Source organism: Carex rostrata, chromosome 16, assembly GCF_964058835.1.
Source record: "Carex rostrata chromosome 16, lpCarRost1.2, whole genome shotgun sequence".
NCBI lineage: Eukaryota > Viridiplantae > Streptophyta > Magnoliopsida > Poales > Cyperaceae > Carex > Carex rostrata.
In genome coordinates this window covers 9,503,545-9,647,114 of record NC_135933.1, presented here as the reverse complement: position 1 = coordinate 9,647,114, position 143,570 = coordinate 9,503,545, and the positions used below count along the sequence as shown (strand labels likewise).

Sequence of the window (143,570 nt, the reverse complement as noted above, 5' to 3'; positions counted from 1 at the left end):
AATTGATTTAAAAAAAAATTATTTATATTTTATTGTTTTAAAGTAATTGATTTAAGATATTTTTTATTTATATTTTATTTAACCTATTGAAAATAAATGAACGTTTCCAAAATATATTATTAATTTAAAATGAACGTTTCCAAAATATATTAACAATTTAAAATGTAAACTAAAAATTTCGACATATAAATAAATTATGAAACTATATAATTAGAATGAGAATTTGAAAATAAAATAAAATGACTCGTGTAAAGAAATAAATAAATACATTTGTACTTAGCCGAATAAATATACAAATTTCCGCACGAATAATTTTTATATATAAGTTACAAATTTTATTTATTTAGAAATTATAAAGATGTGACTTCATAATTTTATGTATATATATTTACACTATTTGATATTGAACTATTATGTCTATTCAGATTTTAAAAGTCGAATTATAAACACGTATTAATATTCGTACGACACCGACAAAAAAAAACAGAAAAAAAAACAGAACCGGACCGCCCCTACACGGACCGTCCGGCCCCCCTACCCGGACCGCCCTGCCCCCCGCGGGTACTGCGGGCAAGGGTATAGGACGGGCAGGGCAAGGTTTTTGGGAAAAAAAACCCGAGAATGCCCGGTCCGTGGTACCCGTCTATCCGAGATACCCGTGCCCGAGACTTGCCCGTGCCCGTGCCCGGATATGCCCGGTCCGTCCGGCCCTGCCCAAGTATTAAACCCCGACATTTTTAAAAATACCATTTTCGGAAAATTAATAAATCAAAACACCCTTTTCAGAATTTTTTTTATTAAAAACAGCATGGCCGCTTCTGTAGAAAGCGGCCACATACAATCGGGCCGCTTTGGAGGGCAGCGGCCACTGGAAAACAAAAATTTTGCTTCTTCTTCTTTTTTTTTTTTTTTGGAAAACAGAAATTTTTATTTTTTTTATTTTTTGTATTAAAATATTAGAAATGTTGAATATATTTCTTTGAATATAGATGGAATGCAATATAATTTGATTTATTAGAAAGACTGCAACAAATAACCCGGATCAATATTTTTCAGGCCGGATTTTTCGCGGCTGTAAGAAAAATTAATATATTTCTTTATGTGTTATTGGAAAAAAATAAAAATGTTTAGATTCTGAGTTATTGATCCCGGTTCAAAAGTCACTTCTAGGTAATCCAGAAAATATTATGATCCTTCTAGTACATTTAATTTATAAAAAGTTGTATCTATTTTTGAAAAAAAATAAAAACTTTAATTTATTTAATGATTGTTTTTAAAAAATAATTCTCAAAATAGATATAATTTTTTATAAATTAAATGTATTAGAAAGATCACAATATTTTCTGAATTATCTAGAAGTGACTTTTGAACCGGGATCAATAACTCAAAATCTAAACATTTTTATTTTTTTCCAATAACACATAAAGAAATATATTAATTTTTCTTACAGTCACGAAAAATCCGGTCTGAAAAATATTGATCCGGGTTATTTGTTGCAGTCTTTCTAATAAATCAAATTATATTGCATTCCATCTATATTCAAAGAAATATATTCAATATTTCTAATATTTTAATAAAAAAATAAAAAAAATTCTGTTTTCAAAAAAAAAAAAAGGAAAAAAGAAAAATTTCTGTTTTCCAGTGGCCGCTGCCCCCCAAAGCGGCCCGATTGTATGTGGCCGCTTTCCACAGAAGCGGCCATGCTGTTTTTAATAAAAAATTCCGAAAAGGGTGTTTTGGTTTATTAATTTTCTGAAAATTGTATTTTTAAAAATTTCGGTATTAAACCACTAGGTACATTGGAACGCCTTGAAGGCCTACTGCAGCACTGCTCTCTGCCTCTGGTACATAATTTATTAATTCCATATATATATATGTGTGTGGTCCTCCGGATCTCCGCCGCAACCAATTATTGGTCCATATTTATGCTCTGTGGCCCGTTAACTGTCAGCACAGTTTTAGGAAGGTTGTTTTGTAAAATTACCTCCAAAATTATCTCAAGTTATAGTGAACAAATGTACTACATATTGTAAGTAATTTCGCCCCTTTTTGTAACAATTATATGTCAAAATATTGAGATTATTACATAATGCATAAGAAACTTTTTAAATTTAATGAATTATATGGAACAAATATATTTGCAGACTAAATTTAAAAATAACTTGAGGAGATGTAAGAAAAAAATAATGTCTAAATTTTTATTTTGTTAACATTAAATTTTTTCACAAAGTATACTAACAAATGTATAATTTAATTTAATAATTCATACATCTCTCGTAAGTGGTAAATGTATTTGCAGACTAAATTTTATTTATTTATTTATTTTTACTATTTTTTAAAATAGATAGAAAATCACTATTTTGAATGGTCTAAATGTATTTTAGATCAAATGATTTTTTAGCTACCTAAATATATAGTAAAAAAAATCTAAAAAGTATATAATTTGACTAGTACATTTTTATATATATGGAGATGTCAACTATTGTACTTTGAATAGATATATTGATTCATAGTACGAATCAATATGCGCTATGCATAATACCATAGAAGGATGAAACAGCTACGAGAGCTACTGCTAATTGCTATATTCGTCTTGTGGAGAGAGAGATGCACAAGGACTTTTAGAGAGCAATCAAAGACGATTGAAGAACTGCTAGAGGAGATTGACATCCAGTGGAATTGGATGAATAGAAGATATATATCTTAATAAGCAAGGCTCATATATCTTTTTTTTTTGTTGGTTTTTTCTGTTTTGCTTTACCAGAGACATTTTTTATTCTTTTATTTGTTTGCTTACTCATTTATAAATACACCAAGGGGTTTAATCTTTAAACCCCTAAACAATGTAACCAATTGTCGTTAATAAAACATGAGCATGACTCATGTTCTTACTCAAAAAAAAAATTATTATTGCACATAATTTTTTTTTACAACAATGTTATTTCTTATTATATATATATATTATATATTTTCACATTTTCTCTCATTCTTTTTCTTCCTTCAACAAACTTCAATATTCGAAAATATAGTTAAACGTATTATCAAATGTGATCAAACATGCATATATAACAAGTTAAGTCACGTGTAATCACAAGTACACATGATCATCCAAATAACAATGTAATTAATCACAACACAATACACGCCATGCATTTAAAACCACAAATTTACCTCTCTAATTAACTTGGGTACTTGTTTACTGCCTATTCAAAACCCATTTGCAAAAAGTCATGTGCAACATACACAATATATGGGGACGCCATGAAGGCCTATTGGTCTCTGGTACATTTCATTTTAATATCTTTATCCCTACAAAATACAAATCCAATCCGTATCCGAAACATAAAAGCAGAGATGGACGTGGTTTTACTGCTATCAGATCCATTTGCACCCCTACTAGAGTCATGTGCAACAGAAAACAATAGGTACAAGGCCTGCTGCAGCACTGCTCTCTGATTCTAGTACATAATTTCTTAATTCCATATATATATATGAGGAGATATATATGAGGAGGGTTCAAATGCACCCAAATTTTTGTGCACCCAAATGCATCCTATCTTTCAAATTTTTTTTCTCCGTTTTCAATGTCCTAATAGTCAATCTGAACCGTTAGATGTGATCTATATATTAAGATGTGCTTGGAGACCAAATTTTACATTTTTTGGATTTTTTTTTTACTATTTATTAAGCCACTTTGAAAATCGCTGATTTTACATTTTCTGGACCATTGGATCAGCGATTTTCAAAGTGGCCTAATAAATAGTAAAAAAATTCCAAAAAATGTAAAATTTGGTCTCCAAGTACATCTTAATATATAGATCGCATCTAACGGTTCGGATTGACTATTCAGACTTTAAAAATGGAGAAAAATGATAGGGTGCATTTGGGTGCACAAAAATTTGGGTGCATTTGAACCCTCCTATATATATATATATATATATATATATATATATATATATATATATATATATATATATATATATAGAGTACGGCTAACGTGCTTCCTCTAGCATATGGGCCGAAATGCTTCCGGTGAAAATTTGAAATTTCAAAATTCAAAAAGTCGATCTGAACCGTTCATCTTCTTCTCCATATTAATATCTGCTTGGAGACCAAATTTTACATTTTTCTGAAATTTTTTACTATTTATTAAGCCACTTTGAAAATCGCTGATCCAACGGTGGCTTAACAAAACAGTAAAACCATTGGATCAGCGATTTTCAAAGTGGCTTAATAAATAGTAAAAAATTTCAGAAAAATGTAAAATTTGGTCTCCAAGCAGATATTAATATGGAGAAGGAGATGAACGGTTCAGATCGACTTTTTGGATTTTGAAATTTCAAATTTCCACCGGAAGCATTTCGGCCCATATGCTAGAGGAAGCGCGTTAGCCGTACTCATATATATATATATATATATATATATGAGTTAGGCTGGGGTGCTATGGATAGCATAGAGGCCTCTATGCTACGGCTCTATATTCGAGCTTTCAAAATCCAAACGGTCGATCCGAACCGTTCATCTTATTCTCCGTATTAATATCTGCTTGGAGACCAAATTTTACATTTTTCTGAATTTTTTTACTATTTATTAAGTATTTTACAAAATTGTTGATCCAACGGTGGCTGCACAAAACAGTAAAACCGTTGGATTAGCGATATTCAAAGTGGCTTAATAAATAGTAAAAAAATTCAGAAAATTATAAAATTTGGTCTCCAAGCAGATATTAATATGGAGAATAAGATGAACGGTTCAGATCGACCGTTTGGATTTTGAAAACTCAAATATTGAGCCGTAGCATAGAGGCCACTATGCTATCCATAGCACCCCAGCCTAACTCTATATATATATATATAGGGTCTGTCTAAATTGCTGCTGGCAGCATTTCGGCAGAGGTGCTGCCGGGACTATATTTAGCCGTGTGATGTCCAAATAACAAATCCAAACCGTTAGATGTTTAATCTATATTATAATCTACTTGGAGACCAAATTTTATATTTTTTGGAATTTTTTTACTATATATTAAGCTGGTTTGAAAACCGCTGATTTCAGTAAATTTCTGCAGCATTGAAATCAGCGGTTTTCAAACCAGCTTAATATATAGTAAAAAAATTCCAAAAAATGTAAAATTTGGTCTCCAAGTAGATTATAATATAGATTAAACATCTAACGGTTTAGATTTGTCGTTTGAACATCAAAAAATAGAAAAAACAGTTGCAGCACCGCCGGCAGAAATGCTGCCGGCAGCAAATTAGCCACAGCCACATATATATATATATATATATATATATATATATATATATCTCCGGATCTCCTCCACAACCAAATATTTACAAGTTATAATGAACAAATGTACTATATATTGACAATATTGTAAGTAATTTGGCCGCTTTTTTTGTAACAATTAATTATATGTCAAAATATTGAGATTATTACATAATGCATAAGAAACCTTGTAAATATTATGAATTATATGGAACAAATATCGTGTTATTTGATCAATTCGTCTAATTTAAAAATAACTTGAGGATATTTAAGAAAAAAAATAATGTCTATTTTTTTTTTTAACATTACACCTTTTCACTAAATAAACTAACAAATGTATAATTTAATTTAATAATTAATACATCTCTCGTACATTTATTTAAAAACTAAATTTTAATATTTTTTTGAACTTTGTACTATTTTTTAAAATAGGTAAAAAATTACTATTTTGAATGGTCTAAATGTTTTTAGATCAAATAATTTTTTTCGCTATCTAAATATATATAGTAAAAAAATTCTAAAAAATAATATAATTTGACTAGTACATTTTTACATGAAGATATTGATTATTAATTGTGCTTTGAATAGATATATTGATTTATAGTACGAATCAATATGCGCTATGCATCGCTTATTTATAAGTAAATTAATATATCTCTACTAAAGTAGGAAATACTGTAATGATTTAAATTGGTTATTGAGTTTTGATTTATATATCGCAATCTAGAATTAATTTCACAAACTAATTAATTTAGTAGACATGAAATCAGTTAGATTTAACTCCCCTTTCTGTATTGTAATATCCCACAAAAAATGGATGAAACAATTTGATAATTATCGTAGAATTGCGATATTGAAATATTGGGTCATAATTCATGTGTTGCATGTTGTGATCACTTTTTGGAGAAAATGACACAATACAACACGTGAACCGACCTAATCACATAACTGTATGGGTACACAACACTGTATGTGGAGCCCGTGAACACTTGATCAAAATAACATAAAATTTTATGTCAATATTTATCTGATCTCAAACAACAGTTTAAATTTTGAACAATAAATTTATATATTATTGTACATAAATTTTTGTTACAACAATATTGTTTCTTATTATACATATATTATATATTTTCACATTTTTTTCTCATTCTTTTTCTTCCTTCAACAAACTTATATATTCGAAAAATATCTCTCCTCTATATTATGCACCTTAAATTACTTTGAATGACAGAAAATCTTGCGGCTGGGATGCATCCAACAGAATTCGGATTTGAATCTGAGTCATCTAAACAAATGATATGTCTTCCTTTGATTAAATACATTCTTTATATGTGTAGAAGTCTAAATTTAGTTTACATTGGACTCGCTACATATATAGCCACACATCTTGTCACAACTATCTTTGTTTTGCACCGTTGGATCTGAATCAAAAATCGTGCAGATTGAGCAATTTTTTTCGCTGGGACGCTTGTGGCCCGTCCCCCTTCCCCTCGCTCTCCCCGACCATCTCCGCCATCTCTCTCTCGCTCTCTCGCCTCAGACCCGCGCCGAGTCATCTCTCCCCCTTTCGCTCAGATCGATGGCCTCCCCCTCTCTCTCTTACCCGAGGACCGAGCACAACCCTCCTCCCCCCTCCTCCGGTTAATTTTTTTTTACATTAAGAAATCTAACTATGAATACTAACAAGTAAGGGTATTTATTGGATACGGTTTATTTGGTTTTCAACTAATCCAACAAATTTTGGATTAAAAGGTTTGGTTCTTGAGTTTAAATGGTTCATTTCGGTTGAATTGTTGAATAACTTCAGTTTTCATTTCGGTAGAAATAGCTTCAATTTTTTGGTTCGGTCTGGAAAGGTACACAAGCCATTGTACTATTTTTCCTTTCATTTAATTTATCTGTTAAGCTGTGCTATAATGTAAATATTGTAGTTAATTCTATGTTGTATGATGCATAAGTTGAATTAGACACAAATTGGGCCCCTAATTGGGATTTCATTAGAGGGTTTCTAATTTTTTTTTCCTTAGAGGGCTTCTAATTTAACACCTCCTCATTAAACATAATTTATTCCATTGTGTACTTCTGTTAAGTTTCTAATTTCACGTATTTATAGCTTAAATGACAGTAGTTACTCCATAATTTATTTACTGTTGGATATGTCATTGAAAATGCGGAGGATATTTTACTGTTAGATTTGTCACTGCTTATGCTGGAGGTGTTATGAGGGCAAGTTAACCTAATTTTGTGCTTCATTATTATTTTCGTAATATCATTTTTATTATCATACTTAGGTTCCATGAAGCAAATTACAAAAGTGCCCTGAATTAACTCGATCAACTCAGTATATGATGTAAGGGGCATATGGGTCTTAAAGGCATTGGATCGGGTGTTAGACGAGGCGAGGAGGCATGGAATAAGGTTGATTTTGAGCTTGGCAAATAATTTGGATGCTTATGGAGGGAAGTCCCAATATGTGAAATGGGCATGGGAAGAAGGGGTCGGTGTGAGCGCTTCCAACGACTCATTCTTTTTCGATCCCTCCATCAAGAGCTATTTCAAGTCATATTTGAAGGTAAACCAATTTAATTCTTTTTGCTTGTTTGTTTTTTCTTTTTTCTCACATTTTTTATGAATGGTTTTGGGTTTTTTGGCCACAATAAAAGCATTGCAAAACTAACCTCCATGGCTCCACTATCTACTCACTACAGCAGAAATTACTTTCTGCTACCGGGAATCCGATCGCAGAAAGTTCTTACGCCGGTCGCTGAAGATAATAACGGTCGCTGATCGATGATTCCGGTCGCTGATAGACCGATCGCAGAAAGCACTGTCGCTGATGCTCTTCTGCTGACGTAAACGGTCGCTGAATGACGTATGCCGGTCGCTAATGCTTTTTCTGCGACCAAATATTTTTTTTCGCTATTTGTTTTTGCTGACGTCAGGAAGTCGTTTCAGCGACCGAATTAACGGTCGCAGAAACTCAAAAACCGGTCGCTGATAGATTTCTAACAGTTTTTTAGAATTTTGTTATTATTTAAATTTGCACCATTTAATAATTGATACGACATGTACCAACATACAACACAAACATCGATATATACAATACATAAATACAAAACATCGATACATACACATAATAAAAAACATCGATACATACACACAATAGAAGACATCGATACATAAAAAATAGATATAAACATAAATATCAAAAAACTGATAATATATTGATCAAACATAAACATCAAAATGTCAAGTAATATATCGATCTAAATGTCGCATAACATAAACATATAATCTAAATGTCAAGACAACATCTGAACAAGATATAAATAACTAAACTAAACAGTACCATCGTCGCCGTCATCCTCGTCATCCTGAGGAGCGGGAATCGAGGCCGGCTGTGAGCCTGAACCTCCCTGTGAAGTTGTAAAGGGATATTTTAGATAATTATGATTTAGGATTTACATTTCACAATTAAAACATACTTAAATATTGAATTTCGTACCGAAGCTCTGAACCGAGCCTCCAACCGAGACTCCACCTGAGCCTCAATGCGAGCCTCCATCTTATCAAGTAGCCGGGAAGATATCCTCTCAACATCTTCTTCTATGAGATGCGTCGATGGCGGCATAGAAGAATATGACTGTGACGAGTGCGACCGAGCACTACTAGACCCACCAGAGCGAAACATGCCTCTCGTCTTGCCTGAAACATTAAAAGTAAGACAATTAGTATTATCTGACAAAACTAAAAATAAATTTAAAATTTCAAAGAATGTTTATTTTACCTAGAGCACCGAGACCATAGTTATCGCCGTGGGCTTTCTGATCATCAACGCCCGTAGTGAACCAGAGATCGCCGTCGTATTTGGGCCATGTCTCTTTATCCTCTCCATACTTGTCCTTCATAGTTTTCTCATATTTTAGCTGCAGATTTTGTAAAATATAACAATAATGTTACGTACAACATGAACCATGATATTTTATACAACAATTTGAAAGTACTATTACCTGTGCATTTTTAGCCTTAGTACTAACGTATTCCCCCGTTGTCTTGTTCGTATGGGTAGACTGAAACAGCTCATCGCTCCATCTGGGTTCGCGCCCTTGTGTTTGCTCCTGTTAAGAATTTGAAAGACAATTTCATTTAAAAAAAATTATCAAGATTAGTTCGATTATATTCAATAAGAATCCAAATATATTAATTTAATGAAAAACAACTTACGAAGCGCTGTTTGTGAACAAGCATGTTCACAGAGCTCGTCGAAGCCCCTGCACCTTCAACATTGGCCCTATTTTCTGCATTTCACTAGCTCCGACTAGCAAAGGCGTCGCTGCACCAATGATCGACGAGTCCGGGCTAGTACGCTGGCTGGATCCAGGCGTCGTAGGGGCGAGGAGCAGCCCCACGCTCCTTCCACTCGAGCATTGACTCTCCGTACGACTTTTTTGCTGCCGCCTTGCATTTATTCAGCATATCCTGAAGTCGTACATCAGCTATCTTTCTAAATACAGTCCATGCATCTGTCGAAGGTATATCCGGATGAAACTGGTAGTGCTTCTGCAATGTATAGTTAAGAATTAATTGCGTTTGTTAGCTTCAAAAAAAAGAAGAAGTAATTATTAGAGGTTTTGTTTCAGAAAGATTTACTTACTAAAAACTCCTCCTGGATAACATCCTTATTATCCTTGGGGAAATCTGTGTACCTGTAGTACGGGCCAGGATAATTCTGACGTACTGTCTGCGAAATAACTTTCGCGACTTGCTTCGTCTTCTCTGGATGCCCTGCATCAAAAGTCCTGCAAATAGAAATAATTATTACAAGGACTACAATTAATGCATAATTACATTACAAAAATACACAAAAAATGAATATTACTTGTAACCCCCTATCCGAAGCACTGGTCGCAAAGTCGGATATGAGATTGGCGCAATATAGGCATTTGGACCGCGACCATTTCTCTCACTAGACTCTCCTTCGTCTTCCGCCGGTGCCTTTCCCTTCCCCTTTCTACTCGGTGCCATATCTAGAGTTGAGAAATAAAGCGTGCTGCCAAACTAAAATTGAGCCTAATTAATCATGTCTCTATACCTTCAGTTATGCATTGGAATTATTTTAAATTTCAATGATAGAATTATGCAACAATGCCGACAAGGTGAGTCTCAAGTGTGCTGAAATTTTCTCATGTAATCTAGGTTTACTGTTTCATTAAAATAGGATATGCAATGCAGATCTGATAAAGGAAAAAGAAACTGGGTTTGGCTGGATTAAGCAAATTGTTTTGTGGAATTGTCAGAATAAGTTGGGTCTTAATCAATATTCAGTTCAACAGAAAGATTTTGTGAGTTCATGTCATCACAATAGTTCAACATGCATGCCCCTTATTCAACTAGTAATATAAATTAAACCATGAATTCTGTTGTTAGTAGTCATGTTGAAGAAATAAAAAAAAAAAAAAAGCAAAGCAAACAAGTTTACATTCAAAGCAGAGAGAGGTTGCAATGTTCACCGAATAAGTTGCTACCTATTTCCAAATCAAATCTGAAGGATGTAGATGATATTCTCTCACTTTTCTCATGTATTTGCAGTTTTGCACACATGAGCAAAATAAAGAGAAACAAAAATAAAATAAAAAAAAGTGACTAGTCACATTTAAACCATGTTCCATCATTTAAAACAAAAATAAAATAAACAATTCTGATGTAGAAAAATAAAGAAATGTTTAATTTAATAGTTTCCCAGAGTCAAATAATAAAGTAAACAATTATGTGTGAATATGATATTTATTACTTTAAGACAGAATTAAGAGCCTAAAAAAATTAAAATCTAGAAATCACCGACATTATCAGAGCTTTATATATAAATTCCCAAATCAATGAACACATATCAAAGCTGAAAATGTAGTAATTTTTTATGCATATGTAAAAAAATAGTTCATATTTAACAGTCTCATTTTGATATCTAATATTCTCAATCGTAAATTACTGAATACATAAAAAAGGGATGCAAAATAAAGACAACACGTGGTAGTCAGTGCTTGGTCATCATTTTGTAACAATCCTACTGTTATCAAGATTCACCATCTGAACATTATATAACAAAGGATAATACATCTGCTATTATTTTAGCATAAAAGAATAATAGAAAATAGATCCATAGTAAAAAAAAACATACTACATCTGCTATTATTGTTTTCATGAGCGTCTGATCAATTAAAATCAAATTACAATCCAAATTGATCTGATTGGTTGAATTTGATCGGATAGTCAAATGCAAACTATGAAAATTGATGTGAAGTCATGTATTAGAATTTAGTCATTTACAATATGTCATGTGGAGACAAATCTAATAAGCCCAGCGTCAATAATCTTTTTTTTAAACAAAACTATGCATTAAAAAAACACAATTATATTGCAGAAAATTGATAGTGTCACAAGGGAAGCAAAGACTTATGCTCATTCAGATCAGATCTCTCTCAAACTAATGCATATCAAACAAATAAATAGACTCGTTATTTTTATAAATAAGATAATAAATAAATAGCAACAACAAACATTAATTTAACCCGTGGTGCTAACCAGTGACAAAACATGCCATTTTACCCTCAAAATCAGAACCAACGACATTCAATTTACGTTGCAACGACATTCAATCAAATTCTCAAATTAGGAGCAAAATCAGAGTAAAAAGAGCTACTATACCCTGCCACAGTAGAGGCGGCACAGGTGAAGGCGCAATCCTTCTTCTTCGCGCAGGCAGAGGCGACAGCTGGCACCGGCGGAGGCGACTGGCACCCTATCTGGTGGTTGCTCCTTTTTCGCAGAGAGGAAGAGAAGGAGAATCAATGAAATGGGAGAGACGGAGAGTAGGCTGGCGAGGGCGGGAGACAGAGAGGAGGCTGGCGAGGGCTAGGGTTCTGGCGCGGGGAGAAGAAGGCGCGCCTTCTCTTTCTTTTTTTTTTACCAAAAACTTCAGCGACCGGGGAGAGCGCCGGTCGCCGTTTCTTGGTTATTTTTTTATTTTTTCGACAGAAAATTATTTTCTGCGACCGGCGTAATCCCCGGTCTCTGATACCGGTCGCAAAAATTATGTTCTGCTGTAGTGACTTTAGATGATGGATAAATGTCTCCGAGGGTGTTACTCAGGCAATTACTTGTGGGACCCACACAACATTGAACTCCTGAGTCCCACTTCTTAGTATCCTAAAAACACTCTTGGTAAAATCTGCTCATGAAATTACTGTCTATTTCGACATTATTATTATTATACATATAGTCTAATTTTTTTTTCAAAATAGATGCCTTCCGATCCGTGGCTATGCTACCGGAGAGTAATTGATACATTTGCTCGGAATCAAACCTTGGCGATAGATAACAATTAATCGCTTATCCATCGCTAAGGTTCAACATTGAGCAAATGTCTTAATTCTACTCCGGTAGCACGATCACTGATTGGAAGGCATCCATTTTGAAAGAAATAGAACCGTACATTAAAATTTTCCACCCAAGTATAGAGGGAATTTTATTTTGATAGAAAAAGAGAAGTAGATTTAATTTTCTTTTTCTTGTCAAACTTATAAGAAAATATAAAAGGCTTGTTTATTAGGGAGTGTATATAAATATTTTGTCCCTGCCTAATGCCTCCTTTTATAGGGTTGACCATTACTAAATTATACTTCCTGTTGCTCTTTAATGGGTGGATTTGCTAATGCATACCACCAACCGTAGGATTAAATGCTAATGACCTATGATTAGCTCATGTAATTAGTATGATTAAATTAAGCTATAATTTCTACATTGAAATTAGCCATTGATCCATTCAAAGTTTAGGAATTATTATTATTATTTTATAATTATAATTAAGACAAAAAAATATAACAAACTATTCATTCCTTGTCCAATATTTGGTTAGTTGGACACTTGGACTTAGTATACATCTATGTTACCTGACACTCCTAGGAAGTCATCGTACCCGTGTCCGACACGTATCCGACACCGACACGCGTACGATACGTGTCAGACACGCCAGCTGGCGTGTCAGGTGAGCTGGCGTGTCCTTACTCAGCAGATACGGTCTCCGATACTTGTTGACTCGCCTGGATACGGCCCTGACACGCCCTGGACACGGCCCTGGTCCACCGTGAACCCGCCCCGTGAGCCGCGCCTGTGAGCCGCGCGAAATTTTTTTTACCCCAGCGTGAATCGAACTCGCGTGCTCCGATACAAATCCCACTTTACCTCAAAACTTTTTACCACTCTACCAAATTTCACTTGTGTCATAATGAAGCAATTATAATATTTAATACATTATTAAGTTAAGTTATTAATTATCTAAATACAATATATAAAATAATTAAAATAATAAATATATAATAGCCGTGTCGTATCCTCTATTTTTGAGAATTGCCGTGTCGCCGTACCCGTATCCATGCAACATAGGTATACATGGAACTTTTGATGCTTCTTTATAAATAGAAGCTGGCAGGATTACCAAGAGCAAGTAACCGATTTTAATCAACCACTGAAACCAAAATGGAAATGACACAACGTTTGAAAAACCTAATACCCATTAATGCTCTAATGTGACAACGTGTCATGATTCTTATATTTACCTTCTTCTTCTTTTTTCAAAATTGATAGACTCTGTTGACAAGGAGGAACCACATGACTGGGGTCCAGTACAAGGATGATCCAACCATCTTTGCCTGGGAATTGATGAATGAACCAAGATGTTCATCAGATTCGTCAGGTCGTACTCTTCAGAAATATTATTAAAACATGGATGTAAATAGCTGTTGACTTGTCAGGAATTAAGAAATTAGAAGAGTTTGATAAGTATTCTTAATTTCTCAGGGAGGTTCTCATGTTTTGTAGTGGTGTGGAGTATGCCGGATCATATCGGATATCTATCAAAATAATATTAAAAATATTAAAGTTCATAATATTTATCTAATTATAATGGTGAATAACATAAATTTTTTATAATATATATTCAAATATATGATATATATCTATTATACGGATACGGATAATTGAAATGTAAAATCATATCCTTATCCACATCTAAATTTTCAAATAGGGATAGAATACGGACCGAATATTATCCATACCGTTTTCAGCCCTATAACTTGGCCGTTCTTTTTTATAACTGTAACTTGGGAACTTCACATTTTACCTGTTTACATACTGTAGCATTCACTTTTTTTTATTAATTTTCAGTCTATATTGTACAAACTGTTGGTTTTAACAATCAATACACAGCATGCTTGCATGTTAAATTGGGTCTGCCGATGGATATATATATGTGTGTTAGGTTTTAACATTGATGTGATATTGACGCTGCCATTAATTGATCAATCGTCTCTGTCATTTCAGAATTTCATAAAGGGATTTAACGAACTACGTAGATGCAATGCATGGACAAGGTAATAATGTTGGCTGCCGCTGTCAAAAAATTAATGACTATATATAGTTTTTAACAGTTTTCTGGTTAGAGATTTGCCATTCATCGTGAAAGCAGAGAGATCTTAATTTATTCATAGTTTCTAATTTGTGTTTGGATGATTAATGAGAGAAAATAAATTTAACTTTCTTTTTCGTCTTATTTCTTGTTTGGTTGATTAAAATTTAAGAGGTTAATGAAAAATTCGGTAACTGTTGTAGATTTGAGAAAAAAAATCTTGTATGAGATTTATATATGTAAGATATATGGTTAGGCATTTGTATCATTTTTTCTAAAAATATTTTTAACAAAAATTTTTTTCATCCGTTACACCCCAATTTGGGAGGGAAAGTTTTTATTCCTTTCCATTCCCTCTCTTTCTGTACTCTCCATCCAAACAAGGTGTAAAAGATCGACCATGCATATACATATAGAGAGAGAATAAGGCTACCATGCTTTACAAATTAAAATGAGTATTTTAATTTGCGTTCATATCTCTTGTTTCAAATTTTAAATAATCAATCCGAACTTCTCAACATGTTCTTCATATGATAATTAATTAAGTTAATTACCCTCTAGTACTATATAATTTTTAGCATTATTAGCGGTTGGCTCACATGTCATTAGTTGCTGATCGACATTAATTATTAGCAGTTTGTTATTACAATTTTTCTATATAATTTATACTTTTAAGGAAACATAACATACTTGTAATAAAAAGAACAAACTGCAATTTTCGACAACCATAAAAAAAAAAAAAAAAAAAAACTGCTATAGTATTGCTAGCAGTTCCTACTAATGAACTCTGAAAGTAAAAAATAACTATTACCAAGAGTAAAACCACATAAAATGTTATTGCAAAAGATATTGCTATATATTACTGTCAGGAGTATCTATGAAAATACTGACAATGTTAAGTAATTTTATTGATAAAATATATTATTGTATAGCTCTTGCTGGTTGTTAATATATATTGAGAAGTCCTAAAATTTTAATATATAATTAGACGCTATATATATATGCGTTTAATATGTTGATAATGTCATTTGTGTAGTAGATTGCAAGTTTAAAATTTGAATGCAAATTTCTTATGAATATATAAAGTCGGAAAATTAATTTGAGTCATTTTTCATAATGGAGACATTTTTCATGTGTTATTTTTTCTGTTTTTTTGTTGTGGAATTAAAAGTAATTAGTCAAAAACAATATAATATCATTTTACATAAGAGTCAACAAGAAAAAAAAAATGACATACAACACGTTCATGTAATTATTGTGAGCCGCCCCCAGAATTTAATTCTCGACGAAACTTATTTACTCATGTTGTGCATTCAATTTTATACAAATCAGACAAAATCAATTTCGTATCTTAATTGACTGGAAATTATCATGAACTTCATCAATGGACTTAATTTTGTGTATTAAATTTGTACAGCTAGAATAGGAACAAACAGTTCTAGCTAGCTAGGACCATATATTAAATGCTATCTAGGATTAACTTTTTATGCACTGTTTTTTAAATAAAAAAGTTGCCTAATTAGGGCGTTCAAGTTAAAAAATAAAAAAAATAAAAAATTCAGTGCTATAATTATTGTAATAAATACCATGCATGTTGCCGTTTTCAAAAACTATTTATATGGTTAAAAAGTCACATTGTGCTAATACCCAAAATAGAGGAGCCCACCGTACCGAAGGATTACCGCTCAATTACAGTGGGGAACATCCTATACAGACTTCTCATGAAAATACTTGCAAATCGGATTCAGCACCATATTGGATCCTTGATCTCCAACATCCAAACCGCTTTCTTGAAGGGAAAATGTATATCTGATAACACAGTGCTGGTTCGTGAAATTTTACACTCTTTTGGATTAAGAAGTTACAAGGAGAAGGCGTTCTTGCTAAAGGCGGATGTTAACAAGGCCTTTGACACGGTTCACTGGCCGTTCATTTGGGGGGCGCTCAGAGCTTTCAACTTCCCAAATCATATCATTGAACTGGTGCAAAATTGCATGGCCATCTACAGTATTAACATATTCATCCCGGATTATATATATATCTATAGATAGATTTCTCTTTAACCTACTTTGAAATCAAATCTCAGAGCCATAAGAAAAGTATTGAGGTTTGTTTACATTATTTGTGCGTTGTATAAAGTCAAAATAACATTGTTAACATCTTTTATCCATATTTGAAGAGTCAAACATGCTAATATAGAACTTATTTTGGTAAAGTACAGTAGAAGTTGTGCATAAATTTAATTATTCTTCCAAATAAATGGCTTCATAGTACTTTAGAGTCTCTTTGGATTGATACCAACTTCTTATTTAAAAATGCTATTAGATCGATCATCACATTTTTTAAAAAGGAAACGAACTTCTCCTTTCAATTATTCCTCAATATGTTCATTTTTTTTTTATTAGATTCCTACTTGAATCTCTGGGACTTGATTATATATAATTACCATTAAGAGCTGAATAAAGCATGTGGAGGTTACCTTTCCTTTGCAGATGAAAATGTAATGGTGATAGTATTTTTGGTATCACTATGGATGTCATAGTTAATTATATCACCGGTCAATATTTTGACTGGTCAACCATTTTCTTTCACTAGTCAATACTTTTGGAGGTAGAGATATTTAATATGAATAATTAATAAAGCACAAAATACTAATAATGTGTTGAAAGTGAACAATAAAGTATTTAAACTGAAGTCTGAGAGTGTTTTAATGAACTTACAATAAACTCAAACGAAGACACTTAAAGTCAGTGTTTTAAAATGCAACTGCATGGACCGCATATGTGGCCGTATATACTTATACAGTTGGCAGTCGTGCTCAGAATGCTATGCAGTCCCTCCCATGCGGTTTTGAGATTGCGGCCGCATATGTAGTCCGAATATGCGGATATGCGGATTAAAAACGTAATATGCAGCGCATGTAATTAAAAGGTCACTAGTGGAGAACTATGAAATAGGAACGGTCAAAAACCCTTAATAGGAACGGACCTACGTCCGTTCCTGACCCAGGGGATACTGAAAGTACCACTAAACAGGAGCGGTTGTATAGCCGTTCCTAATTGTACAATCAAGGACGGTCATTTATACAACCGTTCCTATTTCTTAGAATAAGGACGGTCGTGTAATAAAAAGGCGTTCCTATTTCTACAAATAGGAACGGTCGTTTAATAAAAAGGCGTTCCTGTTTGTACTAACAGGAACGGTCGTTTAATAAAAAGCGTTCCTGTTTGTACGAACAGGAACGGTCGTTTATTAAACAACCGTTCCTGTTTGTAGAAATAGGAACGCCTTTTTATTAAACGACCGTTCCTAAATTGAACTTTAATTTAAAAAAATAAATTCATTATTTGGCCAGCTACCACATATTTTTGCTGGCCTATAAAACATAAATCATAATATGTAAGAATCATATGAAACATGAGATAAAAGATCAACATATACTTCACAAATAAAAAAAAGCTCAAGTACACCAAATTTACAATAATCCTAAATTATTACAAAATAACACATCCTAAATAGTTTTACAAAGATTATGGAGGGGAGGACATGATGAATAAAACCACCCCAAAGTCCTTTTTTCCTTAAAAAAAAAACAGACAATGTAATACCAATTTCTCAGAGATTTGCTTCTTTCAGCTGCCGTCAGTTTGCTCCAAGCTTAAATATAACAAAAAAAATACAATAAAGAAGGTTATGAAAATGCATTAAAACAATAACTTTAGCATGTGTGTTTGTTTGTTTTTGTCTCTTTTTTTTGTTTTACTGTTTGTAAAACTGGCTGAGCGAACTCCATGCATGCTGGTACACGTTCTTTTAACGAGGTAATTTTTTATTGTTTAGTTAGAATTTTAGATCCATGTAATACAAGAAAAAAAATAGTTTAAGAATGGAAATAACATACAAGTATAGGTAGTATATGCTGAAGAAATGGCATCGGCGGTAATAACTCGGGGGAGAAGGAGGCAGAGAGACCAGTGGCAGTGGCAGCGGCTTGGTTTTGGCAGCGGAGAGACACCACCGGTGCAGGAAGAACGTTTTTGCTAGGATTTTCTCAAGAGACAAAGAAGAGAAAAGAGGGAGAGAAGGACAGCGGCTTCGTTTGCTGCATTTACGTTTTTGCTAGGGTTTTCTCAAGAGACGAAGAAGAGGAAAGAGGGAGCGAAGGATCAGCGGCTTGGTTTTCTCAAGAGACGAAGAAGAGGAAAGAGGCAGAGAGATAGCGGCTTGGAAGAGACGGGGAAATGAAATTTTCAAAATGAAGAGACAGTGGCTAGGGTATTGGCGGCTGATCAAAAGACATGGTGGGAAATGAAATTTTTCGGAAGGGAGTGGAATACAATCAAAATTTTCAGCTGATCAAGAACGGTCGTTTATAAACAAGCGTTCCTGATAGTTCAGGAACGGCTGTTTACAAACGACCGTTCCTGATAATTGATAATCAGGAACGGTTGTTTATAAATGACCGTTCCTGAACTATCAGGAACGCTCTTTTATAAACGACCGTTCCTGTTACTCATTTTTAAGGTCATCTTTTAACTTTGTCCGTTCCTAATAGATATTAGTAACGCGTTTTTGGTTTATCCGACCCTGATGTGCCGATACTAAAAGTGCATTCTCCACTAGTGGGTCATATGCATTATCCGGAGTTTTACTATCTCATCCCAAATTATTGTATTTTTGTATATACAATAAGGCACACTTCATGCTGGTTATTTGGAAATAAATCCAACTATATGAATATGAATATATATATAGGAATATGCTAGCATGCTACGCTTAGCATAGAGGGCCTCCGTGCAACTTTTCAAAATCCTAACGGTCGATCCGAATCGTTCATCTTATTCTCCATATTAATATGTGTTTGGAGATCAAATTTTATATTTTTTGGAATTTTTTTACTATTTTTTTAGATTTTTTTGATATATATATATATATATACAGAGAGAGAGAGAGATGGACTTGGGTGAGACGCGAAGTATACACGTTTGGTAATATGTATATATATATATATATATATATATATATATATATAGAGAGAGAGAGAGAGAGAGAGAGAGTAAGGCTTGGGTGCTATGGATAGCATAGAGGCCTACGGTGCTACGGCTCAATATTCAAGTTTTTAAAATCTTAACAGTCGATCCGAACCGTTCATCTTGTTCTCCATATTAATATGTGTTTGGAGACCAAATTTTACATTTTTTGGAAATTTTTTACTATTTTTTTAACTAGGTAGAAAATCACTTGATCTAAAAAATTCTGCACCATTCAGATATTTGATTTTCTACCTATCTAAAAAAATAGTAAAAAATTTCCAAAAAAATGTAAAATTTGGTCTCCAAACACTTATTAATATGGAGAACAAGATGAACGGTTCGGATCGACTGTTAGGATTTTAAAAACTCAAATATTAAGCCGTAGCACCGTAGGCCTCTATGCTATCCATAGCACCCAAGCCTTACTCTCTCTCTCTATATATATATATATACACACGTGAATTTTTATTTTAAAATCCGCATATATAGATCCGTATTAAAATCCGTATATGCGTGTACATACCACTTATGCGGTATGCAGTAGTCTTCCACATGCATGAACAAAACCGCATTTTAAAACATTGCTTAAAGTAAATATAACACAACAAAAAAAACACAGTACTGAATATAAGACATTTGAATTGAATAAGACATACAGACTGGTACTAAAACATGATATAATATTGAATGCTTTATTTATTTTTTTTATGTTGATTGTTTTTATTATTCATTTTAATTATTATTTTATTCTTTATGTTTTTTCTTTAAAAAAGAAGATCTTTACATAAGAAAAGAAAATAACATACTACACCTAAAAAAAATTGATTGTAGCAATTTACATATATATCACAATACGTGGAGAACGGAGAAATTATATTTATAGAAATTAATATAAAACGAAAACGAATTCCGATCACCCCATATACCTGACTCAAGCAAATTACAAACGGACGGTTTAAATTAGTTCATTTAAATTGGCACGAATCTCAAAAAGGATTTTTCATAGGCACCGGATTGACTTTGGCCCTGCTGAGATTAATCTGGGCCGTACCGTTTGTAGTTTGCTTGAGTTAGGTACCTGAGAGGATACAGATTCTGTAAAAACCACATAACACAAATCCAAAAAAAAAGAATGGAATGAGAGTAGAACTTGGGTGTTCTTAAGCTCACCAAAGTGTGTGGTGAGCTTAATTTCAAAATTTATCAAATCGGTTTCAAATGGCGAATCCGAATTATTGAAATCTTTGACAGTATTATCAAATTTCTATGGACCCATATCTTTGGCAGTATCATTTGTGCTTCGAGATTTCGAAAAGAAAAAAAAATCACCTCTAAAGAAAAAGAAATTACGGCCTTTTATGTGTCATCTAAATCTCACTGTACTCATTTTAATATCTTATATTAATTTCTATATATAAAAATATTCTATGAAGAACGTGTGCCCAAGTAGGCATGCAGCTAACGTTGTCGACATGAGCGTTTTCAATTATAAAATGATAAATGATAAGCTAGCAACCGATTAGAATTTGGAAGAGCATAGTTGGCAGATATTAGAGATCAAGTAAAAAGTCAATATAGAGAATAAATAAATGAAATTTGTATTATTTTATGTATCTTTTACATGATTGACTAGATCTTATTAATTTGTAAGCATTATTCTTGATGAGAGATTGCCAGAGCATTATTTGTAAGCATTATTCTTGATGAGAGATCTTATTTGTAAGCATTATTTGTAAGTAGCTAGGAGAGATTGCCAGAGCAGCTGAGCTGCTGAGTGGATTTCAGTCCTAGAATTGGCTTAGCCTGTTGCCCTGTTCGACCTCCTAATGAGTCAGGTATGACACAGGACCACCGACCACTTGTTTTAACCTATTGCACAGGGCAGCGTATTTTTTTTGTTTTTTTTTTAAAACCGGATAGCACGGGGCAGCGTATCAAATTCAAATTTTGATTTACTTTAGGGGTCGGATTGGGACCGTCCAATTCAGACTAATTATTGTGCCAGGAAGAATTCACATGACCTCTTTAATATTGAACGGATTCATAATTTCAATCAAGATAGATACATAATACTAATGAGAATATAAATTTCATCAAAAAATATTAAAAGTTATAATAAATAATACTCTTTTATATATAAAAAAACAACAAATATAATAATATCTAGTTAGTCAAGTCAAGTCGACGGTAAACCGAGCCTGTCTCTACAGGTCTTCATATTATGAATTATTTGTATAATTCTTTCATTATCAACATCATTCAATAAATCATTTTCAATATAAATAATCAAACAATCATTCAATTATCGATCTCTCATGTTATTTTTTGATTCATTTTTCACCACATTCATTCTTTTAATTTAGGAGTACATAATCGGAGTCTCTTATAATTTTGATGGACCGTGAATTAAATCTAGAAATAGATTTTATTCTCATTCAGAGATAGACACAAATATAAAACACTACTGTCCTGGATGTAACAAAATTTCAGAATTCACGATTACCCTTAAGCCTCTTTGTATACGCCAATACCTTTAATAATATTCATGTAAATTTTGATTGGACAGTTCGGATGCAAATTCAAAGTTTGAATTACTTTAGGGAATCTGAATTCAACCTGGTTTGGGTGAGACCCGCATCCGGTATTCAGGACAGAGAAGAAGCAAGAATGAGGTAAAAAGTGGGAACAAATGAAGAATTATTTAAAAAATTTAAGAATAACGGACAAGTTATTTTGTCTGAATAGATGATAAATTGATAATTAACCTCTTTTATCCTCAAAAGTTCATACATTCCATTATTTCCCAAATTAGTGTAGCGAAATAATGAAGAAACGAATTTAGCAACCAACTAATAAATAGGTGGGCGAAATGGGAGATGGAAATATGACACCTTCCTTTCAATTTCATCCCATTACCGCGCCTCTTTAACCGCATTTACGCTTTATCCTTTTACCAGGGGCAAATATGTAATTCAAACCTCAAAAGTAGCCTGTTTTACCTCCCCCTGTTTATAGGTCCGTGGATTCTATAAAAAACCTCTGTTCAAAGTTATAAACCATAATTCAGAGAGAGAGACAGGGAGAGGAAGATGGAAAGGAGAAGACATGGACACCCACTGCTGAGAGGAGGAGAGATGAGAGAGAAGGAAGAGTACAGCCATGGCTTAAGTGAGCGAGAGATGCAAGCTCTCTCTGCCATGTGTGGGACCGTGATACCTTCTGTACCAATAGAAAAGATCCACGAGGTGACTGGCAAGGAGGACCCACCAAGCAAGACTCTTGAGGCTTTCTACCAGGCTTCTGCCTCTGATTTTCCTGTACCAGATGAGGTTCCCTCTCTCTCTCTCTAGATTTATTTTTTTCTGGATTTTCTTTGATAGATTTTTTTTCTTTGTCAGATTTGGATTAGTCAATATTATGTTGTCGTTATCTTTTCAGTTAAGCAACAATTGTTTTTTTTTATATTTCCATGATGCATGTGGAGAAACTTTCATGGTTGGTTCAACACAATTATTTACATGTTATTTTTTTTTTCTTTATTTTTACTTATCCATCTATTAGCTGTTATTATGTATCTATAATTGCAATCTTATCATGATTATTCTTAATTTTATTATAATCATAGGTATGAGAACATATCAAAATATTGCATAATTATAAGTTTTAACTGTAAACTATTCTTGGCATGTAAAAAAATAATATTTTATTTGCTCAGATAGACTTTAAATAGAAAATTAAATATCAGACTGACATAAGCCTGTTTTTTTGAAGGTTGGCATTAGGGTTGTACAAAATTGCTCGAATTCACAACTCGCTCATAACTCGCTCGTTAATGACTCGCTTTAACTCGTTCATTTACAACTCGAGTTGGCTGGCTCGTTTAATAAATGAGCTGAGTTTGAGCTGAGCCCAACTCGCTCATTTATAACTCAACTTATGTATTAAGTTGTATGAAAAATTGTTGGATTCTAAGTTGTTGCTTGCTTTGAGTTGACCTATTATTTCTGTATTAGATTATTTGTATTTAGATAAACTATTACTAGGCCATTTCAATTGTTTGTGTATAGATAAACACATATTAGTGTATAACATACCTAAGAATTTGACTGGTTAAACAAGTTGCGAGTCAACTCAAGTTGATAACGAGCTGAGTTCGAATTGGCTCTACAGTTCGTTATTACCATTCCAACTCAAGTTAACTTGCTCTTTTATTAAATGAGCTGATTTCAAGTTAGAGATTACTTGCTCAAACTCGGCTCATTTACAGCCCTAGTTGGCAGTTAACTGCCAACAATTTTTATAAGAAAAAAGAGTGTTTTATTATTACATAGTATCTAAATAAAGTAAAGTAAACTTAGAAAGAAACTGCTCTCCTCATGTACGTTGCCATTTATAGTCTAAATTGCTAGACTCAACCATATATAGCACACTTCGGTTTCTTCTTCGTTTTTGCCCGTTCATCCATTATCTAGCCATAGTCTGATCTCCCCTATTGTGTCCGCCAACCGTTGCAGCACCATTCGTCACTTATTTGAGAAGAGCCTCCTATTCCGCTCTCTCCACAGCGCCTAGACCCCTGCCGTCCATACCCCAACGACGATGATCTAATGATGCTTTGGATTGCCCCTATCCTAATTAACCTAACTGCTGACATAAGCCTGTTAGACTAGACTGTACATAAAATGGAGAAAGCGTCAAAATATCTTTTTAAATAAACAATTTCGAAATATTCCAATCGATTTGATAAACCTCTTGCCGTTTTGCTTCTTGCATGCAATTAGTCACAATGACTGTTACAAAACATTGAATTATTTATGAAATTAATACAGTAATTCATGATGTGACTAAAAATTAACAACTGAAATCTCATTAAAACTTGAAAGTTCATTAATTAATTAGCAACCTATTGTCGTTGTCAGTAGCGTTTGGCCTGTTGTCTTTACTGTAGAAGTCTGATACTACAAAATAACAATCAGACAAAATTCTAATTTATTGTTGCGCTTCTTTTGTATCATCTACTGTTCTCCTTAAAAAAATAAAATATTATACTGGATATATATATTTTATAACCAAAGTATATACCTTAATTGTAGCCTTGTAGTACTTCTTCAAATCATTGCATCATTTCAATTCTAACAAAATATTTTTTTCAGCATATTTGTACTATAGCACTAGTTTTACCAAAATAATATTAGTTTCAATAATGAAGTGCCAGAAAAATTGGAAGTAACCAACTAACCATGAAAGAGAGACCATAACAGCAATCAACTGTCATCTTTTTTAACAGGTTGCTGAATTGCTGGTAAAGAAGCTGCCAACAGAAGCAGTAATTTTGGTCAGAGTGATACTATGGTTGCTTTCAACAAGGCTATGCACACTTCTTTTATGCGGCACCCTGTCAATTTGCAGAAAAGTCCCTTTTATTTTCAAATTCAAAGATATGCCTCTAGAGAGGAGAGAAGAGGTCATGAAAAGGTGGAATAAAGAAAAACTATTCTTCCCTGTGAGAGTAGTTTTTTTAATTGTCAAGATATTGACCAACTTCACCTTTTACTCAATTGTAAGTTCTTTTAATTATTTTTTAAGCTCCTGAAAATAATTAATGTGATATATGATTTGGTTTTCTCATTGATAAACACTGAGGGACCCATAAAAGTAAACATCTATTATGCTGTTGTACAATCGAGAATATGACAGTTTATAATTTATTACTACCAGTATGCAACTGTTACCAAACCTTACTTCTAAGTGCCTGCACTATCTATTATTTTGTCAATTCTTGTCTGTTATAAATTGGGAGAGATGAAAGCTTACTTGACACCAAACCAAACTGTGCGTTGGGTACTAGTTTGGTAACAGAAACTGCTGGTAACAAAAAGTGCAAAAAAAGTGGGGCCTACATCATTTTTTTGGGACCACATTTTGTTAGCTAATAGGGACATGTTTCTATCATTTAAGTTTTTTGACCTTTTGACGCTGAATTAGTGCAAGCTTCATAAAATGAGCAAGCACTGTATCTTTTACTTTTTTCTGTTATAATATTTTTAAGACAGAAGAAACTTTTTTTTAAAGATCAAGACAGAAGAAACTTGGCAGGGACTTATTTAAAAATGGTACCTGAATTGGTACATGTGTGAAAGTTAATGTATTATTTGAATATGTCTAACATTTATGTCTTCACTTGATTTATACACAGATTAAGGAAAAGTCAGAAAACCCACATTGGAAAGCACTTGGATATACCTTGCCAACCATTGAAGAAGAAACAGCCACACCAACAACCGCAGATAGGCCTCTTGACAAAGGCCTCATAGAATCCCGCAACATAGACGATAAAGACCTTCTCCAAACGTTTGCCTCCAAAGGACTCCAAGTCATTCAAGACTTAAAATCCGACCTCTACCGGATCCAATGTGACGCAGTCATAGTTGGTTCTGGGTGTGGTGGTGCTGTGGCTGCTGCAGTTTTAGCTCAGAATGGCTACAAAGTAATTGTCATAGAAAAAGGAAATTATTTTACCAATAAAGATTATACATTGATAGAAGGTCCCTCTATGCAAGAAATGTACGAGTCGGGCGGTATATTGTGCACGACCGATGTAACAACTTTGATATTAGCGGGCTCCACAGTAGGCGGTGGGTCAGCCATTAATTGGTCGGCTTGTATAAAGACGCCGGAACATGTTTTGTCGGAATGGGGAAGAGAGAATGGTTTAACAATGTTTGAAAGTTTGGAGTATAAGAAAGCAATGGATGTGGTCTTTGAGAGGTTAGGTGTCACACACAAGTGTGTCAAAGAAGGGTTTCAAAACAGTGCCTTGAGGAAAGGATGTGAAGAGCTCGGGTTGGAGGTCGATTTTGTGCCGAGAAATTCATCCGAGAAGCATTTTTGCGGTAGCTGTTCTTACGGTTGTCCTACTGGAGAGAAGAAAGGCACTGATAGTACATGGCTTGTTGATGCAGTTAAAAATGGCGCTATAATTTTAACTGGAGCCAAAGCTGAGAAGTTTATATTTGAAAAGAATACCAGAAAAGGTGAGGGTGTAAAGAGCAAAAAATGTGTAGGGGTGATTGTGAAAATTTTGGGGGAAAATGTTACCAAGAGAATCAAGATAGACGCCAAGGTCACCATCTCTGCAGGTGGGTCCCTATTGACTCCGACCTTGCTGAAAACTAGTGGACTAAGAAACCCTCACATTGGTAAGAATTTACATTTACACCCTGTAGTTTTCGGTTGGGGATATTTTCCCGAATCGGTGCAAGATATAAAGGGAAAAATAAACGAAGGGGGCATTATTACATCAATTCACAAGGTTAAAGATAAAAATTATGCGTACAATGGGGGTTGTCGTGCAATCGTAGAAGCACCTGCGCTTGGTCCTGCTCAGTTCGCAGCCGTTACGCCTTGGATCTCAGGCATAGATATGAAAGAAAGAATGCTAAAGATGGGCCGGACAGCGCATTTATTCGCACTAGTAAGAGATCTCGGATCGGGTTCTGTTCAAACTGAAGGTCGTATAGACTACGCATTGTCCCCTCAAGATAGAGAAAATCTAAAACACGGGCTCAAAACGGTTCTCAGAATATTAGTTGCGGCAGGTGCGACAGAAATCGGGACCCACCGCAGCGATGGTCAGAGGCTCAAGTGTAAAGGATTGGAAGAAAAAGATCTGGAGGAGTTCTTAGATGATATACAGATTTTAGGAGGGCCAATTAGCACAAATGGGCTGTACAATTGGTTTTGCTCAGCGCACCAAATGGGAAGCTGCAGGATGGGGCCCAGTGCGAAGAAAGGGGCAGTGGATGTGAAGGGAGAGAGCTGGGAAGCAGAGGGATTGTTTGTAGTTGATGGCAGTGTGTTTCCTAATGCAGTCGGTGTTAACCCCATGATCACCATCCAATCTGTGGCTTATTACCTCTCAAATGGGATTGTGGAATCCCTAAAGAAAAATGAGTGATTCATTTGGAGAGTTGTTTCTATAAGAAAATTATTGTTAAGGGTTGTTATGTAAGGTGGGGATGGTGCATTTATCATTTATCTAAGTTGTATTATGACCGTTGACCAATCTGATGTTGTGCAGTAATATGAGAAAGCAATTTGATAAATCTTTTTATCAGATTTATAAATTATAATTAAGAACTTGACAAATACTATGGTCATGTAAAAACCGCCAGAATTGGATTGCAATGTAATTTGCAACAGAAGGGGAAATGCCATCATGTTAGATCTCAGGTATTTTTACAATTTTTTAACGTATTTTTTTCTCGAAACCTGTGAAAATGGCTGGGACCGAAATGCTATTTCAGTTATTATGGATTTTGTAAAAAAAAAAAAAAAAAATCATGTTGGTTTCATAAAAATCTTGTTTCTAATTATGGTTTATAAAAAAAAATTCTTAGATGTTTGTGTACAAAATCCGTTTAGTTGTTTTAGAGCTGACAACAAAATGAGACTTGGATAGATAACTGAACTTGTTTTCACAAACACATCACTTTTTGTCCCTTCCTGGTGAGTGGTGACAAAAGAACACAAGACAATCTAACGGATAACGGATAAGATAAAGTAATGTTTTAAAATACAGTTTATACATGTGAAAGATCATTTAAAAACACGGGGATAGAAAACGGGAACCGGGAGCATACCAATAGTATCAAATCAATTCGATCCAATGTTTAATTTAAGTCATTCGATTTATACGAACGATTTGTTTAATTCGTATTAACATTTGTACGAACAATTTGTTTAATTCGTATTAAGATATATACAAACAATTCATATTAAATCTATTCATGAATCTAAATAGAATGCATTAATTTAAATAGTGGACATCTCATCAAATTTGTTTTGAAGTTTGATACTCATTCATCGGACCATCTCTTGTCCCTAAAGAATGAGCTTACAAATTCACAATCTACGACACCCCGAACCATAGCTTGGCCCACGAATTAAATTTTTTAGATTCCTGTGTGTGACATGGTGGATTTGGCGACAGCGGAATAATCTAATTTTTAGGGGCAGGATGGTAACTCCTCCTGTGCTGGCAGAGAAAGTGGTGCAGGAAGTAAGCCTATGGCTGAAATTCTGTTAGAAGTGAATGCTTTAATTTTTATATTATTAGATGAGCTTGATTGTAACTTAAGAGGTTCAATTTGACAGTCACTGTCAAATCATTTCAAAAAAAGACAATACAAAGGTGAAGTGGTCTTGGTCTCTTGGAACATAATTTCAAAGTAAAATTGGGTAATGCATTTTATTACACGTGACAAGCTGCATATGATGTTTTGTTTGTCACAAATTATCGGACCAGTTGAAGAGAAACCGGACTGTCATAAGTCATAACATGTCTTTCACATTAAAAATGAGGAAACCTGTCTACAAATCTTAGAGTTGAATTAAATTAATCCTTTCTAAAACACTCGTCAAAAGGAAAGACCTTTGTTGAGACCAGTTGGACATTAATTTATTTATGTAGTAGAGAACGTACACACCTTTCTGTTTAAAAGAATGGGGCTATCAGTTTAAAAAAATAGATGGAATCGCTATTGATTAATATGTTAACTCGAATATATAGTTATTGTTTCAAAGAAATATAATTAAACTGATAGCCATAACTTTTAATTAATCCGGCCTTAGTGCCTATTTCATTTAGTCCCAGTCCCACAAGCAAGAATAAAGTAGAAGGGGACTAATTATATATACCCAAATCTATATTTTCAAGGACACATGTGAATTAGCAATTAGATGGAGAGGAGAGAGAGTAGATATATAAAGAGAGATTAGCGATTTGGACTGATGTGGGAACTGGAAACCAAAATAGGAAATAAAATGGATCAAAAATCCAACTAATTTCCATGATCTGCCGAACAGGCTCTTACATGCACAAGCACCTCCCATAATAATAATATAACAAACTTAAACGGCTTGAATTTAAATATTAAAAACCAAAATCATATTTATTTCTATTTGGGTAATTGGACCTTTCCTGTGTGTCCATTGGAAAAGAAGAAGAAACCCTTTTTTTCAAATTGAAAAGAAAATACATAGAAAGAAATATGAATAAAAGGTAAAATTAACTAAATTTATACTTGAATTCTAGTTCTGCCTTACTTTTATGGACATTAAAATGAAATTTAAAAAGCTCGACATTAATCTTTCTATCTACAAAAACAACATAACAGGTACAGGTTATTCAGATTATCTACATTTATAAAAGAAAAATACATAATAATAAACAAGCTTTTGCATCAAACTACAAAGCTACGTACTTTCATTTTTTTTTTTACCTACTTTGACGTATATCGTGATACTTATTTTGATTCTTCCATCTTTTCTTTCTTATTTTCGTATTTAAAAAACATGAGTTTTTAATTTTGATTTTGTATACTTTCACATATACTTCCGTAATAAGTACTATTCACTACTTTTACTTAAAAATAATTATGTTCTCATTATTTCTCCTAAATATGTCTATGCATTGTCTTTGAAAAAATAAAATGACATGTCTAGCGTGAAAACACTTTTTGATAAATAACATTGGAGGGATGAATATGGGCGCACACATATACATTAATACATGGGATGAATATATAAACAACTATGATATTTCAAAATTGTGACAACTTATATTAAAAGTTCATGGAAAATAAACAATTGTGACAACTAACATTAAAGGTCATCAAAACATAGATTTCGTATCTGACTCTTGTTGGGGCTTACGAGGGGAAAAAAAAAAGCTTTATGCAAATTTAAATGTATATTTATAGATATAATATATAATTGTATATCAATATGTCACTACATTACATTTGTTACACATTAATTAATAGTTTGATTGTCAATCAAAATTCAGTAGAATTTAATTTTTAATTTTCATTTAATTAATAGACAACCGTCATAATAAATTTTATACTTGGACCAAATTTAAAACACCACCAACATATCTATAAATTTAATTTTCTTAAAATTCGATAAGCATTTTCACTATTGTCTCGTACGGCTGGCAAATAAAATTTATTGCTAATATAACTTTTATCATATACGTGTATCCCATTTTATTACACCAGTCAAAGAAAATATAGAGATATATAGTTACCCATGTATATTTTCTTCTCGAAGAAGAACAATAAAACGGCTTGAGAAAAGTTTTAGAACTCTATTTTTATTTTATTTTATTTTTTGGATAAAAGGCTAGAAGCCCGTTTCATATTAATGAAACAAAAGTTAATTACAATCACAACCAATTGGAGAAATTATCTCCAGAAACAAAGTTCATAAGCACAAAACACCAAAATACCAACACACAGTTGTGAGATTAGTAAACGTAAAGGATAAGCCACTATTGTGCACAAAAGGACTGAGGTATTTAATTTCTAACTATCCTACTAGCAAGGCAGTTTTTTGTTAGTCTGCTTTTTAATTTGCTCCTGGTACATCCTCAATCGCCAGCCTGTGGTCATCTGTTTCCTCAGGAGGGATAGAGCAGAGCGGAATCACATCTAGTGTCTCAAGGAGCCAAAGCATGGCTGCTTCCTTGATCTTCTTAGTCATTGAATCTGTCCAATATTCAACCAGAGAAATAATAAAAAAAAAATAAGATTCCTAGCTGATTTAGGTGTACTATTTCTAAAGATAATTTCATTCCTATATTTTCAAATAGTCTAACACATTGCACTATATACTAAGAGAAAGCCTGCTCTGTCAGTTTTGTTCAGAGCTAGAGAAAATTGTACAATATCGGTACAAGTATTCCATTGACTCATATATTGTTGAGTTTTCCCTAACCAGAACAGTATTTCTTGAAGTTTGGGGCATTGCAAAAACAGATGGTCAACAGTTTCTAGTGGGTCAAAACATAAAACACAATTTGGTTCGCCTGTCCACTTCTTTCTAATGAGAGTATCTTTGGTAAGTATCCTATAAGAATGAACAAGCCGCATGAAATTTTGAATTTTGGGTGGCACTGGTAAAGTCCACCACAGTAGGGGTTGTGTCACCTGGATGCCTCTAAAATTCAAAAAGTTATACAAAGATTTTACAGAGAACCTCCCTGTGTTCTCTCATCGCCAATTTAGCTTGTCATGCAAATGCGTAAAGGACACTGTGCTGAGAATGTATAAAACTTCGGCCCAATCTTAGCGGTTAATGTTGCACTTAGGGGCACCTCTAATTGCTCAAAAACTGAAATTAAATTGCAATTGAAAGTAAAGAGATGAGTTTAGAGAAATTTGACACGCGGGGTGATAACGGAGTTCGGCAAAACAAAGGCCTACGTCTCCGGGGCTTCGCAACCTTGTGAGGTGCGCCTTTCTATTACCCAATACGAAAGGATTACAACTTGTGAACCGTTAAGCCCTTACACACCAAGCGGAAAGTCAAACGGCCAACTCAAAGAGATGAGAACAAGGTCTCGATTGTCTAGAAACACAAGAGGAACACTCAATAGATCACTCTAATCTAATCTATATCAAGATTAGTGAAGTAGGTTTGAGGTTGATTGAGGGATTTTGAAGTTTTAAGCTCTCACAACAATGGAGTAGGCTAAGCTCTCAGAAAATCGCTTTTGAATTAATTAGGGTCGGCTGAGATGATTTGGGAAGAGATCCCATCACTCTATTTATAGTGTCAGCTCAAAAATGAGCTGTTTGACATAATACGTTACCAACGTTTTATTAAACGTTACAACGTTTTATTCAAATGCGATTTTAGGGTTTTAATTCTCTGACAGCTTAGTAAAACGTTACCAATGTTTTATAAAACGTTACAACGTTTTAACCTGTAAAAACTTGATCAAAATAGAAGTTATTTGAAGCTTTAAAACGTTACAACGTTTTATAAACGTTACAACGTTTTATAAACGTTACAACGTTTCTAGCTGATACTGAACAACTGTGCTTTAATAGTTCTGTAGCTGTTAAACGTTACAACGTTTGTATAACGTTATGACGTTTGTAAACCGTCACAACGTTTGTATAACGTTACAACGCTGTAACATAGTTTCTTCTTTTGATCAGTTTATTGTTTCAGATCAATGTAAAACGTTACAACGTTTTGAAAACGTTACCAACGTTTTATCCCATTTTAATCAACCTCACACTTACTTTACCAAATTTCTGATTTTATAATTTGTATTCTTGATAAAAGTCTTCGTGATTTCTTCAGTCCAAGCATATTATACTGCAGTTATTACTCTTCTTGGACCTACATATTCTCAAAATAGAAGAAATCGTAAAATTCAATAATTGTATGTTTTTGCAAATTAGTCAAATAGACGTAAAAGATTATTATACGAACAACAGTTAATCCCTGTTAGAGTATCTCTAAACCTAACTTGATGTCTCTGAGAGTAGTGTATTGATCTCGGGTAGGGGCAGGGCGGGCCGGGAATCCCTGTTAAATATATCGGGTAGGGGCCGGGAATCCCTGTTAAATATATCACGGGTAGACGGGTATCCCTGGTATTTTTTTCAAAAACCTTGCCCTACCCGTCCTATACTCGTGCCCGTTGTACCCTTGAGGGGCAAGGCGGTCCGGGTAGGCGGTCCGGTCCGATCCGATTTTTTTTTTCTATTTTTTTCTATTTTTTTTTAACAATGTCGTATAAATATTATTACGTGTTTATAATTCGACTTTTAAAATCTGAATAGTTCAATATCAAATAGTGTGTGTGTGTGTGTGTGTGTGTGTGTGTGTGTGTGTGTGTGTGTGTGTGTAGAGAGAGAGAGAGAGCTTGGCTAAGATCAAAGTGGTAGTTCCTGAGCTTTAGTGCTACCAATTCGTTTTTTAATTTTTAAAGTTCAAAACGTTGATCCGAACCGTTCAAGTTGTTCTCCATATTAAATTGTGCTTGGAGACCAAATTTTACATTTTTCTGAATTTTTTTTACTATTTATTAAGCCACTTTGAAAATCTCTGATCCAACGGTGGCTTAACAAAATAGTAAAATCAGAAGCCACCATTGGATCAGCTGTTTTCAAAGTGGCTTAATAAATAGTAAACAAATTCAGAAAAATGTAAAATTTGGTCTCCAAGCACAATTTAATATGGAGAACAACTTGAACGATTCGGATCGACGTTTTAAACTTTGAAAATTAAAAAATGAATTGGTAGCACCAAAGCTCAAGAACTACCACTTTGATCTTAGCCAACCTCTATATATATATACATAAAATTATCAAGTCACATTTTTATAATTCCTACATAAATAAAATTTGTAACTTATATATAAAAATTATTCTTGCGAAAATTTGTATGTTTATTCGGCTAAGTACAAATGTATTTATTTATTTCTTTACACGAGTCATTTTATTTTATTTTCAAATTCTCATTCTAATTATATAGTTTCATAATTTATTTATATCTCGAAATTTATTACACGAGTCATATTTTAAACCTATTCAAAAAAATAAACATAAATTACTTAACATATTTTCAAAAATAAATCTAACCTATTTAAAAATAAAATCTAAAAACAGAAATTAAAAAACAGAATTGAAAAAACAGAAATTAAAAAATAGAATTTAAAAAACAGAATTTAAAAAACAGAAATTAAAAAACAGAAATTAAAACAGAATTTAAAAAACAGAAATTAAAAAACAGAATTTAAAAAACAAAAATTAAAAAACAAAATTAAATAAATCTAACATCTTTTTTTAACCTATTAAAAATAAATCCGAATTTGAAAAACATAAAATCTAACCTATTCAAAACAAATCTAATTACTTCACATATTTTCAAAAATACATATAACATATTTTTTAAACCTGTGAAAAATAAATACGAATTTCAAAAATAAAACCTAACATCAAAACAAATCTAGAAATTAAAAAACAGAAAATTATTATTATTGGAGGGAGGGATTTTAAAAATTTTGAAATTTAAATTAAAGTGGGTCGGGTAGGGATAAGTCGGGTATACGGGTACGGGTATGGTCGGGTTTTTGTCCAAAAAAGGGTGACCAACCGGTTTTTTGCCCGTACCCGTCTACCCGTTTACCCAACCTATACCTGGACTCGGGCACGAGTACCCCGGGCATAGGGTACGGGCTACCCGCAGCGGGTATAATCAATCCACTATCTGAGAGTGAACTGCCTCAGAAACAGAAATATTTAGGCTAATACACAATCTATATATTTGAGGATATCTATGTGCAAATGTACAAGACTCATACCAGATATCATGCCATAAAGAGACTTCAGAGGATGAACCTGGGTCATAGGTGGTACTAATATGCCTTAAATTGTCTAATTTGGTGATTTCATTCCAAAAGGGAGAGTAAACTATTCTATCTACTGAATAATATTTATGAAGAACTAGAGTCTTTCGCATACTAGAGTAAGAGCGATTCTTTAATTTTCAAAGCCATTTTAAAAGTAAGGAGATATTCATGAGGTGTAGATCTAATATACCTAAGCTCCCAAATTGTTTTGCTATACATGCTTGAGACCACCTAACTAAGGCATATCGTTTTTTGGCTGTTTCAGAGCCCTGCCAAAGAAACTGTCTTCTAATTCGATCAATTCTAGCTATGATAGTTTTTGGTACTTTATAAATGGAGAGTGTGTAGAAAGGTACAACTGACAGGACTGAGTTTATCAATGTCAGGCGGCCTCTACTAGAGAGCATTTGTCCCTTCCAGTGTTGTAATTTGTGTTCTATTTTATCTACAAGGAAGTGCCACTCAGAAAACTCTATTTTTATTATTACTTGTTATTTTTTCTTCTACCAACATCTACATTGTTGTTGTGAGAATAATTGAATAAAATGTTGCATTCAATCATGCATTGAAGTTGAGAATTAATACAATTACAAGGTCCACAAAATCCGCACGGACACTGTATCAACTGGTTATGACTTACGAAAGCTTTCATTCACATGGGGTCGTGGATTAATGTGGCTATATGATTTATTGATCCGTGCAAGGTGGCTATATGATTTATTGATCCGTGCAAGCTATAACGGGAAACCGGAACATTCATCAATGCCTCAACCAACATGTCTGAATTGTTCACATGGACGACACAAAGAATTCAATGAAACCAATCACTCGGGATTAATGCTATTATTGTGATTAATTGATCACGTGCACCGAACTATTTGATTGAATATTCTATCAAATTCAGAAAAAAGATATTTGATCACCTGCACCTCTCCACCCCCAAAATTGCATATGAATCAATCCCAGTTTTTGTTTATACTAGATTCAAATAATTGTTATAATTCTGATTTTTTTTTTTCTAATCTGAAAAATTATCCATAAAAAAAGAAAGAAAAAAGGGTAGAACATTTAGGTTTTTAATGGTAAAAAATCCATTCGCTCCTATTATTTCACAAAGAAGAAAACAAGAATTATGTTGAATTTCAAGTATTCAGTGTCACACTTTCACCAATAAGAATTCCAAGTCCGGTGTTAAATTCAAAAGAAGTGTCCCTCAAACTTTAAATACATGCCAAATTTTACAAACTCTTTAAATTTTACCTTTTTAAGGAAGTGACAAATCAAACAAAAAGATGCCTCTAGAAGGAAGTAATATGAAAATTCCTCAACTTTGAGCCTCAACGAAAAGGACTCAATTCATTATGATCATATTTAATTTTTAATTGTGAAGTAAAGTTAAATATTAAATTATTTATCTTATTTTATTTTTATTAAAGGACTCCTAGACGGTAACAATTTTCAAAAATTGAACTTGCAATCTCTCTATAGAGAGACAAAGCTCATGACACTGCACTAAGCTTGCGGTTCTTGTTTATTCTATCTTACTTTCTATATTTTACATCTCGTTAAATAGTTAAAGTCATACTTTTAAATTAATTTGTTTAAAAAATAATACTTATCTATAAAGTAAAGAGTTTGGAGAAATAAAACAACTTACTACAAATTAACTATTTTATCTATAACCGTGTGCTCTACATGTGGAGTAAGTACATAATGATATTGTGAATTTAACATTTAATTAACATAAAAATTTCAGTTGGTAACTCAAAAGAGATTGACGCTCGTATCAAATTCAGATCAAGATAACTGACCCGTTAACTGTTCAATGTGAATTTGCACAAATCTTCCCGTTATATTCTTATAGGTCATGTTTGGTTGTAGAATAAGCAGTGGAATAAACTCTTTATTTCACCTTTAAGCAGTTCAACAAGAAATAAATTTGAAGTAAAATGAAGTAATATTTGAATTAATCTGAAATAAGTTACTTTACCTAGAGTAATATTTGAGTTAATTCGGAGAAAATTACTCCATCTCTCTTAGCTTTCTCCATTAGTGAGCTCCACAATTAACATTCATCTTAAAAAAATTCCCGCCTCATCAACTTATTCTACCAAACTCCAATCAAAATGATTAATTCAATTTAAATTAATTTTAGTATTCAACTTAATCCGGAGTCACTTACTCCACAATCAAACATGACCATATTCTAAACACGCAGTTTTGACTTTGGTTAACCTTATGCGCTCAGGTACCGCAGAGGATATTCACTCGCCCGCATCCTCAATCCAAGTGGGAAAATTTTAATGTTTTAAATGCACTCAACAAAATGAATATGTGGCTTAACGCCTAAACTGATCTAAACGTTTTCAAGAGCCGCCCACAACCTGACATGCTAAAATTTTGAAAAATAGATGACAGGAAGTAGGAACTTTCACAACAACTAAATACTTGAAACAATAAACATTAGATATACACTATAATTTTTAAGCTCTCACACTTATCCCTGAGAGGAACCCTTTGTAATTTTTCTAATGTTCCTTTTAGAGTAGTTTTTGATATCTTTAGACAGATATCCAGGTAATTCTTGATTATAACATTTTCAAAAGGAAAATCAAACATTGCGATGAGCAAATTTTTGTAAGAATATCTAGGTAATTCAAGCATATTAAAAATGAAATTAAAATAGCTAGGTGTCCAAATAATTGCCCCATTGAACAAAAAAAATAAGTTAAACAAGGTAAAGGAAACTAAAAGCTATTCAACAGTTCAAATATTAGCAAATGAATTGCCACAAAAACTGCTGAACTAGATCTTTGAATATGAAAACCCAAAACCTCAACCACAGGGATCTCTCTCAATAAAGGGTTTGCCCAAGTGGTTCTGGATTACTTTTTTTATTTTAACACGTCACTTTTCAAAATTTCAGAAAACCTGAACCTCAGATAAAAGACTGGAAGAAATCATGAAATATTAATTTATGTTTTAATGGCTTTCACAGCTTTCTCTGCTGCATCATCCAAATCTTCGGCAGTAATTAGAGTCATCCCACTCTCCTAAAGATACCAAAATAATTATTAAGGTTACTACAGGTCCCAAGAAAGAAAAAGACAGCTGCATCCTTTTCTTTACCATGTATGATAGATTTTATTAAAAACGTATATACTGTAGATATTGATGTAAATTGAGGTCAAAAATGAAGGCAACACCCTAAGGAAATAGGCAGTACTGTATTACTTGGAGAATTTAATTATGGTACATTGCTCGGTGCAAATGAGATGTCAAAAAAATGTCAAAGCATATGTTACCTTGAGAATTCTTTTTCCCTGATCAACATTGGTTCCCTCCAAACGGACGACCACTGGCACTTTCAATGAAACCTTAAAAAAATTCAAATCAAATGTCAGTTCTTAGTAGAAGTTCAACGTCCTTTGCATGATGCTCCTTAAAGTTGAACAGACCTGTTTGGCAGCATTGACAATCCCACTGGCGATGACATCACACTTCATGATGCCTCCAAAAATGTTTACCAGAATAGCCTTCACTCTGTCATCTGATGTCAATATTTTGAATGCCTCCACAACCTAAACAGCATGACGCAGCAAAAAAATTAGTTCTTCCCATTTCTTGTGCTCTTTGTTCAAATTTGGGCACAAAAGCATTGATAGAAGGAATATATGGAGTATACCTGTCCTTCGGATGCATTGCCTCCAACATCAAGGAAGTTAGCTGGGGTCCCACCATGCAATTTAATAATATCCATGGTAGCCATAGCCAATCCTGCACCATTAACCATGCAACCTATTTCTCCGTCCAAACCAATATAGTTCAAATCTGCTTTTGCTGCAGCAACCTGACAAGGAACAAGAAAACCAAATGGGCCTCATAAATGTCATTTCTATAAAGAAAAAAAAATACCTCAATATATATCCCTTATAAATTTTCTTCCACTAGATTCTGACAAATTGACACTAGTAAGTAGTAAATACACAAGATACATGACTATAAGACACTAGATGAGGGCATATGTTCATTCTCTCTAAAATTGTCTACAACTTGGGCAGATTAAATTTTTTATCATAATTATAAGTTAGAAATTAATTGTATAAAGAGAATTGTGTTATTAAGGATATATTCAAACTGTCAATTTAGCAGGTCTAAGAAAGGAAGACCCGGAAAAAAGTTGAAATAACTGACCTCTCTAGGGTCTTCCTGGGAAGTGTCACGCATAGCGAAAATTTCCTTTTGCCTAAATGCTGCATTATCATCAAAGTTCAGCTTTGCATCGGCTGCCACCAACACTTTATCAGCTGTCTCAGCAAGTGGGTTGATCTGATAACAACAATTTCAATGCCCATGTAAAATAATCTCAAAGCACTAAGACCGGGCACAAGTATTCACTGCAACAAAGAATATCACACCTCTAACATAGTGCAGTCACTTTTGCGAAACAGCTCATAAAGCTTCTTCACTTGCTCAATGCAGGAGCTTCTGTCAGCTCCTTTTGGTGCCAACCCATCAACAACCTTGGCCGCATCTTCATCGGTGATTCCTTTGAAAACATTAATAGGCACCTAGAATTTATAATTTGGATGATGTTCGAGTTAGGATGTTACTTATATCGATTGGTAAAGTCGTTGGAAATCTTAGAAAAAATATCTGAGAAAAGGAGTTGGTAACCTTGATGATCATGTCAGGGTACTGCTCAGCAAGGTCTTCAATGCTGGTCCCACCTTTACTGCACGCGATGATCAACTAAGATAAAGAAAAATAGAGAAAGAATGATTAATTGAGGTGATAACACAATTCAGCATTAATTATATGCAACTCCCACAAAACATTTTCTGGTTTTTGGAAATAGTACCTATTTGGTAAATTAGTCATTAAGCAGGAGAATATGCATCCTACTGAGGCTTTACTGAGAAATGTTGGATCAGCAGTTGGATAATGTACACTTGATTAGTTCACTTTGGCTTAGCAAATCACAGGCCTTAAGATATAAAGGAAACCAAAAGAGCCATCGTTACAGGTAAATGAAAAATGTTCAAGACTTGGGTGGAGTTTCAATTGCACAAACTCAGTGGAGTATTTCCATCATGTAAGTATGATAGTTCTGTTAGTTATGAATATGAGAAATGTTGGATCTTATTTGCTATAAGGTGTATTCAAAAACAATCCCGTTGTTCTTCATTAAACACATTAAAAAAGTAACGGCTGAGAGGAGGAAGCAAAAAATATACAGGTCCAGCAGTCTTCCTGTCAAGTATGATAGAGAAGTACATCTCATTGACAAGTGATAGCTTCTCACATAAGTAGACCTGAAATGAACAAACAAAAGAGAAACAGATTATGGATGGAGAAAGAACAGAAAATTAAAGAATTCCAATCTCTAATCTTAATACCGGCAAACTCATCAGAAAAAAAAAATTAACTAGGTCATAACATTCTTTTTCAAAATATAAAGTAAAGTTTTATCTTGAATTGTTAAACTGGTCAACTAAATTCTTTTGCAAACTGTTAAAAAGGATCATTAGTATTTTAAAAGTACATAGAAATCTTTTTACCTTGCTGACAACCTTTCCTTGCGGGCCAGTCTGCTTCGTGACAAGAATTTGACCTAGCATCTTACCTGTATAATCAAATGCCAAGTTAGAACTACATAAAGACAAAAAAAGTCCAGTATTGTTTTTCATAATTAAAATATTTACACATAAAATCACTTGAAGCACTTGTGATAGCTAAAAATCAATTAGTGAGGATCCTAGAAGTGAGCATCAAAAAATCACTTAATTACGAATCTTATTTGGCTCATAACTTTACATCACAAATCATCATGAGATGTACGAGAGCATCCTTCATAATTGAATGTGCAAACACAAATTGATCGATATAGGAAGTACAGTGCAGCCTTGAATAAAATAGCAACTAAGAAGCGTAATCTAAAGTTCAGTCAATTGTTGAATGTTACAGAAACATAAGACAATTTTAACTAGCAGGAGAAACCAATTTATGCAACTCTGGAGGGCAAAAGTGAACATAAATATTAAAGATCAGCACAGTACCGGCAATGTCTTCAACCTCCTCTTTTTTAACAATATGAACTCCACCCTTCAGACCACTTTTGAAAGTACCTAATCCTCTTCCACCAGCAAGGATTTGACTTTTTACAACAACCTGATCATGTGGCAAAGAACAGTTGAGTTATTTTAGATTTTTCCAATTTTGAGATATTGCACATCACTGAAAACAATGGTCATCTTGCAGCAGATTCATATACAATAATACAACATCAAAATTGAAGTAATATCATCTGACCCAGTATAATACATGATAGTACTGCTCCACCTATAAAGTTTGTCTACTTATTGTAATTGGAACTGAGTGATTGGCCAAATTTTAATTGCAAAAAACATCAAATAGCTTCCCTTTATAGATTTTTTTTAAATAACACCTCAATTAGTTTCTGAATTAGAATATTGCCACCAAACAGAAATAGCACAAGAAAACCAATGATAGCACATTCTAGGACAGTACCTTTGACTAAGATTATTGATATAATGAAGTGTATAGAAAGATTACCTCGCTTTCATTTGGGAAAACTTTTTGAATGGCATCTTTCACCTCGGGAAGAGAGCCCGCTGCAACTCCTCTGGGGACATTAATTCCATACTTGCCCATCAATTCAGCTCCCTGACAGCAAAAAAATTAGTCTTATGTATGATTACTAAAATACTTTCTATGCTTCCAAGACCCTTTCCTTCAAGTGTAGTAAATTACTAAGAGAGTTCCAGCACCACCACATTTTGGTGCTGCAAGTTGCCAGTACCTCTTTTCTAATTTATTTTAAAAATCTAAATCTGAATCGTTCCTTGCCAGGATTGTGCCCTTTGTCAATTTTAATAATTTTTTGAGCTGGTTTCATAGAAGATCAACAATTCATAAAATGAACAGATCAAGTTAACTGCAGTAAATACATTTTAGTGCATTTGTTGTCAGGGCTCTTGATCTTTGTCCAAAACAAACACAAAATGTATGGAATTTCACGTAAACACCTCCTTCATGAAGAAGAATGAGATTAACAGTTCGACTTTGTTTGGCTTTGGATATTAAAATACTAATGAAAAAGGGGTTTGTGGCATTCCATACATTTTACGTAAACACCTCCTTCAAGGAAGTTTTCCTCGACAAGTGACCATGATGTGAAGAAAGTTGAACAGACCTATGATTTTGTAGTGGTAATGTTGATTCATTTGATAGATATCTGAATTATACAATGACATGTTCTAGTCAACAGGAGGCACAGTACTAAATACATAACGCTGCTCAGAAATACAGCAAAAAAAAGAGATGAACCTTTTCCAAAGTGTGTTTTCTTGCTTAATGGCTTATTAATTAGGGCTGAAATTTTAGGTTGCGCTCCTTTTGACTCAAAAGGAGGTCACCCATTTGAAATTTGAGCTAAATATTAACTGATCTGAAAAGCTCGAATTAATATTGAGTACTGATGTCAAATTAAGCCGAGTGCACTCATATTGGCTCAAATTGAGCTTGCATTACATGCTGTTCAAGCTCATACGAGGCTGCCAGGCATCTAAGTTTGAGCCTTACTTACATACTGTAAACAAGCAACAAGCATCGCAGTTCAATGTCACAGGATCATCAAGTGTGTAATCATGTGTGAGCATTGAAAAGGAGAATGTGGCAAGCTGAAACCAACCAAGCTTGAAACTTCACACCAAGTGTGAGCACAATGCTCTGTTCATGATGCCAAAATAACAAGCCACTTGAGACTGGCTTGTTTGCTGCCTATCAATTGTGCAAATGTTACAAAATAAAAGGATGAAACTCTAATACTACACCAACATGATTGCTTTTCTAGTCAATTTTGGGTATTGGATGAACCAGATGGCCAAATGAAAATAAGATGATGCATTTCTGGAATTTGATTATTTACCATCAATCGCAAAGAAACTGGAACTAAAATATTGCATCTAAATTACTACAAGCTCTCTGCCGAGGTGTACCAAATCAGGTCCAGTTATCACATCCGTTTCATTTATCTTTCTAATTGTTCAATAATCTGATCGGATCGGAGAAAAGGTTTATAGAAAACGAGAGAAAAGAGAGAGCTTGAGCGAAGATAACCTGGTACTCGTGGATGTTGAGGCGGCGGACCTGCTGCTGCTGCCATTTCCCGGCAAGCGAGAGACATCCGCTAACGAGCTTTTTCAAAGATCCTCTCACCATTTTTCTCTCTTCGGGCGAGAACAAAAGTTAGAATGCTCAGCGGAGAAAATGAGAATATAAATTGCAACCCTAGTTTCCTTAATTTTTATTTTCTTTCTTTGCTTTCCAAGTTTCTTTGATCCGGGTCCCTGTGAAGTGTGAACACTACAGAGCCGGCCGGGGTAAAGATTGTAACAGAATAGTTTTAGCTTCATGCAGTGCACGAACTATAGAATCGAAACAGCGCTGTATATCATTCGTGCACTGCATGAAGCCAAAATTACACTGTTAAGATCTTTACGTTTTTGGCGTTAGTAAAGCATTTGTTGCTTGAGGTTTCAACATTGGATCCGCATCGACATCATCTATCGTCGCATTTGTTAAATTCGTGCTCCTACACATGAATGGATCGGACGGTGTTGTACTACGATATGATGCACCGCAGGACTGCAGGAGGTCTTTTTCAAGTTGGGTTAATCTTTTGGGAGGTCACTTGAATATTTTCTCACATGACATGTTAGTCATTTTTCTCGAAACACAATTTAGTTATTTCAGAGGTCATACAGATATATTATAGCAGATTTATATACTACTTGATAATTTTTTTATTAAGTTCAGAAAAATCACGAGAAATTATATTCTAATATTAAAGAGTTTTGGCAATTGTGTGAATTAAAATAGGGAAAAAAATTTATTTGCCACTCCAAAACTTAGAAATTAGTTATTTGCCACCTCAAAACTTGAAATTATTTATTTGTCACCCCAAAGTTGTTAAATTAAGTTAATTGCCACCATTATACTCTAAATTCATATTTTGTATTTAAATTATTCTGAAAAATCAACAAATTATAATATAGACCAAAATACCCCTGCTAGCAGATTATGTGAAATACTTAGCTCTGTCAGTTCCTAAACCTAAGCACGGAGCTTAGCAGATTTATCAGATTAGCGACTCTCTCCTCCGCACCAGGGGCGACTCTCTCCTCCGCACGGCACCAGGGGCGCCTCTCCCCTCCGCTTGCCTCTCTCCATCGCCCGTCTCTCGGGCTTCCTCTCCTTCCTTCACTCCGTCTCCTCGGGCTTCCTCTCCCTCACTCGGTAAGTCTCTCCCTCAACATGAACCGGTAATATAGTTAATTTCTGATTGAGACTTGTACCCGTGCTCTTAAACCACTCAATCGTAAAACCTTACTATGAATGTTTCTGTACCAACCAACATGAACCGGTACAGTGTACCACATTAAATAAAGATAGATGAAATTGAAATTCTAGTTTTATATGCCTCTAACTTGAATTGAAATTCTAGTTTTGGTTTCATCTGTACCAACAATCAAATTACTACTTGGCTCTATCATTACTATTTTGATCAAATAGAAAACTGGTATATAAGCCCCATTTTTTTTCTATTAAAATCGAGTACTGAATTGCATTTTTTTTTTGTACTATGTACATGAATTGCCTTGATTTAGCAAAATTAAAAGAGATAGGATTACAAGCCTCCAGCCCACAAAACTAAATTATTTTTGTACATTTGAAATGCAGGTTTCTCCACCAATATTGATGCTTTAGGAACGGGTTTGGAGGTGTGAATAAGATGGACAAGTCATGAATTCCTAGTGGGTAATAATTCAACAAAATAGGAGTTTTTTTTATTTTAATTTATCTAGAACTAGAAGTATAATAATTTGTTTTAGTTTTCTAGGTCAGAGCTAGATGTGCGGTTTTTTTAGTAACCAATCAAGATCTCTCTATTTGAATAACAAGCAAGGCTTCTGAGTATAAGAGGAGGAAACTGGTAAGAGCATTGCAGGTACTACTGATCTTCACTGAGGGCATGCAAATTAATCAAGTTTTTCTTTCACTGTATCAATACTTGTCCAATTGATTGGCATACAAACGAGCTACACCACTCACTGGTAACAAATCAAGAGCACAGAGATGACATAGGGGCGTCATTTGCACTTGCTGATAAGAGGAGGAGTTGTCAGGAACACAAGGAGAAGTTTACAAATGGATCCTCCAACTTTTTGCATTTTACAATTTATAAGGGACGGATAGTTTTAGGTGTATTTGTTTTTTTTAAATTAGGTCACTTTATGCTTTTTAAGTAGTTTGCTATCTTATTTCTTTTAGATATTTCTTATATGACAATGTAATATGTTTAGACCTTTTTGAATTAATATAATATGCCTACGGGTTTATACTGGAAAAAAAAGCAGAGATTCCAATACTTACATTATAAGCTTTTATTTGATGTTCGTGTTTCTCGTAACATTCTGTGAGGCTCAATTAGGTACATAAAAATACAGCTAGCTTTAATAGTTTGTGTTAAGAACAAGATAAAACCGATAAATGTTTGTATGCGCTATAAATTTATTTGATTAACAAATGTTTATGTGATTTGATTATAATCAAAACTTGATACCAATTAGAGCTAAGGCTTGTACAAACAACAAATCAACTATTATTCAATCTTGATTTTGTTAGGGTATATACCAGTTGGTACAGTTATGCCACTATTCAAGTAAAGCTAAATCAAATTGTAAACTAAGGCTTTACAAACAACAAAATACTCTCAATTTGCAAAGTTGGTACAGTTTAATAATACTAAATTTGCAAAGATTGATACAATGGGTTGCAATTAAGTTCAAATAAAATTACAATGTCCCCAACCCCTCATAAGCACCTAACAAAACAAATTCAAAAAAATTCCACAAAATAGCTAAAATTAAAACACAACCAAAAATTCTAACCTAACCCTAAAGATCATCATCATTACTAAAATTCTAACATCCAAATATCAACACTACTTGCATAACATTACAATTCAAACAACAGTCATCACAAACTTCCACAAGTGGTCGATGGTGATGCATGATGGAAGGCGGGTGGAAGATGGCTCGACGGAAGGGATAGCCGCACAGTCACCACCACATCAGGCTGAAAAGGAGAGCAAATTTCATATTCAATTCTTAGTAGTTAGTTGATTAATTAACAATCAAACTTAAACTTCAAGGTTAACAGGAAAAGCAATGATATAGCTAACAAGAATTTCAAATAAGTAATAGCAAGTTAGCAACCCATGTTAATATACGCAACTAGCTATTGCCAGTTTGCCACCCTGCTCCCACTGCCACACCTACAGTCCATTTTAATGAGTTGTTGGTTATTTTTTTTTTCTGAATTTTATAATTACGTATCTAGTAATTTCTCATATCCATGTATAAACTCAACTACAAAAAATTAACAAATTCAGAACAAACAGTAAACCACAGGGATATCGAGTTTACGATTTAGTGTCAAAATAAATTGATAGATAAAAGTAGGAATTTTGTTTCCATGTACTGGTACGGACTGTACCAAGCACCATAAAACTGGTATCACGTCAATACTAATCACCATTCAAGCATACACCCATATTCTAATCGATTCGATTGATTCAAGCATTAACAGAAAAAAAAATTTGCAAAGCTGGTACAACAATACCAGCACACACAGGGAGGGGTTTATCTAAACAAAATTCAAGGATTTCTCGCAACCACAGAATAGTCAGAATCAAGCAGCTTATTCAATTAAAAAATCAACAAACCAAATCACAGTTCAAAAGAAGGGTGAAGCCTTGGTGCCATCACAAAGACAAGGAAAAACAAAAGGGTTTAGGCGAATTTACTAGAAAAGCCTTCGTGCCATCACCGCATGCTCCGCTGTACGGGAGAGAACCGACGGAGGCGACACCATGCAGGAGGTAGGTAAGAGCGAGAGAGAGAGGTCTATGTCGCCTGTGCGAGAGGTTTGACGGAAGGGAAGGGGATCGCCTGTGCGAGAGGATTGACAGAGACCACTTATTGCTACTTCTGATCGAAGAAGAAGAAGAAGAAGAAGAAGAAGAAGAAGAAGAAGAAGAAGAAGCAGTAGTTGGAAGGGGATCGTTGGTTTTCCCAATCGAAGAAGCAGCAGTTGGAAGGGTCTGATCGAAGAAGAAGAGAGGCGAAGGTTATTAGATCTGTTCAATTGAAGAATTGAGGGGTAATATTGGAAATACTAAAATACGTTTTTTTATACACTATTTTTAAGAGATAATTTAAATCAAAAATCTGAATTTGGTGTATAGTTGTGGCAATTAACTTAATTTAATAACTTTGGAGTGGCAAAAAACTAATTTTAAGTTTTGGGGTGGCAAATAACTAATTTTCAAGTTTTATAGTGGCAAATAAAAAATTTTCCCATTAAAATATTGTCTCAGTGATAAAAAAAATTCAATAGGGCGGGTCGTGCATATTCCAGCAAATATAGTTGATGTATATTTGAGGGTTCAAATGCATCATCATTTTGGTGCTCCAATATGCTCCACATGGACTACATTTTTTATCTCCATTTTGAAAGTCCGAACAGTCGATCTGAACCGTTTAACATGATCTTCATAATAAAATATGTTTGGAGATCAAATTTTATATTTTTTAGAATTTTTTTACTATTTTTTAAGATAGACACAAAATCAATTTTTGAAGAAGATTCTGGACCATCCGATAAAGTCATATTGTAACTATCTAAAAAAATAGTAAAAAAATTCTAAAAAATATAAAATTTGGTCTCCAAGCATATTTTATTATGAAGATCATGTTGAGCTGTTTGGATCGACTGTTCAAACTTTAAAAATAGAAATAAATTATATGGAGCATATTGGAGTACCAAAATAATGGTGCATTGGAACCCTCCTCTTTTTTTATTTAGTGCAGAGAAAATTTTCGAGAAAAAATTGTCAGGCAGGACATGATATGTTGATTTTTGACAGTTATGTATTGGAAAAGTGGTCCTCGTTGATCAAGAAATTTGACCCCTGATACCTGATGAATCTATTTAATATCAGTACAAGAGAAATTATTATAATTTAAACGATAATATATTTTTTTGGATAAAAAACCTAAGCTCGTTTCATTGCAGAAACATATATTTAAACCATAATATTTAGCGATATCATTTTATTTTGACGATTATATGACATAGAATATAAGCCCCAATGATTTCAAGTTTTCAACAGATCAGTGTGCACTTGAATTTTTTTTTTTTATTTATTGCCAAAAAAATTAACAAGCGTGCGCATGATGGTTGTATGATATGTTTGTTTGATGAGAATATGACTCGAAATTTAGCCATCATTAATTATTTAATTACAATCACTGGACACACGCATCGTCATATGTAAGATTTTCTGCAGATCCGTGTATGCAATAATTGAAGAATATTCCATATTTAGTGCGCAAAAGATTCACAAGAATATATTTGATAATACATAGAGGATGTTTATAATTAATTTCCGCGATTATATGATTTAAAATAAGGCCCCGAATAATAAAAAACTTGAACAGAGAAAGATAACGTGATGTAAAATCATCCTAACATCTTTTTTTTTTAAGTATCATTTTATTTAATGCAAAATATATTTCCATTCTTATATTAAGCATGTTGATATCTTGATCTGTCAACAGCTACGATTAAAAAATGAAATTTTGTATTTAATGTCAGCCCTCCAATCACACAATCTGTCATCTTTTGATTAAATGCATCTTTTTTTTATGTATAGAAGTTTAAATTTAGTTAAAAGAAGACTCGTCACACATACAGCCACACTATATATTACAATTAAATTTATTGCAATTCAGTTTTAATGATATTTATCTACGAGAAATATATTTCCTTATTTTCCCTACACCCAATTGTGCATACTGCAGACAATAGAAATTTGATTCCTTATTCTCCTTCTTAAATTGAGCATTCCTTAAATGGAAATATCTCCTTGTTTGTTTCTATACAAATTCTCACGGCAGGATAGAATAGAAAAGATCAATAATGAAAAAATTTAAGAATATGATCTAATTTTGTCTTAAATTTTCCACATTTTACCTAATTATTTCCGCTTAAGGACAAGCTCTATGTGTTGTTATCTTTTTGCACATTTGAAACATCAACTGTTTGGTAATTATTTCTTGTTTGCACACTAATCCGTGGGGTTGTACATTTGCACTCTAATTGTTTTAATTTAATTTATATTAATTAATGCCCACAATTAACTATTATTTGTTGCTTATTTTATTAGTTTCTACATCTACCTGACATTATTTAGATCAAAATTTATTACGAACAGCATATGGATCAAGATATTTACATTTCCTTCTGACTTTGCACTTAAACTCATTGCATAATTTATAATTGTAGTGTTATCAGAACTCGGACGGACATTGACCCGGTAAACCTTCAGGTTAACGGTATACTGGTCAGATCGTTGGGTCAATCGGTTCGATTGCTGATTTATTTAAATATTTACATGTATATGAATGTATAGTGATTATTATAAAAATAAAATATTTTTACATAATATATGTGAAAAATCGCACATATATATTCAAGAGTGTAATATATGATCAATTTTTCTTTTATTTAACATCTAAATAAAATAATAATATTGATTTATTAAAAATAACTGAAAGATTTTATGTATCGGCAGAAATATAACAACTCAAAATTTTATTCTTGATAACTTTCAAGAGGTATTTACTTATTTTATAAGAACAATAAATTATATTTTTAATGAAAAATAGATGGCTTTGACAAAAGTTACCAAAAATAGGATGAATGATAAAATAAAAACAATTTTATTTTGAAAAAATAAACATAAAATATAGTTTTTATATTATGCATAATTGATGCTTTCTTAAATTTCGAAAATTTTTGAAGTCTTGTATGTAAATATTATAATATAAGTTGAACCAGTCACCTTTTACGTCTCTCTCTCCTATTTAATGGACCAAAAAATATTGGACACTGAACCAATTTGAAAACCCGATTTTCAAAGAACATATTAGCGATTTTTTTTGTAAAAACCAGTCAAAAAATCCGGTTTTAACTGATTCATAAACGGTCTTATAAAAGAACCAAACCGGAAGGAGTGCTGGTTCCGGTTTATTTCGGTTCAACAATCCGCTCCGGTTCGATTCTGATAACACTGTATAATTGTGATCATATGTCTAACTTTTATTATGAGTTTTTGGTTTGAATCGTATCTACAATGAGAAATTTCACACACACACACATATATATATGAGGAGTGTAATTGGATTCCTCCTCTCTCCCTCTATATATATATATATGAACTCACAAGTATTCAAAATAGTATTTATAGTTCTTCTTTCAAAAAAGTTTGAATTTATTTTGACAGACAAAATTCAACTACGCATATAAAAAAGTAAAAAATAAATTCAATCCTAACATATTCATATAGTGTGTTTTTTTTATTTTAGATTCACATATAAAAACTCACATTTAAATAAAATAAAAAAACTTGCATTCGCATCTTGCATTGCATACTTCATAATTATCTCCATTCGTGTGACTTTTATGATGAAGTTATTTGCTCGAACTGTCATTTATTTGCTAAGTTTCAGTTTTGATGAATCCATCATCAGTAAATAAGGAATTTAATAATATATAGAAACTGACATTGATTTTTTTTTTTTTTTGATTTATTACTTGTGTGTTTTGTTACAATAATATTTATGACCTAACTAAAACTATTTCTTTTTGTTTTATTGCTTCTTGTATATCGTATATAACTAAATGAATGCTCCAGTGTATACCAAAATTATAATTTATCGGGAGGTCTTGAGCAGAAATAAGACATGAATCATATAAATTTAACATTTCTAATTTTATTATATATTTTCAATTGTAGCAAATGAGCTTTTTTTTTTTTTTCTCTCTTTGACCGACATAAGATGTATGATATAGCTACTACTATAATATCTTTAATTTGTACTAAGTCAACGTTATGTCTTTTTGGAGTTTACTATACTAATTGATTTTATTTATAATTTGAATTTAATCAATATTTTCTAACAATTATTCATAGATATTATTAAATAATTATTTTTTAATAAAAAATATGTCATTTTATATGAGATAATATTAGACAGTATTATGAGGATATACACATTAGCTCTGGTAATTGCACAACTTGAAACCAGTGTTTTAAAATGCGGTCGTATATGCGTATGCGGTCGGCAGCCGTGCTCAGAATGCCTATGCGGTTTTTTCATGCGGTTTTTCCATGCGGTCCGAGTATGCGGTCATGCGGATTAAAAATGCAGCCATGCGGTCCGAATATGCGGCCATGCGGACTGAAATATGCGGCTATGCAGTCTTTCCATGCGGTTTTGATAATTTGATTGTATTTTAATTAAAATTTATATTAAAAAAATCAAAAAATTATTGTTGGTTATGTTATTATGTAAAAATAAATTCAAATATATGAATATGAATATATATATATATACGTGAATTTTTATTTTAAAATCCGCATATATAAATCCGCATATGCGTCCGCATATATAAATCCGCATATGCGTCCGCATACTGCATATGCGGTATGCAGTGGCCTTCCGCATGCATGAACAAAACCGCATTTTAAAACACTGCTTGAAACAGAACCTCGTTAATCAAACTCTGTCCTTTATCACGAATTCGTCGTTTAATTTGTCCCTCTATAGTTACTGAATTTTTAATTTGTTCCAATCAAATTATCATATAACCTTTTCATCCAAAAATTTAATAAAATATAACTTTTCCGTTAGTATTTTGGATGGAATGAGCATATTCCGTTAAAATTTTGGACGGAATAAGCATATTTGATTATATTTTGGACAAAATGAGAATATTATGTTAATATTTTGGATTGAAAAATTATAGGTAGGGGTGCTCCTCGGTTCTGTTGAAACCAAATTGAACTTGGCAAACAAAAGTTATAATTCGACTTCAAAAATAGAACCAAACCAAATCGATTGAGCATTGCAACAGAATTGAACCGAATCAAAGTTTTATTTCGGTTTGTTCGGTTCAAACCGAAGTATATTAATTTTTTTATCTACCGCAATCGATTTATAATAAACCGGAGTATGTTAAGAAATAAACCGAAGTATTTAAATCAATTGATTAAGAAATAAACCAAAGTATTAAGAAATAAACCGGGGCAGTCCGAACCAAATTCATAATATATAAAAGTTCGACTGGTTTGATTATTTTGGTTTTGAAAATTTTCAAACTGAACCGAAGTTATAATTCGATTTTTAAAAACAAATTGAACCGAACTATTAAACCAAACTGTTTGGTCCAAACTAATTAAGTTCGGTTCAAAACCGACTAAACCGGATCCAACATTTACCGGGTAACTTGATTGAGACAAATTAAAAGTTTAATAGCTATATATAGAGCGACAAATCAAACAAAATTTATAGGGTAACTTCTTCGTAACAAAGAATAAAATTGGATGATCTCCAACAAAATTTACCCAATTAGAGATACAGAATTAGAATATGAACAGTGCATAAAGAGATGATTCCTATTTTTTACATTACTGGTACTAAAATGCCGATATATATCTTCTTCTTCTTTTTTTTTTGGAAAAAACCCGCAGGCAATGCCGATATATATCTTCCTGCCATCCTTTGTGTTGCAGGATACTTTTTTGTCAGAATCTATTTTGTGAGAAATTAACTGGAGCCTAATTATACGAGTCGAAAAATCGCAGACGAAAAATAAGGGGGAAATAAATCTGCTGTGATTATGTGAAAATAGCATGAATCTGTAATTTCAAATCTTAATTTTCTTATGTTCCAATTGTGAAGCAGATTCTTTTTCATGCACGAATCTCAAAGAAAATTGAACGGCTGAATTTTGAATCGCAGGTTTCTGCTACTCCCACCGAATCACAGCAGATTTATTTCCAAAATAAGGAGGTTATTCATAGCCAATTAATTTTGAATAGAATTCTAATATCAATATAATCGAGACTAAATAGTAAATAGTAAATACTCTATAAATATATCAAAAGCATAAAGATTTATTTATAAATATTCAGACCTCCTCGCAATCCGACAAATCTGCCTCTCACGCCAAACAGCGGATCAAACCCTAGCTTAGGAAGAAGAGAAGACTATTAATTTATTCTATCAATTTAAAGAGAGAAAAGTAAGCAAAGGAGGATTCTTGGAAAAGTTTAATGGCAGATGAAGGCATAGAAGGAAGCCAGCCTGTTGATCTGACAAAGCATCCTTCCGGGATTGTACCAACTCTTCAGAATATCGTCTCTACTGTAAATTTAGATTGTAAATTGGATCTTAAGGCCATTGCTTTGCAAGCCCGTAATGCCGAGTATAATCCCAAGCGTTTTGCTGCAGTTATAATGAGAATTAGAGAACCCAAAACCACCGCTTTGATCTTTGCATCTGGTAAAATGGTTTGTACTGGAGCAAAGAGCGAGCAACAATCAAAACTCGCCGCTAGAAAGTATGCTCGTATTATACAGAAGCTTGGTTTTCTTGCCAGATTTAAGGATTTCAAGATCCAAAACATAGTGGGTTCTTGTGATGTGAAATTCCCTATTAGGCTCGAAGGCCTTGCTTATTCTCATGGTGCTTTCTCCAGTTATGAACCAGAGCTGTTCCCAGGTTTGATTTATCGGATGAAGCAGCCAAAAATTGTGCTCCTCATTTTCGTTTCTGGCAAGATTGTTCTAACTGGTGCTAAGGTGCGAGACCAGACCTATGCCGCATTTGAAAACATATACCCAGTATTGACAGAGTTCAGAAAAGTTTCACAATGATAATTAAACTCTCTTACTGGATCAGTCAGGTGCATGGGACCTACTGCCAGTGACTCCTATATATATTTTTTGCTTTTACTTCTATATAATTGTGTCTCAAATTTAATTACATACATCAAAGACCAAACAGTCTAGTCAATCAAAGAGGAGTCAGCTTTGTCGATTGATCTCTTGAGTTCGGAAATAAATCTGCTGTTTTTTCTTGTCATGTTATTAATTTCGATTCCAACAGTATTAACTTTTTCAAGCATGAATCTCAACAAAGATCAACGATTGGATCAAAATAACAGCATATTTATTTTCTCCAAGTTCATATTTGATTATAGCATAAATCATAAAATAACAACTTTATTCTACATTTATACTGTAATAAGTGAACCCACCTCTTATTTTGCATTATTGTTGTTATTAGCATCATCACCATTATTATCATCATCATCATCATCATCATCATCATCATCATTTTTTTTATTATTACAATCATTGTTACAATAATAAGAATAATAATAATAATAATAATATATAGTAGTAGTAGTAATAATAATAATAATGTATTATTATTATTATTATTTTCTTAATTTGAAGTTTAGTGTTACTGATATCGTTATAGAAGATATTATTGAAATAAAATTATGAATGCATTGTGAAAACAAAATCGATTAAGAAATTAAATTTATTTGGAATGTAATCTACACTTGTTTTACATTTTTTACCTCTAGTTTAGTATTTTTTGTGTTCTAAATTATATATTTACTTTTTTTAATTCTAAAAACCTTCAGTTGTAATTTGTTTGTTTGCGCATTAAATGTCACCTACGTTTAAATTTTTGCCTTGCAAGAATGAACTTAGTTTCTGTCCATTCAACCAGTCCCAAAAATGCATAAGACTAAACTGTTGGTGTTACTATCTCGAATCGTAGCCGTGGGTGGTGAATGCAACAGGGGGAGCATCGATCAGGCTCCGTCTATGTTCGTCATCTCTTACCAAGTGTTGGATCAGTTGGACTAACATAAAATCTTCTCTTCTGAAAGATCATGCTCTCATCCTTAGACCCTGTCTCCATCACACAGCAAAAGGGTTATTCACTTGCTGAAAGATCCAAAGAGCCATGCGAACCGAAAACTACGTCATTCCAAGAACTCCTAGATTCTAAAGGCGCTACTTCATCGGCTAGAACTGCAACCTTAAGTTGTCCCCGGATACTTCATTGCCTAGAACTGCAACCTTAAGTGCTCTATATTCAATACATCTATAGTTTTAAATTTTTTTAATTAGTTTGTAATTTAAAAAGCTCGCTAATTGTAATCAAATATGTAATTAAGACAAAGAGTGGACCAAATTGCTGGCTATAAAAATACTCTGTATTAATCAAATTATCATCTTCAATACAACAATATATTTTGTAAACCACAATATACAATTCAACAATTACTTAAAAGTAACTAGTTCTAATTAAACGAGAATATATATGTCATATTAACTTAGAATAAACAACTTATTCCATCGTAACTTTAACCCCCACAGTTCAACATAATTTCTGCGACCGGTATGAGAGACCGGGGATGACGCTGGTCGCAGAAACTAATTATCTGCCGAAAAAAAAGAAATTAACCAAAAAACGGCGACCAAACCTGCAGCGACTTTCTGTGACCGGCGCCCTCCCCGGTCGCTGAAGTTTTTTGGTAAAAAAAAAGAAGGCGCGCCTTCTTCTCCCCGCGCCAGAACATGAAGAACCCTAGACCGGCGCCTCCTCTCTGTCTCCCGCCCTCACCAGCCTAAACCCTAGCCTCCTCTCTGTCTTTCTGCTCTCCCATTTTATTGATTCCCCTTCTCTTCCTCTCTGCGAAAAAGGAGTAGCCACCAGATAGCTAGGGTGCCAGTTGCCTCCACCGGTGCCAGTCGCCTCCGCCTCTGCCTGCGCGAAGAAGAAGGATTGCGCCTCCACCTGTGCCGCCTCTACTGTAGCAAGGTATACTAGCTCCTTTTACTCTGATTTTGAGCGTAATTTGAGAATTTGATTGAATGTCGTTGGTTCTGATTTTGAGGGTAAAATGGCATGTTTTGTCACTGGTTAGCTCTCAGATCAGATCTCTAATTTTTTAATTTTCTATTTTCTATTTTGTTTTACTATTTGGGATGGATATATAATTGTTGGGTTCCTAGCTATTTCTTGTTAGTGCAGTAATTACTGAATTGTTCTATCTATCTACATACTTGTTACTATCTGGGATGGATAATTTCTGATTTTAATGAAATTGATGGGTCAATGGTTCTGATTTTATTAGAGAGATAAAAATTATGTATTTCATACAAGAATGGAATAGAATAATGTTATATACTAGTAATAATTTAGTCATGGTTTATGATGTGAATCATCATTTGTTATGACATTAATAAATAAATTAAATGATTGGCATATATAGTATATAAATCTGTAGAAATATAATGAATGATGACATGAATTTCTAAAAATTTACAATCTGCTTTGTCATGCAATATTTAATTAATTTATTTATTTTTTAATGCAATATTTAATGCAATCTACTTTTGTTCTCATCATCATCTTGAGTTTTAAATTGCTTCTAATATACAGGGTATAGGTGCATAAGGAAAGAAGCAGAAGAATTGCTTGTAGTCAGGCAAGTTTTCTCTCTCTCTTAATGAAATTGTAGTTAATTATATTATTAATTGCATAGTTATTAGTATAGTATTGTTTTATGATCCAACTAAACCGGAACATTTAGTATGCCTTTTAGGTCTATACCCGTTCAAAATTAATCCAATAGGGATTAATTTTGAATAGTCCCCGTTTTGGGACTGTTCTTTGAATGCTTTGTCTCATTTAGGATGTGAAGAAATGTCTATTAATTTAGTATTTAAGAAAGGTTCGGTATCATTTTTCCTTGTTTCTACAAGTATGTATTGAAACATGTCCAGAATGATGTGTTTCTAACGCGTACTCGGAGAACTAAGGGGAAATGCTGCTGAATTTTTCTTAAATACTAAATCCATAGATATTTCTTCACTACTGAGACATAGCATTCAAAGAGTGGGATATGATTGTACACCGGCCCTTTGTAAGCCCTAAAAGACTAATCACTTTGGACCTATTTATATTTGATGTCATTATTTCATTGCAGTGTCCAAATATAAGGAAGGCATAATTTCAAGTTTAGTTTTGACCTCGTGTGCATTTAATTTTATGTAGACCTAATCAAGGCAAGGCAAACGAAGCGTCCTCTCTCTCTCTCTATCTGGTACGTATGTTTAATTTCATAGTATTTGTAGTGTAGATGCCGCTTGTATGGCTGTATACAAGTCCTGTTGCATGGATGATGCAACAATTGATTATGATTTCAATTTTTGAATTGTGAATTTCTTCCATGACTTGCTTTAGAGGGCCTGTTATCAATTGATGATATCTGGAGGGTCTAAAGTATAGATCTGGACTTTTTGTTTGTTTAAGTCAAGATTTTCATTTAAATGGCCAAGTAATATAATTTCTTGTTTTTTTTTTAAATTGAATGAACTAAGGTGTAGTTAGAAAACCTAAGTAATCGAGAATGTCATTTATTAATTATTGCATTTAGGTCATGTTTATACAATGTTTTAATTATAAATGTGTATGTCATGATTAGGAGAAATTTGATATTTCAGTATGTTTTAATTGTGAACTCTAAACCCTAAATCATAATTATCTAAAATACTTTCTTACAACCTCACAGGGAGGTTCGGGCTCGCAGCCGGCCTCGATGCCCGCTCAGGATGACGAGGATGATGACGGCGGTGATGACGAGGGGCATTACTCGAATGTCGCCAGTGATGGTACTGCTTAGGTTTTTTTATATATTTATATTTTGTTAGATGATACTGTTTACTGTTTATGGTACTGTTTAAATGGTACTCGACATGTTACTGCTTGTGTTACTCGGATATTTTTGTTTGATGAGATGATATACAGTTTCTTGATATTTATATTTGTTTGTATGCTTATGTTGTATGCGATGTTTATGTTGTATGCGATCGTTATGTTATTTGTGTATCAATTTTTATGTTTATGTTATGATGTATGTTGTATGTTGGTACGTGTAGTACCAATTAATTAAATGATGCAAATATAAATAACAAAAAAATATCAAAAACCTAAAAGAATGTATCTGCGACCGATTTTACATATCAGCGACCATTTCTGACCGTTTTGTTGGTCGCAAAAACTTTTTTCTGACGTCAGCAAAATACTTTCCGAGACCGTTTTTTAGTTTCAGCGACCGTTTTTGTGGTCACAGAAACTTTTTTCTGACGTCAGCAAAAAAACAGCGACAGAAAAAAATTGGTTGCAGAAAAAATATCTGCGACCGGCTGACATCATTCAGCGACCGTTGACGTCAGCAGAAGAGTATCTGCAACGAAGCTTACAGCGACCGGGCTTTCAGAAACCGAAATATTCTATGAGCGACCGTTTTCTATATCTGAGACCGGCAAAACAACTTTCTGCGACCGGAAATCCGGTTACAGAAAGTACTTTATGTAGTGGTTAAATATAGACTTAATGCATGTGCTCTTTTGGCTGATGATATGTGTACTAGTTTCAACTTTTAAGGGTTTGATATGAATTCTGTAATGTTGTTGGTTAAAATCTCCCTTTTAACGAACTGGAACATGATTTGTGAAAAATAGATAAATATTCAAATCTAAATTTTGAGCAAAGCTTTTAATTTTTTTTTTTATGGGCATGCATAAATCTCGCTTTTATTTATAAATTTTGAGTGAGACTAACAGTATGGATATTACAGATTAACTATGTGTTATGGATGTATATCTTTATTTTCAGGTTCAAAAACTGATTCGAACCGTTAAACACGGTATTAATGTGAAAATGTACTTAGTGATCAAAATTTATCTTTGTTAGAATTTCTTATTAGTTTTTAGATAGGTAGTATATTATCATTTTTGAATTGGTTCAAAATTTATTAAATCAAAGATTTTTCTACCTATCTAAAATAAAAAATAAAAAACTTAAGCTAATTTTTTAATATAAATATCATATTTATCAATTCGGATATATTGTTTAAACTTTATTTTACGATGATAATAGTCTCATTTGATCCAAATATTTTTTCATGAAAAAATGATATTTACAGTTTAAACTTCAGAAATAAAAATATAAATTCAACGATGGTAATGAATTCGTATCACCTGAGGTGACATAATATTGCTGTTTGGATCTAGACCGTCCAATTAGAATCTGCACAAATACTAAAGGACCTGTGCGTTTCATCTCTGGCCTACCGAACTACGATCGGACGGTCCAAATCTAAACAGAAATATTCTGTTACCTCAGAGGATTTTGATTCCGATGGTAATATCCTCACCCCTAGAATTTTCACCCGTAGGCGTTTGACCCGTCACAGTGGACCGAAGTCTTCACTTACAATACCGCTCCCTTTTCCTCCTCCTCCCTCCCTCCCTCCAGCGCTCCGCCTCCACTGGACAACGCGATTTAAATCTCACCTCTATCCCCGTTTCCATCATATTACCATGCAATAATCCTTCGCCCAAATCGACCGCCCAGATCATTCTCCTCTAGAAATGGAGAGGCTCCGCTTAAGATGCTGGCCGTCCAGATCTCTTGCGATCTCTCTTTCCATTTTGTTTCTTGTCAGCTTCTCTGCCAGCCATAGCGGCGCCACTGTTCGACAGCCGAAGAATGTTCAGGTCGCTTTACGAGCAAAATGGGCCGGGACTCCTTTGTTGCTCGAAGCCAGGTTATAAATTAAAGCAAAATAACAAAATGCAAAGTTTACACTTAATTCCCGAAAAATTATATATATATATATATCACGAATATGTGCAGTTGGAGTGGTACCAACAAGTTAGTAAAATACCCATGTCTGACGTCTATGTGGTACCGACCATCATCGACATCACAATTTGACAACTGTTCCACCTGAGGATGGTACCAGTCAGGGCCGGAGTGTATGGGGGTCAATCATAAAAATTGCATGCTGCGGTGGTCAATTTTACAGTGTTGATAACATTTTACTATAAATTGTATAGAAAATCATATATAAACATAATTTTTTTGAAAATAGCCCCATTCAATCCAACTGAATCCGCTCCTGGTAACAGTGCATTTTATCTCAATCATCTGTGAAAATTGATAACTGATCTCGTACTTTTCCTCTGTCAAACAGTGAATTGCTTTCTAAGGAATGGAAGAACCTATTCTGGGAATTAACTGATCTCTGGATTGAACCTGATAAAGGTTCTGACTGCACAACAGCCAAATGTTGCGTTGAAAGAATAGTGTCCGACTCCAAGTCGCTTCTGAGCGAATCTCTTGGTTCAATATTTGAGCTCTCTCTCACTCTTCGATCAGCATCTCCTAGATTAGTGTTGTACAAACAGCTAGCAGAGGATTCTCTATCTTTGCTCACTTCAGAAGGGGTTGCACTGGAGCAATCCAGTGAGGAGTCAACTGGACAGGGAGAGTTTTTGCACAAACCTGCTAGCATTCCAAGAGGAACATGCTGTTGGGTTGATACCGGAAGCGAGCTTCTGTTTAACACACCTGATTTTGTTCTTTGGCTTGAAAAGAAATCTAGCGGGTAATCTGTTTAATCTTTATCTGTTCAGTTTATTCCTTTTTATCCAATTTTAGATTTAGTCATAGCTTTTGCTTTCTTTTCATTTTAGAGCTAATAGTTAAACTATTTGGGTGCATATAACTTTCAAGCACCAACCAAACATTTTTATACTGTGTTACACCTTTTCTTCTCTCCCTTCTTTTATTGAACAGGGGCGAGAACTCTCTGGACCAGCCTGAACTTTTTGATTTTGACCATATATACCCTCACTCGAGGGCAGGATCACCAGTTGCTGTTCTTTATGGGGCTGTAGGAACAGAGTGCTTTAAAGAGTTTCATACTATTTTGGCCGATGCATCTGACAAGGTAAAGACATAATAGATCATCATGTACTTTAAATGTTACGTAGTTGAGAGTCTCATCTTATGTAATAACACAAGCTACTCGACATAAATTCTATTTGAGAGACCTGAACTAAATTGTATTAAGTTGATGGTTAATTGTATACTGTCACAATTAAAGTCAGTATATCCTATTCGCAGTGTTCCTTGCTGTTCTCCCCCTGGTCACGTCTTTCCCTAACTTTTACTACTTCTGGTTCTTTAGGGGAAAATTAAATATGCTTTAAGGCCTGTACTGCCATCTGGATGCCAATCCAAGTCTAGCTATTGTAGCGCTGTTGGTTCAATAGACGCAGTAACTCTTAGTGGATACGGGGTCGAACTTGCTTTGAAAAACATGGAATATAAAGCTATGGATGATACCGCCATAAAGAAAGGTAGGTTTTCAAACTTTTTGGTGAATATCTATTTTAAGGGTTTATTCAATATTACCTTTTTCTCTAGCTTAAAGGTCATTCAGCTGTGCCCAGAGTTAATAAATTTTCAATCCCATCCCTTTTCGTTTGATGTGGGTCAACATCAAATATTAGCAATAACCCCTTAAATTCCCCATTATATCAGCATGATACTGTATCGATTCTATGCTGGTAAATTCAAGGAACATACCAGATAAATTTTAGCATACCAGCTGAAGTTGCTGGGTCTACATTTCCTGGTAATTTGATTGACTTTCAAGAAATGCAGAAAATCCTTGCTGATTAGATTTGTTGATGTTGTTTGTGATATTTAGAGTCGGAATTATATTTCAGGTTCTACTTTAGAGGACACTAAGGCTGAAGACCTTACTCAAGATGTCAGGGGTTTCATATTTTCCAAGATCTTGGTTTGTACCTATTTCTCTTGATTAATCTAACCTAGTGGACTAGGGTCCCAGTACCTGTGAGTGCAGGTATAGTTATGATTAACTTGCTTATACTGGTAAGAGTACATGTATGGTTATGATTTACTGACCGCTTGTCATGTCTGGTGAATAATGAGAGTGGTACTGTAGTCATTATGTAGAAACTAAACTCTTTAATCTTTTAATGAGCGATAGTACATGTATGGCTATGATTTACTGACCGCTTGTCATGTCTGGTGAATAATGAGAGTGGTACTGTAGTCATTATGTAGAAACTAAACTCTTTAATCTTTTAATGAGCGATGAAACCTCTTTTTGTCATTTATTTCTTGAATACCTAGGAGCGCAAGCCAGAGCTGAGTTCTGAGATAATGTCCTTTAGGGATTATCTCATGTCTTCAACTGCATCACTTACAGATACCTTGGAAGTTTGGGAACTGAAAGGTCTTCCCTATGTCTCTCTTAATATAATATCTATCAGCTTTATATTTCTGCCTATACAACAACAACAACAACAACAAAGCCTTTAGTCCCAAACAAGTTGGGGTAGGCTAGAAATGAAACCCAACCGGACGACTCAGAGGATTAAACTTGGATTTTTATTTTGCAGATTTGGGACACCAGACGACTCAAAGAATTGTTCAAGCTTCTGACCCATTACAATCTATGGAAGACATCAACCAAAACTTCCCTAGCATAGTTTCATCACTGTCTCGCATGAAGGTAGACAGTTCTTCAGTTTTGTCTGATCAGAAAATATGTTGTCAGAAACTTTTGCAAATAATGCTTTCATCTATGGTTCTTTGTGCAGCTTGATGGTTCTATACAGGATGAGATTCTGGCGAACCAGAGAATGGTGCCACCTGGCAAGTCTCTCATGGCCTTGAACGGTGCATTGATCAATATTGAGGAAATCGACCTTTATCTGTAATTCTCTTTAAATCATAATCGTTTAAGCCACGTCTTGGCCCTTGGCCATGTTTTGATATATGTCGGTGAATCTGAAGAATCCCATTTTAGTGGTAGAAAAGAGTTATTAAAGAAGCACTGGAGGCCTTTGTATGAAGGAATAATATTTCCTTATTAGAATGAACCTCCGACTGTCCAGTTTTTAGCTAGGTTGTGCAAGTGCATTTTCATTGAAATTGCAAGATAGCTATGGGGGTTTTCTTTGAGGGTAGACTTGTTTACTCATGTTGGCTAAGATATTTTCACTCTTTGTAGGTTCATGTACTTGTATCAAATATTTCCTTGTAGGAAATGCATTGTTTACATTCAAATTACAAAACCAATAATGGGCTCCTGTCATGGAAAAGTGCTTATACTGTAGATATTTTCATTTCTTTTTAGGCTGATGGATTTGGTTCATGAAGAATTATCATTGACTGATCAATTCTTGAAGCTTAAGGTTTATCCTTGTTACTTTTGCCTTTTTCTTAATAAAGGATTAGTTTAACTAGCCAATAACCAGAGATGACCATTATGGTTGTTGATTTCTTACCACTTACCAGAGATGGCTATTTTGGTTTGATTTTTCAGTCCTGAGATTGTTATGTCAATACTGCAAATAATGTAAGAATTAATCTAGCCAAATAACCAGAGATGATTATTTTGGTTGTTTATTTGTTACTGCTTACCAAACAGTTTGACATTGTACAGATATCGCCTTAAGTTTTGTTCACTTTTCAGTGCTTTTCCTTAACTTCTTTATACGATGTAAGATCAGGGGTGAGTCTGCAGTGGTACAGTTCAAATCTAGTGCATGTGGTCCAAAATTCAATTTTAGGAAACAAAGAAGAAAAATGTACACTTAGTGCAGTCCCTGAATCAAATTTGTTTCAGGTTCCACATGACACGATCAGAAAGCTTCTATCAGCTGCACCTCCAAGTGAGAGTAATGCAATTCGTGTTGATTTCCGTTCGGATCATGTTCACTTCCTTAATAACCTTGAAGAAGATGCTATGTACCGACAGTGGCGAAGCAACATTCAAGAGGTTTTCTTCTTCTTCATCTTCTGTGTGTGTGTGTGTGTGTAAATAGACATTCATAACACAGACAGACATGTTTTTTTAGAATGATAACTTGTCCTTAAAACATTGCCCTTATTTCTTTTGGCTCCCAAAATGCCAAATTCTTCAAATAAAAGGGGACAAAGAATAAGCAATGCCGATGTGGTGGGAGCTATTTTCACTGAGAGATGTCAGCTTGTTTTTTATACTTTCATCTATATTTTGTTGCAGAAATGATTGCAGGTTTAATTTGGTAAAAAATCAAGAAGCAAATAAGTGATACTTTAGGGATCCTTCTATAATTTACTTTTCCCTAGTTATTATTTCTTTCTGTTTTTCTTGGTTGCATGGTTTTGACCATGATGGTGTTGATTGAGGACTGCATAAGAAAAGTGAGAATGTATCTTTTTCTAGTTTGTTGTGTCCTTTTAGTTTAATGGTGCTTAAGTGGTTAAGCTGATATCCAATGGAAGATAATATCATCAGATTGCCGATTAGACTGGGTACTGGTCATGGTCGTCAGATAATCTGCATTCTTTGTATGAAATATTAAATGCTATGAAATTTATTATTCTTTTATTTATAATATCTTTTTGGTGTTGTAGATATTAATGCCAGTGTATCCTGGTCAGCTTCGATACATTCGTAAAAACATGTTTCATGCCGTTTATTTGTTGGATCCAGCCACGGAATGCGGTGCTGAGGCATGCCATTTCCTGTCTCCCTTTATTTTTTTGGTTACATTTGAGGAATTTATATTCTGTAATGTATGTTGACCGAATTTCCTTCAATTCGTTTTAGGCTATTGATGCGATTTTGTCAATGTACGAAAACAATGTGCCAGTGAGGTTTGGAGTCTTACTGTACTCATCTAAACTTGTAGAGGCTATTGAAAAAAATGACGGCCTGCTTCCTTCATCCTCAGAGAATCATGAAACTGATATCTCAACTTTGGTAATTTGTTAATCTTTCTGCTTCCATTTATGTTTTCATTATGAGGACATAGAATTGATTTAAACAGTATGTATGGAATTTAAGATCATTCCTGAGTTAATGCTTAGAGGAAATAATTGATGAAACTTTATTATGTTGTGTAAAAAACACTAAAATATGAAATACAATAATTGATGATTTTCAAGTTCTTTTGGAATTATTGTATTTATTTATTTTTAATTGTTTACGGGTTTCATCTGTCGGGTCAAAGATCTTACTCGAGATATGCTTTGCAGATGATTCGTCTTTTCCTTTACATCAAGGAAACATATTCAACCCAACTGGCTTTCGACTTTCTAAGCAATGTAAGATGCTTTCAAATTTTGTTTATTATTAATTCTTTGAGTGTTCATAGAAAACATTGTATTTCCTTGTCTAATTTGTATATTTTAATTTTCTTTTTCAATGTTATATTTTCCTTCTTTTATTGCAGGTAAACAAGGCAAAAAGTAATGGGGATGATTTTAGTGAAGAGCCAGTCGAATCACATCACGTTGAAGAGGCATTTGTTGATACTGTGATGTAAGTTGCTCTGAATGACTGTACTGTTTTTTCTCCCCGAACTATCTCTGTGGTTCAACTGTTTGATGTTAAGCGGGACAAAGTATAAACATAAGTTTCTATTGATATAGATCAATGGCCAAATCACCTCCTCAAGATGCATTACTTGATATACAACAAAAAAACAAGTTCAAGGAAGAGGCTGAAGAGAGCTCCCTTTTCTCTTTCAAGATTGGTTTGTATAAACTCGGTTGTTCTTTGTTAATGAATGGGCTTGTACATGAAGCAAGTGAGGTAAAATTTATAGTCTATTTACTGTTTTTATTATTTCTGACTTTGCATTATCCATGTTCTCTGCAATTTGCATTCTCATGTTTATGTGGTCTGGGATTATGTAGACAAGACCTGTCTTACCAAAATTCATGTATGTTTGACTATATGATGATAGGATAATGTTAGATGTAATATTATTGACAAGAACTGTGAGCGTTGGAATTCAATTTAGGAAACATGACCCAGTGTGATGTTAAAAGTGACTATGGCCTCAAGTAATGTACAGCTTGGTCTTTATTGGTTCATAGCCAGATAGGCCAAAAAAGTTTATCTCACCTCTAGAGGGGAAGTACCTCATATATGCAACTGTAATATTAACATTATGATCTTCTTTCTCTCTAATATTTTTGTTTTCTTTCTTTTCTCAAAAAAAAATCTTCTCACACCTTTTTTTTTTTTTTTTGCGTCTGAGTGCGACCAAAGGGGAGGGGGGGGGGGGGTGTTGTTGGATTATGACTTCTTCTCCTACTCCATCTAGAACTGAGCAACAGCTTTGATCTTTACATTCTCTGAAAGAATTTGATGTTTTGAGTTATTTAGTCTATATGGCCAAAACAGTTTTTTACGAGTTCTCCACATTAGTATTGCCACACGAAAAATGTGGATTAATTATGATCTTCTGTCCTTTAATCAGGAGTCTTTGATGAATGCTATGAATGAAGAAATGCATAAATTACAAGAACAAGTGTATTATGGCCAAATCAGCTCCCACACAGATATACTTGATAAGTTCCTCTCCGAGGGCGGTTATAAACGCTATAATCCTTCTGTAAGCAACTACTCTTATGAGTGCTTTCTCTACTTGGTGAACATTACTATTTAGCCTTCCAAAACCTTTAAATATTAAATTTTCTGTTGCACAATAGGAAAATGTAAATAGTTTCTCCTAATTTTTGTTTCTTGTTTCTTATGGTGCCTTATTTGGGTTAAAATGTAGCAAACTGTCATCCTTGGCACCAGTAAGTATGCAGAGAAAAGTCCACTAAAGTGTATTTATGATTGAATTTGGTTGTCAGAGCAATACATATGACAGTTCCTTTTTAGCTGTTCACGGTTTTTAAGCTGAGTTAGATAATCTGCACTTATTACTTGGTAATTTTGATCATTTAATTTATATTTTTGTTAGATTATTGGTGATCTCAAGGGGTCAAAAAAATATGTATCACTTTTTGCTTCATACCTAAACAGAGAATCTATAGTTCATGAGATCAGCTACTTGCACTCTCCTGGAAGTAAGTTGATTTGAGCAACTTCAGCATTGTGCAATTTCTTATTTTTCATTATTACTTGTTCTTTACCTTCTCTGTACTAGTCACAACAATGTAATGTATTGGTCTTCACCAGCTCCAAGTCCGTACCAGGCAATTAATGGACATGATCTAAATAGTCATTTTCTATATATTTTTGCTTTTTGTTTCTATTTCTTGCATCCCCTTTGCATTGGCAGGTGTACTAGTCTAAAGACCAGTACTGCAATCCTTTTATTTATTGTAGTCTTATAGAGAGTTATGAGATCTGTGTGCATTTTCAGCTGGAGATGATTTAAAGCCGATAACTCATCTTCTCGCGGTTAATGTTTGTTCAAGGACTGGCTTCAAATTGTTGCATGGGGGGTTACATTACTTGGTAAAGGATGTTCATATTTGGGATTAAATTTATTATCATTTTTCCCTATTCTTGACAGTCATAGTCATCTTGTCTTGGTATGTAGAAGGGTGGATCTCAAATAGGCCGGTTAGGCTTTCTACTTTATTCCAGCACTGATGCTTCATCAGCAGCTTTACTTCTAGAAGTATTTGATAAGACTATAGCATCTTTCAGGTTTGTGTTCATTTTATGTATGTGAATGGCACCTTCCGAAACTAGCACAGGACTGCTCTTTTATAACAATATTATTTTGTACAGAACCAACACCAACAATGATAAGTCTGATACTTGTTTAATCGGTATAACCTCTATCATGAAATTCAAATTTAACCCTTTTAAAGGTAAGTGGTAAGAGTCTCCTATTTTATTGAAATAGGGTGTTCATTGTTCATAATAATAGCAATTTAATTCTATGAAAATTTAAATGCAATCATCAAAGAGTGTCCAGGCACATTGAATTGAGTTTGTGCATTCTTGATCTGACTAGTAATTGATTTTTGTATCATTGAAGCAACAAGGAGAAAGTGATGGAATTCTTGAGAGAGCTGTGCGTATTTTATGAAAGCCAAAATATATCGTCAGATTCTGCTTTGATGGAAAAAGTCTACGTACTAGCTGGCGAAAATGACCTGCCAATAGATTTTTACAAAGAAATTTTTTCAAGCTTCTCTCTTGAGAAGGTTCAAATGAGAACTAGAAAGGTGCATCTACTGTAGCATGTGTTTTTCTGTGTTTATTGGCTTCTATTTTGTTAAGTTGGGTTTTATGTAGATCAAGCCACTGTGCTATACCTACATGATACAGTATTACTGAGGTCTCAGTTGTTTGCACGCTATTTGAAAGTTTTGAATCTCTAGAGCAGCTGAGATGTTTTTCTGACAGATATTTTGGAACTTTTGCTTGTTTCTGTTGGATATTCACTATAAAACAAATTTTTGGTTTTCAGTTTTGTCAATTTAACTGTTTTGTGAACTATATTTTTCTTTTTTGTGTTGTAGGTCTCGAAACTTTTATTTGGTGAGCTGGGCCTTGCAAATGGTGATAATGCTGTCATTACAAATGGACGAGTAGGCATTATATTAAACTTAATGTATATCTTTTTATTTTTTGTGATGTTATTCCCTTCTCACATTTGTTTTCCTTGCATTTGGTTTTGTAGATATTCACTTTGAGCGAAGGAAGCTCCTTTTTAGGTGATGATTTACGTCTCCTTGAGTCTGTTGAGTTTGATACAAAGGTGAAGCACATATTTGAGATAATTGAGGGGGTAGATAAATGGGCTGGTGTTGACCCTGATGAATTAACAAGGTAAACTAGCTGTTATGTTAAGTCAATAGTGCTGTTGTAAACTCAAATTGGCATCAGATAAGGTGCTTTGCGTGTTTGAACTAGAATTAAGCCTCGGCTGAGCCTTGATTGTTCAAAAACCCGAAAGAAATGAATAAGGAACCAAATTGAAGATCTGGCTGTTTATAATATCAGTGGATTTGCTTAATATTAGTGAATTAACTAAACTCTTAGTTAATATGTTGATGTTCTAAAGTAATGACTTCCTTATTCTGTTCCTTTTTCTTTGTATGAATGCAGTCAATTCTACAGTGATCTTGTTATGCTGGTTTCCTCTTCTATGTCTATTCGTGAAAGGAGCACTGAAAGAGCGCATTTTGAAGTCTTAAATGCTGAACACAGGTAAGGGACATTGGAAAAGCATGGATTAAGTTCTCATCATATGTACTATAAATTTTAAATATGCCTGAACTTCTTCGACCTTTTTTTGTTGTTTTTTTTTTTCCTTTTGTCAGTGCTGTGATTTTGCAAAATGAGAATTCAACAATCCATATAGATGCAGTGATAGATCCATTGAGCGCTTCTGGGCAGAAACTTACCCCGCTTCTTCGCATTTTACAGAGACAGATTCAACCTAGCATGAGAATTGTTCTTAATCCTGTTGTAAGTTCCTACCTTCTTTATTTAGTAGTGCTGAGTGAAGGGTTCGCGTTTGGTAGGCATTTAGTAATGGTCAAATTAGTCAGTGGGTTCCGCTGCATAAATGGTACAAAAGGCTGGCAATGTGAGACCTTGGTTTTGCATCGGTCTATAGTAAAAGAATTTGTACTTTCCTGAAAAACAAAATTTAACCAACTTAAGGAATAAAGGTTTGTTCTTATTTTTCTATTTTGCAGAGTTCTCTTGGAGATATTCCTCTGAAGAATTACTACAGATTTGTTCTCCCCTCCATTGTAACAATCTTCACCCATACTTTGGCATATATAATTGAATCACTTGTCTTCTTATCTAATTAGTATTTAAATTTTATAGGATGATTTTAGCACTGTTGATTATTCAGTACATGGTCCAAAGGCATTCTTTTCAAATATGCCTCTTTCCAAGACATTAACAATGAATATTGATGTGCCCGAGCCATGGCTTGTTGAGCCTGTTGTTGCAGAGTAAGAATTTTTACTGTTTTATCATTCTAACTATATGGCTTTACCTTACCAGACGACATATCAGCATCTAGAGATTTTTTGGTCAAAATCAGCAACATATAGTTACATTAAATTTTTTTTTATGTACATCATTTCTCCTTTCAGACATGACTTGGATAACATACTATTGGAAAATTTGGACATGCGTACTCTGCAAGCGGTATTTGAGCTGGAAGCACTTCTTTTAACGGGTTTGTTATTACATAAGTCATCAATTTTCTTTTTTGGTCCCAGTCCAGGTTACAGAAATGATCAAATTACCATTTCATTAGTCATTACAGCTTGGCCCTAGCAGGATCAAATAATATACTGACATTTTATTTTGTGACTCAAGCTCATAGACACAACATAGTGCTACTTACTGTTTGGGTAATAAGTTTGGTATCTCTATGCTACTGGTCCCGTGTCTTTTAGTTGGGGGTTGTTTCTTTGGCTGAACTGTGCAATTGAAGGAAAATTGAGTGTAATTTAATCAGAGTTAGGAACCAAAGCTTAACTGCACTACTTTATAGTAGGGCCAAGTTGGTAAGCTTGTTTCCTGGTTTGGACTTGAGGGCATCTCTATTTTCTCTTTTTTTGTTCTTAAAAGAAGCGGCCAATGAGCTACTGATTTGCAATCAAATTAGTGCTCAGTGTCAAAATCGAGGGAATCAATTCAGGTTTTAATTTTGTACTTGATATCACAGGTATGTGTATTCTCTGTCTGACTATATGACATGTTTGTATCAGGTCATTGTTCAGAGAAAGGAAGGGATCCGCCTCGTGGGCTTCAGTTAATTCTTGGCACGAAAGAAAGGCCCCACTTGGTTGACACACTTGTCATGGCTAATTTGGGGTACTGGCAAATGAAGGTTTCTCCTGGTGTTTGGTACCTGCAACTGGCACCAGGCCGGAGCTCGGAGCTGTACCGGTTCAAGGAACCTGGAGTTGGAAATCATACATATCCACTCTCAAAATTGGTAGCCATAGATGGATTAAGAGGTAAGCTCCTTCACATAGAGGTGGAGAAGAAGAGAGGAAAGGAACAAGAGGATTTATTGAATTATTCTGACGACAATCAGACCCAGGAGAAAAAGGTAACTATTTTTTGGTGGAATTACATGAATGCCCTGCATGGAAATGTCTTACATACCTGGACAAACATTGGAACAATCACTGTAACCTTAATCCAGAACTGGACAATCCTCTACCAATTTTCAAATTTTGCCAATTTACTAGCACTGTTTCTTTCCAAATGCTGTCAAATTACCCATATGTATTATAATTCTTGCTTTGTGATTTTTCAAGAATTTGTTGTGATATTCTTATTATTCTGTGTACTGAATTATAGTTTTGGTGATAAGATGTTACGATTGTTGTTTTCTAGGAAAATCGAAATGGTTGGAATACAAATTTATTGAAATGGGCAAGTGGATTAATTGGTGGTAATGGATCTTCAAAAAAGCAACATGAGACACCTGTGGTAAATTACTCGTATATGCTATTCAAAATTATTATCTGCAATTGTAAAGTTGGATTGAATAACATTGTGATCCCAGGAGAAGGGTGCAAGGCATGGAGAGACCATTAATATTTTTTCTGTTGCTTCTGGCCACTTGTAAGTTCTCCCTCTCTATCTCTCACTCACAAAGAAAGAGGGAGAAGAAAAGACAAAAAAAAAAAAAAAAAGTTCTTTATTATATTAATGCAATTTTTTTCTTTTTCTTAATTTTCTTGTAGGTATGAACGCTTCCTCAAAATTATGATACTCAGTGTCCTTAAAAACACCCAAAGGCCGGTGAAGTTTTGGTTCATAAAAAATTACCTCTCTCCCCAGTTCAAGGTACATAAAGAATTTTGTTTATTAGAATTTTAGTCAACACGATTGTTTTGTTTTTTTTTTATCAAAATTCATATCTCTATATCTTTCTCAGGATGTTATACCATACATGGCAGCAGAGTATGGGTTTGAGTACGAGCTTATCACTTACAAGTGGCCCACATGGCTACACAAACAAAAAGAGAAGCAACGTATCATATGGGCATACAAAATTTTATTTCTTGATGTCATTTTTCCTATTTCACTGAGAAAGGTAAAATCATGGCTTTTCTTCCTAATGAACTCTAAAACTAGTGATTTCCTTTTCAACAAAAATCCCATGGCCTTGTCTTTTGTATAGGTGATTTTTGTTGATGCTGATCAAGTGGTGCGGGCTGATATGGGAGAATTATATGATATGGATTTAAAAGGAAGGCCTCTTGCATATACTCCATTCTGTGACAATAATAAAGATATGGATGGCTATCGGTTTTGGAAACAAGTTAGTGCCCTAACTCCTTTGCACTCTTAAGCGAATAAAATACAACACGTACCTAATTTATTTTTGTTGTCTTGTTAAAGGGTTTCTGGAAGGACCACTTACGAGGGAGGGCTTACCACATCAGGTATACTCTTTTGCTTTTACATTAGTCTGTATGAGTCCATATCATTTTTTGGTTTTGTGTGTATGATTATACCCTTGCAAGTGCCAGATGTATTTTATACACCTAAAAAATGGGAATACCCTACATAGATATGCCCAAAAATACTTTGTGTCATTTTTTACCTATATACAATTGAAGAAAGGTAATTTGGGTGTCTTCCTAAAAACCAGGACAAGCAGTTTTTTCAAATGAGACACCTTCGCTTTGTGGAGACTATACATGATATTTGTTTTTTTGTAGGGTTGGTACACAAGAATGTTTTGTTTATTTATCCATTTGTTGTTTTTGTGAGCAGTGCCCTGTACGTTGTTGATCTGGCGAAATTGCGACAAATGGCAGCTGGAGATGCCTTGAGAGTATATTATGAAAATCTAAGCAAAGATCCGAACAGTCTTTCTAATCTTGATCAGGTTAATCATTTACCTTCTCTGTGAATCCCACAAGCTGCAAAGTTAAGTGTTATGCTGACATGTATACTTTTGGCATGATATGTACAATCAGGATCTACCAAATTACGCACAACACACTGTACCGATTTTCTCTCTCCCACAAGAATGGCTTTGGTGCGAGTCTTGGTGTGGAAATGCTACAAAGGCAAAAGCTAAAACCATCGATTTGTGCAACAACCCCATGACAAAGGAGCCTAAGCTACAGGTACTTTCTATTCTTTCATACTAATTAAAGTGAGGCTATGATACCCTGCATATCGCATAATGGCCTGTACTATGGATCAATATCTCCATTTTCAAAGTCCAAACAATCAATCTAAACCGTTCAATATGATCTCCATATAAAAATGTGCTTGTAGATCGAATTTTACATTTTTAAGATAGATAGAAAATCACTTGATCTCAAAAGTAGTGATTTTCTACTTGTTTAAAAAAAATAGTAAAAAAAATCTACAAATGTAAAATTTAATCTGCAAGTACATTTTCATATGGAATCACATTGAACGGTTCAGATCGACAATTTGGACTTTGGAAACAAAACTAATTATGTATACCATAGCCTCACTCTACTAATTATGCATTATTACCTTAGCAGAGGATTGCGGTATCTGTATCAGCCACTATGCGGTACCGTAGCTGTTATCTTTAATTTCTTAGCTTCCCATTTTCTTCTGTATGTGGATAGGTAAGCTATGCTTTTGTTGTTTAGTAGTGTCAGCATTAGGTCAGATAAAATAACATATAATGTCTATGTACTAGCCAGATAGTCAAAACTGAAATTACCGGCTGTAGTTTCTGTTGCTCATATTTGCATGTAATTTATTGTTGGGTATTCTCATACAGTATGTAAACTGTTTTGTTCTGTGTGCATTTGAATTTTTTACAGGGTGCGAGAAGAATTGTGTCAGAGTGGGTGGATCTGGACTCTGAGGCAAGACAATTCACAGCAAGAATCTTAGGAGAGCAGCTGGAGCCCAAAGATCCGGCTGTTCCATCACCACCATCCGATTCAGAAGCACCATCTGATAGTAAAGCTGAGAAGCATGATGAATTGTAATTTTTTTTTTTGTCACTAGATGTATAATTTCATTTTTGGATATGCTGCTCCATTTGTAAACAATAATCACAAGTATACATTTTTGTATTCTGGGAGAGCATTTCTAGGCAGAATGCCTGAGTATACTTAGTTTTGTAGTTCTAAGGAGAATTTCGCCAACAGAACCTTTGGATAATTATAGGTATAAACAGTTTTTTTTGTGTTTATGTTATATTAGTATTTTGTTTCATGAAAAGGCTCCTACCATATCAAACACAATCAAATTGCAATGGTAGATTACTAGCAGAAAGCCAGAAACTGATAAAAAAAAAGGATGAGAAATCTTTAGTTACAAAACACACTAGTAACATCACAAACAACTTTACTTCTCTGACTACAAATAAGTTGGGATTTGATATAAAATGCCACTACAATATTTTCAAGTCTACCAGTAGCACAAGTGCTCTCAAGTCCGTTAATTCCACCCTACAAAATACACACAAAAGCATATAAAATGCAGCAACTAAAATTAAACTTCTAATTCCAGTCGAGACCACCTAACATTATAGAACCCATTCCTTCCCACACCTCCGTGTCGCAGCCAACCTCTTCGTAATCAACCCCCTCCATGTCCCCGTCCCACGTTCCCCTCCCATTTGCATCTGAATGTAATAAAAGAAATAAAAAAATAAAGGATTAAAGCTTTTGCAAGTAAAAGCATTGACTAGCTCAATAATTGTGTTTCCTTTTTTAAATGAAGGGGGTATAGGTATCTAAAGAGTATGACAGCTTACAGTGGTTATAAAAAGTTTTTTCTCTGTTATTTTTAGATGCCAATTTTCTTTTCTTCAGCTTTGGTCGTGGCTTTATGTCACCACCTAAAACCAGTAATTTCGGAGTAGGGTTGTGCAGATTGTCACCTAAAAGAACCAAAAGGAGCAAATTATATAAGATAGGGAAGTTTGATTATTCTGATTCCTTCTAGAAAAACTTATAGGAAATTTGCTATCAAGAAATTACAGCAAAGTCCCTCACCTTTTATTATTTAAAAGCATCAAGTACAATGAAATGACAAGAACTACCCGAGACACACATCAAGAAGACTGAATTAAATCAATCAATTTATTGCTTTGTAAATAAGGCACTTTGCTAAAATTTTCTTGGTACACGGGTATTTTCTCACCAGTTTGCAAAATTTAATTCAAGGCAAATTACAAGTAATTACCGAATGGGTTCTTTCGTTTGCTTGAATCAAAGCAAGGTTCGTCTTCAATTTGACTGACTTGTAATTCAGGGTTATTTTCGTCATCATCTTTTCCTATTCCCAAAATGTCATCCTCCCTCACGGCCGAACTATTAAATTGCTTGAATATAGCATCGCTTAGAACACTGTTACCATTCTCTTCGTCCTTTTCATCTTTTGGGTTGTTTCTTGTGGAACTAATTGATGAAAAAGCATTTTTCTTCACCTGAAATGATGGTCAATAATTTTTGTGTCAGACTGGTGCTCACACTGGTACTATGTATGGTCTGGGACTCTGAGTGATAGTTCTGTTGTTCATACTATGACTGGTTAATAATTTGTGTCAGACTGGTGCTCATACTGGTACTATGCATGGTCTGAGACTCTGAGTGATAGGTCTGACAATTTACTGAGAAGTCTTACCTTGATAGTTCTGTTGCTAACTTTGGTCATATCAAAATCTGAAGTCTTGGAGATTGATTGGCTAACAGGCTTTGGCTGTTTGTCTTCTTCAAGTGATCTGGAAATATTGTACTTGATAAAGCAATAAAAAGGTGGAATTTTGGAAAAATACCTAACAAAAGACATATTTCCACAACCACCCCATCCAATTTCTCCTACTTCCTTTTGAGTTACCTAAAAACGAAAAAGGCGCAAGTTTTGCAAAACCAGATGTTTGGAAGGGTGATTATGGAAAATTACACTGAAAAGAACAATGGAAAGGGATGGAATTACCTCGGTTTAGCGAGGAAAGACGAGATTGTAGTTTGGCCGAACGGTCGCATATTAGCCGAATGCTTTTGTTTCATCTCGCTTCAGTCTCCTCTTTTGATTTTTCGCTTTACTTTTTCTCAAACAATCAAATAAATACGGATTCTGTGAAAAATAGACAAAAGCGAGAAATTCACCTGGCGGGAAAATTAAGCAATTCATCGATACGCGTTGCGAAATTTCTATCCAAGTTCGAGGCTGTTAATGGGCCGGGTTCACGCGGCCCATTTGTTTTTACGTTGGGTGTCGCCTCGATCTGAATTGGAATCTCTCACTCTGTCATTGTGGCCCCACTTTCAGCGTAAAAGAAAAAGAAGAAGAAGATGTGGAGACCTGAAGACACGAGCCCGGATTCTCTGAGGTAATGCTTAATTGGACCGTCCGATCAAAATCCGTACCTATCCGGTCCCAGGACTGTAATCAGTGTAATGCACGGGTCCCTTTAAAATTCTTGCCAGTGCACAAAAGAACGGACCAGATTCAAATTCAAAAAATAAGGCACCGTAGGTAATGTTAATCCGTATCTCCTCCTCATCAGGTGCTTGATCGTTTGCTTCTAAGAGTTTAACTTTGGGGTTTTCTTCTCTTCCCAGTAGATTAAGTTGTAAGAACGATAAATGCGCCTCCTTTGACCTGTTCAGTAGGTTTGTTACTGGAAAAACCACGCACACACCATCCAAAGTTGAAAAATACCGGTGTTTATCTGAACCGTGGCACAGATCCAGACCAACCTTGAACCGTAATGGTTATTGGTATTTGGCAATATTATTTGTATGTTACCAAATAGAGAAATCAATAACTTGATGCCAGAGTCTGTCTACTGACATCGGTGGTATTTCAACCGACGAATTTAAATCGTTCAAATCGATATACTTCATGAATGGTATGTTTACATGCAAAATTCTTATTTGTCTTAATTTATCTAGTGCAGTTTGGTAAGACACCCCACTCTCTCAAGGGAGATGTGGGTTCGATTCTTGTCAAAAGCAAAAAAATGTGTGAGTGTGTGGGATCTACGGGCAATTCTCAAAAAAAAAAAAAAAAATTTTTTAAGTTAATTTTATTGTATTTATTTTTAGTTACTTTTTTGCGGCTTAACTCGATACTAAAATAATTCAAAAAATTATAAACTTTACATGTAAATATATCACTACTAATACATGTATTAGATCAATTTGAAATTTTGAATGGCTTGAGTTTGTTATTTGTAGCGTGCGCATATATATGAATTTATTAGGAAGTGTGGTAAGATGCTTTGCAAAGCACCAATTTTCTTGTAGTTTGGTTCCAAATCTCAGTTCTTTGAGAAGTAAACAGATGATCCGAGATGTCTATACTAATCTCAGTTCTTAATAAAACACAATAAAAGCATTAATTACAACCGTATATCACTACATAAAGCAGAATAGTACGTAAATCACAACTATTTTACCATATTACTTGAGTTCCATTACTGATCAAACTCAATTATCTTATTAATTCATTCACACCCCAACACAAAAGTACATAATAATTTTCACTGGAATATTTAGATTCAATTGCCATTTTGCTGCTAATTAAGCAGGCAGTTGCCTGTGGTGCCAGAGGCTCCATCATCAATATCAGCATCAAAATCCTATACAATGCTCTTCACTTGACGACTGTAATTATTTTGCACATCATAGGAATTTTGCCAGGCCATTTAAGTAGTTGTTGCCTCCTCGCTTATGTCGAAGTCGATACCGTCAAGGAAGGCGCTTCCAAGGGGTCAGTTTGCGGATGTGCCACCGAGGTAGTTGTCCCAGAGGTATTGTGCGACTTCCTGATCGAGCATCTGACGTGGAGGACAGGGTAAAGATGCCAGTGCCACCACCACGAGAAAGAAAAACCTAAATCAAATCAAAGTATGAAAACTTATTAATTTTAACTTTTATTTGTCATTGAAAAGATGGAGGCATGCATTCTAAATTCAGCTCAAAGCCTCAAACTTGGAATTGTTCAGGCTGCTTTTGCTATTGTATACATTGATTGGATGAAACCGGCTGGATAAATTTATGTTGTCTATTTCAGATTCGACAACCTAAATTGGAATTTGAACCAATTCAAATGACCTCATTGGTTCACGTATGGACTGGTTAATTAGTGAAAGTAGAGAAGTAGAAAATAATAAACCTTAATCCCCTTGGCCTGGCAGGATGTGATGTCAGAAGTGAGGCCTTTGCATCCGCCGCTGGATGGGTCACAGTGCCGCCAAGTTTGAGAACTGTAGTGCGGCCACTGCCGAATAAGGTGAGAAAAGACAACATGACATAGGCACAGTTGCCAGCTGTGTCACAAGCTTCTTTAAGGGTCCCTTCTCGTTCGTCATGGCCTAGTAAACAACAGTGCTGCCGGACGAACAAGAAGGGACCCTCAAAGCAGCCTGTGACAAAGGCAACTATGCCTATGACATATTGTCTTCTCTCACCATATTGCCCTTACTGTTAGCAGAGAATACTGTCACCATCTGTTAGCATTGTTGTATTCTTCTTGCATTTCTTATATCTTACCTGGTGACACTATTTTTTCTCTGCTAATTAATCTTAAAAAGCCAGGACTTTGAATCGATGCATAAATGAGATATTCTTGATAAAACACAATAAAAGCATTACAATCATATATCACTCCATAAAGCACAGTATTAAATCACAAGTGTTTTTATCCCCGTTTGAGGCTGTTAATGGGCCGGGCTGACTCGCCCCATTTGATTTTACTTTTGGGTGTCGCCTCGATCTGAATTGGAAATCTCTCTCTCTGACTGTCTGTCATTGGGGCCGGTGGCCCCACTTTCAGCAAAAAAAAGAAAAAGGAAAACATGGAGAGCTGAAGATACGAGTCTGGATCGTATGAGATAATGCACCGTTTTGAGTTTCAATCCGGACAGTCCGATTAGAATCCGTACCAATCCGGCTCAAGCCTCAGGAACCACGGATTACTTTAAGATTCGTGCTAGTATATAAGGAACGGACCAGATTCGAACTAAAAAATGAGGTACCTTAGTTTATATGAATCCGTATCTCCTCCTACTGTGCTCATCAGGTGCTTGATCACTTGCTTCTGAGAGTTCGTTAGACTTTGGGTGAGTGGTAAGAACGATCAACAGGCCTCCTTTGACCAGTTCAATAGGTATGTTTCTGGAAAAACCACGCACAAACCGTACAAAAGTTGAAAAAGGGCCTACGGGCAGTAGACCAGAAAAAAAAAAGGTTGAAAATAGCTCTTCATGGTACAAAACCGGTGTTTATCTGGACCGTGCCACAGGTCCACCCCAACCTTGAACCGTTATGGTATTGGCACTTGGCAGTAGATTACTTGTATATTACCATAAAAAAAAATTTGATGCCAAGCGCAGGGGACACTAATAGTATATATGAATTTATTATGAAGTGCTGTAAGGTGCTTTGCAAAGCACCAAGCTTCTTGTAATTTAAATCCAAATCTCAGTTCTTGAGATTCAAACAGATGATCCGAGCTGTTTACGGTGATCTAAACGTCAATATAGTTTCTATTTACTATTCTTTTGGATAAGAAAAGGACCATCTAGTAGCAACGGATTTTCTCCCTCCAAAAGAGTATTAGATAAAATAAAATAAAATAAAATAACTCAATTTTTTATGATATTTTGATGTTTAGATCACGTTAAATGGTCTGAATTGCCCTTTTGAATCTCAAAAAGTTCAAGATTTGGGGCTGGAGCAGTAGAGGTTTGGTGCTTCGCAAGGCACCGTAGCACTCCTGCATATTAACTATTTCTTATACAAATGGCATTTCCTGTAAATTTAACCCAATCAAATTACATAACAAACTCAGAAATACCAACAGATAAACTACCTTAAAAGGTATTCAGTTCGAATAAGCATACTTAACTTCGGTTTGTCTTAATTTCATTCATAATTTACAATACCAGCCAAATGATGAGAAATAATTGCATTACTAACACAGCCATAAGAATCACAATCAAATAATCTTTGGGCCTCTCCTTAATGGATGACTTATCATTAACTTCAGATTTGCAAGTAGATACAATTTCTGAAGTTGTGCTGCCCGCAAATGCAACTGCAGGGGATGATGCCTTTTTTATTGGTTTAACAAAATAGTTTGCTTCTTCAAATATGCCTTCATGTCTAACTGGTTTCAAAATTGAGTCGAAATTATGCATTCTCTGAGTTTGTATGACCTCGGATTCAAGGTCGGTACTGAAATTTGAGCTTAAACTGGTATCTTCACTTGACTGATTTTCTGAGTTTTGGCGACTCAGTGTTTCTATTCTCGAGTTTAATGTAAAGGTGCTTTCAATTAACTTTTCTTCATTAGTAGAAACATTTGGATCACTATATAATAAACTGGAAGTAAAGGAACCTCTTGATTTCTCAGTTGCATATTGTTCCATGCTTTGACGACCTAAGGTTTCTGTTTTTGAGTTTAACATATTACTATTTCCAAGAGAATTGAAATCCGAGGATAAGGAATCAATATCATTTTGACCTGCATTCTTTTCTTTAGTAGCAGATTCATTATTTGGCATGCCAAATTCAAAGTTGAAAACCAAATTGGAGGGTATCGGATTTCCAGTATGAGCATTTTTGTCAGCATCAATGGATGCAACTTCTGTAATATTATTTTTCCTGCGCCTTCTTCTCACCAAACTACCAGTGCTTGTACCAATGGCGTCATTATCAGAATTAGAAAGGCCAAATATATTCTCTAACATGTTAACTGGAATGTTATCTGTATATGTAGTTGTAGGAGGATAACTTTGGTTTATTGAGATAGAAGCAGAAGGCTCCTTGCTTCTAGTATTTACAGCTACAGGAACAATTTCATCATTTATCGGACTCTCCTCTTCAGGGAAGATTTCCTCAGTTTCTTCAAGTATTGTCTCAATGGCAACAGTCTCTGTAGTAGAAGAGTTCTCCTCATGTTGCGGTACTGGTACTGGTACACTTAGATTTGTTTCCAAATTGAAAGGATTTCTGTTGTACAAGAAATAGGTACAAGTATTTGAGTGGCCATACACACGTGTGATGTCTCGAATTATGTCCCAATCTGGACCATTAATGAGGCACCTTTGAAGCATTTGTTCTGTACCAGCCAAATCTAAAGACTGAATTTGAACATCATGAGTTTTTAACCATCTTGGAATTGCTTCTAAATCATAGTCAAATATCTGTACAGATTTCAACAAATTGACATTTTTAATTATTTCTAGATTGGGGGAATGGCTAATGCTCAAATCCTCAAGTGAGGTGAGATTTGAGATCTTCCTCAAATTCGGTGTATTCCAAACACTCAATTCTTTGATTCCTGTAAGGTTTTTTATTAATTTGAGGCTCTTGCAATCTATTATCCTAAGCTCTTTGAGAGACTTTGAGTGCTTGATGCATGGAGGTAGAAATCTTATCTCTGGGCAGCTCTCTAATTGAAATGCTTTCAAGCAAGGCATCATATCAGGTCTTTCTAATCCAGTCCATGACTCCAAATTATTCAAGCTTTGAATGTGCAGCTTTTCCAATTTTGGAAATGCAATTTCTTGGCCAGTGCCCGTAATATCAGGTCCGATATCTCTTAAATCGGAAGCATTGGCTATATATAGAAAAACCAATTTCGGTAGTTCGCCAAGTGGGGGTAGGGTTTGGCAGAACTGGCAATTAATCAATTCAAGTTGTTGGAGATTTGAGAGCGAATCAATGGATAGCCAAGAAGGATATTTGGTACCAAAATAATTGATGATTTTTAGGGTTTCAAGGCAAGGTGGGGGGCACAATTCATCAAATATACTATTAATTTTTTCGATTATTATAGGATTCTCCAATGGGGTAGCCTCATTACAACTTAACTCGAGTTCCTTGAGGCAAGGTTTGGTACCAAGTAATGCTTCTTTTGCCTCATCTAGATCTCTGGTTTTGTCTATTTGTAGTATACAAAGACTTCTAAGTTTGTTAAGGTTCTTTAGTTCTCCCAATGACCAGGCCTTATTCTCTTTCTCCAGTTTAGTGTTTGCAATAAAATCCAATGAACGGAGGTTCACTAATTTGCCTATTCTAAAGAGAAATCGGTTTATTGTGGTTCCGGTAAGATCAAAGTTTCTGAGGCTTTTGAGGTTCTCAATCCCTTTTGGGAGAGAATGAAGCCTTTTGCATTCTTGAAGAAGCAAAAATTGAAGAAAAGGGAGGTATCCGATTGATTCGGGGAGTTCCTTTATCTTTGTTCGTGAGAGATTTAGGTACCTCAAGTGTAATAAATTTCGCAACGTATCAGGGATCACCTCAATTGATGTTTCGCTGATATCGAGCACCCTTAACAGTTTAAGTCGGGTAAACAAATCTCTCAATCCATCATCTTTAAGTGGGTTCTTTGAGAGGAGGAGTGTTCTTAATTTTTCTTTGGTTTTGATTTCTTCAGGAATTATCTTCATTCCTTCACTTACAAGCGAAACATAGCAGGGTCGAAATGTAACTTCACCGAGTTTGTTTATTTCATCAACCGATATCTCCTCTGGAGAGAGTAATCTTGCCATATTTACAAGGCAATCATGCATTTTGCATCTTTCAGTATCATCATCACATTCTTTTTCGGGGTATATGAGGTACCTCTGTACCAGTTCCTTGTAGTACTCTTCTCCTATCTCTTCGAGTGTTGCACCATCTCTCTTCACCACAAATCCCTCTGAGACCCATTTTTTTATTAGATCATGCCAGGCAATACAGAAGTTTTTTGGAAATAGGGAGCAATATAGAAAGCATTGCTTCAAATTCAACGGCAAATCGTCATAGCCTAGATAAAGCACGCGTGGTATCCCGTCAAGGAGACCTTCCATTGACCAAGTTTGACTTTCAGAAATAGCTTGCCATTCCTTTATAGTCGGTTCCTTCCTCTTTAAAATACCACCAACAATTTTTATTGCTAATGGAAGGCCATTGCACTTCTCAGATATGTTTAAACCAATTTCAGTTAGAATGTCACTTTCATCCTCTTCCTCTAGAGATGAAGTTTCACGAAGCAGCAACCAACCTTCTTCGGGGCTTAATCTCTTCACATCATGGACATAACTAGCCCCCATTTGTATCGCAACATTTTCTTCTCTAGTTGTAACCAAAATTCTACTACCTCTTGCACTGGCTTGTAAGGGAGCCTTTAACAAATTCTCCCAAATACTACCGTCCGAAACATCATCAAGTACAACTAAAAATCTCTTTCTAGCGACTGTTGTGGCTAATTTAGGCTCGAGACAAGCACGGGTCGTTGATTTGCTAGGATTACCACCAGCAGCATCAATTATCTTTGCCAGTAAGGCGGAGTCTTTCAAGCTCGAAGATTGAGAAATCCATATTCTTATGTCGAAACTACCCCTTATTCGTTCATCATTAAATATTTTTCTCGCAAGAGTTGTTTTCCCAATCCCACCAACACCAACTATTGCTATGAGATGGTGAGACCCCTCTGCTTCTTTATTTGTTTCTTCGTTGGTCAAAATATTTACCAGGTAATCGGTGTCAGTTTCTATGGTTGCACCAATGCAAGTATTGGAAGGGAGAGATTGAGATGAATTTTGAGTTGGGGCAGCTGTAGACGTGTTGCCAATGATAACTTGTTTAAGATTTAGTTGAGGTTTCTCCTTTAGTATAGCCTTCATTTTTATATTTAGAGTTCTTACGCCTTTTGAAATCATATCTCGGAGGCCAGATTTGCTAAAGCAAGATGCCAGTAACCTGGGACAGGCAGCTACCTACACCAAAATAAACAGAAACACATAAGACAAATATTTTAATGAAAAAATATTGAGATTTGTTAATTAAAAATAGAAAGAAAGGATATAGATGCTTTCTTTTTTCTTGATACGGTAAATTGATATATTTTAGCACAGAAGACAATGTTTAGCTTACAAAATCTACCAGATTACCAAATTATTCCTCTTGAGATATCATACCAGAATGTGCTTTCCCTTTCATGTGGACCTTTCATGCCAATTTTTGGTGTAATTTGTCAGGGATTTTTTTAGTCGGCACAAACCATAAAATTACACTTCCGGTACATATGTTAACATGCTGATAGAAAGAGGTAAACTAGGGTTCATTTACTCTGAACTCATGATTTTATCTCGCAAATTTGACATAACATACACCGATAATAGAAGAAGAAAAAGAAGATCAACCCAGTATTGCCTTGTTAAATTTCTGGTAAAATACATCATGATATGCTTTGTCATGACTATGTTTACCTTTGATGTGTTGTTTAGATTTTGTTGTGTTGTTTTTTATGTGGATGATGTTGTAGTAGATGTGAGATGATGATTGTAATTTTTTTTTTATTTAATGAAAATTATACATGGCACTGTCAAGGTTTCAAAAAAAAGGGAAAAAAAAAAGAAGACTGTATACCTGTTGCTGTGTTTGTTTTTCCTTTTTTCTGGTATTGTGAGCTTCAATTCTACAATAATCAATAACCTTTTCTGACTCGAACACCACCTCTCGCAACTCCACAAGCCATCGCTTGACATCTCCATCTCTTATTTTCTTCCTCTCGGCATCTTCTAACACATCCAAAACCTTCTCTAGCCTATTAAGTAACTTTTGTGCCTCATTTGTAATCCCTAAAACCTTGGTTATTTTGCTGTTTATCAGATCATCAAGTGAATTTATGGTATTTGCAATATGCGCATACGGTACCATTGCCATTCGAGAGATATACAGAGAGGACTTGTTCTTCCTCCGTTTTTGTTTTGTTTTGTTTTTTGATTGCTTCCTTTTCTTGATTATGTTTCAAAGGTCAACTGCCAACGGTTGGAAGAGAACAAACCGACAGAAAGAAAACACTTCAAAAAAGAATTTTACATAAAGAAATAACATGTAACTTTCATTGTCAATGGAAATTCATTAGCCTTTGAAGACTAACGGGACATTTTTTTTTTATATCCCAATGGTCAATTGTTGTTATAGAATTATTGGTTCCTATGTGCTGTTTCAGAACTCCAAAAATTCTAAGCTTGGTCATTTTATTTTTCCACAAGAAATGTGTAAAATCCTATCCGCATGTATGATACGGAGGCTATCGTATCGTCGGTGATATTTCAGTTTAAGTTTCACTAATTTTCAAAATAGTCTGTATGATGAAACTGTTCAAACCGATTTACTTCACGAGTGACATATGCATGTGTTTACATGCAAAATTTATAAATTTTGGATGACATTTAGTATCAGATTAAGTGATAAAAAGATGATGAAAAATGAATGTATTAAAATTAATTAAAAACATTTGTTTTCTTTTTCAAAATTTATTAATTTTGCATATAAACACAATGCTTGCGAAGTAGATCGGATTTGAATTCATTGTTTGAAACCTAGTTATTTGATAGAATATGATGCCAGTGATACTTAGATTGAAATACCACTGATGTTATAATAGTTGAACTTCATAATATGCATATATTTATGTTTTAAGAGCCTAATTGTTAAGAATTATCAATGGTTTAAATAGCATTTATCGCGAAATAGCGTACGGGTTAAAAAAATCGCGCTATGCTCAAATAGCGGCGCTATAGCGCGGAATAGCGCGCTATTTGGACATAGCGCCATAGCTTTTTTGGTCGGAAAACGCTATAGCGGCGCTATAGCGCGCTATTTAAAACACTGGGAATTATACTTATACACTGATAAATGCCTTTTAATCATAGCTTGATAGAGATTCACCTTCTTTCCTTTTAATCCAGAACATTTGGAGACCAATGCTTGTTTTTTAGAAAAAAAAATTAATAGGAATTGAAAATTTTCAACTGATAATTACGATTATGCCGTCGTAGTTGATATTTAGTTGTAGAATTCAAAGAGCAAATGCTTATTAGAGATTTGGGAGTGTTGTATTCAGGTTACCGAAGAATAAAATAAGAACTATTTATTTTTTTGCCAAGGAGATCGATGGTGCACCCAACGAATGATTGCATTAATCAACGTTGAATTTTGTGATATTTTTTTTTTTAAAAAAAACGAATTCAACTATCTAGATAGAGGGCCCACTTTTTTTTTTTTAAAGAAAAGCGAAAATAATCTAGCTTCTCTAAGTACGGAACTGATATGCTAAGTTTATTTGCAAAGAAAACAAGGGGCAGAAATAGGGTCTCATAATAAATCCGAATCATTCAATTTGTAATATATGTTGGTACAGATATTAAAGGGTTTTCTTACGTTCTATTTTGGCTCGGATTGGTCCACCAATTCTGGTTGGACGATCTAAGATGCATTAACTTCAATTCTGAGTTAATTCAGAGGATACGTGTTCCAGTGACAGTACTTCCCTGCTGTCTTATTTAAGTCGAATCAAAATAATTTTGATATCTATTTAAATATTAAAATTTTATTGAGATTTGTATGAGATTAAAATGGACGATTTAAATCTCATTTGATCTCTAACCTACCTCATGGATTAGAAATCCTCTGCTAAAAGCTAGGATATTAAGGCTATGCTCCAGTTAAAGAGAAACTTTGCTCATTAAAGAAAAATAACGGGAGTCGGAAGATGAGGGGAAAGGTCAAGTGACCGAATCTGATCCAGGCTATTACCGTGCTCTAGAAGAAGAAAATCAGAGGAGGAGTGGAGGGGAGCGGATGGGAGAAAGGAAGAACTCGTTATAGAAAAAATTTGACACCTCCGAATCGGAATGTGTTGGTACTATTTGTATGTTTTATATTAGTATCATTGTTAGGGTTCTTTTGGTAAAAAAGACATTATAGAAAGATGAGGGACTAAATAGGATATTGTAAGCTCTATATAAGCCCAAGAAGCTCTTGAATAAAGATTAATTCAATTTGGCTCAAAAACAACTTGGTATCAGAGCTTCCAACCCTAGCGGTTACTGTTCATCGCCGCTACAGTACCGCCGCGACTGCTACAGTAACTTCCGCGCCGCCGCTACAGTAATTTTCGCTGCTACAGTACTCGAACCCTCTCTCTTCTCTCTAGGCCGGTTCTCTCTCTTCTAGGGCCGGCCACCACCTAGGGTTTGGGTTTTTTGGGGGCCCTAAACCCCATGATACCCGTTGGAGGGTTGATCGGGCTCGGATCTTGATCATTGATGGGTTGTTAGATCATATCAGGTCAGGAATGAGAAGCGAGGTAGAGATGTGTCAGATCTAGATCTTGAGGGTGTAAGATCGGGTCTAAGAAAGGAAGAAGGAGAATCGGGACTTAGATTGGTGCAGAGGATCAGATCTGAGTTGAATCGATGGAGAAGATAGTGGCGAAGATGGGAGAGGAGGACCTCAAGGTGTTTCTGGACTTCATGAAGTTGGCGAGAGGCGAGGGATCGGCACAACCACAGCCGATGAAGCTGGATCTCCCTCTTATGGAGTTCAAACTTGATGGGCCAGCCACGTATCTGAGCTGGTCTCGTCGGGTTAGGAGGGCTCTTTCTGGACGGGACCTTGAGGGATATCTCACGGGTGAGAAGGAGGAACCGGGGAAGACCTCTCCCGGGTACAAAGAGTGGAAGACGACTCATAGCCTGCTGCATACTTGGCTCCTAAACTCGATGGTTGCATCTATTGCTGTCACGGTGGATGGCATAGAGACCGTGAGTGGTGTCTGGGGGAAGTTGCAGAGGATCTATGCGGGAGTCGACAACAACATGCGGGTGTTCCAGATCGAGAGGGAGATAGAGGCGGTGGTGCAGAGAGAGAGGTCAATCCAGGAGTATGCCGCGGAACTGGAGCGTTTGTGGGCAGACTATGATCACTTCTCACCACCAGCGTGCTGCAAGGACCCCGAGTGCAAGAAGGGAGATGAAAGAGTCCAGAGGAGGACTATGCACTTTCTGAGGGGGTTGAACCCGGCATTTGAGCCGAGATGTGCCGTGCTACTTGCTCAGCCGAAGATCCCTTCACTGGATGAGGCGATCTCGGCAATGATACAGGAGGAGAGCCGGATCGGGTTGCAGACTGGAGCAGGAGGGCTTTCGCAGGCGAAGTCAGCTCTAGCGACTCCTAGCTGGGGCAACACCGGGTCTAGAGGAGAGACTCGCACATGCTTCAACTGCGGAGAGGTAGGCCACCTCAAGTCAGCTTGTACCAAGCCACCAAAGAACAAGAACCCAAGTGGTCGTGGCCAGCCTGGAGGTCGTGGTCAAGGTGGTGGGGGTAGGAGAGGTGGTGGTCGGGGAGGCTACCGGGCTCATGCTATTGCTGGTGAGGACGAGGATGAGGGATCTGTACCTAATGGTGGCTTCTCAGAGGAGGATCGAGCATTGCTGGAGGTGCTTCAGAGGAAGCAGAGGGCAGCAAAGATGGTAGATGGTGCATCCACCTCTGTCACAGGTACTGGTTATGCCGCCGCTGTCACAGGTATGTGTGATTCACTTGCTCTTGCATCCTTTCCCACCACTAGCACATCGGAGTGGATCATTGATTCCGGGGCATCCGGGCATGTGACGGGGGCTGCTAGATAGTTCTCTTCCTATACTCGCCTAGCAGTTACGTTGAACATCAAAACAGCCGATGGTACAGACCAGCCCGTTGTCGGTAAGGGTACAGTGAGATGTACCAACACCGTGACCTTGTCCAATGTTTTGCATGCTCCATCTTTTCCTGTAAATCTCTTGTCTATAAGTGCTATTATCCTTCAACTAAATTGTGTTGTCCTTTTTGATGTTCCAAAGGTGATCTTCCGAGAGAAGAGGACGGGCCGGACTCTTGGGACTGAGACTTTGCGTAGAGGCTTGTGGTACATGGATAGGAAGGGAATGGACTCAGCTCTTTCTTCCATAGTTGAGAGATCTGGAGGAGATGGGAGTAGTGTAGAGGACTCGTTGTTGCTTCACCACAGACGTTTGGGTCATCCTTCTTTTAGTCTTTTGAGTCGTTTGTATCCCTCTTTATTTGAAAAGGCTAATAAGGATAAACTCTTTTGTGATGCTTGTGAGTTGGGCAAGCACACCAGGAGCTCGTATGTTAGTTCTGGTAGTAGGAGCTCTTGTATTTTTGATTTAGTGCATTCTGATGTATGGGGCCCTTGTCCTACAACAACTTTCAATGGATTTCGATATTTTGTGTCTTTTATTGATTGTTGTTCTTGTGTTACTTGGCTCTATCTGATGAAAAACAAGAGTGATGTGTTTGAGTGCTTTAAAGACTTCCACAAAGGGGTTCAGACTCAATATGGGGCAGTAGTGAAAGCGTTGAGATCTGACAATGGGACAGAGTACACCAACAAGGCATTTGGAGAGTATCTGTCATCCCAGGGCATACAGCATCAAACCACTGAGCATTGCTCACTTTGTCTCTTCCTCTCACATATCACCTAGACACGGAGCATTCATTGCATCTTTGGACAATGTCTCTATCCCTAAGTGTTGGCAGGTTGCTAAGGAGGGTCCTAAGTGGAAAGCAGCCATGCTCGAAGAACTTGAGGCTCTTGCGAAGAACAAAACCTGGCAGCTTGTGTCACTACCACCTGGCAAGAAGGCAGTTGGATGCAAGTGGGTTTTCACTGCGAAGCAAAACCCAGAGGGTCGGGTTGAGCGCTACAAGGCCAGGTTGGTGGCGAAAGGGTACAGTCAGACCTACGGCATCGACTACGATGAGACATTCGCACCCGTAGCCAAGATGAGCACCGTCAGGACTCTGGTTTCCCTAGCCGCGAATGAGGGGTGGAAACTACACCAACTCGACGTGAAGAATGCGTTTCTTCATGGTGACTTGTTAGAGGAGGTGTACATGGAGATTCCACCGGGCTTCGACACAAGCCAGACGACTGGTAAGGTTTGTAGGCTCAAGAAATCTCTATATGGGCTAAAACAATCTCCTCGAGCTTGGTTTGACAGGTTCAGAAAGGCTATGGTTGGCATGGAGTATCAGCAGATCAATGTCGATCATACTGTGTTCTTTCGACGAGATGGAGGCCATATCACGATGCTTTCCGTGTATGTGGACGACATGATTATCACGGGCGATGATGAGAATGAGATTGCTAGGCTAAAGGTGAGATTGGGGAAAGAGTTTGAGGTGAAAGACCTGGGACATCTGAGATACTTTCTTGGGATTGAAGTGGCTCGTGGACCAAAGGGGATTGTCCTGTCTCAACGGAAGTATGTGCTGGATTTGCTAAAGGAAACAGGTATGCTAGGGTGCAAGCCTGCAGCGACACCGATCGACCAGAGGTTCAAAGTGAGTGCCGAGGTTGGAGAATCAGTCGATCATGACAGATACCAGAGACTGGTAGGTAGGTTGATCTATCTGAGTCACACGCGCCCCGATATCTCTTTTGCAGTGAGCGTAGTGAGTCGCTACATGCATGACCCAAGGAAGGGTCATATGGACGCGGTGTACCAGATCCTACGGTATTTGAAGAGTTCTCCTGGAAAAGGGCTGATTTTCAAGAAGAATGGCCATGTGAATATTGAGGGCTACTGTGACTCTGATTGGGCTAGCTGTGCCGATGATAGGAGATCCACCTCAGGTTACTGCATATTTGTTGGAGGCAACTTGGTCTCATGGAAGAGCAAGAAGCAGTCTGTGGTGGCAAGATCAACAGCAGAGGCAGAATACAGAGCGATGGCTCTAGGAGTTGCAGAATTGTTGTGGCTAAAAAGCATGTTGGTGGAGCTGAAGCTGGACCGAGGAACCACGATGAAGTTGTGGTGCGACAACAAGTCAGCCATCAGCATTGCGAACAACCCTGTGCAACATGATAGGACCAAGCATATTGAGATCGACAGGTTCTTTATCAAGGAGAAGTTGAACAATGGGCTACTGGAGTTGAGCCATGTTCCAACTGGAGGTCAGACGGCAGATTGTCTGACTAAGGGTCTTAGTTCGATAGATCTAGCTAGAGGATGTGACAAGATGGGCTTAGTTGATATCTTTTGCCCATCTTGAGGGGGAGTGTTGGTACTATTTGTATGTTTTATATTAGTATCATTGTTAGGGTTCTTTTGGTAAAAAAGACATTATAGAAAGATGAGGGACTAAATAGGATATTGTAAGCTCTATATAAGCCCAAGAAGCTCTTGAATAAAGATTAATTCAATTTGGCTCAAAAACAACTGAATGTAGACAAAGTAAATGGTCGTCGATCCCTTCGTTCCCCTTCCATTCCTTCCCTCGATGCGGTGGTTTTGTGGAGCACGCTCTAAGGCTGTGCTCCAGATAAAGAGAAGCTTCGCTCATTAAAGGGAAGGAACGGGAGAGGAGGGGAAATGACAGGTGACCGAATCTGACCGAGGATGTTACCATGCTCCAAAAGAAGAAAATCAAAGGAGCGGAGGGGAGAAAGGAAGAACTCGCTATAGAAAAGCTCCGAATTGGAATGGAGACAGAATAAACAACCGCCGATCCTTCCTTCCCCTTCCGTTTCTTCCCTCTACGCGGTGTTTTTGTGGAGCACGCCCTAATCCCCTAACCAAACAACCCCTCTTGTTTTCGGGGTCTGTGCTATCTGTCTCTCATCATGTTCCCCAACAACAATACCACATAATGGTCCATAGCTTCGCATCCGTCACAAATGTATAGTATCTCTTGATGTAAAATCAATTCATGTTAATTCGGTGTCTGAAGGTCCGTTTTGAGATACATGTCAGATTAAAACGGACTCGGATTTCATTCCAGGCCGGTTAATTGTTAACAGTGGCCAAACCGTTACGAATACATTTAACGGATGCTTGTTTGCGGATGAAAATGATTAATCGACCCTTTTTCGATTAATCAGCCGTTTTACTGTTTAATCGTTCGTTTATTCCTGTTTATTTATATTTATTCTAATTTATTCCAGTGAATATTTAATTTTCACATTTACTTTTTTTTTCTGTGATAGTGTGTGATAATAAGTTTTATAAATTATGTATTGTAGTTTTATTTGTACTTAGACATACATTCAATATTTCTTACATATGTTTTTTTCTTATTTATTTTGAAATTGATTAATTCTTCTATTATTTATATATCATATATTTTTCTTACTAATTACTGATGTAATTCTTCAATTAGTACGACATATTCATTTACGAAACTAAGTTGTTATCTTAAACTAAATTTAGTGATTTTATGTTGGAATTTTTTTTTTCAAATAATATGTTATTAGTATTTGAAAAGTTTAATTTTTGAATTTATTTTTTCATTAAATAAATGTGTTACTTACACATGTAAAGTGCTTATGCATTAAGAAAAAATAAATGTAGTGTCATGTTATAATAATGAAACTAAATTAAATTAAGTTTATTTGATAAGTTTAATTAGTTAAATAAATTATTTTTAATAGATTATGATATATATTCATAAATTTAATAAAAACGTTAAATTGTCCGCTTAATTTCGATTAATCGGCCACATACCGATTGATCACTTGGCGGTACCCCGTCCGCCTGACGACCACATACCGTTATTTACAACACTGATTCCAACAGTTAGGTACAGCGTTGTAAATAACGGTATATTGTTATCGGACAGATATAATAATGTTAAGTAATTAATTGAAAATAATTCGAAATAATTGGTAATCATCGAAAATAATCTATTGATTAGTCGAAAAAATATGTAATAGTTTGATCACTGCTAACGACTAATCGGATGATTAATTGATTTAAACAGCCGTTTTTTACAACACCGGTTAGGTATGGCACTATTTTTAAATTCAATCGATGGCAATCAGAACAGTTTTGTGACTGAAAAGTGTCTATAACTGTAATATTTGACACTTTTGCATTCATGTTCTTTTGAATACTAATGTTATAAACATGTGCAAACTTAAGTAGAAAGAATGATGATTAATTGAGCTTCAATTTTTTTAAGAAAAAATTGTATTTATATATAATTTAAAGTAAAATATTATAATAGTATAAAATTAATTTACATTCTTAGTATAAAATTTTTATATAAAATCTACAATGTATATTTAACATCATAGCTTGAAAGTTCGACTCTGCTCTAGTTATAAAAGTATACTGAAAGATAATGCCTATTTCATGGTATTGTTGCCTCTTTAGCAAAGCTATGAGAGTGTCTAAATCAGAAAATGTGACGAAGATTCTTGTTGCAGATGGAGTTCAAAAAGTTGAAAGTAAGCTTAGAAACTAGAAAGATTGAGAGAGATTCACAACTTCAAATCCACTATTTAGTGCTCCCGAAAAAAATCGGATTCCACTTTCACGTGTGCAAGTGGAAATTGAAAATGACACACCCACCTTTCCAATAATAAAGAGATTTTTTTTTTTTTTTTTTTCTTTTCTTTTTGCAACTTGCAAGCCCACCTTTCCAATAATAAAGAGATTTTGGCATGTCCTTTTATGTACCCCTGGAATCAACGCACACGCCACGTACACATACAACTATACAAGGAAACGAAGAGATTCTTTTTAAAAAAATAAACCAAATAATCGTCAGAATTTCATTTTTGACATCTACACAACGTACAATTGGGTATTCACATTTTATTTTATTTTCTCAAAATTTTGGTTTTCAGTGCTAATTCATTAAGAAAATCATTGGATTGAACCATGAAATATGTCTTCAACGTGAAGTTGTGGATACTCAATTTTTGTCTGCAATTTCACGTTGCAGTTTTGTCCAAAATGAAATTCTGACCAAATCATTGATATTTGGTTTAACTTTTTTTAAGATGGTAAAAATAAAAAATTCAGTATTAATTCGCACTAAGGATTAGTATTTTTATTTTCGGAGTTCAATTAATTAATATGGACCATTCAAGCAATTTTTTATTTGTATAAAAGAAAAGTATTTTTTCTTAAAATTATAAAATTTGATGCATAAGTATATTTTTGTATAGAGATCATGTTGAATGGTTAGATTGATTGTTTGGACTTTGAAAATGAAGAGATTTTTTTTTATTTGTCAGGTTTTTTAGAAATTTAATAATAATGTTTTATTTTGAAATTTTTAATAATATTATCCCTAATGGCTTAACGTAAATATTTGATATATATTCAGACAATTGAAAATATTAAAAAAAAGTGGAATCAAAATAAACAGGACGCATGTGTTCACAATTCAATCTAAACTCATACGTTTATAGTATGTGTTCAGTCAGTGTGTGTGTGTGTGTGTGTGTTTGTGTAGTCTGTGTTTAGTCAGTTTTTTTTTTTTAACTGTCTAAACGCTATATTTATAAATTTATATATTCAGAAATCAGAAAGTAGTAAGCAGTATAAAGTATTGTTGTCAAATTTTTAAAATTGGCAATTGACAATTTTTTATTTCTTGACACATGATAAAAACCTTTGATTCCCTGTGGCAAGACGTGCTGCAGCCCTATCGATTCTCTAATCAAACATACATATGCTGCAACTGTTTTAATTTTTTGAAGAATGCTCCAGTAGCATGTAATTTTTTTTATTATCTATTTATAAGCTAGATTATTTTCTAGATGCATTGAGCCGTTTCGTTATTACAAAATACAAACAAAAATTGCGAAACAAAAACAAGGCGTGTTCAAAGACATGAGCATGATGCCAAAATAAAGCATATATACCTTGCCAGTGATGAAGAGAATTTGAAATTATTTCCGTCTAAAAATTGTAAGAGGATATTGAAAAAATAAAATAAAAGCTAAGGTCAAATGTCATCTGAAAAAGACATTTTCTTATATATATTTGCTATAGAGAGTCAAAAGCAATAGTTTAAAGATCATATTATTAAAACTAAAACTAGTTCATAGTACAATATTTTCAAGTCTAACGAATATTCTTTTTTTAGGAAATAGGGGCACTTGCAAACTTTATGCGATCCGATTTAAATGCATTAAAAATTGAATGACCTAACATAACTCGTACATTTTGCAAATGATACCACCACAAATATATATATGCCTTGTCATTTTTCAACCTTATGACCATTCTATACAACACATCTTGCAATTTAACTCCTTCCTGGTACTACTAGTTTATCTAAGCTTGCTACTCACCTAGAGATGAAAACGAGTCAGATATTATCCGTCTGTATATGGAGTTGTAATTCGATTTTTTGCGGATTCAAATATTTGAATACGGATACAAATATTTATGCATTTACAGATTTGGTTTTAGTTTTAAAAATCGGATACGGATACAAATACGAACAATTATTCTTATATGTATTATTTTTATTTTTTGAATATTTGTTTGTGCGAATACAGATACATATAATTATACATATTTATATTTGTTAAATATTCGCATAGTAACCGACTCGTATCTATGTTTCAAAAATAAAAACAGATATAGATATAGTTTCACTGCTAACTGATCCACATCCGATTCGTTTTCATTCCTAACTAGGGCTGGCAAAAAAATTCGAGGTTCGTGATTCGATTCGGGTTTGATTCGGGTTTGATTCGAGTTTAATTCGATTCGAAATGGGTTCGAATTGAAACGAACCAAATCAGGTTCGGTTCGGAATTAATTCAATCCAAACCCAAACCTAGCATGGTTCAATCGAAATGGGTTCGATCATTTTTATGGTTCGAATCTCATAATAACATCGGCCGTCCATTTACCTAATGAAATTAAAATTCAAGATAGAGAGTCATAATTTAACTTAGCCGACACTCTCTCGCTCTCAAATCTCAATAACCTAGTTCTCTCTCCACCTCTCCTTAACTCACTCTCCCTCTAGCTCTAAAATCTAGCTGACGCTCTCGGCGACTGGCTGTCTCTCCGGCTGTCACTCCTCTCTTCGGCCTAGATGACTGTCTCTCCTCTCTCTTCGGTCGTCCCTCATAGTTCATACCAGGAAAGCCGTCTCTGATGTATTTTTTCATGAACAATTTTTCAACTTAAAAACACTCATTTTATAGTTCATACCGGTAAAAGGAAGCCATGTGAATTGTCCCGCGAGAAAAAAATAATGTATAAACTACCGGTATAACTAGGACTGCTAAAAAATAATTTAGTTCGTGATTCGATTCAAAAAATGTGTAGTTCGAAATGGGTTCGGTTCGAAATAAGTTCGATTCGAAACGAATCAAACCAGGTTCGGTTCAAAATTAATTCAAACCAAACTCAAACCTAAGATAAGTTCGGTTCGTTGCCACCCCTATCCCTAACTCACCTTTACATTTTGTTTGGATGAAAAATGGAGAGAAAAACAAAGAGAAGGATTTATAGATCGATCCGAGCTAATTAGAGAAAGGAAACTGGATGTTTGGTCAAACCCTAAAAGCTATTGCTTGCAGTTACGTTAATGTTTGGTCGGTTTTCAGGCGACAAAGGAACCGGCTCAATTTCTCTCTTTAGTCCCACATCCATTTTGTACAAAGAAGCTTACTCCCATATTAAGATATTTGTTGTTACGAATTACGGAGATAACAATATAAGTGAATTTCGACATGCTATTATAGTTAGCTATTATTTATACCTAGCTCTGATATCATGTTGAAAAATATTTATATTGATATTTTTTTGATTATACGATGGTATGATACCATGTTGAAAAATATTTATATCCATATTTTTTTAATTTATGTTATAATATTTTTTCTATCATTAACAGTTTTTTTTTTATCTTATCTTTTCTTTAAATATTTGTTATCCTTATTTAATTTATAATTACCTTGCCAAACAAAAGTTAGGAGAGCAAAGAGTATAGGTACAGTATGTATAAAATCTACAATTGGATTGAAAATTGCATAAGCTTCGGGCAATTTGGCAAAGAAAGAATTACTCGGATAAAGGACAGAATTAAGACATATACAACAATATAACTTTAGTTATTCATACAAATTCATAAATTTAGTTATTCATACATTTACAACAATATAATTTTATTTTTCAAGAACAATATCTTTAATAGTGCTATTAATTTCATTCTTATATTTCCTTTTTATTTTTGTTATCCTTATTTAATTTATAACTTCAAATTCAAAAATTTACAACAATATATTTTTATAATTTCAAATTATTTCCGAATTATATTCGAAGTATTTTCGAATCACATACTTTTAACCTTACTAAATCGAACTCAAATAATTCATCTATCACTTTGTTGTACGGCATCCTCTAGGCTCTGTTGGAACCTATGTTTAGAAAACTCATAATTTAATCATCATTTCTAAATATTTAAAAATTTGAGGACTAAATTATAAATTTCATATCTCATTTAAATCAATAAAAAACTGAAGAAGCGTTTTCAGTTTTTTCCTTATATTGAACATCCTTCTGATGCGTTGCTACTCTAATGTAAATTTGCATTGCACCTTAAAAGCATCTTAATGATGGAAATAAATTAGCTGAAATTCCGAGATCGAGTACTGTAATTCCTGCAATTCGAAATCCAGCCATCGAATTTTTTCGAGAATGTATCTCAAAACAGCTAGTTTTTTCTTGCACGTATCTCGAAACAGTTCGATGGTTGGATTCGGATTACAGGAATTTCAGAGTGAACAGTACCGACCTTGGATTTCAGCTGATTCAAATCCCTTAATGATGCATTACTCTTTGACGTTTCACTATTCTAATTATGCACCATTTTCATCTCCACTCTCAAGGTTTATTTAAATCCTTTGTCTGTTCACTATTAGAAGAGTAAATGAGGATAGACACATGTTATGATACTGTCTTAATTTGTATCCGAGATATGAAAAAAATTAGTTTTCTTTTCCTTGATTCGTTCCCACATAATTTTTTTTCTAATTATCACCATTAAGTAAATTCTCATCAACTGCTGGATATTTGCGGAGTTATCGTCTATTGCTTCCATAGCGTGTCTAAGAAGTAACAACTCCAGATTATCTTGATTGCAGTTCTATCTTGCACAATGAAACAAAATATGTTTAAAGACAATGCTTAATTAGCACAATCCGAATAACTCTATTTTACTTTGATTTATTTATTAATTTATAACTATCTAAATATTATGAAAATTTATCCCAACAGACTCACGAAGTATCCTTATCTGAAACGGATTAAAAAAGAGAGAGAGATATAAAAAGTGATATGTAAAGGAAAAATAATCCATTTTAATACCTTCGACAGTTTACCCGTACCAATATTTCATCCGTTTTGTTATCGGCTAAATTGATGGCTCTGATCAAAATTTTTGACATTTTTTATTTCACAATACTTTTTATAATTTTCTCAAAATATTTAGTTTGATATTTTTTTTCAAATTTTTGTAATAAATAATTAAAAATCTGAAAAAGAAATTAATCATAGCTATCAAGACATGTTTAACACATGAAAGTGATGTATTATTAAGCACGATATATTTTTTTTCCTCTGACTATAGTACAAAATTTGCGAATAATTCGTTTTTTTTAGAGGACGAACTGAACACCGAATTATTCAGTTGACCAGAATTTGACCGAATAATTTGTGAATAATTTCTTGAATTTTTTTGAAACTTGTTTTTTTGGAACTTTGTGATTTGCGAGATTGAGATTTTCGATCAGAATAATTCCAAATTATAACTGTCAAATCACAAATTTTTAATCCTCTAGAACTGAATCTAAAAATTCATTTGTCACTCTAATTGACATTTTGTTGCTCCATGGGATTTTTAACAGGAGATCCGATGCACAAAAAAAAAAGCACTGAAACACGTCCGCATACAGATACAGCCATACAGGTACCGCATATGCTCGACACCTGTTCACATGCTTTCGCGCCAAATAGTTTTTCTTTTAATATATAGATCTCTAGGAGAAAAAAAGTTACAGCAGTTAGTTGTACACGTGTCTTTCACATGTCACGCCAGAATAGGTCCCTATCACGTACGGCAGTTCTGAGGCTGTCCTTTCGTTAATAGAATAAACCATTTCCTCAAAAGAAAAGAATAAACCATTTTTCACACCTGAAATATTTTTTCATACAATTATTTTAAAATATAATCAATTGGGCATTTTTTGTAATAATTCCATTATACTCCTAAAAATTTGAAATTATATATTTCTTAGTCTATAATTCATGATATCGTACTTGTCTTTGTAAATTTCAGAAATTTACAAATTTATTTAATTAATTATTTTTTTCTTAAAACTCGTTTTAAATTATTAAATTACTCATTCTATCTTGTATTAAAAAAAAATTTGAAAGTATATAGTTTGTTTAACATAAATATTCAATTTGCTCATTGGTTTGTTATGAGAACAAATAATTTATGTTTTTTATTTGTGGCGTACACACGAGCGTATGCCCGTATGTATGTATGTATGTCAAAGTGTTATTGTGTGTGTATTCTTATACATACTCCATATTTTTTATTTTTTAATAAATAATAAAATAGGTTCTTATAATTTCAAATAAGTTTTAATAAAAAGTCTAAATTGGATAAATTTATAAGTTTTAAAAATTTAGTAAGTAAATATGATACTAAGAATTTTACAAGCCAAAATATATTATTTAGAATTTTCTTCGTATCATTTTCACGTCGATGACTCTCTCTCAAAGATAGAGAATAATTTTCTAATTTTTATTTTTCCATTCTGTTTCTAATTTTGTAAGCTACAGTCTGTACAAGAAAAAGTAAAAGACGTACGGAAATTCTGATTTTTTATTTTTTATTTTGGTTTACAAGACCCGTAGGTCAGAAATCCTGAATTATTGCACGCAATTTTATTTATTTGCATCAGATGTATTAAAGATTTAATTTTTTTTCCTGTAATATTTCAGAAACTTATACATAGTTAATTTTTTTGATACATTAAAATATATGCTGAATATTTTTCAGCGTATTTTGTCGTTATTGTGAGCTAAAAAAAAAGAAATTATCGAAAAAGATAAAATATGTATAAATTTTTACATGATTCATCGTTCTTGCTACATCAAAATTCCTGCCCATGAATTCTCAGTTTTCGTCCTGAAATCTGGATGAGCGTTAGACGATCGTTCTCTGGATAAACAAAAAATGTTTTTTTTTTTTTTTCATTTCTTAAATTAGTTATCATTTTTTAGATATTTAATTTTAAATTTAACTTTTATTAACATAAAATTATCGGCTTTTTACCCATCTCACCCAATAATTTATACCTTTCTAATTACAATTAATGCATTAATCTTCTTTTCCAAATTATCGGATTTTGTTATTACATATTTGTCCTCTTATAGAAGATTTGGTGCTTTAATATGATTGCATACTTGAGTTTATATTTAGAGATACTTTAAAAAAAAAAAAAAAAAGTGGTGTCTAAAACACCTGTTCCTATTACATAGAAACATAATGTTTAATTTTATTGCGTATTTCACCCCCAAGAGCTCAAAATTCTTTAATTAGTCAAAATTGATAGCTTTTGAATACCGATGATTACGATGAAATAATAAATTAACAAAATATTACCAACAATAATCTGAAAAGAAAACCCAATAATATAAGAGGGAATTTCATGTATACCCTTAAATATCTTAAAATTATATATTTTTCCTTTAAAATTCTTAATATCATATTTACCCTTATAAATTTCAAAAACTCACAAAATTAATGTTAATTATTAACTTTTTCTTCTTCTTAAAACTTATTTAAATTTATAAAGTATGTATTTTATCTTTTATTCAGAAAAAATATTTCAGAAAAAAATATTTTATAAAAAAAAATTCCGTCTTCTAACTAATATGTTTTCGAGACAAAATAATTATTTTCTCGACTTTGTGTAATAATAATAATAATAATAATAATATGTACAAGTTTAATTATTATTATTTTTTTTACAAAAAACCGTAGGCATGTTTAATTAAGCAGTTGAAAAAGAGAAAGGGGGACTAGTAGGCAACTGGACGAATCCCGTTTCCTCCATTCCTATTCCTATTCCTTCCTTTCCAGCTTCTACTACACCTTCACTGCTGATCACATACTTGGTTTGGTTCGTGTTCTCCGTTGGAAAGAGATAGAGAGAGAGGTTTCAAAATTCGAATTCGTTTTTAAGAATCTGGGTTATTCAAATTATTGTTCCATTGGTATAATCGCAAAGACTATGCGATTAAATTGAGGAAATTAACAGGTTAAATTAGCGATTTTTATTAATTGGGATGATGAAGGTGATCCAGCATAGGATCGTTGCGCTTCTCTACGCGTGATTTTGCACAAATTTGAGTTGGCGGTAACGAGAATTGAAGATTTAGCTGATTTTCTGATTATTAAGCTTGTTTTCCGGGATAAAAATTTGGATTTTGGTACTTTGCTTGAGGTGATTGGAAATGTTAAATAAACACCTTTTCCACTCTAGAAAGAAATCCTGGCCAGCTGAAGAATATGTTAACAAATCTACTTTGCAATTGGTTAGTTATTCTTCTTTTTTGCTTTGATTTTTTTTTTTTTGTAATTTTTTCTTATGCTGCTTTGCAGATGTTTAATTAATGCATTGCATCAAATTAGTGGTGGCATCATTATATTTAAGTTTCTCTGTATAATTTTGGGGACGAATTGTACATGCTCATGTCTAATTAATTAGAATTCTACTAATAATCAAGGATTGCATTGCCAGAGTTTCAGGCACAGATGAAATTTAAAGGACTTGATAGTTGATAGTCTACACAAAAAAAAGGAAAAAAAAACATCCATAAAAAAATAAAAAAATAAATTCACCATCAAGTTTGTATTTCTGGTGTGCAACTTAACTGTTCGGAGTGTTGTTAGGGTAATTCTTATAATTGTTTTAGTTGGCGTTCTTCAATTTGTGAACAAAACTGATCATTTGTTCTAATGGCTTAGTTATCCCCTGAAATACCTAAACCAATCTATTAATTTGTCCTTTATGATATTTAAATTTATCCTTTATAGTTGGATTTTGACTGTGGTGCGCCACCAGAACAAGCATGGCGAAGAAGGTTAAACAGTCATGCAAACTTGTTGAAAGAATTTACTGTGACCTTTAAGGAGGCAATTCGAATGGTATTATATATTTGATTTTTCTTAAATTTATGTTTGAGATAGACTGTATTTAACTGTTGGCACTGTAATTTTAGATGAGCCTTGGATTGCGTCTCTGGTCGTATGTGAGAGAAGAGGCCTCTCATGGAAGGGTAATTTTGTCTCAACTGAAATGTTATATTTTCTCTTTTTCTGGTCTTTGAAGTTTTAGTTTTGGAGTAATTTTGTATTTTTAGAAAGCTCCCATTGATCCATTCACCAGAGAAAGATGCAAGCCATCAGCTTCTGAAGGAGTTCCACTTGGCGGCATGGGGTAATCTTAAAAATCAACACCAACTTTTTTTTTTTATTATAATATTTGCTCCCCTAATTCAGTTAATCCGTGAAATCATTTCTCAGAAGTGGCAGCATTTCAAGAGGATTCAGAGGCGAATTTAAAAATTGGCAAATACTTCCTGGGTTAAGAGAAATGTCTCCTGTGATGGCAAACCAATTTTCAGTATGGGTTACATTTCTTATTTTGGTAGACATGAGAAATTCTAAAGTTTATATTTTTTTTAATTTTTTTTTTCATGTTTCAAATATTAGATTTTTGTATCACGGGATGGAGGCAAGAAGAAATACTCCTCAGTTTTATCTCCTGGTCACCATGAAGGATTAAAGTAAGATTCATACCTTTTGTAGCATCCACCCTCTAATATCTGGTAAAATACAGTAAATTAGTTCTTATATTCAGATGTATTTCAGAAAATTTGGTGACCAGGGGATTTCATCATGGGATTGGAATTTGAGCGGCCAGAATTCGACATATCATGCCTTGTTCCCTAGAGCATGGACTGTCTATGATGGTAATGGTTGTGCCAGCTTCTGTTATTTTATAAAGTCCCTTATTGTAAGTTCGTAACATGAAATCACAATACAAACCTATATCCACTGACAATGAGCAATTCCTCCTGGTAATATCAATTCTGTTTTGGTGCCTGACCTAATAAACTGGTATAGGCTGATTTGTTTAGTAGTGAATGGTTTCTTGTAGGGGAACCTGATCCAGACCTAAAAATCTCATGCCGGCAGATATCTCCGTTCATACCACACAATTATCAAGAAAGCAGTCTCCCAACTACCGTCTTTGTTTACACCGTAAGTGACACCTATTGCAAAGCACAAGAGTTAATTTGTTCACTGATTTGCCTGATGCCGATCAAACAATCTGAACTTTTACTTTGTTTGTAGCTAGTTAATACTGGCAAAGACAGAGCAAAAGTGAGCCTACTGTTCACCTGGGCGGTAAGAAACTTGCTCTATTTTGGGTTGATACATGATTGAAACTGGAGTGAGGCTATGGTACTATGCATAGTGCATATTGGTTTGTACTCGGATCAATATCTCAATTTTTGAAGTCCAAACAATCGATCTGAACTGTTCAACATGATCTTTGAAAATGTACTTGTAGAATAAATTTTATATTTATTAGAATTTTTTTAATATTATTTAGATAGGTAGAAAATCACTTGATATAAAGATTCTAGACCATTCAAAACTAGTTATTTTCTACCTATTTAAAAAAAAGTAAAACAAGTTCCAAAAATTGTAAAATTTGGTCTACAATTACATTTTCATATGGAGATCATGTTGAATGGTTCACATTGACTGTTTGAACTTCAAATATAAAAATATTGATCCATAGTATGGACCAATCCACACTATGCATAGTACCATAGCCTCACTCATAGAAACAGTAAAAAAAATTGTTTCCTTGTCTTATTTGTTGTGTAAATGTCTATTTGATTTTCTTGTATAGAATTCTATTGGAGGTTTTTCTCATCAATCGGGAGGTCATGTGAACGAGCCATTCATGTAAGCCAGTATTTTTAGAAGTTTTTCTTTCAGTACTTTAGGTATTTGCAAATTAATGCATTCATTTGATGTCCTTGTGATTCCAGAAATCCTATAATTAGCCGTCAACATTAAAAAATATTTTTTGCATTATTGACCAAAGAGAACCCAGTCATTATGCCAAATGCCCAAACCCAGTCATTATCTATATAGTTATTTCAAATGGGGTCCAATATCTTTATCAGCTTGGATTGATAGTTGGTCAGTTATTGCTTAGGAAAGACATTTGAATTGGGGGGCATAATTGTCTATACTTTACTTTAGGTTTTTGCAAATTAATGCATTCATTTGATGTCCTTGTGATTCCAGAAATCCTCTAATTAGCTGTCAACATTAAAAAATATTTTTTGCATTATTGACCAAAGAGAACCCAGTTATTATGGCAAATGCCCAAACCCAGTCATTATGGCAAATGCCCCAACCCAGTCATTATCTATGTAGTTATTTCAAATGGGGTCCAATATCTTTATCAGCTTGGATTGATATTTGGTCAGTTATTGCTTAGGAAAGACATTTGAATTGGGGGCATAATTGTCTATACTTAAAGGTATATTCTAGGTATGAGGCAGTGAGGCAGTGAGGCTTGGTACTTTGTTCCTTGCTCTTTGATAATTTCTAAGATTGTAGGTTTTTTCTTATCCAGTAGTTGGTTGCTGCTTGCAATTTATTTCTGGTTTTCATTGTAAATGACAGAATTTTAACTGTTATTTGCAAAATATCTTCTTATGTCATCTTAAAACTGCAATTCTCACTGATTAATTTTTATGAAATGCAGAGGCGATGATGGAGTGTCAGGGGTACTTCTACATCACAAGCAAGTGTCAATCCCTTGGTCGATTATTTGTTGCAGTTGGTTAGCTGTTTCCTGTGGTTATTCTCCCATGACCGGAGAGAATCACAGTTTCTGAACCAAAAATAAAAAGAAAAAAAGAATTATGAATAAAATATTCATTTCAGCATTTAGTTGAGCCCACTTTGTTGTCATTTTGCATTTATTACTGTTTTTCCATGAAAGATGGGTTATTTTTTTTTTTTTGTGTTTAGTTGCCTCAATCTTACCAACAGAGACCAAAGCCTGCACTGAACCTAACAGGGATGGAGATTCATTTCCTTATATCACTAAACAGTAATGTAATGCCAAACCTTGCAGGACAGATGATGTAAATCCACCAGTGACTTTTGCTATTGCCTCGTGCGAGACACAAAATGTGAATGTGACTGTTTTGCCCGTTTTTGGTCTTTCTGGGGAAAGTTGCATATCGGCCAAAGAAATGTGGGGTACCGTGAAACAGGTTAATATAAAATATTATCATAATTTCATTTTTGACCCTACAGAACGTGAAATATGTAAGTTTCCCAAAAAAGGTGAAATATGTAAGTTTCCCAAAAAAGGTGAAATATCTGAGGTATCCCTTCTATAGCATAAGTTCTTCTCCTGGCATCTTCCTGATTTATCTAAAGATAAAACAGTCGGAACAGGGTTGTCTGACATTAATTTAGGAGATGTAATAAGGTGTAGGGGAGTGAAAATTCTCATGTTTTAAATGGGTACATATTTTATTCTTATGTTTCTGAGGGGTGTATATGAAAATTTTACATTTTAAGCAACACATTAATGTCAATTTTTTTTCGTCTGCTAATATTTTGTTTAATAACAAAGAATGGTGAATTTGATCGGGAGAATTTTGAAGCTGGCCGCAGCATGCCTTCATTGCCAGGGGATTCAATCGTTGCTGCTGTTTGTGCATCGACTTGGGTTGAACCTCATGGTAGATGCACTGTGGCTTTCGGTTTATCGTGGTCATCTCCTAAAGTAAAGTTTCAGAAAGGATGCTCATACAACAGGTCAGATGTTAATGCCTTAATGACAATTAATTTGGTTATTTTAACTCAGAAGGGAGTGAGGCTATGGTTCTATCTTCGTTTTCAAAGTTAAAATAGTCGATCTATACCATTCAACATGATCTCCATACGAAAATGTACTTGCAGACTACATTTTACATTTTTTAGAATTTCTTTACTAGTTTTTTAGATGGGTAAAAATTCACTACTTTTGAATGGTACATTTTCATATGGAGATCATGTTAAACGGTTCAGATCGACTGTTTGGGATTTGAAAATAGAGATAATGATCTATAGTACGAACCAATCCGTGTTATGCATGGTACCATGGCTCACTCCTCAGAAGGTGACTTTTTTTTATATAAAATCGTAGTTTTCATTTTGTTTCTTCCCATGTATTTGTTTGTGCAGGAGGTATACATCCTTCTATGGAACTTCTGAAAGATCAGCCATTAATTTGGTACATGATGCCTTGAAGAGTATGTTATTAATTTATTTTCCCATCGTTGATTATTCTCTCTCGGTAACAATACTGGCTGATTCATACCTTCTTACATACACAATTCTTTGTTAACAGACTATAAAATGTGGGAAGAAGAGATTGAAAAGTGGCAAAATCCCATACTACATGACGAAAGACTTCCAGAATGGTAATTTTTGTCTTTATCAATTTCCTCCTGGTGCACTTGCATTTAGGGGTGTTCATTGGATCCCGTTTATTTGGTTTTTGACTGAACCGACAAATGTTGGATTAAATAGTTCTGTTTCGGTTTAAATGGTTTGGTTGAAATTTTTAGTTCGGTTTTTTATATTTGGTTCGGTTTAATCTCTCTTATTTCCGTTCAACTGATATATCTTGATATTTGTTTATATGATTATTAAATATATTTATTTATGTATTGAGTTTTGACCTTTGAAATTTAATCTCTCTTAGTTCGGTTCAACCGAACAAACCGAAATTTACTTTGTTTTCTGGTTCGGTTGTTCTTCGGCTGACAAGTTTAATTCGGTTGGTTCTGTTAGATTTTTGAAAACCAAATAATATTTTGGTTTGACTTTTTTAATCGTGTTTTAACTGAACCGACCCTTTGAACACCCCTACTTGCATTTGATTTATTTTCTAGACTTTTAAGTGTACTTAATTATGTTTCAGGTACAAGTTCACTCTTTTCAATGAGCTTTACTTTCTTGTTGCCGGTGGAACTGTCTGGACAGGTACTGTTCCAACTTATCAAAATTATATCTCAGAAATAACTCTTTATGTGATTAAGCGGCTGCACCTGTTGAAATTCCACTCTGAGCTGATAACTCATAACTCGATCTAATCATAATATATTTGATCACAATTTGATCAGCATCTTCATTTTCTTTTCTGTAGTATGTTCAATATAGTCAGAACATTACATAACAATGCACTAATACAATTTTTCTGGTAAACCCAGATGGTGAAGGTCCAGTGACAGATAACGAGAAACCGTCCTCCAGATTGCGACGCTCTAAGACCTCTAAATCAAAAGGAAAACATTCAAAATTAAAACCCTCAGGGAGCACACGTGCAATCCTAAACCCTAATAGCAATGATAACCCAACTTGGTTTTACTCTGATAATGACTCCCAAGATAACACCGAAAATGTGGGTAAATTTTTATACCTAGAAGGTGTAGAGTACATAATGTGGTGCACATATGATGTGCATTTCTATGCCTCCTTTGCCCTTCTAGAGCTCTTTCCAAAAATCGAACTCTCAATCCAATATGATTTTGCGAAGGCAGTCTTACATGAAGATACAAGAAGAGTCAAATTCCTCGCTGATGGTACACATGGAATCCGGAAAGTCAAAGGTGCAGTGCCTCACGACCTTGGGACCCACGATCCATGGCATGAAATGAATGCATATAACATTCATAACACAAGCAAGTGGAAAGATCTCAACCCCAAGTTCGTGCTCCAGGTTTACCGAGATTTTGCTGCAACAGGAGATTTGTCCTTTGGCAGAGCTGTCTGGCCAGCTGTATGTGCAGCAATCGATTACATGATGCAGTTCGATCGAGACGGTGATGGGTTGATAGAAAACGATGGTTTTCCTGATCAGACTTATGATGCATGGACTGTGCATGGTGTAAGTGCATATTGCGGTTGCCTTTGGTTGGCATCTCTTGAAGCTGCCGCTGCCATGGGTCACCGCCTTGGAGACAGTGCCTTTGCTGAGAAATGTAAGGTCAAATTCTTGAGGGCAAAAAAGTCATTTGAAGATAAGTTATGGAACGGGTCGTATTTTAATTACGATAGTGGATCGAGCAGTAACAGCCGGTCAATCCAGGCTGACCAGTTGGCCGGTCAATGGTACGCAGCTGCGTCAGGGTTGCCTCCTCTTTTTGAAGAGGAGAAAGTGAGGAGCACACTTCAGAAGATATTTGAGTACAATGTGATGAAAGTGAGAGGGGGGAGGATGGGAGCTGTGAACGGGATGACGCCACGTGGCAAGGTTGATGTGACGTGCATGCAGTCGAGAGAGATATGGACAGGTGTCACATATGCTGTTGCAGCTAACATGATTTCACATGGGATGGAGCATCAGGCTTTTACCACTGCTGAAGGAATTTATCTTGCTGGGTGGTCTGAAGAAGGCTTTGGGTAAGTTTTGTTTTTAACGGATAATACTGGTACCAGTAACGACAGGTCTAGTTACACCTGGTAGGTGGCAATCGTTTCTTTCTTTTTGCTTTTCCATCACCAAAAAGAAATAATGACCTTATAATTGTAATTCCTTTTTTTATCGTTACTATGTTAGCCCAAAAAACTGTGCAAAGACATGAAGTTGCTTGTATCAAAAGGGGGTTCCTGACCAAACAAGGTATACAACAATTCAAAAGGAATCCAAATTGTAAAGATCAAACTAGATGAATGGAGGCATCCTGGATCAATAAATGTTTTAAATTGCCAGTTAATATTTTGGACTTTTGGTGCCACTTATATCTTTGACTAAAGGAATAGAGTGAGACAATTATGTGCATATTACAGAGCAGTCTGTACTATGGATTCATATATCTGTTTTCGAAGTTCAAACAGTCAATCTGAACCGCTCATCATGAGCTGCATATAAAAATCTACTTGTAGACCAAATTTTACATTTTTTAAGAATTTTTTTTATTATTTCTAAGATAGGTACAAAATCATCTGATCTAAAAATCCTGGACCATCCAAAAGTAGTGATTTTTTTTCTACCTATCTAAAAAAATAGTACAAAATTGTTATAAAAATTATAAAATTTGGTCACCATACACATTTTCATATGGAAATCATGTTTAACGGCTAAGATCAACTCTTTCAACTTTGAAAATAGAGATATGGGTCCATAACACGGGTCGATCCGTAATATACATATTACCCTAGCCTCACTCAAAGGAACAACTCAAATTTTTAACCATGTTTTAAAAATCACATTTAATTATGCTTTCTTATGGGTTATTACAGGTATTGGTTTCAGACACCTGAAGCATGGACAACAGATGGGCACTACAGGTCACTAATTTACATGCGGCCGCTCTCAATTTGGGCAATGCAATATGCATTGTCTCCTCCAGAGGTGATTCTGAAGGCGTCAGAAATAAACGTAATGAACTGTATCAAAGTCAACGCAAGTCAACACCATGCTGAGGCCGACATTAGAAGGTTAGGAGTTCATAAGAATAACCCTGAACTAGATTATGGCGAAGCATGCAAGTTTTGCACCTTTCCACGCATTCCCTAATTTGTGGTTATTTTGTTGTACACGAGGGAAAAGAAGGAAAAAGTTGGGTTTTTTTTTTTTTTTTTTGTAGAGTTGAGAAAGAATAAAAGAGGAAACTGATAAGCTGTTTATTTTTTGTCATAGAATACTGTACATTAGAGCATCTACATCTCTAAAATACAAAAAAGATTTCTAAATAAATGTTAACTACTTTTTAGAAATTATGGTATTTAAAGTTTATAACTCTCACATCTCTGAAACTCATTTTAGAGTTTCTATTAAGCCACGTCAGCAACAAATTAAAAAGGAGAAACAATTTGAGCCAATCATTTGGCCAACATAGAGTTTATAAACAGTTTCTTATTAAGAAACTTTCCTGCATAGTTTCTAAATAAGAAACTCTTTCACATCCCTAAAATTGGATTAGAAACTGCCACGTCAGATTAGAAATTCTAATAGTTTCAGGGATGTAGATGCTCTTATGATTTTGTTCAATGTAATGTAGTCGTTTACTATATATAATCATGCATAGATTAGGGAGCTTGTAATGATATTATACAGAAGAAAAAGAAACAGAAAATTCATGTTGATTTGAATTGATGTCTGAATGAGATGTGGATTTTTTTTTAAATAGAATTCATTTTAAATCTTTCAACAAAACAAGCACGGTGTGGGGCTTTTTTAAGAAAAATAGCCTCCACTGATTCTAGAGATCGGTGGAGCAAGAAAATCAAAACCTCCACCGATCCTAGGGATCGGTGGAGTAATTTTTTAAAAAAACTTCACAAGTTATTTAGTGCTTAAATTAGTATTTGGGGAGAAAATGGCTCCACCGATTTTTAGGGTTAGTGTAGGTTTTAATTTTCTTGCTCCACCGATTCTTAGAATTGGTGGAGGTTATTATAAATCATAAAAGTATAATGGGGTGTTACTGTAGCGATGAACAGTAGCACCCCCCTCCTTACCCTTTGATCATTATTAGACGGCTCAGATCATCCAGTCTGATGTCATCTGACGTCAACAGCAAAATACTTTTCTCCAAACCATATCTCAGCGTTAATCCAACCATTGAAATTGCTTCACCGCCCTCTCAGAGCTCTTTCCTTTACCTGTTTGCCGCGTGCCTCCTACCTTCATGCCGCGTGTCTCCTCCTATTTGGTACCGCTTACCTTCTTCTCCACCGCCATGCTTCTTCTTTCCATTTTCGCCATCCAGGTCTCTTCTCTCAACCTCCCTCAGTTAGTCCCTCTCTTCGATTCAGTTCTCTGTCGCCGACCTTGTCTATCGGTGATCTCTTACATTGCTGCTCCTGTCGCCGTCGCTCTCTTTCTGCCTCATCGGTCTTCTTCTCCCTCAGTTAGTAAGTCCCTCTTCAATACACTGCTGCACACTAACATTGGTTTAGGCAATTGCATACAGTGTTTCTATTGATTCCAACTGATTCCTCAACACTGCTCTTACTCAATCAGTAACTCGAGTTACTATTACTACAAGCAGGAAATACTTTCACAGTGGCATTAGTTAAATTGAGAAGAATTAATGGGTATTTCTCTATGATTTCAGTAATTAACAGCTTCAATGCCAGTTTTAAATCAAATGGTAACCAAATGCTAGGGATTTGCAACGAATAATTTCTGAATAAACACTACATCAGAAGGAAATGTACATTTTACTTCTTTGTAACCGGCAATTGTGTTAAGCATATCTATTATTCCAGTGTCAATTTTTGCCCCGTACTTCTTTACTTTGGTCTACATTTTCTGGCAGATTTGGCATCAGGTTAGTACCCAAAAACAAAATTGCAGGGATCAAGTTCTACAAAACAGACTCAATTTCACATAATTGTAGAAGTACACTGTGATTTGTCAGAATATTGATGAGGAAAATATTTTATTTGTCAGAATTCAGAATTCACCGAATCATGAAAATACCTATACATAATTTCAAAATATATTATTAAATATTTTAATATATTTTTTTTTTTTGAATTCTGACAAATCACTTATAATGTCAAATATTTTATTTGGTATCAATGTCCAATTCTGACAAGTACACTGTGCATTGACTACAATTGTTGCTTTGAATGATATTTTTCTCTTAAATTGCATAACTGAGGTCCTGTTGACTACTAAATTTACAAGATGGTGATATACTGAATTTGTTGCCGGCAACTTGCTATCAACCATCAAAAAAAGAAAGAACACAAAAGATTTAAAAAATTACCCGCTCGAATAAAATCAGAGGGGGTTTACTGTTGTCGTACTTGTAAGGTACCAGACCGGTAGGCAGCACCCATAAAGCTTGGCAATAATACTGGAATCTAATAGAATCCACACATGCTTGCAACTCAGATATTGTAATTTTCGGGGTGTTCATGGCTTTTTTTCTAATTAATTCAGATTAATAGAAAGCCTTTTGTACTAGTAACTTTTAACTCAAGGTTCTGAGTTTCAAAATTAAATTAGACCAATTAATATATATTTTTGAGGAATTACGAGTTATTTTCAAACCTCCTGTTTGGCTTAGGATTCTTGAGTCAACACAAGTCCTTGCATGTTTATCATGATCAAAGATAATATATATAATTTATGAAACTTTCTGTGATTTGCTATTCCTTTAGCGATGATCTTCAAAAACACACTTGGCATATATCTTTTTGTCTGGACCGGAATCGAATCCATAGTAAACTCAACATACTGCGATGTACCAGCAGAATATTGATTCATACTGGTTGACATCACTTGGCCTTGCTGTTTTCTTTTGCTCGTCAATTGTTTATTAATTGTTAAGTTGATGTTAATTGAAGCTTAAAAAGTAAAAACAGCATGCTATACATATTGACTGATATTACAACATTCGGTAGTCTACTATGGCATGAACTATCCAAATTTCCAATAGATTTCGGTTCAGCGAATGGAGCATCGGACCCCACTTCTATTCCAGTAGATAATTTGGTTCTCTTATATATGGTTATCTTCATTACCAAGTACATGTCATTTGGAAAAGATAAAGAGTAATAAATTGAACGGTTCGGATCGATAATTTGATTTATACTTCAGTCATTACCTACATTGTACAGATATTTGTATCAGCCATTTAAAGCTCAGTAGTGAGTTCATTTCATCAAATTTCAATTTCTGTTTTTTTTTTTTTAGGATACAAGAGAAGAAATAAACATGCTTTCAATTACAAATTACCCATGACTTCAAATATATGCATTTGGATTGATGTACCTGGTATATTATTCCTTTTCCTGTATCAGTTTATATGTTTGCATAAATTGACATATATTTAATTATAACAAAAAAATTGAGAAGCGAATTCTAACAATCTTATGTCCATCCTTGCTTTTATTTCAGATTTTGAAGCATTGATTTTCTACAACAGCATTGAGATGTCAGGTTAAGGAGAAATTTTTTTTATTTTCCAATTTCTAATTTGATAAACATTTTTAGTTGTTTCTACAAAAATGCCATTATGTCATCTGACCCAGTCCTGCATTTATTCATTTATCTTCCTTCGTAAGCTCTTCAATAGTCCTCGTATTATTGCCACCCTTTTCCCTTTGTAGATTTCAGTTGGTGTTCCAATCTGCCTTATCCTAGTACAACGAGCTACAAACTAGAAGAAGCTTCAGTAAAGTGACAAAGCAAGTACTGGTATGCATCGTTTGCTACATTGAATAACTTCTAACTCATGTTGCTTTCTTCCTTCCATTTCTATTATAATAAATAATATACTGACAGAAAAATAACTTCATCATTCCAAACTATTGTCATCTCCTGATTACCTCAATAATTATTCTACAATTGCTGATACTATTCTATACTAACAATAATGACTTTCTAGAACACATCACTGTTACACAACGCAGAAAGGTTCCCCACCGTTTTTACATGCACCTAAAATTTACATTAGCCCCTAACTCTTGACCTGCTAGTAATTAGATAAACCAAGAGGTATAACAAGATATGACACCCACTTAGAAACACAAAATGGTACAACTTCAAAATGGTTGCGGCGTAGCCGCAACACAAAGCATCTAGTTTTTCTAAAATTCCAACACAGCGTGCTGATTCTGGTGAAAGATTTAAAATGATTTTTATTTGATTGCTCAAATGACTAGAAGGCTCTCGGGGAAAGTAGAACTAATAATTTTGTCTATCTGAATTTTTAAATGAATAACAACAACAATTTTAATTTTAAATATTTGATAATCTTATGTCTATTTTTGAAATGCGTGCATTCTCAACAAGACCTAACACATTGGTTAATGTAAAAAAGCTTTTAGAGATGTCCAGATTTGTAAAAGATGGAAAGAGCCTCTTGATTTATACCTTTTCAGCCCATTAAAAAAAATGAAAAATGTGTTGGTTAACCTAGCAAGGCATACAAGTTTCGTCTAAAATTTTAAACAATAAGTTAATATTTATTTTTCATATATTAATAAATTTAATTATGTGCAAGTTGAGAGTTGAGACAGATCTTAACATCATTTGGAGAGCTGCAATGTTTATCAAAACCTAAAAGACTTGCTTAAACTGGTGCTTGCAGTCAATGTGTGGTCCGTTTTGGGAGTGCAAAGAAACCGGCTCAATTTTTCTTAGTCCCACATCTATTCTGGAGAAAGCAGCAGAACACATGATGTTATTAATTATGGAAACGAGCAGTCTGAATGAGGACTGATATGGTATCAGTATGAGTTATTATTTAAAATAACATGCTCTGATACCATATCGATTTATATTCGTATTGTTAATTTTATTTTATATTATTTCTCTTTCTCTTATTTAGTGTATAATTTTCATAATCTTACAAATTCAAAATTTATAACAATATGATTTTTTTTCATGAACAATGAGTTTTGACATGTTATTATTGTGAGTATCTCGCTCTGATAATATGTTCAAAAATATTTTTGTACTGTTATTTTTTTAATTTATGTTATAATTTTTTCTCTATCATCAATAGTGTCTTGATGCTATTAATTTCATTCTTATATAATATTTCCTTTCTATTTTTATTGTCCTTATTTATTTTGAAAATTTTCATAATTTTGCAAATTAAAAATTTTGGTTATTCAGAATTTACAACAATATAATTTGTACTTTTCATGAACAATGTCTTTGATGGTGTTATTAATTTCATTCTTATCTTATTTTTCTTCTCCTTATTTACTTTACAATTTTAAATTTAGTAATTCATAATTTACAACAATATATTTTTTTTGAAACAAGGGATACTGCCCGAGAAATAATAGATGTCTTTTGAGGAATTTAACCCGAGTCTTCTTGTGAAAAAGCAAGGCACATCACCATCTGCAGTACAATTATTGTTCTTACAACAATGCAATTTGATTCTTCAAAATTTGAAGCAATACAATTTGATATCTTAAATTTAAAACTTACAATTTCATAATAATTGTCGATGTTTAATATTTGAGATGCAAATTTAGTATTTGCATCTGAAGTTTTCAAACAAATGTCTATTTAATATTGATTTTACTGAAATATTAAATTTTAAACAAGACTAAAAAATACGAATTTTTTTTTAAAATTATGAAATGATAAATATTAGCACTTTCATTGTGAATGAAATATTAAATTATTAAAGTACAACATTTGTGAAGAACCCACAGATCATCTAAAAGTTCAAACAATGAGTTAATGTTTATTTCTGATATATTAATTAATTTAATTGTGTGCAAGTTGATGCCAAGTTTCAAGAAACAAATCTTAACATCATTTGGAAACTCGCAATGTGTTTTATTAAATGCCTAGAACAGATATTTTACCTTGCTAACCTTGGTATCCGTATTAAAACCTAAAAGACTATTGAATATTGAACTTGTGCAGTTGTGCTTTAGTCCCACATCCATTTTTGAGAAAGAAGCTTACTTCTATATTAACCATCACCTGCAATTAATTTCGTAAAAAAATAGTATGAATGAGTTTCGTTATGATATCATTGTCAATTATATTCATAATTGGCTCTGATACCATAATGAAAAATATTTAGGGAAAAGATTTATTTCCCCCGGTGGTTATCCCCCATTCATCCCCGTGGTCCCTCAATAACTGTCAAACTCAAATTGTTGTTAATTAATCTAACTTTCTCCATTTGCCATCTCTCTCCTTCCTCTCCATTGTTGATTAAAATAGCCCCGATTCGTGAAGAGAAACCATCACAGGCGAATTTGGAACATGAATTTGATTTGAGATTTGTGTCAGATTAAAACAGACGAATATTGCTTTGAAAACTATAACTTGTCCACCGATCTCTCTGTTCAACCCTACTTGTAATAAATAAATGATTTCTTAACTTGGTTGGTACCGTATAGGCCGATGGCAAAATATGAGATACGCATCTCCGTCAGCATTTTGATTGAAGCAGCAGGGTTTATTCGAAAGCAGCAGGGTTGATTTGCAAGAGCAGTCGAAAGAATTTGGGGGCGTTGAGATTCAAAAAAATTCGAATTTGGAGAAGTCACTGTTCAGAAAGAATAAGAAGAAAGTTTAAATATTTGAATAAACTTGGTGCATGTATGGTGTACAGTTTTAGTTTGAAAATATAATATGGTTTATACTAGACCATGTCCAAACCTGTTACTTATTAAACATGATTTTATTATTATTTGTATTTGACTAATGGAAAGGTACAAACAACATTAGCTTGTTTTATTTATTTTTTATTTTGACTTAATAAAATAAAATATTTGATATTAATATTTTTCGTTAGGGTGTCATTGTGTTAATAACACTTTTTTATTTGTTTATCCGACCCATATTGTATCCGAAAACACGATAAGAATAAGATTTTTCAACATAATTTGTAAAAAAAAATATTAAATTTAGATATTTTTCAACGTAACAATTCATACTTCAGTATAAGTATGAATACTTACTTTACGAGGTATGAATACTTACAATACTTGATATTAATACTTTCAAACGACATCTAGTGCCACAAGGAAAAAAAATAGAGAATATATTAGATACAAACACTTGATACACGAACTATTCACACTTGCATAACAATATATGAATACTTGCAATACTTGATATTAATTCTTTCAGACATCATCCAGTGTCATGTGAAAAAAATTGATAGAATTTGTTAGATACAAACACTTGATACATGAACTATTCATACTTGCATGATGATATATGAATACTTGCAATACTTTATATTAATACTTTCAGATATCATCCAGTGCCATATGAAAAAAAAAAATAGAATTTGTTAGATACATATACTTGATACATGAACTATTTACACTTACATGAGGAGATATGAATACTTGCATATTTTATATTAGTACATTCAAACGTCATCTGATGTCAAAAGAAAAAAAAAACTATTGATAAAATATTTTAGATAAAACGCTTGATATATAAACTATTAACATTTGCATGATAATGTATGAATACTTGTAATATTTGAAATTAATACTTTCATACATCATCCCATGCAATATGAAAATAAAAATAAAAATTTCATAAATTTTGTTAGTTACTAACAGTTGGCATATGAAATATTTACATTTGCATGACGATGTACAAATACTTGCACTACTTAATATTAATATTTTCATACGTCATCCCGTGTCATATGAAAAAAAAATTGATAAAATATGTTAGGTACAAACACTTCAGACATGAATTATATACACATTCATTACGAGATATGAATACTTGAACGACGAGGATGAATACTTGCTCGACAAGATATAAATACTTACACGACAAGGTATTCACAGTGATATATGAATACTTGCATGACGAGGTACCAATACTTGTACGACGGACAACCCGAAAGTACGTCATCATGGATCTCATTTGAAAGAGAAAATTACATAGAAGACGTCCATGGTTTTAGATTTGCAAATTTCCTTACAGATCGTCAGAAATATTGACGAGATTGAATTGAGAAAAAAAACCCAACTCTAAAAACTTGTAGAAGATGTGTGTATGATGTGTCCAGTTTTTTGTTCGAAATACTTTGTATTTTAGGTATGAATACTTTATATATTATATATTAACACTTGAGTGCATAGGTATCCATATTTGCACGCATCAGTTATAAAATCTATCAAATATTAAGTGATCCCTAAGTAATTAATGAAGTACAGTTAGTTAATGGTCCCCACAAGTAGTTATTGACTGGGGGATGAATGGGGGAAATTGACTGGGGGATAATTAGTCGATCCCAAATATTTATACCATTGAATTTTTTTAATTAATTTTATTTAATACTATTGATCTTTTTAATTTACGTATATTTTTTTGGTCATAAACAATATATCTTTGATGGTGCTATTAATTTCATTTTTATCTAATTTATTTTCTTTATTTACTTTACAATTTTCATAATTTAACAAATTCTGAAATAAAATAAAAAATAACAAATTCAGAATTTTAGTTATTCATAATTTAGAACTACATTTTTTTTAAATAAGGGTTCATGTTAAATTTTAGTTATTCATAAAAGTTTAAACCTAAGTTAATATTTATACTATTGATTTGTTAAATTTAATTTAAGAGAAATCTTAACATCATTTGAAAACTCGCAATGTGTTTTATTAAATGCCTAGATCAGATATTTTCCATTTAATGTTACAACTTGTTCTTTCATTTAATGTTTTATCGGTTTTGGGAGGACAAAGAAACCGGATCAATTTCTCTAGTCCCACATCCATTTTGGAGAAAGAAGCTTAGTTCTATATTAGTTTTCTTCTAGAGCCTATCTCGGAAAAAAATAGTATAAATAAGTTCTTGCATGATATCATGGTCATTTATCTTATATACAATGTTAAAATAATTGGCTCTGATACCATGTGAGAAAAAATTTATACTATTAACTTCATTTTGAAATAAATAACTCTGATACTATTTTAGAAAGAAATATACCATTGATTTTTTTTTTATCTTGCATATATATATTTTTTGTCATGAACAATATCTTTCATGGTGCTATTAATTTCATTCTCATCTTATTTTTCCTTTCCTTATTTACTTTACAATTTTCAAAATTTACAGCTATATTTTTTTAAATTTCATTTTAAGATAAATGACTATGTTATCATATAAAAAATTATATTATTGATTTTTTAATTAATGTGTTTGTCATGAACAACATCTTTGATAGATGGTGCTATTAATTTCATTCTCATTTTATCTTTTCTATTAATTTTTATTTTCCTTATTAAATTTTTTATGTCTTTTTGCATAAAGTGAGCATCATGCGTCCTCATGTAGAAAGACAAAAGCTCATTATCATTTGCGTTAAGCCTACTTGTCAATGTTTTATTTGAGGTGCACATTTAGTATTTGCATTTGAAGTTTCTAAACAACATCTATTTAATTTTGATTTTACCGAAATATCAAATTTTAAACAAGATTATAAAATACCAAACAATTTTTTTAATTATGAAATAATAAATATTAGAAAATTTTCACTGTTAATGAAATATTAAATTATTAAAGTACAACATTTGCGAAGTGAGAGGGAAGAAAAATCAAGTTTATGAAACTCATGGAGATATTCTGTAAAAATTCTAAATAACAAGAATATTTGGTTTCTGACTTTGAAAAATAAATTTTATTATATTATAAAATTTTCAAATGTTAACCTTTCAATTTTCCCTAATTATTATTTTTATTTTAAAAAAACAATCAAAACCTTTCGATTTCCACAAAATATCCCTCACATATTAATTATATTAATTTATACCTCACATTTGAATCTCTTCTGTAGAGTTTTGGACCACCGAAATTATTATTAATGTCCAAAAAAATATGAAATTTCAAAAACTATTTAGTTTTTGTGTTTTTTTTAAATCTACTCAAACCACAATTTTTTTTTTGCAGTAATTCAGTCTAAAATCGCAATTTTTTTTTTTGCGGTTTTAGAATTCCACATAAAAAATTTGTGGTTTAAAATTCCAAAACTGCAAAAAAAAATCACGGTAATTCAGTGTAAAACCACAAAAAAATTGCGATTTAGATAGATTTCGGAAAAACGTGTAAACCTAGATAGTTTCTGAAATTTCATATATTTTTTTTGGATATTAATAAAAATTTCGGTTTGGACCACCTCTGCTCTTTTCCGAATCGAGACCGTTTGAGTTTGAATCCGGACCGTCCAATCATAATCTTGGTTTGTAATGCATGAGCCTCTTTAAGATTTTTGTTAATATATTCCGAATATACATTCAAAAACACGGGAAAAAACACAATTTTTAGCTGATGTACAATCAGATACTATTTGAACGCATGAGTCTCAATGCATAAAAGTATTTTTTATTTATTTTCGCACGTTGTGTGAACATATGCGTCAAAAAACCCGAAATTTTTATTTATAGCATAAAAAAAATCAAATCAGCTCAGAATTCTGAAAATTCGACCAATATTCAGGCCCTAGGCGCATTTGGCGGTCCCAAAGACTGGGTCCGTCAAATACTCCTGTGGCCCCAGCTTGAGGTCCGCAAAATGATTCTGCACCCTCAAAATTTTCTTTTTACAAAATATTTATTAACTAAAAAAACTTTGGTTTATGTGCCAACGAGGTTTTAGAATTTGGCGTTTGGTAGCCAAACGGTTTTGGAATTTGGTTTCTAATTTTTTTGATTGGTTAATAATTATTCTGTTTAAAAAAAAAAGTTGGGGCCGCAGGGGCATTTAGTAGACCTCAGTCTCTAGAGTTGTCAAATACTCATGCGGCCTGGATATTTGTCAAAAATGGGGTTGTTATGGTTTATTATGTTTTTATTATGGAAGAAATAAAAATTTCGGTTAAAATACACGTGGTTTTTCATTCAAGTAAAATTGAAGATATTGATGAATAGAAAGTCATAGATGCACGCGTTTAGATATTTTTCTGATAAATAGCTTGAAATCATCAAGAAAGTAAACAAGGTTTAGATTATGTGTTACATTTCAAAAAAATTTGGTGTTTAGTTTTTGCTCTAATCAGGCAGCCTATGCCTATTTCATTAATTAACCAGAAAGAGCATAAATTATTTGAGCAAAGTTGATGCTTTGTTAAGTTTCAAGTTAAGACAGATCTTATCATCATTTGGAGACTCACAATATTTATTAAATGCCGATATTTTACCTTGCTCATCTTGGTATATGAGGAAGGTAAAAGTGCAGACCCGCAATATTTATTAAATGCCGATATTTTACCTTGCTCATCTTGGTATATGAGCAAGGTAAAATTGCAGACCCGCAATATTTATTAAATGCCGATATTTTACCTTGCTTATCTTGGTATATGAGCAAGGTAAAATTACAGACCCGCAATATTTATTAAATGCCGATATTTTACCTTGCTCGTCTTGGTATATGAGCAAGGTAAAATTGCAGACCCGCAATATTTATTAAATGCCGATATTTTACCTTGCTCGTCTTGGTATATGAGCAAGGTAAAATTGCAGACTCGCAATATTTATACCAAGATTAATTAATGTAAAAGACTATTGCTTGAGGTTGGCCTGCAAATCTGCAATTAATGCTTGAGGCAAAGAAACCGGATCAATCTCTCTCTAATCCCACATTCATTTTGGAGAAAGAAGCATATTCCTATATTAGAGCACCTGCTGTCACTCATTGTAAAAAAACAATATAAATGAATTTTGTCATGTTATCAGTGTAAGATATATTTCATAACTTGTTCTGACAATATAATTTTTATTTTTCATGAATAATGCCTTCGATGGTGCTATTAGTTTCATTCTTATCTTATTTTATCTTTCCGTTTTAATTCTCTTCTCCTTATTTACTTTCCAATTTGTAAATTTATGATGGTGCTATTGATTTCATTTTCATTTTCATTTTATATTTTTCTTCTATTTTTCTTCTCCTTATTATTCAGTTCACAATTTTTTTACTTATTCAAATTTTAGTTATTTATAATTTACCACTACTTATTTATTTTTCATGAATAATGTCTTCGATGGTGTTGATAATTTCATTCTTATCTTATTTTCTTTCCTTTTTAATCTTCTTCTCATTATTTACTTTGCAATTTGCATTAAATTTACAAATTCAAATTTTAATTATTCATAATTTACAGCGTATTATTTTTTTTTGCCAATCCAACATGTAATTTTTTTTTAAAACAAGGGCTCCTGCCCCTTATGGCGCTAAAATGATCGCTATTTGTCAATGTTCTAAATAGCGATTATAGCGGCATAGCGAGGAGACAAAAAAAAAGCTATTGCGAATAGTGTAGCTATAGCGGAAGCTATTATACATAGCGATTTTTCCTTTTCAAACTTTATATTCTATATTTCTACTAATTATCAACATAATTAATATTAGAGAAATGATGTAACAACTAAATAACAATTAATCTAAGTCTATACTTTTTATCAATTACGCAAATAAGAAGAAAAAAAAAATCTAAAAAGTAACATTATTTAATAATTTATACTTCATAGTATTACATATTATAATAGACAAAGAGTAATTAATTTTATAAGGTAAATGAAGTCAATATACATATTTAAACATTTTATATATTATAATAGTAATCAAAATCAGCTTTCAATTGAAACGAACAATAATAATTTTACAAATGAATACTATGCAAAGAGCAATCAAAATGAAGAATTAATATTTGAATATTTCTCGATATAGAATGATAGAATAAATCACAAATAAAAATAGAAGCATATAATTTGGTTTAGTATACTTATCGTAGAAGACCATGTAGCATTAGAAATAATAATAGAAGTACAGAAATCCATATAAATCGCAAAAAAAAACCCATGTAGCATAGCGGTAGCTATAGCGGGTCTCATATAGTGGTAATAGCGGTCAGCTATTATAACTATAGAGGTCGTAGCTGAGTTAGCGCAATTTTATCTCATAGCTTAGTGTTTATGGTCCGAAAAAGCTATAGCGTAGCTGTAACGCCGCTATAGCTTGCTATTTAGAACACTGCTATTTGTAAAAATGCTAAATGAAATTTTAGTTAGCAAACACTATATCTGCTATTTAAATCACTGGTTTTTTCATTAGTCGAAATATTAATCTATACATATAAAATATTAATCTATACATATATTTGGACTTGTTATTTGCATAAAACATCCAATTATTGTTGTATGATGGGACTTAGAGATGTTGCTTATTACTTATTAGTATATAAATTTAAATATTTTTTTTCTTTATGAATGATGCATGGCATGTAGAAGTGGATAGTTTGGACTTTGGATGCTAATACTATATTTTGTTTTTAGTATAATATGGATTTTTTTCTGTAAAAAATAAAATAAAATAAAATCTCAATAGGTATTACCAAGTAATTTCTGAAAAAAAAAACTATTTCTCTTAAATGCAGTCAAATAATAGGTTAAAAATGGGGTCCAGCACTATACATTGCCTAGAAAAGAAAGGTTTAATTTTTGATCTCCTAAGATAAGCATCCCTTAGCAAGTCTAATTGCACCAAATGCAGATTGAATATCTAAAAAATGGGATCAAATCTCTATTTGAGTTAGGATACAATATTTACTCTTTAGATCTTAATGGCCAAATCTCTACTTTCCCTTATATATTTCTATATTTATTTTTGACGTGTCTCCTTAAAACATCTATATTGAAAATTTTATTTCAATTTCAAATCATAGGTGGCAATTTTGTAATAATATTATATTATTATATATAGAAAGATTTATTCTAATGGAATTGCTTTCAAAACGCTATGTTAGCAAAAAAAATATTGATTCATATATTTACTCATCCATCTCAGAATTTAATTCCTGTAATGTATGAGAATTTCGTTTTTAATCTTTGAACGCTAAAGCTATGAAAATTAATTGTATGAATGTAATGCTTTTGAAATTAACTTTAAATTAATTTCAGCTATTTTTATTCTAAATTTAGTCTAATTTCATGAATTAAATTTAGTCTAATTTGTTCTGAGGTTTCGTTAATATATCAACTTGTATTCTGCCATTTTTCTATAATTGATGAAAAGTTATATTATATCATTTAGACGTATTAAAATTGACCCGCAATATTAACTTATAAAATCATTTACAGCACCAAAGTTCCTTAAATCAGAACAGTCGGTGTACCTCGAGATTTGTGTCAGTACGAAATACGAGTGTAGATGGATAGATTAAATGCAAACGAATGATGAGATTCGTCGGATAAGGAACAACCACAGTGACAAGTTTTGTCAATAAATTTTTGTGGTGTTCACTAATCGGTGTATTATTTGGTTGACCGAATTTTTAGTGAATTATTGGTGAATAATTTATGACTTTTTTTTTTTTGCTCTCTTGTCAGAATTATTTTTAAATTATATCTGAATTATTCATGAATTATAAATTTTTGACTCCACCCAATGTAATCCTAATAATTCATTTGTCAATGTGACAGAAAATATACTTATTAAGGTCCTGTTCGGCTGCATTACTGTTTCCGTGGGAAAAAAAAATTAGTTCAACTAATTTTTTTTTTTCACAAAAACAGTAAAAAGCAATTCAAATTTTTACTTTTCCTATGTCCAGTTGCCCACATCCATTTCCATCGATGCGCCCAACAGAGCCTGAAAGCTTCCCAAAATGCGAAATAAGCTCAAATTTAAGCACAAATCAGAAATTAATGTAGGCCCAACATGATCTGTACTTTGTGCCTCATGTTGTCCTTGCTGCACTGGCGCACTGCACAATGTATTAATGAGAAATTTCGTGAAATTTAGTAATTTTTTTTCTTCTAACTTTATAACATTATATTTATTCTTCTAAATATCAAAAACTCAAAATTTAATTAATCAATTGAGTTTGATTTGAAAAAATATTTACAATTAACTTGTTAGATTAAAATTCGTTGTGAGATGAATCAAACCAGTTCGGTTCGGTTCGGTTCGGTTCGGTTCAATTCGTTCAGCCCTAGATAGCCTTACTCATATAATAATATTATTATTATTATTAAGGAAGAAATGCCCCTTGATTAGTAAACTGATGAAAAGGATCCAGCAAGAGGATGCGACCTTCATTAAATCCTTTGGTCCACTATTTGTGTGCAGCGCGACAGACAATGCAAACTGCTCAATTAAATCCTTTCACTTAGTCGGTCATGGCAATACCAAAGCACAGTGAATGCTCCTTAAACAAAAATTGCAGAGGCAGCTCAAAAGCCTGCCTTCTGGTTCCAGCATTCATCCCTATTCCCTCTCCCTCATCAAAATTAAATACACCTTTCTTCTTTCCTTTTCTTGTGCTATACTTTCATACCTTTTTTCTTCACCATTATTAATTTCTACCACACCTACTCTATTTTACTTCATAGTTAAGTTAACACCCCTCTCTCTCTCACACACACACACACACTGAGAATGCAGATTTTGGCAATGTTCACAGCCAGTCTCCTCATAACGTCACTATGTCTCATTCTCTACAAGCTCATAGACTGGGCATGGCACCGGCAATGCTACTTGATAGACTATGTGTGCTTTAAACCGTCAGACGACCGCAAGCTCCCAACGGAACTGTGCGGCGAGATCATACAACGGAACAAAAACCTCGGAGTGGATGAGTACAAATTCCTCCTGAAAGTCATTGTCAATTCCGGCATTGGCGAATCAACGTATGGGCCCCGCAACATCATAGCTGGCACCAAGTCGTCCCCTGACTGCTGGGCTGATGGTATTCAAGAGATGGATGAATGCTTCAATGCTACACTTGATGAGCTTTTTAAGAAAACCGGGTTCTCTCCGGAGGCTGTGGATGTGTTGGTGGTGAATGTGTCGATGTTTTCACCGGCACCGTCTCTGTCTTCACGGATTATGAAGCGGTACGGGATGAGAGAGGATGCGCTAACTTATAATTTGTCTGGTATGGGGTGCAGTGCTAGCTTGATTGCGATTGACCTGGTTAATAATTTGTTTCAGTGCCGGCACCGGCAACTCGCTCTGATCATGTCTTCTGAATCCATCGCGCCTAATTGGTAACTAAGTGCTATGTTATTGGTTTGTCAGAATAATTAAATAAATTAAGACAGTTCCATATGGAAAATTCCAAGTATCAATATGACTATCCTTTTTTTTAGGATAGCCTTCCAAAGCATCCAATTTAAAACAAAAATGTCATAAGAATAATTCCAGATGCATAAATTCAGGTACGCAGGAAACAAGCGGTCGATGATGCTCGGCAACTGCCTGTTTCGCTCTGGTGGCTGTGCCTTCTTTCTGACAAACAACCCGAGATTTTGTTCGCGTGCTAAATTACGATTGACCCAACTGGTACGCACACATCTCGGGGCAGAAAATGAGGCCTACAATTGTTGCATTCAAGATGAGGATGAATTGGGTCGGCCTGGCTTCCACCTTGGAAAAGAGCTCCCGAAAGCTGCCACACGTGCATTTGTGAATAACATGCGTGTGCTTGCGCCAAAGATATTACCAATTGATCAATTGATATATCATGCTATCAGAAGAATCATGCATTGGAAGCCAAGAGGTAGTGGCAGTCTGGTGCTAAACACAGGTATTTATTCTGTGTTAGTGAAAACTAGTATTTTTTTTTACTTTAAGATTGTAATATTATAAAGGTCGAGAGTTTGATTCTCCCTCAAGACTTTGCAGCTTCTGCGAAAGTTTTCAAAAAAAAAAAAAAAGATTGTAATATTATAGTCCAACAGTAATAAGCATCAGATTTTAAATTAAAAAATAGCAAAATTCCAAGCATTTGAATCAAAGTGTCAGAATTGGTACAGCCAAACAATATATAGATCTTGCATACAAAAATAGTGCCAAATGCACAGAAGTCATAAATGAGGGTCAAATGAATTGGTCATAAATTTATTCTGGTCCCCAAAACATTTCCAGTACTAACCTTTGTACTAATTGTACCATATAGGTGAGGTATTACAGTACATCAGCTCAAATATTTAATCATAACCACTAAATAAAACTTCAATTAACCTGATCAACCAAATATTTCACCACAGCTATCAAGCACTTTTGTCTCCACACTGGTGGGGCCGCTGTAATAGATGGGGTCGGGAAAGGTCTCGGCCTAACTGAGTATGAAATTGAACCAGCGAGGATGACTCTGCACAGGTTCGGCAACACCTCGGCAAGCAGCGTTTGGTACGTGTTGTCATACATGGAAGGGCAAAGGAGGCTGAGTAAAGGAGACAGGGTTTTCATGGTCACATTTGGAGCTGGTTTCAAGTGCAATACCAGTGTATGGGTTGTGGAGCGAGATTTGAACGATGCTGGAGTTTGGGGAGATTGTATCGAGAGGTACCCATTGAAGAACTTTGTGAATCCTTTCATGGAGAAATATGGATTTGTGAAGGATATGTGAATGTTGTAGTATAGAAGATAAAATCATCAGAGATGTTTTCTCAGGTATGCACTTTGTTAGGAACCAAGTTGTTTTTTCTTTTTCTTTTCTTCTTGAAAACAAATTTATTTATTTAATTTTTAGCTTGGGAAAGAATTAATTCCTATCATCAGAGAGTAATGAAGTTCGTCTTTGTAGCAATTTGACAAAACCAAGACTGGACATAGAGAACAACACTATTTGAACTATATAAGTTTTCTGATCAAATATTAAACAGTTTAGATAAAACCATGCATGATTTTCTGACACATGATGTGTTCTTTTGTGTTTTATCAGGTTTCAGACTTGAGATGGATGTTGTTTTGTTCTGTTTGTTCGATAAGGATACCAACGACGTAATTCAGCTAAAATGAAAATTAATTCGCAATAAACTTTTTTTTTGTTCATGTAACTGACATCTAGCCAATCAATTAATACTTCATTTATATTTTTTATGGCAATCTGTAAGTGGCTTTATTTGAATTGCTTACTGCTGGAAGTGCACCTTACTGATGAAATGTAAATCAATGTTAAGACAACAACAATAATGTTAGCAATAATTTATTGGGAAAATTTCTAGTGTACCTAGGGGTGAGGTGAGTAAATCGCTCATAACTCGTGAGCCGCTCATAACTCGCTCATTAAAAGCTCGCTTAAACTCGCTCATTTATCCGCTCATTTAAACTCGCTCATTTACTTAAATGAGCGAGCATGAACATGATCCAACTCGCTCATAACTCGCTCATTAATAATTTGCCACATCTAATCCCTGCCACATTTAATCCTATGTAATTATGTGTAACATCAACCTTGCCTCATTAAGATTGATAGATAGTGAGCATAGTTTCATATTTAATCCTGTGTAATATAGTGAGCACAATGTAACATTTAATCATGTGTAATATGCTAATATTCATAGTTTCATATTCATTTTTTTTTTGTAAATCGGCAGAACCAAAACCTCCGCCTAAAGCCCAAAACAAGTAATAGTCATAACAACTCGCTCATTTAAATGAATTATGACAATTTGTTGAATTTTGTTATTATGACTTTTAACAAATTTTGTTATGCGTGGGCACACTATATAATTTTGTTATGAGTCATAAGTCATAACTCGTGAGCCGCTCATAACTTGCTCATTAAAAGCTCACTCATTTATCCGCTCATTTAAACTCGCTCTTTTACTTAATGAGCGAGCATGAGCATACCCTAACTCTCTCATGCTCGCTCTTTAATCACCCCTAAGTGCACCCATTCAAACTTTCAAAATAGCCAATTTTCCCATCAAAATGTTGAAATTTCTTATTTCTCATTCTAAGTTCAAACTATTTCTTATTTTCCCTTGTGTTGATTAAATCTGAAAATTTAAGTTGAATTTATAATTTTATTTTGTTTTGAATTTAAAATGTCTATTTTGCCCCTCTTTTAAACTAGAGATCTCCTTTCTTCTTCACCCCATTGCTGGTGTTACTCAAATTAAACTAATGATTGATGTCTCCACCTGCTCTAGTATTTCTCTAAACAGAGATTACAGAGATCGTGAGACACTTCTGGTTTTAGCATTTCTCTAAAACAAGTTCAAAAAATAACTTTACTATTATTATCAAATCGCAGAGATCGTGATGCACAAACAAATTCACAATTCAAGTATTAATTTTTATTTACCTTTCAACACCCAAATACTTGGCTTCATATTACTATTTATTTTGGCAGCATCGAACTAAATTATACACGATCCCTATTTTTCCTGGGGAATAATATCCAGAAGCACTCAGATAATCCCCGATTTATCACAAGAACCCCCTCAACAAATAAAAAAAACTAACCAGCAAAAATTAACAAATAAATAGAATATCAAGCCTCTCGACGATCTCCTCTTTAGCACTCAAACTGATTTCAAATGGCAGAACAGTGGGCCGCATCGTTTCAATCTCCCTTATCAAATCTTTGCACGGTTGACAATCTTGACATCGTCAAATCCAAAGAATTTTCGTAGCACGAGCAGGTGGATAAATCATTGGTTTCCTTGATGTGACTTTAGATTTTGAGTAACAATAATGAGTCCGGCTAGTATAACATCAGTGTCATTTCAACATATATAACACCAACTCTAAAACCTATCGAATTGACTTCAAACGGTAAATCCAAACTGTTCAAATCGATCTACTTCATTAATTGTGTGTTTACATCAAAATTTAGAATTTTTCGAATTTATTTAGTATCAAGTCAAGCGGTCAAATGTGTGAGTTTTTAAGTTAATTTTAATACATTCATTTTTCAACATTTTTACCACTTGATTTGATACTAAAATAACTCGAAAATATAAAAAAATTGTATCTAAACGCATCCGTCATAAAGTAAATTGGTTTGAACGATTTGAATTAGTCATTTGAAATCTATTCAATTGATTTTGAAGTTAGTGTCATATGACACCGATGTTATACTAGCCGGACTCAATAATAATGGGGTGAAGCAGAAGAAGAAAACAATGAGATCTCATTTTTAAAAGAAGGGTAAAATAGATATTTAATCTTCAAAAAAAAAATTAAATCATAAATTAAATCTAAAATTTCAGATTTAATCTGGGGAAATAAGAAAGGATTTAAATTTTGAATGGGGAAATAATAAATTTCAATGTTTTGATGAGAAAATTGACTATTTTGAAAGTTTGGATGGGTGCACTGGAAATTTTCCCTTGGCAAATATTCTTGCAATTAAGGGTTCACACATCAACTACTACAAACTTTGAGCATTAATGAAGATACGAGCATAGCAATTAGGGGTGCAAACGGATTGGATATTATCCGACCGTATCCGACTCCGTATTCGAAAATTTAATACGGATATCCGATATCTGAATATCCGTGCTGATACAGATATGGATATAGTTTTGAATTTTAACTATCTGTATCCGAATAGTAGATATATATTATATAGTTTAATATATATTATGAAAAAATTTATGTTATTCACTATTACAAAAAGCGGATATCCGTGTCCATATCCGGTTAATATCCGATCCGTATCTATATCCGTCTAATATCCGATCCGTATCCGTATCCGGAAAATAAAAACGGATACAAATATGATTTTACCACTATCCGATCCGTATCCAATCCGTTTACACCCCTAATAGCAATTCAATTTTGAGCGAGGCTACGATATTATGCATAGTGCACTTTGAGTGAGATATTGCAGCTCTTTATGCAGAGTAGAGATATTGCAGCAGAGTAGGTATTTAATTTTGAGTGAGGCTACGATACTATGCATAGCGCATTTTGGTATGTATTGTAGATTTATATTTTCAATTTCAAAATTCAAATAGTTGATCCGTTCTGTTCAACATGATCTCCATATGAAAATGTGTTTGGATATCAAATTTTATATTTTTGTTAGAAACTTAGAATTTTTTTACTATTTATTTAGATAGGTAGAAAATCACTACATTTAATTCTAGAATCTTATATTCAAGTGATTTTATACCTATTTAAAAAAACTGCAATCAAATTTAAAAAAATGTAAAATTGTAAATAAATTCTAAAAAAATATAAAATTTGATATCAAAGCACATTTTCGTATGAAGATCGTGTTCGGCAGAATGGATTGATTTATTAGACTTTGAAAATAAAAAAAATATGAATATGTAATACGGACCAAAGTGCACTTTGGATAGTACCATAGCCTCACCCTTTAATTTCTATGGGATTCCTTCGATAATAATAAATGGCTATGTTGAGGGGTTTAGTTCCTCTTTCATGGTACAAACTTCATGTGATGGACAGATCTGGACCGTCCATATTTCAAAACACATTTAAATTCTCAAGCAATAAATACAACATAAAAAACAGTCGAGAAATAGAACACAATGAGTTGTGTTGTACCAGTACAACGGTACTGGGATATCTTCAAACCGTCGACACACAAATAAAAATAAATATTGCGATTCACAATTAATCAAAATTAACATTCCTCGTGCTCTAACCAGTACCACTATCTTGAACTCAATGATCAACTGCAAATGCGTGCAAACTACCTTTGTAAAACTAGGTGTTAAGGTCATGCACAGACTAACCGCAAATCTCAGCCAATAAAGGAGATTCTGTTTAAAACTTGACATTTCCATTTGCATTTTTTAAATAATTAAACAGTACACAGCCAACAAGCAGAAATGTCTATCTCTATGAAAAAAAATAACTTGCAAATGAGAAAGAGAAAGAAACAACTAACTTTAGTACAAAATTTAAATAATTGAAGTGACACGGACAGAGTGATCAGCAGAACCAGTAATGAACATGTCAAGAGTCGGGTGCCAATCAACGCTTGTTATGGCTGCACTATGTGGCAGTGTTTTCATCCCACTCATTTGCCCCTGTACCTGTACAATATAAATCCATGCTTCCATTAATTTGGCATAACCACATCAATTAAGATATTGTCAAAGGGGCACTATGAGTTAGTTAATTGACTAATAAAATTGTCAGCTTTATTAATTGATTTGTTCATTGCTCTTTTATTTATTTCTATTTTCTGCTTTTTGTTATTATTTTCTTTTATTATTTTTTTCTTCTCTTGGTTTGAGGAGAGGGGGGGACCTCGTAAATAGGTGCCCTGACCAAGCCGGAAGTGACCAGCAATCTCTTTCCATCAGCATCTAGTGCTATTTCATGTCGGCATTTGTCTAAGCTTTCTTGGTTGCAAAACCTAATATAAGCAAAGCAAGACACGAGTCAGAATATAAGCTTTCCGGGCTGATCCAATAAGCCCAGCCCAGAATAAAACTGCAACCGAACAAAGCAAAAGACAAGTCGAGTCACATAGGTAAAAGAGCATCTTACTTGTTGCAATCTCTCGACCAGAGGATCTGACCTTGGTTATGCAAACTCCACTCAAAAATCTGCAATACAAGTTAATACAAATTCAAGACCCACTTATAAATTTAAATTTTAGAAAAAGAGTCAAAACACAAAGCAACTGACCTTGCCATCAGTGCCTAAGCTAAAGATGCTTGTCTCGGCCGGCCCGAATTTAACCGAACTAACAGCTGTGTCATGCGCTGGCCATCCTGTTATCTGAAGGCCAGCTGACATATCTATTCTTTTGTTCAGGAATAATTTAATGAGAAAATAGAACTATATTGTTTTAGAAATATTCTCTTGGGAAGGATACCAAATATGTGGATCATTCCATCTGTTGCACCAGCAGCTAGAATTTTACCGTTGTGGTTAAAACACAGAGAGGTGATGGCAGGTGGGTCCTCTCCAAGAGGAAGCACTGTCTTCACAAATAGAATGCAATAACTGTATTAATATAGTATAAACATGGATTTTAAGAAAACATAGTTGTGTATCTTTTGTAGAGGTACAAACTAGTTGCAAAACTTTGTATTTCTTATTTGTAATATTTCCTCTAGTTTTGTCTTATATCTTAAGCAATTAAGTGAGCAAAAACATTAAATAACTAATTAGAAAACATAAATCAGTACCAAAATGCAAGAAGAGTAGATAATGGTACCAACAGTAGTAGTACAGATATAGATCATTTAGTGCTGAAATAAAGTTCATACCACAGGTTTCAACAATTTCATATTCCAAACTGTCAAGGAAGCAAAGCCGGCTCTGTCAAGTATGGTTGAGCCACGCCTAGAGAAATAGAGAGTAAATGAAAAAATAGCTCAGGGAAAAAGAACCAGCTTAATAAAAAAAAAAAAAAGTGTGAGGCTATGGTACTATGCATAGCGCACATTGCTTTGTACTATGAATCAATATCTCCATTTTCAAAGTTCAAACGGTCAATCTGAACCGTTCAACATGATCTTCATATGAAAATCAATGTACTTGTAGATCATATTTTCCTTTTTTTAGAATTTTTTTACTAATTTTTTTAGATAGGTTTAAAATCACTTGATCTAAAGATTTTTTTTTTTTTTGGTATCATTCATGACCCGTAGGTCTTACAACTGTTCCAACCTCACACAGCTACTTAACTCCTCAAAAGTTAAACCCAAACCTTGTTCTGTCCTATCCCAACCCACTGATCTCCCCAAATTAGCTAATAAGTGAGCCATTTGTAATCTTGCATCATTCCTGTCACAGTGAGCCGTAGACAGCTGATTAGCACTGATATTTTGCAGCTGCCGTGCTTCCCAGACTTCATTGAAGGATTGCCAATCATGAATAACAGGCTGTTTATGAGCCAGACCATTCAAAAGTAGTCATTTTCTACATATCTAAAAAATAGTAAAAAATTCTAAAAAAATATAAAATTTAGTCTTCATGTATTTTTTCATATGGAGAACATGTTGAACGGTTCAGATGGACTGTTTTAACTTTGAAAATGAAAATAGTGATCCATGGTACGGAACAATGTGCCCTATGCATAGTACCATAGCCTCACTAAAAAAAAATCATACCTCTTTGAAGCCGCTGCGGAGACAAAAATTGGTTCCACTGGACTACACTTCATATCCAATACACTGAAGAAGAATAAGCAATACCCATAATTACGCTAATGAAAACAAAAATTAAGTTGCAGTGAACTCAAATTTACTTTTAACCAACCTAGGATATTCTTTGGATGTGCTAAGATCAGCGACAACTCGCTTCGCATCAGCATTCCAAGCTTTAATGCCCCCATCTGCCGTTCCTATGAGTAGCTATTGTCAACAAAAATTAACCAATGATATAAAGTTCTTTTGTTTTTTATCTTTCCTTTAGACAAAACAATTTATCAATTTGAAAGAATAAATAATAATTACACATACCAATCGGTCTGATCTACACTCCCAATCAAGAGACATAATCTCAGTGCCACAATATATGGTTGCATTTCTGGATGATGGTGACGATGAGTCATATGTCCAGATCCTACAATAAATATTGAGACAAATTATAATAATTATCTCATAGAAGAAATAAAAGTGAACTATAATGAAAAAAGAACTGTTTACCTGACAGTGCCATCTAAAGAAGCACTTGCGATATTAGCCCCAGATGCTGAGAAACGACACCGGCTTATTGGGCTAGTATGTCCCAAAAATGTTTCCTTTAAATAAAAATATTAAATGCAATTAACAAAAGCAAAGAAACAAAAAGTTTAAGCTTACTGCATGTTACCTGAAAGTTAACTTTAACTTCAGTGAAATCTTCTTCTCTCATCAACTCTTGCCGGTTTCCTGCATAACATGTTCAACTTATAAATATATGAACTCCACAAGATCAAAAGTTAAATAAGAAAATTAAGCAATAATTACATGAAGCTCAACCTGCCTGGGTTATATTACAGCTGCTATCTTGAAACATCTCATCTCTTAAAGCAGACTGAGTCGAAACATTACTTGTATCTGAAGATTCATTTAAATCCTTTGTTTCGGATCCTGATGTAGTGCTTTTCCTATGATGATCATTGATTGATAGATCTTTGATAATCTTTTCCTCTCCAAGAACGGTACGAGGCAAACTTGAAAAGGAAACAAAAAATCAGATGACATCAATTTATCAAGAAAATTCTTTTAAGAGGAGCAGAATTAGGAGATTAGAACTTCAGTGCCGGAAATAGGAATTTGCAAAATATAACTGGTACTGGTACATTCTAATAACAACAATGTACCAAAATATTTATATAGCCGCCCCGAGAATTTAATTGCCAAAAGAACTGAGACAAATCCAATAGAGAACTTAATTTCCAGAAGAAGACCTGTAAACCCTAAACCCCACCAAGTAAGCATTTGTAACCTTGCAAACAAGCTGAATTTTAATGGTACCAGTAGTTATTTGGAGATAAAATATATTTACCTTTTAAGGCCTGATATTTCAGCTTCTTTCGCCTCCAGCAGGGCTTGAAGCTCTGACAGTCTATTATTCAGTTGCTTTATGTCATTTTTCAGAAGATTTACAGTAATCTTTTCTGTACTAATTTTTAATAATGATGGAAGACGTGGTAGATTAAGGAAAATGCTCAAACAAGCTATAAAAATAAGTACAATTCTCCTAACTAAAAAGTTTGTTTCCTTTTTTCAAAGGAGCTGCTGAGGAATATTTCAGCTTCAATTATTCTTAAACAAACATTAGATACAAGTACCATAACAGTCTGAAGCTGACTAGTACAGAATCAGTCCTGGTTTCAATTTATAGACCTAATACAGGACCATGAAATAGACATAAAATAATAAAAGAACATGTAACTAAGTTCACAAAAGGATATGAGTTCCATTGAAGATCTCACTTAAGAAATTTCGAAAAGACACAATCAATGCATCCAGCCATTCTTTGGAGAAATATACACGAAATTGGGGATCCAAGCTAGGGTTTTTCATGTATGGAATAGCTGCACATAATATTCATTTATTTAGCTAAAATATATTACTAAATGTAGGTAATTTCATGTCCCCCCTGCAAAACTTAATATATCAACTTTACTAAAAGAGTAGATATTCTAAGTACTAGGCAGGAGAAATCAGGGTTTTGTGAGTTCATTTTTTTCTTTTATTTTGTTTTTTTTTTCAGAAAAGTAGTCTGTGCACATGAAATTTTCCCAATAAAAATTTGGAGAGAAACCAAACAGAGTGCCAAATATACTCACCAAACCAAGGCAACCAGTCTTCTCTCTTCTCTAACAAGTAATTCCCATTTAAACCAAAGAACTCTGATACTTTATCTGGCCGTGAGGATTTCAAAGCATAGACAACATAATACCGTAGCACCGACAGTTCCAATTTTGACAGTGCAGACAATAGAGAGGTCTCTGAGGGAGATGTCAAGCATTGCTTGAAGAAATTTAGTAGAGAAAGCAACTTGTCAGGCTGAAATTTTGGTATATACAGAGAGAAGATGAGATCTAGAATTTTATCCACATCGAAATTTCTCCCTATATCAGTTGATGACTCGGATTCAAATGATTGTAATGTTGCTGTGAAGCCTCTGAAAATTAGAAACTCGCGCACGAGTTCTTCTGCATAGCGCATGTTCTCCATTGACAGATGGCGTCGTCGTTGTTTGAGATCGGAACCGAATTGGGGCGCCTCTGCTCCTATTTTGTGGTGCGGTAGAGAAAGAAAGGTCTGACTTGTGGGACCAGTTCGTAGGAAAAGGGTTTATAGCATTAAGACTTGAAGAGTAGGAAGGTTGAGAAAACGTATCCTCTGCATCAACTCAAAACTTTGAGTTAACGCATCTCAGCCGCCCGATGAGCATCCGGGCTTAGGGCTGGGCAAAAAAGCTCGAACTCGTAACTCGCTCATTTACGGCTCATTTACAGCTCAGCTCATTTACAGCTCAGCTCATTTACAACTCGAGTTGGCCAACTCGTTTAATAAATGAGCTGTTCGAGTTGGCCCCAACTCGCTCATTTATAATTCGAGTTGCAAATTATTGGTCACAATAAATTTCAAAATAATCAAACCCGAATCTCTAGACTGTTATTTGTGCTTTGAGATTCGTGCAAAATATGTTTGAACTTGTGTTGTAATACTATCACTGGTTAAACGAGTTATAAACGAGTTGTGAGCCAACTTGAGTTGATAACGAGCTGAGTTTGAACTTGTGTTGTAATACTATCACTGGTTAAACGAGTTGTGAGCCAACTCGAGTTGATAACGAGCCGAGTTCGAGTTGGCTCTACAACTCGTTATTACCATCTCAACTCGAGTTGGCTCGCTCGTTTATTAAACAAGCCGAGTTCGAGTTGGGGGTAACTCGCTCAAACTCGGCTCATTTACAGCCCTGACCGGGCCAATTCGAAAATGCACAAACCCTTTGATATTCTTGTCAATACGGATCGAACAGTCCAGATTCATTCTGCATTGACTTAATATTTGAGTTAATTAATATACGAATTCAGTTGATATCCTCTGCATTAACTCAAACCTTGATTTAATGCATCTCCGTCCGATCAGAGTCTGAACCAATCCGGTTCAAAGTATAATGCATGAGACCCTTTAATATACACGGATACAACTTTAATTGATTTGGAAACTGTATCCTCTGCATTAACTCAAATTTTGAGTTAACACATCTCGGTTGTCCAATCAGAATTCGGATTAATCGGCTCAAGATGGAATGCTGAATTCAGACTAATTCGGCTCAAGATAGAATACTCGACTCTTAATATGCGTGTCAATACGAATCGAACAATCCGCATTCATTCGATCTGCATTAACTCAATTAACTCAATGTTTGAGTTAACGCAGAGGATACGAATTCAGTTGATATTGAGCGTAATTAAAACTTTTTCGGTTTTTATTTTCATTATCTTTTCATTTAAGTTAATCAGATTATTCATAAATTTTTATGTTTTCTATTAATTTAAAAATATATTTGACGAGTTCAAGATAAAAATATTTTTAAACGTATTACTTCTTTTTTTTCTACAGAGATTTTTATAAGATTTATTGTGTTAATTTTTATTATAAATTTTTTTAATGAATTATTCATATTTAAAATTTGCTCAATGTAATATTTTTGTAGAAATTATTTTAATTTCAAAAATTATTTTTCGATAAATATATTTTTCCGAAGTGATTTAGAAAACAATACTAATATAAAGTGAAAAATGAACATAAACCGATCAAATAAATTAAATCAATCAAACTATGAACATAATTAAATAAATACTTTTGGCTGAAGTAAATTAATTCAATTTCCGTCATTTATAATCAATATTCAATAATAAGAACATTACTTTATGAATTTATGTATTAACATTGATAATATTATAATCATAATATAATATTTATTAATATTTTGAGTTATTAGATAAAAAAAATCAACCTCGAATAAAGAATTAAACTAGTAGATTTTTTTTTGTCGAAAGTCCATAGGCGATATTTCATTCATCAAGACAAAATCAATTACACATCGTTTTGTACTAGTACATACAATATTTGCACTAGTACTTACACTATTACAATTGAAACCCCTTTACAAAAGTAGATAAGAAAAAAAAAACAAAGGAGACTGCGCTCAAATTAGTAGATAGTGAATATGCAGAATTTTCTGTGCTTATGCTCGGAGGATTGGTAGGTTGTGAGCCTGCATAATTTATTGTCGTTAGCACAAAACAATATTTTTGTAATCAAAGTTAGGCAGGGGTATCCAGACGAGCCTTTGTGCTAAGATGAAGTTTGTGCCTAAATTTTTGAAAGAAAACATAGAAAAATGAGATAGGAAGAGGGAAGGAGCAAAGAAGAGAAAAAAAATGAGAAAAAGAGTCAGAGAGAATATGTAGGGGAATGAGAGATAGAAATGAGGAAGAGGAACGTCATCATCACCCAAAACTATCATCATCATAACCCCAAACAGAAAAGTAAAAACATAATACCTAATTTACATAAATTAACAAAAAAAAAAGATAAATACTACTCGAGCAACACGATCCATGATAGGACGGAGAGGCGACGAGCTCGATTGACAGAGCCGTGACTGGATCCGAATGCTAGACATAGCTTGTAAAGGATGTGTGTTTTGAAGTTATCTTTTTTTTATAATGATTTATGTATTGTTCATGATTTTGAATATTATTATATGTATTTTTGTTCCTTGAAATTAATATGTTATATCTTTGAAAGTGTTCAAGAATATGCACTTGATCTTGAAACATACAACTTCTAAGATGAGAAACATATAATTCTAAATATGCTCGCAATCATGGTAATTAAGGAGGAACATTGATTACCGTAAAAGATTGTCATGTCGATTAAAAGTATATTGTAGTTCTATAAATGTTGATAAGGGATTATCACTTAATGACATGAATATATAAAATGTGTATTTTCATATATTGAATATAACCTAATTGAATGGTACATTATATAGATTGTGTTTTGTATCATTAATGTTTTCATTGTGTATTTTGAATCTTAGATATGAGATATATAAGTTTTTCACATGAGAAGTATATAATGTGATTACTGTTTAAAAATTATCTTATGATAGGAATGAAATAGAAATTCATTATGTACAACTTGTGCGGGAGAAATTTATATGTCAATATTATCATTGTCGCTCAATTATTTGAGTCATGATATTACTGGCACCCTTGGTAAAGTAAAATTATACTGCATGCAATATAACTGATGTAGTTATAATTATAATTCACTTAAGAGACCAAGAAAACGAATATAATGCAAGAATGACACAATCCTATTTTACATATTATTCATAATATCATGTGACGATGATAGACACAAAATTAGTTGATCGAGTAAATAATTACTATGTTGTTTGAATAACTATAATATAATGATATAACCTTTTACAGTCAATAATATAAAGTTTTATATTACTGCCAAGATGACATAGATCCTCTATATGGTCACACCAACTGAAGAGAAGTAACAAATATTTTACATTTCAGAATGATATATAAGATAAAATACATGAAATGAAATGCTAAAATAGAATGTCATAATATGACATGCTTGTACCATAAATAAATTCGAGAAGTTATGCAAATATTATTTGGTATAATGTTTGAATGCATTATAAGAATAATAGAGACATTGCATAATATAATAATATGACTAATATTATTTGTTTATAAATTAATTTATTAAACCAATCACAAGATAAGATTAAAGAGAGTATGAGATGACTAAACAAGACTAGTGACATTTGTGTAATTGATTCAAACCTTACACAAAGAATTGGCCTAACCCTTACCTAATTAAAAATGACATAATTGGATAAAATGAGATCTATTTTTTCAGCCTCTAACCTAGCCGAAATTTACTCCATTGAGCAGCCCCCTTTTCTCCCTTCTCTAGGCCAAAACTTTGAGGGTTTTGCTCATAGGCCCAAAAGTTCAAGGAATGAGTCTCTTCTCTCATCTCTTCTTGTTAGATGGTTGGATCTAAGCTCTAAACTTCATATTCATCTAAGTGGTGTGTTAGTTTGTTGTTTAAGTTCAAGGTGAACCAAGGGGTGGAAGGTGCTTCCAAAAGAGAGGTGGTTTTTAAGAGATCTAGAAGGGAAATCAACTTTCCTCTATTCAAGAGATTTGAAAAATCTCTTTAGGAAAAAAAAAACTACACCCTCATCTCCTCTTGTGTGAAAAATGAATAGATCTATTTGTGCATATGAGGTGCTCGATGAAATGTCTAGTGTAAATCTTGCTTACTATTGTTTTACAAATGAGATCCTTTTGTGTATTGAGTAAATAGAGTGAAAAAAATTTAATTTTCATCCTATTTGCATACACATGAAATCCCTACAGCTTGGCCACTCTATCTTTCATCATCGAAGAAGAGAAGACAAGGCTCAGCCCAAAACGGAAGCGCTTGCTCAATAATGACTAGAAGGACGGATCGATGAAGAGAAATGGTGAAGAGAGTTGGCGGGACAGAGGAGGAGCATTTCTGAGTAGTGGAGTAGTGGGGCGGGGAGGGGGGCGCAGGCGGCTCTCAAAACCTTAGATTTTTTTTCTTTCACGTTTCTTTCTGAAGATGGATGGAGTTTCTGTCGAAAAGAAAAAAAAATAACTAGTAGATTTTATATCATCGCAACATCCAATATTGCATGTTTTTGATAATATTTTATATTGTTTGTTGTTTTTTCAGCGAGCATATTACATTGAATTCGGTTTGATTTTCAACTGAATCGATAACTTTTGAATTAAATGGTTTACTTCTTTCTTTGGTTTAAATGGTTTGATTCGATTGAATTTTTTAATTACTCCAATTTTATTATTTAGTTTGATTTAATCTATCTCATTTCAGTTCAAATAAGCAAACTAAAATTTATGTTTTAAGTGTCTAATAATGGATAAGGCGCCCCCCCATTTTCTACTCTGACGTCCGCTATCGTCATCAGTCCAAATTTCATCCTCCATCGAATCTTAAATTTTTAATGCCCATATGTCCTACGACAACGGCTGCGTGCCCCCCGTCATCCCACACGTGTAACCTTCTCCTGAATATTCTCTCCCGCATTCTCTCCACTCATCTTATTCTTCATTCGGTCAGCTCTTTTGCAGTCTACTCGTGTTGGTAAGATTTTCCTAATCCAATCACTGCTTTTACTCCTCATTTCTTCCCCTCCACAACAATTTCTTACCAAATCTCCCCCATTGCCTAATTTGTGCTAAACTCTAAACTCTTGTACTTCCCTCAACTGGAGGTTAAAAAAAGGCAATTACACAGCAGCGTGAGGACAACTAAAAGTGTTGCCTCCCTTGCTATTGGATAGAAATCTTTGTTGGAATTAGGCGGCCCTTCTTACTGACTTCTACCAAGGTAAATTCTCACCTTCTCAGAGGTTCGTACATGAGAGGAAAAGGGTAGGGAGATAGGCAGAGAGTTCAATTTTTTTTTCTAGTATTAAACTGTTCATCTCTTTTCCTTGAATTTCAACCATTAGTGGCGAATCTTGATTTTGCCGTCGGTTTGGTCTGTTATGTGATTAAAGAGAACATTGTTTGAAAAATTTGTCTCAAGATTATTGATCCATTCAATACTTGTATTAATTTCTACTTTCCTAATTCTTTTTCTCCTTGATACTTTTAATTTCATGATTCTTTCTTCCTTTCTTTGACTATACATTTTATTTCCAATATTTAACATCTGCTTTGTTTATTTATCAGTGCTTTTCTGCAGATATATGCTTCAACAAATTCCTGTAGGTTGGCTGATCACCTGATATAGTGTCAGTTACAAAATATGATATATGCTATTTAAAAGTTGTCAAATTTATGGGTGTTCAAATGGTTTGGCCAATTTAGTTTCAACTTACTAAAATGTGTTTCCGTTAAATTGATTTGGCTGTTTGATTTGCTCTAAAGTTATTAGTTTGATTTCTAATTTGATTGATTGGTTACATTATTCAAACTAGAAGAAAACTTTTTCCTCTAAGTAATTTGAGTTTGGTCTGAAATGCACTGACCAAACAATAGATTTGATGAACCATATCAATCCAATTAGCTAAATGCCATAGCTACTATGATTTTTTTTTTCAATTCTTTCTTTTTCCTCCATACAAATGATGGAATGGCCACTGTAACAAATTATTTGTCTCACATTTCTCCTTTTAACTCAAAAAATTCACTCCTCTCTTGCTTCAGTACGCTGAGTTAGTCAGCCATTGTTTCCATAATGCATTTTGTTTAATCATTACTTTCCAACATATTTCTTCACTTATTATTCTAACTTCAATGTGTGCAATAAACATGCAACTTAGTTGAAGTCCATAACATATACCTCTTGTACTCGCTTACCGTGCTTATTATCTTGCACACCCATTTATAAGAATGCCGCGGACAACAACATCAGCTTCACATTTTCTATGCTTATTAAAATTTCAAAACAAGACTTCTATGAAATCCACTCCCTCAATTTCAACCTTCAAAATTAAGAGATTTAGAAGTTGATATTGTAATCGAGAGAATGGATGTTGAAACTTTCTGAATTATGGTTCACCACTAATATACTATTTAGAGCTTTCCAAATCGTAATTATGGACCACTAAAAACTGTCAACTAAAAAATGTTGACTACAAACGTTGCCTTAGCTTATATACTGATAATATTGAAATATCTAGTATTTATATCTATATGTTGTTATATTTACATACCCTTATTAGAGTACTTACACATAAGTCGTATACTTAGGCAAATATTTCAATATGCAATTAATTCATTATGCAACTAATATATCACTTAGAAAATGAAGTATTTATATGTATACTTTGTTTGACATATAACAATCTCAAAAACTATTTATATGTATACATTTATCACCAAAATATACTTCACATAATAGATATCTTACAAATTGATATCATATAAACTCTAAAATTTCCACATAATATAGTCAATCGCAAACAACAATATCATTTCCTATATATCAGTTATTACACAACCATATCAGTTAACACAGTACCAAAACAACTATTGTTTCGAACCCTAATTAACACAGTATCAAATTAAGCCAGTTCAAACACCAAATTGACAAATTTCAATCATCCTATGAACCCCATTTGCAATCATTCTTATCACAAATAAGGAGATTATATGCCAAACTATAACGCTTCTTGCTGATAAGATCCTACAATACAAAAAATAACATTGGTTCAGAAAAAAAATTGAATGAAAATAAATTACAGTATATATATTTACAAAATGAAATAAAATTTACCTGATCGAAGTTCATAGGCACATTCCTTATGAGGCAGTCAATTATCCTAATAATGAATATTGCACAATCGTTACTATCTTGTTTCGGACATTTCTCCGAGCTAAATTTCACATCATTCCATCCATCATCCCCTAAATCCAAGATTAAAATTAATTAGACTAAATATTATGTACTATTCCTGATATAAAATATTTATACTTATTACAATGTGTATTTACATATGTAATACAAAAAAAAATATACTCACCCTTCGTCTTCTCTGGGACAGGTCCATCATTAAGACTTAATGGCGGTTTCCATTTGCTACAAGCAAAAATTACATGGTTGACTATGGTAGTATCCCTCTTCTTGTGGTTCGACCTTTTGACAATAGAGAATCTCATTTTCTTCGAATACAATTCATAGTATTGGTGTGCTTCATCAATCGAACCATATATATCATTAACAGCTGGTGGCAATAATTCGTGATCTTCATCTTCCATTTCATCAGTTTCATATTCTACAACTCCTTCAACTTCTTCTACATATCTTTCACCTTTAACCTCAACTTCTACATTCCCAACAACGTTGCTTACGCCGATTATATATTTAGTAATCTTAACACCAAGCACTACCACAACGAATATACTTTATATTCTTAAATTAATTTATTAAATTGAATATTCACCGTGATTTTTATATATAAGAAAATTGAAAAACAAAATATTAAAAACGAGAATGGGTCTGTGAAAATTTTAAAAACAGGAAGGGGTACACGACTCATGGCGTCCCTGAGGGATGCCATACCAAATTCAAGTCCGACGGAAATTTTTTTTTTTTGAAAAACCAGGGACGCCATGGCATACCCCCCAGCCCAAGAATTTCAGCAAAAAAAAAAAAATTAAATTCCAAGGACGCCATGGCATATCTAGCCCCATATACAAATCTCACGAAAGCTCTTTTTTTAGCTGAAAAACGCTAAGTAAAGTTTCATTTTCAGCTTTTGTATATGGGACTGGATATGTCATGGCGTTCCTGGAATTTATTATTATTATTATTTTATTTTATTTTATTTTTGCTGAAATTCTTGGGCTGGGGTATGCCATGGCGTCCCTGGTTTTTCAAAATTTTTTTTTTTTCGTCGGACTTGAATTTGGTATGGCATCTCTCAGGGATGCCATGGGTCGTGTACCCCTTCCTGTTTTTAAAATTTTCACAGACCCATTCTCGTTTTTAATATTTTGTTTTTCAATTTTCTT

General features: G+C 33.9%; 10 protein-coding genes, 2 long non-coding RNA genes and 1 pseudogene across 18 annotated transcripts; 9 read left to right on the top strand and 4 right to left on the bottom strand.

Annotated features, from left to right (window-relative positions):
- Positions 1 to 22,797: 22,797 nt before the first annotated feature.
- On the top strand, positions 22,798 to 27,866 carry LOC144567363 (long-chain-alcohol oxidase FAO1-like). The gene is made up of 3 exons (XM_078317487.1): positions 22,798 to 23,090; positions 25,049 to 25,321; positions 25,958 to 27,866. The coding sequence occupies exons 1-3, from the start codon at positions 22,851 to 22,853 to the stop codon at positions 27,716 to 27,718; spliced, it is 2,274 nt and encodes a 757-aa protein (XP_078173613.1). The 5' UTR covers positions 22,798 to 22,850; the 3' UTR covers positions 27,719 to 27,866.
- A 9,794-nt stretch (positions 27,867 to 37,660) lies between these two features.
- LOC144567362 (ATP citrate lyase (ACL) family protein) lies at positions 37,661 to 43,383 on the bottom strand. Its single transcript, XM_078317486.1, has 12 exons — positions 43,118 to 43,383; positions 41,552 to 41,662; positions 41,035 to 41,146; positions 40,537 to 40,601; positions 40,213 to 40,290; positions 39,653 to 39,727; positions 39,394 to 39,546; positions 39,170 to 39,304; positions 38,661 to 38,825; positions 38,434 to 38,556; positions 38,281 to 38,352; positions 37,661 to 38,028 (listed from the first exon to the last, which is right to left on the bottom strand). The coding sequence occupies exons 1-12, from the start codon at positions 43,217 to 43,219 to the stop codon at positions 37,951 to 37,953; spliced, it is 1,269 nt and encodes a 422-aa protein (XP_078173612.1). The 5' UTR covers positions 43,220 to 43,383; the 3' UTR covers positions 37,661 to 37,950.
- Positions 43,384 to 44,129: 746 nt separating this feature from the next.
- Positions 44,130 to 45,434, top strand: LOC144567727 (uncharacterized). 2 transcript variants are annotated; one of them, XR_013515489.1, is made up of 3 exons: positions 44,130 to 44,296; positions 44,741 to 44,818; positions 44,901 to 45,434. It is a non-coding gene; the product is annotated as an uncharacterized LOC144567727 (long non-coding RNA). The 2 variants fall into 2 exon arrangements; XR_013515490.1 differs by having other exon boundaries at positions 44,893 to 45,434.
- Positions 45,435 to 53,156: 7,722 nt separating this feature from the next.
- Positions 53,157 to 53,849, top strand: LOC144567467 (TATA-box-binding protein pseudogene; annotated as a pseudogene).
- A 5,407-nt stretch (positions 53,850 to 59,256) lies between these two features.
- On the top strand, positions 59,257 to 73,826 carry EBS1 (EMS-MUTAGENIZED BRI1 SUPPRESSOR 1). The gene is made up of 37 exons (XM_078317548.1): positions 59,257 to 59,614; positions 60,044 to 60,457; positions 60,649 to 60,802; positions 61,043 to 61,214; positions 61,587 to 61,660; positions 62,020 to 62,122; positions 62,289 to 62,401; positions 62,490 to 62,605; positions 63,029 to 63,086; positions 63,521 to 63,673; positions 64,294 to 64,392; positions 64,490 to 64,642; positions 64,918 to 64,986; positions 65,115 to 65,203; positions 65,314 to 65,476; positions 66,150 to 66,284; positions 66,642 to 66,747; positions 67,047 to 67,141; positions 67,227 to 67,336; positions 67,674 to 67,863; positions 68,161 to 68,229; positions 68,322 to 68,470; positions 68,750 to 68,851; positions 68,965 to 69,112; positions 69,346 to 69,402; positions 69,482 to 69,612; positions 69,757 to 69,842; positions 70,381 to 70,727; positions 71,018 to 71,113; positions 71,190 to 71,248; positions 71,371 to 71,473; positions 71,565 to 71,723; positions 71,811 to 71,951; positions 72,032 to 72,075; positions 72,410 to 72,524; positions 72,616 to 72,768; positions 73,450 to 73,826. Exons 1-37 carry the CDS (start codon positions 59,439 to 59,441, stop codon positions 73,618 to 73,620), a joined length of 4,872 nt encoding a protein of 1,623 aa, XP_078173674.1. The 5' UTR covers positions 59,257 to 59,438; the 3' UTR covers positions 73,621 to 73,826.
- A 162-nt stretch (positions 73,827 to 73,988) lies between these two features.
- Positions 73,989 to 75,707, bottom strand: LOC144567416 (RNA-binding protein). Its single transcript, XM_078317549.1, has 5 exons — positions 75,578 to 75,707; positions 75,266 to 75,362; positions 74,825 to 75,068; positions 74,394 to 74,519; positions 73,989 to 74,261 (listed from the first exon to the last, which is right to left on the bottom strand). The coding sequence occupies exons 1-5, from the start codon at positions 75,649 to 75,651 to the stop codon at positions 74,137 to 74,139; spliced, it is 666 nt and encodes a 221-aa protein (XP_078173675.1). The 5' UTR covers positions 75,652 to 75,707; the 3' UTR covers positions 73,989 to 74,136.
- A 474-nt stretch (positions 75,708 to 76,181) lies between these two features.
- LOC144567813 (uncharacterized) lies at positions 76,182 to 77,917 on the top strand. The gene is made up of 3 exons (XR_013515509.1): positions 76,182 to 76,496; positions 77,278 to 77,496; positions 77,787 to 77,917. It is a non-coding gene; the product is annotated as an uncharacterized LOC144567813 (long non-coding RNA).
- A 1,381-nt stretch (positions 77,918 to 79,298) lies between these two features.
- On the bottom strand, positions 79,299 to 84,370 carry LOC144567760 (putative disease resistance protein RGA3). Its single transcript, XM_078317933.1, has 2 exons — positions 84,010 to 84,370; positions 79,299 to 83,357 (listed from the first exon to the last, which is right to left on the bottom strand). Exons 1-2 carry the CDS (start codon positions 84,304 to 84,306, stop codon positions 79,527 to 79,529), a joined length of 4,128 nt encoding a protein of 1,375 aa, XP_078174059.1. The 5' UTR covers positions 84,307 to 84,370; the 3' UTR covers positions 79,299 to 79,526.
- Positions 84,371 to 86,846: 2,476 nt separating this feature from the next.
- Positions 86,847 to 90,749, top strand: LOC144567122 (uncharacterized). The gene is made up of 4 exons (XM_078317173.1): positions 86,847 to 87,960; positions 88,111 to 88,829; positions 88,975 to 90,394; positions 90,670 to 90,749. Exons 1-4 carry the CDS (start codon positions 86,847 to 86,849, stop codon positions 90,747 to 90,749), a joined length of 3,333 nt encoding a protein of 1,110 aa, XP_078173299.1.
- Positions 90,750 to 100,291: 9,542 nt separating this feature from the next.
- LOC144567189 (uncharacterized) lies at positions 100,292 to 109,460 on the top strand. 5 transcript variants are annotated; one of them, XM_078317261.1, is made up of 18 exons: positions 100,292 to 100,808; positions 101,311 to 101,421; positions 101,496 to 101,552; positions 101,637 to 101,713; positions 101,800 to 101,899; positions 101,989 to 102,062; positions 102,148 to 102,248; positions 102,437 to 102,540; positions 102,634 to 102,687; positions 103,202 to 103,257; positions 104,072 to 104,110; positions 104,447 to 104,588; positions 104,957 to 105,141; positions 105,550 to 105,617; positions 105,716 to 105,788; positions 106,292 to 106,353; positions 106,581 to 107,772; positions 108,613 to 109,460. In XM_078317261.1, exons 1-18 carry the CDS (start codon positions 100,728 to 100,730, stop codon positions 108,887 to 108,889), a joined length of 2,853 nt encoding a protein of 950 aa, XP_078173387.1. In that variant the 5' UTR covers positions 100,292 to 100,727; the 3' UTR covers positions 108,890 to 109,460. The 5 variants fall into 5 exon arrangements, with proteins under 5 accessions (XP_078173387.1, XP_078173386.1, XP_078173388.1 ...); XM_078317260.1 differs by having other exon boundaries at positions 100,316 to 100,808; positions 102,148 to 102,292; positions 102,403 to 102,540; XM_078317262.1 differs by lacking the exon at positions 100,292 to 100,808 and having other exon boundaries at positions 101,347 to 101,421; positions 101,663 to 101,713; positions 102,148 to 102,292; positions 102,403 to 102,540.
- A 540-nt stretch (positions 109,461 to 110,000) lies between these two features.
- On the top strand, positions 110,001 to 115,526 carry LOC144567732 (uncharacterized). Of its 2 annotated transcripts, none has more exons than XM_078317894.1 (5): positions 110,001 to 110,229; positions 112,025 to 112,105; positions 112,229 to 112,270; positions 112,441 to 112,528; positions 115,210 to 115,526. In XM_078317894.1, exons 1-4 carry the CDS (start codon positions 110,004 to 110,006, stop codon positions 112,512 to 112,514), a joined length of 423 nt encoding a protein of 140 aa, XP_078174020.1. In that variant the 5' UTR covers positions 110,001 to 110,003; the 3' UTR covers positions 112,515 to 112,528; positions 115,210 to 115,526. The 2 variants fall into 2 exon arrangements, with proteins under 2 accessions (XP_078174020.1, XP_078174019.1); XM_078317893.1 differs by lacking the exon at positions 115,210 to 115,526 and adding an exon at positions 113,424 to 113,721.
- Positions 115,527 to 124,095: 8,569 nt separating this feature from the next.
- Positions 124,096 to 126,342, top strand: LOC144567535 (3-ketoacyl-CoA synthase 12-like). The gene is made up of 3 exons (XM_078317699.1): positions 124,096 to 124,830; positions 125,002 to 125,369; positions 125,833 to 126,342. The coding sequence occupies exons 1-3, from the start codon at positions 124,220 to 124,222 to the stop codon at positions 126,192 to 126,194; spliced, it is 1,341 nt and encodes a 446-aa protein (XP_078173825.1). The 5' UTR covers positions 124,096 to 124,219; the 3' UTR covers positions 126,195 to 126,342.
- Positions 126,343 to 130,217: 3,875 nt separating this feature from the next.
- Positions 130,218 to 135,298, bottom strand: LOC144567759 (uncharacterized). Its single transcript, XM_078317931.1, has 15 exons — positions 134,790 to 135,298; positions 134,412 to 134,534; positions 134,003 to 134,144; positions 133,474 to 133,667; positions 133,325 to 133,383; positions 133,159 to 133,253; positions 132,973 to 133,075; positions 132,770 to 132,864; positions 132,622 to 132,684; positions 131,776 to 131,851; positions 131,379 to 131,487; positions 131,189 to 131,301; positions 131,048 to 131,106; positions 130,805 to 130,913; positions 130,218 to 130,587 (listed from the first exon to the last, which is right to left on the bottom strand). The coding sequence occupies exons 1-15, from the start codon at positions 135,178 to 135,180 to the stop codon at positions 130,453 to 130,455; spliced, it is 1,866 nt and encodes a 621-aa protein (XP_078174057.1). The 5' UTR covers positions 135,181 to 135,298; the 3' UTR covers positions 130,218 to 130,452.
- Between the last annotated feature and the right edge of the window lie 8,272 nt (positions 135,299 to 143,570).

Excerpts from the sequence above, each read along its gene's own strand:
- LOC144567732 (XM_078317894.1), top strand. The coding sequence starts at position 110,004 with ATGCCGCGTGTCTCCTCCTATTTGGTACCGCTTACCTTCTTCTCCACC. Across the intron at positions 112,106-112,228 it reads CATTTGGATTGATGTACCTG|ATTTTGAAGCATTGATTTTC; the intron begins GTATATTATTCC and ends CTTTTATTTCAG. Across the intron at positions 112,271-112,440 it reads CAACAGCATTGAGATGTCAG|ATTTCAGTTGGTGTTCCAAT; the intron begins GTTAAGGAGAAA and ends TTCCCTTTGTAG.
- LOC144567362 (XM_078317486.1), bottom strand. The coding sequence starts at position 43,219 with ATGGTGAGAGGATCTTTGAAAAAGCTCGTTAGCGGATGTCTCTCGCTT. Across the intron at positions 40,291-40,536 it reads AAGGAAAGGTTGTCAGCAAG|GTCTACTTATGTGAGAAGCT; the intron begins GTAAAAAGATTT and ends TGTTCATTTCAG. Across the intron at positions 38,826-39,169 it reads CCCAGGAAGACCCTAGAGAG|GTTGCTGCAGCAAAAGCAGA; the intron begins GTCAGTTATTTC and ends GTTCCTTGTCAG.
- LOC144567535 (XM_078317699.1), top strand. The coding sequence starts at position 124,220 with ATGCAGATTTTGGCAATGTTCACAGCCAGTCTCCTCATAACGTCACTA. Across the intron at positions 124,831-125,001 it reads GAATCCATCGCGCCTAATTG|GTACGCAGGAAACAAGCGGT; the intron begins GTAACTAAGTGC and ends GCATAAATTCAG. Across the intron at positions 125,370-125,832 it reads CAGTCTGGTGCTAAACACAG|CTATCAAGCACTTTTGTCTC; the intron begins GTATTTATTCTG and ends ATTTCACCACAG.
- LOC144567759 (XM_078317931.1), bottom strand. The coding sequence starts at position 135,180 with ATGGAGAACATGCGCTATGCAGAAGAACTCGTGCGCGAGTTTCTAATT. Across the intron at positions 133,668-134,002 it reads GAAATATCAGGCCTTAAAAG|TTTGCCTCGTACCGTTCTTG; the intron begins GTAAATATATTT and ends TTCCTTTTCAAG. Across the intron at positions 133,076-133,158 it reads TCTTTAGATGGCACTGTCAG|GATCTGGACATATGACTCAT; the intron begins GTAAACAGTTCT and ends TATTTATTGTAG.
- LOC144567363 (XM_078317487.1), top strand. The coding sequence starts at position 22,851 with ATGGAAAGGAGAAGACATGGACACCCACTGCTGAGAGGAGGAGAGATG. Across the intron at positions 23,091-25,048 it reads ATTTTCCTGTACCAGATGAG|GTTGCTGAATTGCTGGTAAA; the intron begins GTTCCCTCTCTC and ends CTTTTTTAACAG. Across the intron at positions 25,322-25,957 it reads ACTTCACCTTTTACTCAATT|ATTAAGGAAAAGTCAGAAAA; the intron begins GTAAGTTCTTTT and ends ATTTATACACAG.
- LOC144567416 (XM_078317549.1), bottom strand. The coding sequence starts at position 75,651 with ATGAAACAAAAGCATTCGGCTAATATGCGACCGTTCGGCCAAACTACA. Across the intron at positions 75,363-75,577 it reads TCTTTCCTCGCTAAACCGAG|ATCACTTGAAGAAGACAAAC; the intron begins GTAATTCCATCC and ends CAATATTTCCAG. Across the intron at positions 75,069-75,265 it reads TTAGCAACAGAACTATCAAG|GTGAAGAAAAATGCTTTTTC; the intron begins GTAAGACTTCTC and ends CCATCATTTCAG.
- LOC144567122 (XM_078317173.1), top strand. The coding sequence starts at position 86,847 with ATGGAGAAGATAGTGGCGAAGATGGGAGAGGAGGACCTCAAGGTGTTT. Across the intron at positions 88,830-88,974 it reads GGACAGAGTACACCAACAAG|GTTGCTAAGGAGGGTCCTAA; the intron begins GCATTTGGAGAG and ends AAGTGTTGGCAG. Across the intron at positions 90,395-90,669 it reads GAGCCATGTTCCAACTGGAG|ACAAAGTAAATGGTCGTCGA; the intron begins GTCAGACGGCAG and ends AACTGAATGTAG.
- EBS1 (XM_078317548.1), top strand. The coding sequence starts at position 59,439 with ATGGAGAGGCTCCGCTTAAGATGCTGGCCGTCCAGATCTCTTGCGATC. Across the intron at positions 62,606-63,028 it reads GAGGAAATCGACCTTTATCT|GCTGATGGATTTGGTTCATG; the intron begins GTAATTCTCTTT and ends ATTTCTTTTTAG. Across the intron at positions 71,114-71,189 it reads AGCAACATGAGACACCTGTG|GAGAAGGGTGCAAGGCATGG; the intron begins GTAAATTACTCG and ends TTGTGATCCCAG.
- LOC144567189 (XM_078317260.1), top strand. The coding sequence starts at position 100,728 with ATGTTAAATAAACACCTTTTCCACTCTAGAAAGAAATCCTGGCCAGCT. Across the intron at positions 101,714-101,799 it reads GTTCCACTTGGCGGCATGGG|AAGTGGCAGCATTTCAAGAG; the intron begins GTAATCTTAAAA and ends ATCATTTCTCAG. Across the intron at positions 102,293-102,402 it reads ATTTTATAAAGTCCCTTATT|GCTGATTTGTTTAGTAGTGA; the intron begins GTAAGTTCGTAA and ends AAACTGGTATAG.
- LOC144567760 (XM_078317933.1), bottom strand. The coding sequence starts at position 84,306 with ATGGCAATGGTACCGTATGCGCATATTGCAAATACCATAAATTCACTT. Across the intron at positions 83,358-84,009 it reads AAAAACAAACACAGCAACAG|GTAGCTGCCTGTCCCAGGTT; the intron begins GTATACAGTCTT and ends ATTTTGGTGTAG.